The sequence below is a fragment of the Nyctereutes procyonoides genome, unplaced genomic scaffold (assembly GCF_905146905.1).
Source record: "Nyctereutes procyonoides isolate TBG_1078 unplaced genomic scaffold, NYPRO_anot_genome, whole genome shotgun sequence".
Lineage (NCBI taxonomy): Eukaryota > Metazoa > Chordata > Mammalia > Carnivora > Canidae > Nyctereutes > Nyctereutes procyonoides.
The window spans coordinates 57,117,805-57,261,983 of record NW_026575135.1 but is presented as its reverse complement, the minus strand read 5'-3'; the positions used below and the strand labels follow the sequence as shown (position 1 = coordinate 57,261,983).

Below are 144,179 nucleotides of genomic sequence, written 5' to 3'. Positions count from 1 at the left end.
GTATTCAGTTTAGGTTATCATGATATTCAAACTATGTCCATGTCCAACACATCAGTGGTGTTTGTTTATAGAATGCTCTAAAAATGAGAGGAGATAAAACAAAATTCACCTTGTTTATCTTTTGGGTACAATATAACATCCAAAGAATTTATAAAGCTCTTTATTTTCTGGTCAGTGGTTTTCAAAAATTTAAGATAAAGTTAGAAGAATACTTCCCCTAGCAGAAATTTGAGGAGTTTTTTGACCCAAAATAAATGTCCTTGGATGTTTTAAATGAGAAAAGCCAGAGAATTTGAAAAATGTACTTGTTCACTTAATAAATATACTTTGAGCACGCTATTGTGAAAAAGCACTATAAGATCTTGTTTGTTATCACTTTAAAAACTGGTGTTTATTTTTCTTCTTACAAAATACCAAATATACTCTTGCAAAACAAATAAACAAAAATTCAGAAACATAAAAGTACCAGCAATCACTGAAAGATGAACACTCTTAACCTCTAATAGATGTCTCTATCACTTCTTTGATGGAGCCCTATCAAAAATACTTTCATTGAAACACACTGAATTTAAAAAAAAATTGAAGAGGCTCTACTCACATAGACTTCACATTTTCTAGGTACTGGGATTAGGTCTTACTCTTAATGGTATCTACCCCAGGAACTGACACATACTATGTGCTAATAAAAATGTTCAGAGGGACAGTTCCTGAGTCTCATTAAAATCCACACCTAAACAAAATACATTAATAAGCCTATTCCTCACAATCCCTGCTGTTAAAGAGACATATAGAATACTCAGGCACATTAAATCTTTCTGATCATAAAGTGATATTAAGGGATCCCTGGGTGGCACAGCGATTTAGCGCCTGCCTTTGGCCCAGGGCGCGATCCTGGAGACCCGGGATCGAATCCCACGTCGGGCTCCTGGTGCATGGAGCCTGCTTCTCCCTCTGCCTATGTCTCTGCCTCTCTCTCTGTGTGTGTGTGTGACTATCATAAATAAATAAAAATTTAAAAAAAAAGTGATATTCACCAATCCAGAATACAGTTTCTCTATGTTCATCACAAGATGATAAGCTTTGGTGTTTAATTAGGAATGGAATTTGGAAAAAAAAAAAAAGGAATGGAATTTGGTGGTACAGGCAACAAAAGCCTATACTTATGTGGTTATTGAAAATCAGGAACATGTTACCATTCAGAGCACATATGGTGATGGTGTCAAATTTTTTTTTTTTTTTTTAGTGTTAAATTCTTAACACTCTTTCATCTCAATTCAACCAGAGTAAGGTAAAGATTAATTTATCATATCAGTGACTATGATAAAAAGTGACTAAACTGTGAAATTATCATTTTAATATTTCTACCATAAAGTTCAAGTAATTGGAAAAACAATCAAGGTGGGAATAAAAGTGAGAACAAGGCCCATTTTTTTTTCCTTTGTTTGGGAATTACATGGTACTTTCCTTCAGAAAAATGTTTTCTAGAAGTTATTTGTGTGCTGGATGTGAACGATTAGGCTGTTTTAATACAGAATATTTTCCCTTTAAAACATAGTATTTAAAGGAACATGTTAGCAATGCCTGGCTAGCTCAGTTGGTAAAGCATGCGGCTCTTGATTTCTGGGTTTAAGTTTATGCCCCACTTTGGGTATAGAAATTAGTTAAAAATAAAATCTTTCTTTCCTTTTTTTTTTTTTTTTAAAGGACATGCTAATCAATTCATGAGGAAGAGTACCTTTCCATTTCCCCATCTTTGCACCTTCAGGACATAAAACTAATGTTTCCAATCTCCTTAAAAGTGTGGAAGTGGGTTCCATGTTTGTATAACTAAGTTCATTTTGCCGTTAAGGAAATGAAACTAGTTTTTATGTTGATTTTGGCTATAGTTTTAACATGTAATCAAACTTTATTGTGAAAGAAAAGAGCAAATCTTTTGAGTTGAGAAATAAAGAAGTAACAGGCCTGACATGGAAGCCTAAGGGACAATGGATAATGGTACCAGTTATTGAAATGGGAGAGGTAGAGAAACAGACTTAGGGGAGCTGGAGATCAGAAATTCTGTGTGGCTATGTGATGTCTCTGATGACAGAATTCAAACCCCGTCCTAGTCCCTGTCACTAATTTATTTAGATGAACTTCTGCCTTAGTCTTGGTTCTCACTCTGCTTCAGTACCCCATAAGAAGTAAAAATCCTGCTTAGCAGTGCCCAACACCATTACTGGAGCTTGGCATCACTTCTTCCCTAAAATGGCAGGTCAGTAGGTAGGACCATCATATAGAGACAGGCCATCCAGGTATTACTTCTGGTCTGTCTTCCAAAGCCAAGTAGCTGCTTTTCATAGAATACATGTTGAGCAGCTTTTATATGGAACCCTCTATACCAGATGATAGATCATCAGTCTTTTAGAAGTCAAGCCCCTTCCTAATTTTTCTGTCCTGTAAACATTCAGCTTTTTTCCAGTGAGTCCTGAGAGGGCCAGTAGTTCAGGAGAGAGGATTACTTTTCAGACTATTCATCTGTTAGCCGAAGAAAATAAGATGCTATGGGATACACAGACAATAGTATAATTAAAAATAATCATCAAGGTCTTTAATTTCCTATCAGGAAGAAGAAAATATACACCATTTTGCCTCATTCCCTAATTAGTGGTAATTTTCAATAAGAGACACCTCTGTTTTAACATATCTGAAAACTGAATGAATGCCACTTTTAAAAATAAGCCTCAAAATGATGAAGTATGGAGATAGAGTTATTAGGTTATCTTAATTGAATTGCACAGTTAACCACTGGAATAATTCAAGCTAATTCACGCCATAACCCCTCCATTATCTTGGCAATTTAGAAAAATGAGTGGTTTCTATCCTGAAGTACTCAAGGAATTATGGTGATAGGCCTGAGCTATTGTCTTTTTATTGTAAATGATGTTCTGGTTTGGATTGGCAATATATTAAGTTACATTTTAGGGTTCAACTTCATTTTGGGGGATAGAGAAAAACTAGGAAAGGGAGTCTTCTATAACCCCATGTATTATAACAGATGCCAGGTATACATTCCACATCCACAAAGCCCAAGTTGAAAGGTGATGTCCATTCTGATATTTCATAGTTTCCATTCTATTCAAGTATGAAAAGACTGGGATCCCTGGGTGGTGCAGCGGTTTAGCGCCTGCCTTTGGCCCAGGGCGTGATCCTGGAGACCCGGGATCTAATCCCATGTCGGGCTCCCGGTGCATGGAGCCTGTTTCTCCCTCTGCCTGTGTCTCTGCCTCTCTCTCTCTCTGTGTGACTATCATAAATAAATAAAAAAATTAAAAAAAAGTATGAAAAGACTTAGTTGAATGAAAATATAACTGGTTTTAAAACAACTTAGTGGTTTATGTAATTGAATATATTGAAATTATTTGTTAATAATAATATTTCATATGGTGGCCAAACTAGTTCTTTTTATGCATTTTGCCAGGCTATGTGCTCAACTAAATGGATATTGACTTTATTTTACTTCAGTTGACTATAGGATCAGCGAAGAGTTCTTGGCTCTAGAAATCACTTCTCCTGGTGGTCCAACAAATGTAAACTTACTAGCTTTCAGGGATGGCATTAAATGTTTCCTCTCAGCAATGCTGAATACAAAAAGGAATAATGTTCCATGTCAATGACCAACTCAAGTGTTTTATAAATGTATTTTCATAAATAAGATATGTATAAGTTTTAGAAATCAGTAAATCTATTAATATATACCAGTTGCTTAATATTTAATAAGATATTTAATGACCAATAAAATAACAGTTACTGATTTAACATAATTAATATGCATGCTTATACTCTATTGCATTTGTATATGGAACAAGTAATTATTATTATGAGTAATGTTTTCCCAAGCAAAGTAAACCATATATTTATCTGGGGAATTTAAGCAGCAGAAGGTAACACTGGCGAATTATGTGTTTTAAGCCAATTTGAAGAGAAGTTACTTATCTCCTGCAAGCAATATACCCTCATATGCAAATCTCCTGACCTATCTTAAATATATTAGGATTTTGTTCACTCCAGCTTCATAGAACTTGTACAAAAGTCTGTGACATTATCAAATGGCAAAAAAGATGATATCTATTGGTAAGATGCATTTTTTTCCCACTAACCCATAGTGGCCCTATAAATGCTAAGCATTTGTAAACTACTGATGACATGAGTGATCACAAAAACAAAGATATCACTTTTCTGTTTCTCCTCTGAGGAGTAAGAAGCCAAATGAGATGAAGAGGATATGAAAACAAAATAAAACAAATAAAGAACCCAGACAAAAGACAAAACAAAACAAAAACACCTTGAATGACATCCCAGAACATCCATGAGAAGCCAGGAAGAAGTTAGGAAAAACAGAATTATAAAAGATGTTTATTTTCTTGAGCCACAAAATTATTTAGGACAATTTTGCAATGAGTTCTAAGGCAAGTTTAACAATCTGTAAGAAATTGATTTGGAAAAGTCAGGTTGAATATGAGCAAAAAGTGACGAATCAGCAACTGAATACAAGAAATGCTGATCCAGAAATTAAGCAAACCAGCTAAGATCTATGCAAAGGGTCAATGTTTGTACTGAAAATCCCCAGCTAAGATCTATGCAAAGGGTCAATGTTTGTACTGAAAATCCCCATAATTTTCATTTGCTATTATTGGCAAGGCAGAAAGTCTAATTTTCAAATATCAATCATTAGTTGCAAATTTTATTTGGAATTCTGTGCTAAGAGTTTCATTGAATTTACCTTGATTATTCTCACAGCAATCTGTGGGGATCCACTCAGACCCACAAAGCTGGTATATGAAGATTATTTTAAACCAAAGACATTTGAGATTTAACAGATACAGGAAGAAGGCTTTTTGGAGCTTCTCTTATCTAGCTAAAGGCAGAAATTTCTGGGAGTGAAGTTACCATAATCTTCTCTCAGCGGAGATTTATGGCTGAAGAGACTGAGAAGACACTGCTGAAAGAGGACTGAGAAGACCACTTGCACCTGCATAAACAAATATTAGCACAGACTTTGTTATCTCCCATTTGCTGCTCTAGAAATCCATCTGTTCTTTCCATGGAAGCCTCTTCTCCCTCTTCCTTTCCCCTTAATAATTTAGATATTTAAACCCCTGTCTTTAGATGTTTGGAGAGTCACATTTTCTCTTTTCTCCTACCTAGGTAAATACAAGTTGACTTCTCTCTTGCTAATCTTTTTTCAGTTTAATTTGATGAAGTTTTGGAATATAGGTGAGGTCCGGAGCCGGCGACCAAGAAAGAATTCTTGAGACGTCTTTGTGCAAAATGGTGGTTTTATTAAAGCATGGGGACAGGACTTGTGGGCAGGAAGATTGGCTGCCCTGCACCTGGAGGGGTGGCTGATTATATATCCAGGAGTTGGGGGAAGTAAGCAAAAGGGAGATTCCAAGAGGATTTTCATATGCTAAGATACAAGATATTGGACCTTACAAGATACTGGAGGCCTTGCCATTGTCAAGCTAAAGATTGCTTTTCCCTCTAACAAGGTATTAACATTAAGACAGTTGGAAACTTCCTGAAGAATGTCACACATATCTCAACCTGGGTGGGAGTTGTTTGTGGGATATCAGCTGTGCTTTGTCCTCACCTAGCCCTGCTCCCTCATCAAATTCATAGTTATCAATTCTTCAGTTAATGAACACAGGACAGTGGAGGAAAAAGTTTTTCCTCCAACAAACCATAAGATGCAAGTAATTCTCATCTTCATTGTAAATGTGAGTAAACTGGCTCAGAGAAACTAGGAAACTTGCCCAAGTTCATTGAACCAGAGGAATCAAGATTCAAAGAGAAGGCTATATTGTCTTGTGGTATATACACAAGTAAAGCTATTAAAACAATTAGCGTTAGGTTATTTGTATTAGATCTAAAGGCCCTACCAGACCATGTGAACTGGTCTAAATCTTAAAAGCAATTCTTCCAAGACCCCATCACCAATGTCTTAATTCTGAATGTTTTGGTATTCACCAGGAAGGATATTACTTGGGTGACTATAAAGTTTATCCAAAATTATTTGGTGAAAGCAAGGATAAATGAATCATTTATTTTTACTTCCTCCACAAACTGGCTTTTAAGGTTGGTTATGTTTAACCATTGGAAGAAATTCCTTACATACAATTAGAAGACTGACTCAGGGTGAAAGAATCTAGCATGACTAAGACTTGCACTTGTCACACATGGATAATGAGGAAGTTAAGCAGACAATACACAGGACCTACACCCGAGAGATACCAATTTCTCTTTACCCCAAGGCATGCCCTAACCTTGCAATTCTGAAGAAATGGCCCCAGAACGGTTGTTATTAGCAGCCATGAGGGAAGTCAACCAGTCAGGGTCATAGAGAATCAGCTGCAGCTTTGAGAGGAGGGTTAAAGGAGAAGTGGCCTGGGAAAAAGGAAAAATAGTAGGATGGCAGCATAAAGATAGAAGAGAAAATCCCCTGTGATGGGCACAGGAAAGCAAACCACTGCAAAACAATGAGAGTAGTTGATAGACCTAACTGTATTACCAGAAGGCAGGAATAATATTACTACCTCCCTCAACTGAAAACAATTAGGATGGACTAATAGGGACAAATTTCCAGGATATTTTTTTAGGTCAAGTTACAGAACCAAATGACAATATTTTTGTTTTTAAAAATCCACATAGTGGAATATATTTCCTAAGGGTATGTAGAAATATCCCTGTATAAAGACACAGTAAACGGACTGGAAAGATATTGTGGAAGTAAAGATCACTAAAGGAGAACAATCAGAAGCTATTTAGTGAGTTTATCTCAGCAAGGGAGTCAGCCACCATCACTAGTGTTTGGCAGAGACTCAGAGACAGTCAGTGGTAAAAAGTGGCAGAAAGTAGAATAATAGTGAAAAAAAGCAAGCTTCAGGTATGCCGTGATTGGAAATCATTGGCATGGGAAGCTAGGAGACAGGCTAACTACAAGCTGGGTGTCTTCTGTGATTGGTTTGGAGAGCATATTTGGCTTTCTCTGGTTGCTCCTGAGTTGGAAGCTGATAGTCATTGACCAAGCTCTGAGATTCCTGGACCAGTCGCTGCAGAGTTTGTGGTTTGGTTTATGAGCCTGCTGGTTGCAGAGGTTGTATGTCAGAGTTCTATAGATATATATATAGTCTGGCCCCTGTTTGTTTGTATTTTCAGTCTCTCAGTATGTGCCAGACTGATATTAAAGTCTAAATTCCTTATTTGTAATGTTATTTTTAAATATATATATATATATATGAATACATTCACTCATTTTTTACTTGTATATATATATTTTTTTAATTCTGAAACAAAATGCTGGAAGGATGATAATTGTTATTCCTAATGCTTGTGATGGGTCTTATTTTACAGCAGAGGGAATTGAGACACTAAGTTGATAAAAATCAGACAAAATTTAATTCCAGGTATATCTGATCTTTAAAGTTACTTTTCACTGTGCCATGCTGCTGCTTACAAAAGTATAGGGATTCTAACATTAAAAGAGATTAATAGTCATTACCACTCACAAAGGGTAAGCATAGACATATTGGATTAACACGATTAATTAGCATATTTTAGTACGATATTAGAATCTATCAATATGATATTAGAATTCAGAAATTGTTACTGCCCTTTTTCAAACTGAGTTTATAAGATTATCATATAATAGTTTTAGATGAATTATTACAGTGATCCTTCATATTTTCAAAAGAGTAGCTTTGGCTTTTGGAAAAAAAAAGCATTTAAAAAGCAGTTATTTTTTTTTAATTTTTTTTTTTATTTATTTATGATAGTCACAGAGAGAGAGAGAGAGGCAGAGACACAGGCAGAGAGAGAAGCAGGCTCCATGCACCGGGAGCCCGACGTGGGATTCGATCCCGGGTCTCCAGGATCGCGCCCTGGGCCAAAGGCAGGCGCCAAACCGCTGCGCCACCCAGGGATCCCTAAAAAGCAGTTATAACTGGAAAACAGGATAGTATGGAAACTATGCATTTTTCAAATAATTTATTTCAGAGAACTATCTATCACTATATTGCTGATGAAATAGTATGTACCAATTTCTCTTCTAGGAGATGCTAATGAATCCATTTCTTGTAGGTTTAGAGCAGGACATGAACCACTTGACTTTTTCATGTGCAAATAGACCTAACCTAACTTCGATTATCTTGTTAAGAGTTTATAAAGGTGTTATATTTACCTCTGGTTTAAGGAATACAAACCAATACTTGAAGGGCTGAACTTTTTTTTTTTTTTAAGATTTTTTTAATTTATTCATGAGAGACACGGAGAGAGGAGAGGCAGAGACACAGGCGGAGGGAGAAGCAGGCTCCATGCAGGGAGCCTGATGTGGGACTTGATCCCGGAATTCCGGGATCTCACCCTGAGCCCAAGGCAGATGCTCAACCACTAAGCCACTGAGGTATCCCCATAAAAGTAATTTTTATATTAAGTAATTGTAGCACTCACTTGAGACAACAGATTAATATCTATCAATATTTCTTCTATTTTTCTGCCTTGACTATTACTTCAGTGATTTACACAATAATCCCATGGTTCACATGAAATATCACATTAAAATCATCTGGAGAACTTAGAAAAGTATATCAGTGCCTTTCCCCCCATCATGCACAAATCCAAAAAATTCTGATTTAATTGGTCTAGAGTCTCTGCCTCAATATTTTTTAAATTATTGAGTTAGTCATCTCTGAGTTCTCCCAAGTGTATGTGCAATGAACATATTAATAGACTTCTGGGGTTTTTTTTTCTTGTTAATCTGTGTGTTATCAGTCTAATTTGTAGAACCCTGGCTATGGAACCTAAGACCGTGCACTTCCATTTGACAGTAACTTCTCAGGGAGGTCTCCACTCTGGTGATGCTAGCCAGCAGCTTGAGTTGAAAAATACTGCTGTAGACCAAAACGGTTAATATAAAAAGGATTTCATGAAGCAGTTGATCAGTTTGTTGGCCAGCATCTGTCCCTCAAGGTCCTGGAAGGCTGAATCTACTTCTTCTCCCCCAGAGCCATCCCTAATGGTGTGCACATGATCCAATTTACAATAATCCAAAGCAGAGTGGAGACCTCCTTGAGAAGAGTTGTTCTGCCCTTCCTAATAAAAGAGAGGAAGCCAGAGAGTTTTTCTATGTCTCTTTTGTCTCAACTGCCTTTAGCTCAAAATCATTCTTATGCCAGATTTACATATTTCAGGGTGGCATCTTCTGAATCCCTTCAGAAGGAAGTCCTCTTTTGTGACTGCAAGCTATAGGGACAATTTCAGGCATGGCTTATAGCAATTTTATTACCACAGGGAGGAATTTTTCACCAATCGAAGAAAAATGATGCTAACTTAACATACAAAGAGAAACAGAATCTAGAGTTAGACAAAGAGCCCTGCTTTTCACTCAATAAATATTTATTCATCATGTGTGTTGGCTGCTGACAGACGACTGATATTGAGCCCCTGGATCCATCACTAGAGTTTCTACTAGAAGTTCTATGGTACTAGCTTAAGTATTTCATTCCATTTTGAGTCAGGTTTTTATTGCTTGCAACCAGAAGTGTCCTGAAAAATATCAAAATCATTTGGCATTTTTGTAACATCAGAATCAATTTTTGAAGTCAGAATCAATTTTGAATAGTTCACTGATTCCCAACTCCTCTTCTTCCAACCAGGCTTTAAAGTCTCTCTCTCTCTCTCTCTCTCTCTCTCTCTGTGTGTGTGTGTGAAATATATACAGAGAACTACACAAAGCATTATGTGTAACCACCACCACCTAACTCAAGAAAATTAATTTTATTAAGCAATAGAATTTTTTTAGCAACTCAGATGCTCACTTGTACTGTTTTCCAATCATTAATTACTATGCACTCACTGAAGGTAACCAGTGTTTTGATTTTAGTGGTCATCAGTTTCCTACATTTCCTTACAGGCTTACCACTTAAGTGTGGATGACTAAGACATAAAATTTTGCCTGTTTTTGTATTTTATATGATGGGAACTACATAGTATGCATGAGTGGTATTTGGCTTCTCTGTGCATTTGTGAGATCTGTCAATGTTTTTCCATGTAGCTATAGTTAATTAATTTCCATTGCTGTATAGTATCTTATTATATGAATACGTGACAAGTTACTTCTTCATTCTACTGTGGATAGACATGTGGATTATTTCTACTTTTTGGCTACTGTGAATAATGCTGCTGTGGACATGCTTGTATATATCTCTTCATACACATGGGCAAGCATTTTCTGTTGGGCACATACCTAGTAGGAAAATCACAGATTATTAGAATATAATTATGGTCAACTTTAGGAAATACTGTCAACCTGGTTTCCGAAGTGGGTATAACAGTCCATATTCCTTCCGGCAGTGGAAAAGAGTTTCTTTTGCTCTACATCCTCAACAAGCCTTGATATTAGCTGCCTTTTTAAGTGTGCGCATCTAGTCAGATGTGGAGGAATTTCATTTTGGTTTCAATAGAAATTAACATGGCTGCTAATAAAATTAAATATTGTTGGTTTACTGGCCATTTGGATACCCTTTGCTCAAGTCTTTTGCCTACTTTTCTATGTCGTTATGGCATTTTCATATTGATTTGTAAGGAAATTCTCTGTGTATCTGAATAAAAGCCATTTTTTATTATATGTGTCACAAATATATTCTTCCAGTTTTTCTTGACTTTTCACTTTCTTAATAGTATATTTTGATCAATGGAAGCTCTTAATATTAATGTAGTCTTGCCAAACTTTGCCATTACAATTAGGTGGTTTTTCTGGGTGTGTCATGTATAAAAAATCACTCCCTATCATGAGTTCATAAAAATATTCTCCTTTACAATTTTCTGGAAGAATTGTTATGGCTCTCAAATTTAGATGTAACATCCCACTGAGTTGATTTTTGTGTTAAATGTAAGGAAAGGATCATTTAATATCTTCTTTGTAAAAAAATTTTTAAATTTATTTGAGAGGAAGAGAGCACAAGCAGGGAGGGTAGCAGAAGCAGAGTGGGGAAGCAGGCTCTCTGCAGAGCAGGGAGCCTGATGAGGGGCTTGATCCTGGGACCCTGGGAATCATGACCTGAGCAGAAAACAGATGCCTAACTGACTGTCACCCAGGTGGCCTTCATGGGATTTATTTTATTTTGCCCTCTATATTAACTTGAAGGTTATATACTCCTTTACGATTTTAAAAATAATTTTCCTAATGATTAGAACTCATACGATTGACTTATCAAAGTCTACTGTTACTTAATAGATTCACCCTTTTCCCAGACAAGGCAAAGTTCTTAGAAAACTCAACACCTTCCTGACTTATATGCCATTCTTGTCAGGCATTTTAACTGTCTCTACATTTCACCTCAAGACATTATTGTTATTATTATTGCTTTATATTGCCAGTATTCTTGTATATCCCCTGTCCCCATATTTACCATGTTCGTTGTCTTTCTTTCTTTCCTGCATCTTTAACTTCCTGATATTAGAGAACTCTTTTTAGTACTTCCTTTAACTCAGGTCTGATGGTGAATTCTCTTAATTTTTGTTTGTCTGAAAATATAATTTTTAAAGGATATTTTCATTGGATATATAATTCTAGTTTGGTAGATATTTCCCATAGCATTTTGAAAATGGTATTCCATTGTTTTTTGGCTTATTTGTAATCTATTATCCTCATGAAAAGTGTTAAGTGGAATTGGAAAAAAAGAACATGTGCCTGGTAACTTCAATATGTAAAAGTCCCTATGTACCTCTTGTTTTCTATTGCTTTTTTTATACTACATTTATTTTTTTTTTTATCCCTGCTGTCTTCTCCCTCATGCAAAATTGTTTGTAGTAATAATTTGAGACCTAGGATGTTATCTTCCTCAAGAGATTTACAATGAATTATGCCAAGTTCCTGGGAATCTTGGCAACCCAGGGTCACCTCCAAATGATTTAAAGATGGTGGTAGTCCCTGAAAATGCTTATCTCCTTTCTGGTTCTCCTTTTCTTCTAAGCTGTAATGGTTGGCTCCCAGCCTGATTCTGAACAAGTAATTTACCGCTGTCCCTGCTTGCTGGGCCCTGGATTCTCATCTGTATGCCTTTAAGTGCTTATTCTAGGCTGCAAAACCATGGCCTAACTACTTCATCTCTGTCCCTAGGGGAAAAGCAGCCCCAGCTGCCTAGCCATTTCCCTAGTTCTCATCCCTCCCCCAGATCCTAGCCTGGTAATTCGTTATTGTTAACTGTGAGATGCCCACATGCTTTTTTAAAATTCTTAAATAGCCTTTTAAGTTGTCCTAGAAGGAAAGTTCATTAAAATTGTCTAACATATCAATACTGATGACCTATTTAGACCCAGTGTTTCATATTCTTAGCGAAATTCTGTTCACACAAAACTTAAGAACCTCATGGGTAAAAGTATGACTGCTTTCAGAGAAATAAATTTTACATTTTTTAGAATAAACCATCCCAAAAACGCAATTTAAGTTTTTCCTGTGAGCACCGTGCCATAGAAGGGACAAGTTGCCTGTCACCTATTGTTAGTACCAAATATATCAGAGCTATTTGGTTCACAAACCAACTGATTGCCAAGAGTGAGAGTGAGGATGAAAGTGTTCCAGGAAAACCACTTAGGAAAACAATGCTTTTTCTTTTTATTATCTAATTAATTTTGCATATTTTATTTCCCAGCAGATATGCAGCAGTACAAACTTCATTTTATCATCAGTCATTAAAAAAGCACGTGTGAAAAGGAATCCATAATAATTTTGAGAAAGGTTCTAAGGAACTTGCCAGGAAAGCAGAATGGCCATTTAATCCCATGTTCTACATCCGGCACCTATGAAGGGCTCTACGTCAGCAACATATGGCCCCTTGGTGAGATGAAGTCCAAAGATTGTTCTAGTATGGCCTGCAAGCTATGAATGGTTTTTATATTTTTAAAGGATCATGTGCACACACACACCAAAAAATCAAAGAAGCATATATAACATATATTATCTAACTCTTTATAGAAAAAGTTTTGATCCCTATTCTGTATCATCTTGTTCAGCCTTATGAAGATGCTGAGAATTTTACCCTATTTGCAAGCTAACAGTTTATCCTGCTATAGTTTCATGGATGGTGGCAGAAGACATGAGACTCTAGGGTCAAAAACAAAAGACTTTATTTTTCACAGTAATAGTAGTCAGAAATAATCAGCATTTGCATCAGTTCCCTGAGCCCCAATTCCCACAAGGCAACAAGAAGAGAGCCAGGTGAAACCTGCACACACAGTGGCTATGTTACAAGAGAGGAATTTAGGGAACCTGAGCTTAAGGAACCTGAACCTTCCTATAATGGGCAGTGAGCATACCTGCTCTCTGCTCCCAGGGAGACATTATCTCAATCTTCAAAGGTTGATTGCTATACAAACATTCAAAAAAAAAAAAAAAAGTCTGAAACAAAGGCAATGTCTCTGCTTGCAAGACACATAGAAACACAAAGAATCCATGGAGAATTGTCTCTCAATAAATCTAAACTCGTTATCTAAAGCATGTTATAATAGCTTTATCATTCCAAAAGTTGACCTGATCCACAAAAGTGTTACAGTATTTTCTTAAAAAGCAGAGGAAATAATATATAAAGAGCTATTTCTTTTTTTTTTTTTTAAACACGGTTTTATTTATTTTTTATTTTTTTTAAAATTTATTTATTTATGATATTCACACACACACACACACACAGAGAGAGAGAGAGAGAGAGAGAGAGAGAGAGAGAGACAGAGACACAAGCAGAGGGAGAAGCAGGCTCCATGCACCGGGAGCCCGATATGGGATTCGATCCTGGGTCTCCAGGATCGCGCCCTGAGCCAAAGGCAGGCGCCAAACCGCTGCGCCACCCAGGGATCCCTAAAGAGCTATTTCTAAAGGCAGTTTAAAATCCTAACATTTAAAAAAACAATTTTCAGCTACTTTGATACTTCTGATATTTAAAAAGGTTTATTTCTGATAGGGTCCAGTAACAAATTATATTTACCTCCTAACTAACTTCTAAACTGACTCCTACATTTTCTTTAGTGGAGGCATAATTTAGTGTTCTACTTTTAATACTATAGTCCAAATTGTTTTTTTCAAGTTATCCTAGAATTTAATAATACACATCTTAGACAAGAAACTTAAACATGTTAGGAACATTTTCAATATATGATCTAACCAGTATTATAGTTTTACTTAATTTCTAGAATTGGAGACAAATAAGTAGTTTTTTCAAAAAACTGTATATATATGCAAGTGTTTAAGTAAAAATTAAGATGCTATTTAAAAAATTCGTAAGAAAATTTTACAAGGCTATAAACTAAATAACATTTAGTTATATATTTAACAAGATGTGTTTATTGAAAATAATAAGCTTTGTGATATTCAGAATCTTTTAGAAAATTTGAATCATCTTCAAACGTCAGACATGGGATGGTTATAATTCCTTCAGTTATTAAAATTTTTTTAAATTTATTTACTTGAAAGAGAGATAAAAAGGGAGAGCATGAGCAGAGGGAGAAGCAGACTCCCTGCTGAGAAGGGAGGTTGATGTGGGGCTCCAACCCATGACCTTGAGATCATGACCTGATCTAAAGGCAGGAGCTTAACTGACTGAGCCACCCATGTGCTTACCAATATGAAACTTTCTCAACCTCCAAAAGTATGAGGTCCAGTCTAAACTGGTCTGATGGTTCTATTATATAAGCCTGAGCTGAAGAACTCTGGAGAAAGCAAGGTTAGTTTGAGGCAAAATGGAATCTAAGGTTTCCTACTAGGAATTATCTGGTCGCTTTGAGTTCCTAACCTACTGAACAAAAGTCAAAGATTTGAGGTTATACTAGCTAATTTTGCACAATAACTTATAAAAAGCTTTAAAATATATATGAAACAAGAACAAAAGCTAAAAATGTCTTGCGTGGCTGGCTGTTTCCCACTACTTATAAATGATACTACTTATTTGGACTTGTTCAGTGTCTTATTTCAATTTGAACTGAACTAGAAGTCATTTTAGCTTAGAACTAGGTCTGAGGTAGGTTCACATAGATTATTTCTATATATGCAAATAACTCATTTGGATGTCCATGTTTTGAGGATCTTCATATATCTGTTATCTTTTAAATATTCTATAAAAGTATCTATTATAAGTTTTCTAAAGCAATGTAAAGTCCATATAAAACAATTTCATTTCATTTATTACAAGCCAAAGTTTAACCATGAATAAATTGTTATAAGAGATGCTGGAACTTCTGACAATATTTGATATGGTATTTCAGATCAAGTGAGGACATATAAATTGAAGGAAGGTTGGAGAGAAAGTATTCTCTAACTTCTTAGGGTACATACTTTATGTCTGATAAGATACTGTCCTTTACTAATAATACTTTTCTAATCACTGACTTTTAAGACCTCTGAAGGAAGAAGGAAATAGTAGTCATTTAAATGTTAACCACATTTTAGTTTGACAACCAAAACTGATTAGCTTCATCTTATTCACAATCTACACTGGTTCCTAGAAGGATGTTCACACATATGTCTTCGCAAAAAAGAAAAAAAAAAAAAGCTGAGCTATATGTGAGCTAAATTTTGCTGTCTATAAATTTACAAAGCAAGTGACAATACATGAAATAGCTTTCTACGCAATTTGCAAGTTATGTACAACATGAAAATCATAAATAAGATTAAAACTTATGTACAGAAAGTTATAAAGTATATAAATTAATCACAGAATATGAAAAGTATTTGTAACACATATTAAACAAAAATATTAATTTCTTGAATTTGTAATAAATTTTACAAATTATTGAGGGAAAAAATGCAACATCCAATAGCATAATAGGCAAAGGATATTAACAGAGAATTGACAGAAAAAGAAAATGGAATCATGCTCAACTTCATTCATAATAAAGGCAAACCAAAACATATTATATTTTCAACTCTCTGAACAGCAAACATTAAGAATTTTGACAATATACAATACTGACACACTGTCATTAACTAAAAGGTAAACCGACACAGCTGTTTGGGGGCAATTTTGCAGTATATATCAAAATCTAAAATGTTTATACACTAAGAACCATAATTCTGTAGTTACAAATATACCCAATGAATAAGCTCTCAAATATTATAAGGTATATATAGTGTAATATATTTAAAGATCCATCATTGGTAAAAATAAAAACTTAGACATGATCTAAATATCCATCAATTAGTCTGCCTGGTTAAATAAATTATCATATACTCAACAAATGCAATATTATTACATTAATAATAACTGTACCTATGAAAATACATATAAAATACATAATGTACATATCAAAATACATAATGTATTTTAAAATTGTGTATCAATATATATCATCCACATTAAGATACCTTTTTAAACTAATGACCAGAAAAGAATCAGCTTCCATCCTTTCTAGATGGCATTTTAACTTTTATAATAAAATACAATACTATAACATTTGCTTTCCTCACTCAAGAAACTCTTTAGCAAATATCTGAAGGGATTATAAAGAATACTAAAAATAATACCATTTTGGTACAACCAATTTATTTGGACAACAGTTTGTCTTCCATGGTTTGTCATCTTCTATTGATAGATGATGACCTATCAAATCAAAGGTAAAGAACATACCCTGTGAACCAGCAATACCCTCCTAAATATAGACCCTACAAAAACTTACACACATATCCACCATGACATGTATACTAAATTGTTCATGGCAGCAATGTTCATAACAGCAAAAACAAAAATCTGGAAACTACCTAAAAATTCATTAACAGAAGAATGGCTACATCAATTGGGGTATATCAATACAAGGTAATACTATAGTGCTGGGAAAATAAATATACTATAGCACATACAACAACATGGATCAACTGCACAAACATATGCTGAGATGAAGCAAGAGACAAAAAAAAACCTTTAGTATGAACCTATTTATATTCTGGTTGGGGATATATATGTATATACAAAAACAAGGAAATAACTTCTCAGTCTATCTGGGAGTAGGATAAAATGATTATGAGCTAGAAGGGGTATACCTGGGGTTGGGCAATGTTATGTTTCATGACTTAGATGATGACTTATACAGGTATTTGCTTTGTAATTCTTATCAAAATATACACATGTCTTAAATGCTTCCTATGTATATATATGTCATAATAAAAACTGCAAAAATAAAATAGGCATTCAAAACTATTCTGCATCAAAACCACAGTTCACAAAGACCAACACTGATTCCAAAGGATATCTTATCCTAGTCAGCAAGGAGTCAAAGGCTTAGAGAATGAATTCTAAGGTTTGGTCATTTATACTCCCAAAATAAAGTACAGAGAGAACGAATATGTAAGTGTGTTCAAACCATCACGATAAATATCAGTACCGGTACTGAGAATAGATTCTGTATTTAGATGAGAAGATAGAATTATAAAAAAAAAAAAAGATAGAATTCTGATTCTTTCATTATTAGATCTTTAATATTCATTACTGAATCAGATATTGGTCTTTCCTTTTCAAGAATATTATATTTCTTGATGAATTTACTTCATAAGTTGCAAATCTTCCTAAATAATCATACTAACGTATCCTTCCTATCATCACTGCTCATATTTACCTAGCCTTCACAGAAAGAACCTGAGAGCTGAACAAAGAAGTATAACGCAACATGTCCAGAGACTTAAAATCACCTAGTTAAAAAATCTCTCTTCTGAACTCATGCACCACGTTCAAATATATGGTGGCAGACACAGTGAAGAAGGAGGAAGAAAAGATGTGAATTGCTACAGCACGCGCAGAGCACGCGCGTGCACACACACGTGTGCTATTTTATAAAAGGAAAACCACTTAAAAATGTTAGCTATGTATTGATGCTTCTAGGTACATTTTCAGTTTCCATGTTCAACATAACTACCATTTTAATACTAGTATTAGGATGTTTTATAGTCCTTTAAAATGCATGTTACCTACTCACTGGCAGGACTCCTCTCATCACAGAAAATACCAGAACTCCATGGGTTTTGACTGTCCACATGAGTGCCCAGTAAAAGATATTTTGGAACCTGCTATGCATAGTGAAGTGTCTAAATCTTGGTCAAGCACATGCAGCATGCATGTGCATTTGTGTGTGTGTGTGTGTGTGTGTTGTGTGATGCTAAGGAAATTGCTTGTTTTCCACTCTCTAGTTCCCCCTTCCCACTGACTGAAAAGTAGCTAGAAGTGAAGCAAGTGTCTCTGATCCATAGATAAGAGCCTCCTTCCTGAAGAAAAGGCAGGGCTACCTGGCAAGATTGAGACATAACAGTTCTGGACTGTTGTCTGAGGAAAACATTTATGTCGATATTACTTAAAGACTGAAATTTGAGGGTACTGTTAAAGTATATTCTAGCATTAGAACCTAAATACTCAGTTAAATTATTTGTAGAACACTAAATCATTGTCTCATACAAAAGCAAAAATAAATGTTATGAGAGTTAGGGGATTAAAAATAAAACCATAAATTGAAATACGTACATATTAATTTTATGTACACGACCTTGTAATGGCAAAGACCTGTCTAAACATTACATCAAAGGTAAAAATCACAAAGAAAAAATACTAAAATACTTGACAGCAATACATTTTTTAAATAATTAAATGCTGACACTACATGAACAAAATTACAATGCAAGTGACAAATGGAAGAAATACCAATTTAGTTTAAGGTTTATTTATTTATTTTTTTTAAAGTTTTATTTATTTATTTTTTTTATTTATGATAGTCACAGAGAGAGAGAGAGAGAGAGGCAGAGACATAGGCAGAGGGAGAAGCAGGCTCCATGCACCGGGAGCCCGACGTGGGATTCCATCCCTGGTCTCCAGGATCGCGCCCTGGGCCAAAGGCAGGCGCTAAACCGCTGCGCCACCCAGGGATCCCCTAGTTTAAGGTTTAAATGTGATACATAGAAAGCTCTTAAAATTGGTAAGAAAAAGGCAGAAAAATGGTAAAGAATGTTGTTTATATACTGATTCTTGTTACAAGCCATGAGAACCAACTATGGTTAATTTAAAGTGATTTAACTGGGAAATATGAGAAAGCTAAAAGGAGGAACTGGATGCGAAAAGAAAAGTAGTTCCAGAGGGTTTTGGTAGCATGAACTACTTATACAGTTTTCCCTGAATGCTGCCAATGGAATAAATGGGCAGGTCCCTGGAAGCAGACATAGGTGGACGACAGCACAGAGCAGGTCAGCTGGGAAGTGCTCTCAGAAGATACACCCATAAGGAAACAAGGAAGGCAGTACTGGGTAGAGAGAGAAGCTGACTTACCAGGAGGATGGAGCTAAAGCCTCAAGCCAATCCTACAGGGTATTCATTAGAGTAGTCCCAAATAGAAGCAATGGCGTTAGTATAGTCTCTTTAGCCAGTCCTGCCTTGGGCTATGCCCCTCTCCCTTGCAAGGCAGTAAATTAGTAAGGGAGGCAGTGAGGTATGTGCAGCTAATAGCCCCAGCGACTGGACTTATTTTCTGACTTGTATCACATCATCCAAAATTCAAAACTCTTAGGAGAGCCAGATGGCCTATTTGTTAATGTGCTTGCAAAATGGCTGGGGTAGGCAAGGTCCCTGAATATTATATACTTCAAAACTGCACAGAGAGGTCATTCCCATACCCAACCAAAAAACCTATTTATGCTATTACCAGAACAAGGCAGAATGGAAGCCAGACTTTTAGGATACAGCAACTTCCGACTATAGATTTCAATAGGCAATTCATAGATACATATGAATTATATTATATAATACATGTGAATGATTAATATTAGGAGTATATTTTAAGAAGTTCACCCTCACCAGCAATCAATGATTGAAAATTAAACTTTTTTTTTTTTCTAATCATACTGACAAAGAAGATCCTTCTCAGAATTTGTAAGGTTGGTGGAAGATAAGCATTCAAGTACAATGCTGATAGAAGAATACATTGATACAAACTTTGGAAAATCAATTTTGCAATGTATGCCAAAAGTTTTAAAAATACACATACCTTGCAATTTCACTTCTAGGAATTTATCCTAAGGAAATAATCAATTATGAATAAAGATATATGCACAAAGCAACTCAGCATTTCTTGCTATAGTTATAAAGGAAGGAAATAAACTAAACATTCAAAAATAGGATAGATTCAGTAACTTATGATAAATCCAAATGATGCAATATTATGAAGACATTAGGAATCATGCAGTTGCAAGATATTTATATATGCAGAAAGATGTTCATGTTATTGGTAAATTTTAAAAATTACAAAAAAAATTGCTTAAAACCAAAAGGTAAATGTTATTTTAGGGTGACAGTATTACACTTCTGTTTTATTTTTGTTATGACTTCTGTATTAAATATATATTACTTTTATAATTAGAAAAATATTTAATTAATGAACCTCATAAACATGACATTTTTAACTTATATTCTAGAACTTCAGGTCTTTGGATTGGTAGAAACAGAATTATACTTTTAGTTCAAATTTCTTAAAAAATTAAAAACAGCTTTTGACTAATCTAAGAGTTGCCTTTCAGGGCCAGACCTGAAGTCGATGTGATAGTCCAGTTTTATGTAAAAACAATTTCTTGTACTGTCAAAATCTGTCTTCACTTTTACAATCATCAGCTGTTGTTGTTGTTGTTTTAATGGGGATATTGAACCTAATAGTTTTGGCCCATATTTAAAGGCAGATTAAATTGCTTGGAAAGAGTTCAGAGGAAAGTAATAAAAATAATGATGTACTTAGAAATTGGGTTCTATAATGACAAGTAATAGGAAATCATTTAGAAACTAAAACGAAAAGTAAACCTTACGTTTTATGGGTTACTATAACCTCTGAATAGGACAAGAGGCAAAAACTTGAATTATTAGAAGAATAATTTAGTTCAGCCATTAGGAAGAGTGTCCTGTTCTTAAATAAGTATTTGAGTCTTTATTACATATTTGATACTATGGTTATAAGAGCTTATAATCATTAGAATGTGTTATTAAGGAAAAAAATAGTTTTTTTGGGGTGCACCTGGCTGGCTCTGTAGGTGGAGCATGCAATGCTTGATCTCAACGTTGTGAGGTCGAGCCACAGGTTGGGTGAAGAGATTACTTAAAATTTTTTTTTAAATGTGTTTTTAAAGAATCAGTGGTAGAATAATTGTTCCGTTTTTCAAGGTAGTGGGCTTACTTCATAATTCTTAAGATTCCTTCCATGTTTGTTTGCTTGTTTATTTTTGTATTTCAGGCATCCTAAAAAATGATAAAAACATACTTCAATTATAGTTTTTTGAAATTGAAAAATGGATTAATCGTTAATGAATATAATAGAGGATAGAAAATTGGAGAATTTTTTATTCACTATTCTCATGATTAGTGAAGGTGATACAGGTATGGAATTTAGTTATGGGATACAATATAATATTTGACTTCCATAAAGGGGGGAGGAAATTAAACTATTAGGGTGTGTATTTCTAAGTGTTGGTGTTTTATGCTGTTAACCTCTACTTTTTGTAAAGCATAATAAATACAGTGAATAAAGACAAAACGTTACTACTGCATACTTTAGTATGCCGCAATCATGCATTTAGTTTATAATGGTTTTGGTAACAAGCTACCAGTTTTAAAAGGGCCCAGTAAAAGGAATTAAGTGGATTTAAGGTGAACATGGGACAAATCCTCAGTCTAGGTTATAGTTGCATCTTCCAAATAAGTGGCAGCAAGATGATACCAACAACTGCTTTAAAATTACAAACTCTGTGATAGAAAAAAGGAGCTTATATACTACTCAAAATTTCACTTAAATGCCTCTCAAAAACAAAACAGGAAGCAAAATTTAAAAACTAAATAGGACACATCCACAAAAAAGATATAATTTAAAAGTCTTGACTGAGTACTGTTTCTTTTTTTTTTTAATAATATATTTTATGTTTTTATACATAAGGACTTACCATGTGCCCCTCACTGTTCTAAGCACCTTACAGGTAGTAGTAGTAAGTGATGTAATCCTCATAAGTCCATGAGGTAGCCACCATTATTATCCCTAATTTACATGGGTGAAAACTGAGGCAAGAGGTCACACTAGCCCAAGTCATATGACTAGTAGCCCCGGAAGCCAAGATTCAAATCCAAGCAGTCGGGCCAAAGAGACCATGACCATAACCACTAAACTATTTTGTAAAAGTCTTTGCTTCATATATTAAAAAAAAAAAATTAAGATTTATTTATTCATGAGAGATACACAGAGAGAGGCAGAGACATAAGCAGAGGGAGAAGCAGGTTCCCTGCAGGGACCCCACTGCGGAACTCAATCTCAGCACCCCGGGATCATTACCTGAGTTGAAGGCAGCCGCTCAGTCACTGAGCCACCCAGGCATCCCTCATATATTAGTATTAGACAATGATTTTGAACTTGAAAGTTTGCAAATATTCATAGCCCACAGAGTTGTAAGTATTAAATCAGTACAGACAGAAAATAGCTTTTCCAATACAAAATCTGAGTGAAAAGGATTTCCTTGACTAGCTTTACTTCCACGTGTAAGTGGAAGCAGATAATGAAAAAGAAATTAAGACTATGTTTTTAAAACATGTTTTGTAATGAATTTATTGATTGGATAAGATTTAAATTCAATAAAACCTTGAGCTGTCTTTTTTTGAAAGCTGTAACTCACAAATAAAAATTTTTAAAGAAGAATGTTATTGAGACTTGGGTAAGAGAACAAAATTATGACATTAAGAGCATAAAAAAACTTCTCTAGGTTAACTTTTTTTTCCATGATAGGATAATTACTTTGTCAAGGGAAGTATAACTGACCTAATCTCTAAGCAGGATACCAGCTAGTAAAAAAAGAAAACCATAACCAGATAGAATATGAGCACACACAGCGCCATCTAAGTAAAACTCACAGTAAACAAGAACAAAAACCTAAAATGCTGACTTTAAAGTTTCTATGTGGTTTTGTACCTCACTTGTTCTAAATGTGCAGATATGAAGAGTTGTAGGTTTAATGTAATTGATGTCTCCTTTTAGGATTTTTAAGTATTAGTTAACTGACATGCTTGGAATAACAACCTAAGTCCCTTCTAGTATTAAAACTCGAAGTACCTGCCATACATACTAGTAAAAATGTAGACACATACAGTGCCACAGACTGACTTTTTGGCAAAAGGGGAAAGTGAGCAAAACGTTGGGAGTGCTTCATATCACAGATGACTAGTCTCTCCTCGAATGACAATTTAGTCTCTAAATTGACACGTGGTAAATCTGATAACCAAATACTTGCCAACCGTGAAATAAAGACCTCTCCTGACAGTGTTTCTATAGTTTTCCCATGCACATTTTGACTCTATCCCAGGAGCCCTTGCTCTCCCCCCATTACCCTCCCAGTGTGTTGGCTAATATATTTACCAAATTCAATATATTATCACTTTTTATCTTTTTCCATTTCTTGGCCCAATTTCACTCAGCTGATCTTACTTCAAAAATGATTTCATCTGGTTCTCTTTTCATCTCTCAGGCCACTCCACCTTTTATCTAGTCCTTACACATTCGAATTATACAAGGCTGGACTCTAGGCCTTCTTTTTTTTTTTTTTAAGATTTTATTTATTTATTCATAGAGATGCAGAGAGAGAGAGAGGCAGAGACAGGCAGAGGGAGAAGCAGGTTCCATGCAGAGAGCCTGACCTGGGACTTGACCCAGGGTCTCCAGATCACGCCCTGGGCTGCAGGTGGCGCTAAACCGCTGCGCCACCGGGGCTGCCCTAGGCCTTCTTTTGAACTCTATACTTACACTGTTCAATATGGTAGCCACTAGCTCATGGGACTATTTAATAAACTCAATAAAATAAAATATATATATAATTATACAGTTCCTCAGTTGCACTAGACATTTCAAATGCTCAATAGCCACAAGTGGTTCATGGTCATTTGCTGTATCAGCATTGATACAGAACCACTGCAGAAAGTTCTATCATACGGTGCTGCTTTATATCATCCTGCTGGAGTGATCTTATTCATGTCCATGGTGTCAGTTATCTATTTGCAGAAGACTCACAAATTTGTACTCTGTTGTACAAGCTTCTCCTCTGAGCCCAAGACCTATGCGGCCAAATAGTTTAACTTTTCTATTTGGATGTCTCAAAAGTATCTCAAGCCCAATATGCTATAGGCTAAATTTCTCATATTCATCTCCAAACCTAGTTTTAGAATGTTCTTTTTCTCACCAATGCCGCCATCATCTAATCCCAGGTAAACAAGATAGAAAATTCATCCTTTGTTCTCCTTCATTCCTTCAATCCATTTCTAAGCCCTTTGAGTTATCTCTAAAGTATCTCTCAGATTTTTCCCTTTCCTCATTTCCTGTGCATCCACCACAATGTATAGCTAGATTAGTGGAGAAATCTCCCTGAATTCAAATCTTGATTTTGGCTAAGTGACCTTGGAGAAGTTACTTAACCTTTTTTCCTTAATAGAGTTTTTCATCTGAAAAATGGGAGTAATGCTATAATTTTCTTCATGTTGTTGTAAGAATTAAGTAAGATTATGAATGCAGAGTTTAGCATCGAATCCAGGACATAAATTCCACATAAATGTGAACTACTAGGACTGCTATCATCTCAAGCCTGGATCACTGAAATTATATCCTTTCTTATTCTTGCTCCAATCTTCTGTCCAAGAGAAGACTAGAGAGACTTTTAATGAAGTTAAATCTGATCAGTCCTCATCTCCCTGGAAAATCATTAATGGTTGTACAGGGCTTTTTAGAATAGAGAGATTCATCTACTTTTTTCATTCCTTGAGCTCTATGCTTTAACCAAACTGGGTTTGGTTAAAAGCTCCTTAGTCAGGCCATGTTCAGTCCATGAGGGCTTTTGCTAATAATATCTCCCTTTTTTGAACAGCCTCCCCTGCAAATTATCATTCATCAGACCTCAGCTGAAAAGTCACTTCCTCCCCACTAAGTCTGGTCCCTCTATTTTGCATTCCCATTGTACCATGCTCCTCTCTGCCCTAGAAGTTCTCAGTTTGCAATTACACATTTATATGAGTGACTATTATTTATTACTACACGTGTTTGTTTCCTCCAACAGACATCTCAGACTGAGGTCCTGATATGCCTTCTATCCAAGCCTGCATCATTCACCATCTCCCCCATCTCAGAAAACAGCAACACTATTGAGTTGCTCAAGCCAAAACCCTTGATCTCTTTCACACTCCATATCTATCAGAAAATTCTATTGCTTCCCCAGAATTCAACCAACTCCCTCCTCCCCCCGTTTTCACTGCTACCCATCATGGTCTCAAAGCCATATTACCACTTCCTGGACTGTTGAGAGAGCTGCACCTTGACACATGTTCTTGTTTCTTCCTCTGGCCTCACCATTCATATTTTTGTATATTTACAAAGGCAATTAGATTGATGCTTTGAGTATATGTCAAATCATGTCATTCCTCTACTCATACTCTCCAATAACTTGCAATAACAATAGAGAGTGAAGTGACCTTCCCACCCAAATCTGTATGTAGAAACCCTAATCCACATGACTGTATTGGAGATAGTGCTTTTGGAGATTAAGATTAAATGAAGTCATAAACGTGGGGCACTGATCAGACAAAACCGGTCCCCTTATAAAAAGACACCAGATTTCTTGCTCTACCATGTGAGCACACAGTGATAAGACAGCTGGCTGCTAGCCAGGAAGAAAGCCCTTACCAGAAGTGACAATGCTGGCACCTTGATCTTAGACTTTCCAGCTTCCAGAACTGTAGGGAAATAAATTTCTAGGGCAGCCCGGGTGGCTCAGCAGTTTAGCACCGCCTTCAGCCCAGGGCCTGATCCTGGAGACCTGGGATCGAGTCCCACATCAGGCTCCCTGCGTGGAGCCTGCTTCTCCCTCTGCCTGTGTCTCTGCCTCTCTCTCTCTCTCCTCTCTGTGTATTCTCATGAATAAATAAATAAAATCTTTTTTAAAAAAAAGAAATAAATTTCTATTATTTAAACAATCCAGTCTATGGTACTGTGTTAGGACAGTCCAAATTAATCTACCATCTCACTCAAATTAAAAGCCAAAGGGATCCATTCTGGTCTATCATGCCCCCAACCTCTAAACTCTTGCCTTTGATTCTCCCCATCCCTTAAGTAGGCCTATAGGCCATACTGGCTTATATGCAATTCTATCAACATGTCAGGCATGCGTTCAACTTTCATTCTGTTTTTCTTCTGCTTGGAACACTATTTTCCCAAATATACTTATTTCTTACTACCTCAGTCAAATGTCAACTTCTCAGTGGTGCTTTCCCATGACAAATCTTACCGCCTCCATGTCACAGACATATCCCATTCTCCTTCTTTTGCACTCACTACTAGCATGCTACGTATTTTATCCATTGAACTTTATGGCCTATCTCTCCCCCGCCAGTCTATAATTTCCATGAGAGAAGTGACTGTCTGCTTTGCTCACTGCCATATTCTCAAAATACAGAGCACCTCATAGTAGGTGCCTACTGTTTGTTTATCTCAATGAATGCTGAATTCCAATAGCTACCAAATCAGCTTCAGTACTGCACAGATCAGCTACTGAGGCAGCAATGCTCCCGTAGGTAGGAACAGCACGTCTTAAAGGACCACCTGATTTTTCTGGCCTCTCCTGGTTTCCTTCTACAATTACTAGAAGGGGGACTTTAAAGACTGTGGCTTCATGATCTGAGAGTGGTTCCTTCCTATCCTCATTTTTTACAATAGAAATGATTAAATTTAGAAGGAGCACTGCGAAGGTCAAACCGGATCATGAATACCACACCTTCTTGAAAACTGGTTGCCACTTTCTTCGCGGCATTTCCAAACATCTCTGCGAACCCTGTGGCTCTGAATACTTCCAGGGTTCAGCAAAGGAGGATGTTTATCCCCGGCAGTAAAACTTTAAAATACATAAATACAGATAAACAAAAGACAAGTGGTGGAAGAAGCCACTCGTTATCTGTTTCTACGTGGGGCTGTGGATAGAATTTAGGTTAAAAATACATTCTGCTGCTAAGAAAGCTGCAGATTCACTATATGCCCCTCCATTTCACAGAAGAGGAAACAGGAATTCTTCACACCCCAAGCCATGCCGAGAGTTCCCGGTTAGCGCTCCGCGGTCAGTCACTGCCCTACCGTTCGCTACTGCTAAGCATTCACATCTGAGCTGAGCTTCCCATTATTTTTTTGGAAGTGCCTCGAGTTAAGAATCGTCTTGAAACTATAAGGTATCACAACTAAGCTCCCTTCTCACCTTCAAACATCACAGCTTTTAAAATAAAGGTGTCGTCGAGGTGTGGACACACCCACTGCATCTCCGCGGGAGTGTTTCTGGTCATGCAAATCTAACGCGGCAGGGCGGGGAGGCGGCCGCCTCAAAGGCGGCTGAGAGGAAATCCTGCCTCCTCCCCCAGGCTCAGGCCCGGAGGGACAGCGGACAGCGGCCGCGGGCCGGAGCTGCGAGCCGACCTCGCCTGGGGGCGCACCTCGCCGGGCGGTCCCGGAAGCACCTGCGGGCCCGACGGGAAAGCCCCCGGCATCACCCACTGGCGCGAGGGGGAGCGGGGCGCGGCCGGCAGCTCGAGCGCCGCCACGGGTACCACACGCCTGGGGTGAAGCGGCCCCCGAGCCCTGCAGCATCTCGCGAGATCTCGCCGGCTCAGCCCCAGTACTGCGAGCTCAGAACTTAAAAAAAAAAAAAAAAAATTTTTTTTTTTTTTTAAAGAAAGAGAGAGGATTGGAGAGAGCGAGCGAGCTCCTGGTGCCTCCGCTGTGGCAGCAACTGCCGCGGGAGCATCAGCCGTCCGGCGTGCGCCGAGGCAGGACTCGGGCGCCCGCCCGCGCGTTCGCCCGCCGGGCCGGGCCGGGCCGGGCCGGGCGCCGTCCGCAGCCTGCTCTGACGAGGCCCGGGCTGTCGGCCCATTGACGTGCAGCCCCAGGGGCGGGGAGAGAGGGAGGCGGCCGGGGGGCCTTCTCCTCTTCGCCGCAGAGGAGGCGGGGGAAGGAGGTGGAGGGGTGGGAGGAAGGCGACGGAAGAGGAGGTAGCGGCGCGGAGATCCCGGCGACGGCGCTGAGGCGGCGCGCCGCCGCGCCTGCTCCCCGCTCCCCGCTCCCCGCTCCCCGCTCCCTGCTCCTGCTCCTGCTCGCGCTGCCGGCGCTGCCCGGACCGACGCGGTCCTCGCGCAGGCCGCTCTCGCGTGGGCTCTGGCAGAAGCCCGGGAGGGCCGCGGCGCCGAGGCAGCGCCTGCCGCGCGACACTGCGGGACCGCGGGTGGGCGGGCTGAGGGGCGGAGGAGCGGCCGACCCCGCCTCCCGCGTGCTGCCGCCGGAGCCGCCGCCGCCGCGGCCCCGCCGAGGCTTTAAACAGCGCGGCCCGCCCCGCGCCCCCTGCACTCGCGCGCCGACTCGGCTGCCGGCGGCGTTCGCGCGGGTCGGGCTCGCGGCGGCGCAGGGGCGGGCGGCTCCGTCACCTGGCGTTGCGGCCGCGGGCGCCGCCGGCGGGGGGCGCGGAGGGCGTGCAGCCCGCGGCGGCCGCGGGGCTCTGCGAGTCTGCCGGCGGGCGGGCGGCGATGGAACCCGGGCCCACGGCGCCCTCCTCCGGCGCCCCGAGGCTGGCTGGGGTCGGGGAGACGCCGCCGGCTGCCGCGGGGGCCGCCGGCGCCGGCGCCGGCGTGGACCTGCCCGGCACGGCCGTGCCCTCGGTGTCGGTGTCGGAGGATGCTGCGGCCGGGAGCCGGGGCGGCGGCGGGGTCCGCGGGGAGGGCGCCGCGGCGGCCGGGGACGGACTGGGCAGACCGCTGGGCCCCACGCCGAGCCAGAGCCGCTTCCAGGTGGACCTCGTTTCCGAGAATGCCGGGCGGGCTGCGGCTGCGGCTGCGGCGGCGGCCGCGGCGGCCGGGGCCGGGGCCGGGGCCGGGGCCGGGGCCGGGGCCGGGGGCAGGGAGACCCCGGCGGCCGGGAAAGCCAGCGGCGAGAGCGGGCCGGGCAAGGGCAGCGAGGAAGCCAAGGGCCGCTTCCGCGTGAACTTCGTGGACCCGGCCGCCTCCTCGTCTGCCGACGAGAGCCTGTCGGACGCGGCGGGGGTCGCGGGCGACGGGCCCAACGTGAGCTTCCAGAACGGCGGGGACACGGTGCTGAGCGAGGGCAGCAGCCTGCACTCGGGCGGCGGCGGCGGCGGCGGCGGCGGCAGTGGCAGTGGCAGTGGGCACCACCAGCACTACTACTATGATACCCACACCAACACCTACTACCTGCGCACCTTTGGCCACAACACCATGGACGCCGTGCCCAGGATCGACCACTACCGGCACACCGCAGCGCAGCTGGGCGAGAAGCTGCTCCGGCCCAGCCTGGCCGAGCTCCACGACGAGCTGGAGAAGGTGAGCCCTCCCAGCCCTTGCCCTGCAGCCCCCTCTCCCCAGCCCTGCCTCATTCCCCAACCTCCGGTCCTCGCCGACCGCGGGATGTGGCCGCCGCCTCGCCACGGGTGAGTGAGGTGGCGGGAATGGACGTGCACGGCTCGTTGGCATCTCTGCAGGCAGCTGTCAAGGCTGGAATTGCGGAGGAGTGTAACTTAACCTCTGAAAAGTTTGCGGCGGGTTGAGCTGCTTAGGGGACGGGAGAGGGACCGGGTTGCACAGCCCTCACCGTCCACTTGCGTGTGTCCCTCGTGTATGCTTGCTTTCTCACCCACGCTTAGCGATCGGCCATCCCTCCCTCCTCTGAATGACAGTTGTGCTGGTGGGCCCGGGAAGGGTGTGTGCGGATGGTTTAGGCGAGGATTTATTCTCTGGGGAAGACAGTGGAGAGCACCTACCGTCTGTGCCCCTTGTAGAGGTTGCGACTGTATGGCTTATGTGCGTACGCCCGGTAGGTGTGTACGAGGGTCCCGAGAGTGGGAACCGTAGTGTTTGAAAGGGAGACCTTAACAGGGTGTGTTTGTGGTCTGTGGATTATTAAAGCTCAATTCCTGCCATCTTGAGTATGCAAAGGATCAAACAAATCTTGGGATATGATGTTCCTGATCACGGCATAAATCTGTATTTTATTACGTAAACTTCTTGTGAGAGGACTATATACAAAGTTGGGAGGGTGGGCAAAGTGCAAAATAGGGTGAGGAGAAAGGTACAAAGTGAGAAAGAGAAGTAAGGGAATCGTGGGGGTTTTGTTACTGTTTTTGCGTGTGTGGAGAATGTCCAGAAAGACCTTCGAGGGTCTTGCATTAGTAGTTATATTTGTGAACAGAAAACCATCCCCAAAAGTCTGTTGATCTATACGATTCTATTTTTTATGGCCACATCATCTTTTTATTTCATCAGGTTATAAAATCATTGTTTTGAGATAACTTCAGTGCTTCTGAAACTTGATTAATATTTAACTTTTATGAGTTGGGACTACTTTAACAAGTGTCTAAGTGACTACGCTGATGAAATTTTGTGAATGGAAAGAGTTGGTACCACATAGGATGATGATCACAGTGTGGAAAAGTTTAAATACAGAACATATGTAATTTCTTTGTAGGTGATTATTTGCTCTCGTACAGTCGTTTCATTCAAGACTGTATTTGTCCTAGTGTTTGATAATGTAACATTCATACAATTTGAAATAATTACAGAGGTCCCAATTCTTGCAGCTTGCTGATTCTTTAAAAGCCTGACATTTAGTTTTGGATAATACTACTCCTGTTACTCCATTATGGTATTTTTGTCATATCAGAAGACAGTTTTTTAAAACACTTATTTATCCTCCTCTACTTTCTTTCAAATTTATTATTTTTATCCTTGCCAAATTCTAAGTCTCTGTAAAGTATATGTATAGCTGGTAATTTCCCTTCCAGTATATAGCATATTTATTATTAAAAACATCATAAAGCTGTATTTCAGATTGCACCAAAGCTGAGTAGTTAAGTAGTTAGTCTATATTTACCCATAAGTTTTAAAAAGGGTTTTTAAATTGAAGGATGTTAAATATCTTGAACTTGTAAACATCCTAGGAAAGTTTTTATTTTAAATTCTCTCAACAACAAAGTACTTCAAGTTTGAACAACAAAGCACTTCCAGGTTCTCCAAAACTTGAGAGGTTTTTTTTTTTTTTTTTTTTTTTTTTTGTTTGGGCATTTTTGATCAGTTTACAGTGTCTTAAAAAGAACACTTGTATTGTTAGCTGTATAGTTGAAGCAACTACCCAACCTATGAGCCTCATCTTCCTCAGCTTTCAGGGTTATTTTGAAGATTAGAGAAAAAAAAAAAAAGGGGGACATCAAGACCCATGTTCAGTGCCTAGAGCATAATGGCTTGTATCGTTATTATTTTGATCTATGTTGGTCTTTCAGGTAGCGCATCAACTCTAGGATTTCAAATTTTAGATTCTCTTAATTCCTGCATGATGAATGTAGTATATAAAATGTTAGCATCATAGCTCCATTTATGCAACAGGTGGTATAGTGAATTCTGTGTAGTTTTTTTTTTTTTTTTTTTTACACTTTCTGCCACTCAAGTCCTTTTATAGTTAGTGAAAAAGCATAGAATTGTTTAGAATTTAGCAAATGGACTGAAGAAACATGTCCTGTTAAGGAGTACCAATCTGAGTATAGAGACATACCGCTGTTGAAGGAGGGCAGAGAAGGTTATAGCATGGTTTTACTTGATCCCCCAAAACTGTTCCTCACTCGATCTAAATTTACTTTAACCTATTCTAATGTTTCTAGCCCTCAGTGAATCATAATACTTAGGAATTTGTAACACTTAATTCTAACACTTGATTGATGTTCCATGGTCTATTTTGATCACTAAGTGCTTCAATATCCACCTTAACTGGATCTGACTCTGTGCTAGGTTCTATCAAAGAGCAAAAGAAGTAAAAGACAAGCACTCTAGAAACGTGTTAGGGGAAAGGGCTACATAGCCTTTCTTCTACTTGAATTCCTTTCTTTGCCCACCACTGTGACTAAAGTTTTTTTCCCTGAAAATCCAAATGAAGTAGAATAGTGCACTTCCATGGTGCGTCTTGCTGTGTTATGCAGCCATTGTAGAGCCAGGACTCATGAGTTTTCCATTTATCAAATATTTATTGGAGAAAGGAGTTTCTGAAGTGTTGGCCACCTGGCTTTTGCTGTGGGATGATGGAGTGGTTAGCAAAACATATGCTGACTTTGTCTAGATATACCTTAACCAAATAGTTGCACAAATAATAATATAGTTACAAACTTTACTTTTAGTGCTATGAGAAAAGTGTAGGATACTAATATGGATATAACGGGACCTCTTTGTAATTGGGCTTGGGGAAGCCTTCTTCGAGAAATGTGGCATTGAAGCTGAAAGCTAAAGAATGAGTTAATGAAAGGGCAGAATAGCATTCCAGGCCAGAGAAACAGTGTATGTGGATGTAGTGAGGGGAGACAGTAATATGTCCAAAGAACTATAAGGAGGCCAGGGGATTTTATTATAAATGTAGTGGCAAGTTGTTGAAGGATTTTTCATGAGGTAGCAACATGATCTGTTTTGTATTAACATCTTTGGCTGCTGGATAAAGAGTGGATTGGCAGGAGCGACAATGGAAGCCGGGAGACCCAAGCTATTACTCAGTTACAGATAATAAGAGTTGGTGGCAGAATGAACCGCATGCAGGTGGGTTGGATGTGGGAGTGAAAGAGGAGCTGGTTCCCAGGTTTTGGACTTGAGCAACTGAACAGATGTTGCTGCCATTGAGATGGCAAACACAAGAGGAGGACTAGATTTGAGAAGGGAAAGAAGGAATTGTGCTTGAGTAGTAGTTTATAAGACATCTTAGTCCAAGAGTCATTTTGAGGGAGGAGGCCAGGATACATGTTATATCTACATAAATGTGTGCATGTATATCTGTATATGTACACACATGGGTATACACATGCATGTGTATATATACATGTGTACATCTAACACACAGAAATGTGTGTGTGTGTGCATGTATAGAGAGATAGGGAGAGTCCGAAGTCATGGACTTGAGACGACTTAGGAAGAGTGGGTAAATAACAGAAAAGAAATAGGATCTGAGATTAGGCATAGTGAATGTGTAATGGTTTGTTAAAGGTTGAGGAGACACTCGCAAAGGAAAGCGAGAAGGATCTGGTAGGCTGGTGAGAAAGAGCTCGGATAGCAGTGTCAGGGAAGCTGAGAGAGGAGTTTTAAAGAAGGCAGGAACTCCTCAGGGCTGATGGCAGAAATTAAATTTTTTTAATTTTTTTTTTCAAAAAATAAGTCCAAAGTACTGATTCTTGCCCCTACAAAGAGAAATTTAAAAGTGGAGGTCAAACAAATTAGTATTTGCTGAGCAATTTGAACATGTATGATGGGAAGCATGATTATCAAATGTGGAAAATTTGAGTGGTAGACAATCCATAATTGCTTCTACAGGATTTAAAGCATTATTAAAACAGTTTTAAATGTAGAATTACATTTGCACAGTTGTCCTATAGTCAAGGCTTGGGACCCTTTAGCTGATGGTATGTTGCCTTTGCATATGGCCTCTCCATTAGAGCCTTTCTCGTTAATAAAAAGAGGGAGGAACTATATTCAGTATCTTTTATGTCTTACTGAACTTATTCATTTTTCATACAATTCCTAAGAAACAGGTCTTACACATATTTTACTCATGATAAAATGGGTTCATAGAAGCTGAAGAAATTGCTTAATCCCACTCATAGAAAGTGGTACAACTGGAAATCACACCCAGAGTTTTCTGACTCTAACGTCAGGACATAGTAGCTTCTTTTTCTTATTATCTCTTCATCTTCCTACCTGTTGCCTGAACCTGCCCTGAGATGGCAGGGATGTTGAGGGGGACATGCTGGGGATTACCAACATTACCCCACTGTCCTGACTTCATGAAAGTGGAATGATGATGTAACTGAGAGAAATGAGGAGGAATGCTTGTGATAATGTGGTTATTGATGAAAACAACTGTCACTTACATAGAATCTAAGCCTGTGTCTCATTTATCTCCGTACATACAATAGGTACTTAATAAACATTTGTTCTTTGGATGTATCAGGGTAGGCAGTTCTTCCTTCTTAAGACTTTAAATAAAACTTTAAACAGTGTTATTTCCACTAACTTATGTAGCTGCTTCTCTGAGTGGACTCTACTGATTCTTGGACAAGAAATTCCACCCCCTATAATGACTTTATTACATAACTTGGGTCCTTGAAGGTTCCTGAAGGAAAGAATGGGTCACATCTTGGGAAGGGGGGGTAGAGTAGAGGAGGAGTTCTAGCACCGAATAAGGTGGGATCCTGATAAGAAATATTTACACATGGCAAAGTCAAACTTGAAAGATTCCGCACTTTTGGCAGGGGCTTCACCCTGCTAAACAAAATCATGCCACCTGAGGTGAACTCTGGTTTATCCATAATACTGTATGCAGTTACCCTGCTATATACCAATTGACTGCCTGGGTAGAAGGAAAGATAAACTTTGGGATTTAAAATCTGACAGAACTGTACCTCCTCTCATAATGGTGTCTTCTCTATGTATATTTGTATTCCCATACTCACATTCCCATTCCTATGAGACTAGAACAGTGTCTCTTGGTAATTATGTGTTGAGTGTGTTTGTTTTAAATAATTTTTATTTTTTAAATATAAGAATTATTTTTTTTAAGATTTTGTTTATTTATTCATGAGAGACACACAGAGAGGCAGAGACACAGGTGGAGGGAGAAGCAGGCTTCCTGCAGGAAGCCCAATGCAGCACTCGATCCCAGAACTCTGGGATAATGACCTGAGTCAAAGGCAGACACTCAGCCGCTGAGCCACCCAGGAGCCCTGTTTTAAATAATTTTAATTACATGTTTTATTTAAATGTTTGGAAAGTCCAAAGTACTAATCCTTTAGGTTCCATGCTGAGGTGAAATGAATATGGGTTTAGTTACTTGACAAAGCCTTAATGAGCACCAGCAAAAGTACTGTTTTAAGTGCTGGAGATACAGCCATAAACACAGCTAAGTCATGGAGCTTTCATTCTGGTGGTAGGTGTCAGTGGGCAAATAGGTCAGAAGTAACTACTGTGAAGAAAATTAAAGGTGGGTAGATAGTGATGGCTTGTGTTGTGCTGTATAAGGGTAGTTAGAGAAGGCCCCTTTGATGCACGAGCAGACACAAGAAGGGAATGAGGGAGAGAAGAGCAGTTCAGGCAGTGAATGAGGAACATCAGGACCCTGGGGTGGAAGTGTGCTGGGCATGACTGAGAAACAAGGAGGCTGGTAAGATTGGAGGAACAAGAGGGAGAGTGATAGGAGTGGAGGTCAGAGCAATAGTGAGGAACGAACCTGAGGTAACAGTGTTTGATATGAATGAGAGGTGTTAAGATGCTGGGTATGTTTAAAAGTAAAATTGTTAGAATTTGTTGATATTTTGGATGAGGGGTGTACAGAAAGATTAATGCCAGAGTTTCTCCGCTCTATAGACTAGAGTTGATGTTTATGGAGATGGCAAAGACTGGGAAGAGCAGGTTTTGGAGGTGAACTCAAGAGTTGGGTTTTATTCTAAAAATTAGTTCTGCAGTAGGGCAAACATAATAAAATGGCAGCCACTGGTTTATGAAATAATAGTATTTAAGAAAGTAGGTCTTCATTTCGGCATAAAAATGTGCTTTTATTCTTCAATTTTAGGGAAAGCCATGAAAACCAGTAGTTTTTCAAAAGTTACAAAAGGGTGGGCAATGAGTCAATTCCACAAGGTGAAAGAGTGAGGCATGCACAACAAGGAAAACAACTTAAAATACTAAAGTTAAAAATATATCAGTGTTGGGTGCCTAGGATGGCTCAGTTAAGCATCCAGCTCTTGATTTTGGTGCAACTCATGGTCTTAGTGTTATGAGATCGAACCCCACAGCGGGCTCTGTGCTTAGCAAGAGTCTGCTTGAGATTCTCTCTCTTTTCCTCTTCTGCCCCCTCCCCTTGTTTGTGCATGTGCCCATGCTCTCTCTCTCTCAACTCTATATCTTAAAAAAGGGTATTAGTAGTTTCTCATTTAAAATATGGAAGCTGTTATCTGCCACTGGCTACTTTATCCTTTGATTTTTTACTAGAATTTGTATCAGTGCTTTTTAAAACCTGTTATGAGAAACTTACTAGTGATAGGGAACTAGATTTCTAATTAGAGATAAGGAAAATCTGAAAAGCAAAATATAGCTTAGTGGAATGTTGTCTCTCTGCAGAAGTTAATTCTGGCAGGTGATTTGTGGTGCCCTTGGGCTCTAAAACTTCCTTGCTTTAAATTTTCCTGAACATTACTAATTAGATATTCATCTAGGTTAAGAATCATAGAAACATCTGGTATGGTTCTTAGGTTGTTATGAATTAGTTCCTTCAACAATGGCTTCTAATGGAGTTCAGCATATGAGTCATTTTGGAGCTTTAGATTTTTTTCCAGGGGAGATTTAAAGGACCCATGAGGACCCTGACCTTCTACACCATCATTTTACTTGTTAAAGTTAGCAGTAACCTCCACCCTATTATCAAGTCCAGAAAACTGTTCCCCAAACCTCCATCAGCATTCAACCTTCCAGCAGAATTTGATTTTCTGTTGAGGTCTTCTTTTCACTTCTTTGGCTCCTATAACACCATTTTGTCTTTTAACTTTCTAGTTCTTTCAGTCCACTGTCTCAGGGATCTCCTTCATCTCTAAATTAGCCATCCTCAAGGCTTGATTCTGCCTTTTCTCCTTCTTCTGTCTCCCTTTTTGTCTTCCTATGCTGATGATCTATAGGCTAGTGAATCCCAAAATTTTGTGTCCTACCCACATCCCATTACTGAGTTCAGAACATCCAGTGACTGCTGGGGTTTTTGTTTCTTATCTTAAAGACATCCTGTACTCACAAACTTAGGATTTTCTCCCTCCCCTTCCAAAACAGCCCAGGCTGTCTTTTCCAGTGTGCCCTATATCTGCATGGATGGTACCACTAGTCATTGTGTTACACAGGTGAGAAGTAAAGGGGTTATCCTTGACACTTTCTCTCTTTCTTCCACATCCACTTTATTACCAAGTTCTATCACCTTTATTTCCTAAGTATTTTTTTCATCTTCATTACTGCCATCCTAAACCAAATTATAACATTCCCTCTGTAGCCTTCTAACTGGGTTCCCTGTATTCACCGTGCCCTCCCATCACTATTGTGCCCAGAATATTTTAAAAACAGACTTGATATATTACCCCTTGGCTTAATCACCCTGTATATACAGGGTACTAAGGACACATAATGATAAGTAGCCACAGATATAGTCTGCTTCTCATGGACCTTGAGGTCAACTCAAGCCAACTCAAAAAACCACATTAATAAATAGACTATTATTAACTGAAATAAGGGCTCTCAGGGAAAAAGTGGTTTGTCCTAGCTAGAGGATAGAAAACTAGCAGACCTTCGGGATTCCTGGGTGGCGCAGCGGTTTAGCGCCTGCCTTTGGCCCAGGGCGCGATCCTGGAGACACGGGATCGAATCCCACGTCGGGCTCCTGGTGCATGGAGCCTGCTCTCCCTCTGCCTATGTCTCTACCTCTCTCTCTCTGTGACTATCATAAATAAATAAAAATTAAAAAAAAAAAACTAGCAGACCTTCAATCAATACATTTTTAATAATAGAACTCATTCTTTGTAAATTAATGGACTGCTAAAGATAAACCTTATATTTGTTATTTAGAATCTCCTTTTTTTTTTTTTTTTTTAAATGATAGTCACACAGAGAGAGAGAGAGAGGCAGAGACATAGGCAGAGGGAGAAGCAGGTTCCATGCACCGGGAGCCCGATGTGGGATTCGATCCCGGGTCTCCAGGATCGTGCCCTGGGCCAAAGGCAGGCGCTAAACCGCTGCGCCACCCAGGGATCCCTGTTATTTAGAATCTCTAAAGGACATTTGGCAGGTAGATTACCCTGATAGGCACATTTGGAGTTTGAGAAGCAGAAAAGCTTACTAACATGTCCAAAATCGTAGCACTTGTAACTGCCTGAGCCAGGGTTGGAACTTGGAGCAAATATTGTAATTCAGCTGGTGATTCCAGTATCCTGTAGTTTAATACTGTGTAAGTTCTTATTTTTTTTATTGTTTTCTTTTTTTAAATACCCATGATAGTTGGTTTTTAGTTTTTTGAAGATAATGTAGAAAACATGGAATCCTCAGTTTTATTGCATGAATGTATCATTTTCTAGTCAGAAAAATCTTAAAAAATTACATAAGAAAGCCTCTTTTTTTTTTTTTTTTAAGATTTTATTTTTCAGTAATCTCTGCACCCAACATGGGGCTTGAACTTATAACCTCCAGATCAAGAGTCCCATGCTTTACCCACTAAGCCAGCCAGGTGCCCCTAAGAAAGTTTGTTATAAGTAGAATCTTACTGAGTTTTTGTTTGTTTCCTCTTCCTTTCCCTATCTATACATATCTCCCAAAAGACCTATATATTTAAATGTTCTCAGCTGGGCTTTATGATACTGTAACTAGTAGTCATGTGGCTGTGAAACTGAGTGTAAATTAAGTCAAAAATTCTGATTTTCAGTTACTAGAGCCACATTTTAAGTGCTCAGATACCCACGTGAGACTGATGGCTATCATATTGGACCACTGGAGAGCTGGAGCTTTTTTTTTTTTTTTTAAAGATTTTGTTTATTTATTCATGAGATACACAGAGGGAGAGACAGAAACGTAGGCAAAGGAAGAAGCATACTCCCTGGGGGAAGCCTGATATACCACTCAGTCCTAGGACCCCGGGATCACGCCCTGAGCTGAAGGCAGATGCTCAACCACTGGGCCACCCAGGCATCCCTGAAACATTATCATTGCAGAAAAATCAGAGCTGTGATGGGAAGTGATATTTAAGGGTATGTTTTTTACTTCCTTCATTCCAACCTTTTCTTTCTTCCTTTCTTCCACATTAAATCATCATCACTAGTTTAAAATTATTAAAGTCAAATTTTCTTATAATTTTGCATAGGATCATTCCTCACATAAAGGTGTTTAGACTTATTAGTCAATCCATGAAGTGTTTGTTGAATCGGTGGAATGTACCTGTTTCCATCTGAGAATGGAAATCTGAGTCTTAATTGGAAAGACTATGAAGAATTTCTTAATGCTGTAAAAAGTATTAAAGTTTCCAAGGCACTCTTAGCTTATATATTTTATATTTGGTCTTCAGATCTATCTTTGAAGGAAGTAGGTTTTAAGAAGGTCCTAGAGTAGCAGTCTGATTTGACAAGGTTGCGGTTTCCTAAAATCACACAACTAATACTTGGGGAGGCTGAATCTTTTTGAAACTAGTCTCTCTCTCTATTGTTTTCTTATGGCCAGTGATTTCCATGTTCTTAAAGAATCACCTGGAGAAAAATTACAGACTCTTCTCTCCCAAAGAATATATGTAGTTTTTAGAAAGCTTTTCTGGTGATTACCAGAGAGCCAGGTTGGAGAACCAGTGTCCCAGAACATGTTGAGAGTCTTACTTAAACTTTGATTATGCCTACAACAGTAGTACATTTGTTTTTTTTTTAATGGGGTGATACTCAACTTTGGAATACCCTCATATAGATAAGTGGTAACTATGGGAGCCCTGGCTTTAACCCTTCAATAACCGTACACTGAATTGCATTAGGTTGCCAATGATTGGATATCTGCCATGTTTCAGGAGCTTCAATAGTCTTGGCACAAGAGCCTTCCAAACCAGGTAAATTATAGATAGACAATTCAGAGGCTGATAGCAACTTGTCCCTCTCATAGCCAGTAAGTGATAGATGACTGTTTTTAAAACTGGGCACATTAATGGAAGGCTCACATGTGAGGTATTAGGACAAGTATGTATGTTGTTTATTCAGTGGCCTATTAAAATCCTGTAGGGAAATCATACATTAGTACTAAGGGATAAGTCTGAATCTTGAAAAGTTCATTGGAATACTTGGACTTAGGTACTACCTCTCTCTCTTTCTCTCTTTTTAAATTTTATTTATTTATTAGAGCATGAGTGTGAGTGAGTGGGATGAGGGAGAGGAACAAGCAGACTCCATGCTGGGTGGGGAACCTGAGGTGGTGCTTGGATTGCATGACCCTGAGATCACAACCTGAGCTGAAATCAAGAGTTGGATGCTTAAGTGACTGAGCCAGCCAAATGTCCCTTACCTCTCTTTTATAGAACCTAATGGTTTCAGACAGAAACAGTCAGGCTCTCTATTTTAGAAATGAAGCTTTATGATAAATTACAGCATTGACTTATCTGTACATTTCTAGAAATAATAATATGTAAATTTGTAGGCTTGGAGAAGTTTCTAAACTGTCTCATCTGTTTCCATCCCAAGTATTTGGAAGGTTTGCTGACCTGAAAAAAAGCTGATCTCTTAATTAAACAAAGCAAAAAAATAAATAAAAATAAAGGCTTTCATGTAAGAGAGTTCACTCTACCTACACTTATGGACTGTATGATTATACATAATTATAACAAATATGGTGCTTTGGTTCCAGAACCAAAGTAAATTAGAAGGGAAAAAAAACATGGCAGAGGTGGATCCACAAGTACCCAGCATGTGGTAGAGACAAAAGATAAGAAAGTCATGAAAAGCAGAAACAAAGTTGTCAGTAAATAGCAGTCTAGAATAGCCCTTTAGAATGGATGCAAAGAACAGCACTTGAGTTTTGGTTATTGTAGCATCTCTATCCAGTATAGTGCTGGCCAAAATTACAACAATGTTTTATTTTTAAATTTTTTTACAATAGTGTTTTAAATCATAATAAAAAAGAGAGTCAATGAACTATGCATTTTTGGGGAAATTTCAATCTTAAGTCATCCTAGAGTATCAAATTTTAAGAAGCTAAGGATTAATCCTTTTAAAAACTAGCACTTTATTTATTTTTTAAAGAATTTATTTATTTATTCATGAGAGACACACAGAGAGAGGCAGAGACATAGGCAGAGGGAGAAGCAGGCTCCATGCAGAGAGCCCTATGTGGGACTCAATCCCGGGACTCCAGGATCACACCCTGGGCTGAAGGCAGGCGCTAAACCGCCTAGCCACCCAGGCTGCCCAAAACTAGCACTTTAGAGAGGTATTTCAGAGGTTTCGTTTTGTACTTTATTTAAAATGTTATTATTTCATTTTGAAAAAATACAGAAGCTTTGGAAAATAGGGAAAGTATACAAAATTTTTGCATTTTTATGTGCATTTTAAAACTACGGTTTTTTATTTGACTCTTCCCACCTAGCATTAACTAATCATTAGTAAATAAGTAATGAAAGTTTTCTGTCACCCACAGTAATCTTCTGTTTGAGTGTTTGGGTAATACTCTCAGACATGTACCCACATGATATATATACCATAACTTGCATTTTCTCTTAGACACTTATTTAGTCCATTTACATCTGTTGTGATTTGGTTGTAATAGGCTTGGTATTTTTGAAACTTGTTCATAGTTTTCTTACTTGTTTCATGGTCTATCCTCTTTTCCTGACATCTTTTGTGCTAATCAGATATTTTTTAGTATTCCATTTTCTTCTGTTGACTTTACAGTGATGTATTTCTTTGCATTATTATTTCAGTGGTTGCTCTCAGAATATTGAATTTCTTCAGTAAAAATACAGGAACTTTAAAAACAATCCTTTTCTTAGTGCACTGGTTGTCATAAATTAGAAACTCTAGTACAACATTGTCATTTTGCTTTCAACAATCATATGACTTTAGAAAAGAAAAGATAAATACATGTGTGGTATTTCATAATCATTTATTTCTATTCATTTTTATTCTTGTAGATCTGTGTTGCTGGTACTTTTTTCCTTCCTTCAGTACTTATAAAGGAAGTCAATTTGTAACAAAATTCTTTTCAGTTAATGGGAAAGTGTTTATTTCACTTCACTTTTGAAAGATAGTTTTGCTGGATGTGGTCTTCTTGGTTGACAGGGTTTTCTTTCCGCCCTTTGGACATGCACTTCTAGTGTCTTCTGGCCACCATTGTTTCTGATAAGGCCATTAACCATATCATTTTCTCTTTACTTGTGGATTTCAGCATTTGTGTGTGGGGCTGTTTTGTGTGTATGTATCCTTTTTTGGGTTAAGTTTCTTCTGTCTGTAAGTTAATGCTGGTCTCTCCTTCCTCCTGCCATTTCTCTTCTGCTATTGAGTCCATCTCTAGTGAACTTTTCAGGTCTAGCATTTCTAATTGCTAAAATATAGCTTCCATTTCTTTGTAGAGATTCCCTGTTGTTCACTGATACCATATTCATCGTTAGTTTAACATATTTATTATAGCTGTTTTGAAGTCTTTTTTTTTTTTTTTTAAGATTTATTTATTTATTTGAGAGTGCAGCTTGAGTGACAGTGAGCAGGACCAGCACAGAGGAACAGGGAGAGAATCTCAGGTGGATTCACCACTGAGCCAGGAACCTCACACTGGGCTGGATCCCAGGACCCTGAGATCATGACCTCAGCTTAAATCAAGAGTTGGCCGCTTAATCTACTGAGCCACCCAGTTGCCACTGTTTTGAAGTCTTTCTCAACTAAATTCAACATCTGGACCTATTTAGCATTAATTTCTAATAATTATTTTTTCCCAATTATGAGTTATAGTTCCCTATTTATTACTTTTTGGAAGTGAAACTTGAACATTTAGATAATACATTGTAGCACCATTGGGTGGTAATGCTGGTTTTGTTTTCTCTTAAGGATTATTGCTTTTTGTTCCACCAGGTATTTAACTTGCCTGGGTTCAGACTGCAAACTGGTTCCTGTTTCCCAGCTATGCAGTAGCTGATATAGCTCTTTATTATTTTATGGTTTTCAGCTGCTGGTTTTTTAGCCTGCCTCCTCGGGGTAAGGAGGTCTCCACTATCTATACCTGTGTAATTTAATGGTTAGCCAAGATACAAAGCTAGCCCTTGACATTCCATTTTTTTTCTTTGGAGATTGACACTTCATTTCCAATTTTTCTCTCGGCTTTGGACTGTCTTCTCTGATAGTTGTACCTACTAAGGCTTTCATCCTTTTGAGTTACATACAGTTGGGGAATGATCTCCATCAAAAAAGGCATCATACTGAGGGATCTCACCGAGTGCAGCTGTATCTATCAAGAGTGTGTCCTCTCGGGATCCCTGGGTGGCGCAGCAGTTTGGCGCCTGCCTTTGGCCCAGGGCGCGATCCTGGAGACCCGGGATCAAATCCCACATCGGGCTCCTGGTGCATGGAGCCTGCTTCTCCCTCTGCCTGTGTCTCTGCCTCTCTCTCTCTCTCTCTCTCTGTGACTATCAGAAATAAATAAAAATTAAAAAAAAATTAAAAAAAAAAGAGTGTGTCCTCTCTGGTGTTTTTTTGTTTTTGTTTTTGTTTTTTTTTTTACATCTGCCCTAGGTTTTGTTTTGTTTTGTTTTTAACCATGCATGTGTAGTTGAGACATTAGGGAGTCAGGGATTTAAATCTTGGCCTTTCTGCTTAGTACTTGTGTAACCTTTAGAAAAAGGACTTGCCCTCTTTGATTCTCAGTTTCCTTCTGTAGAAAATGAGAAAGATGATAATTTATAATGAGAAATACCATATATTCATGTGAAAAATACATGAAATTCCAAGTGCACGCCATGCCCTTACTGTAGTTTTTGCTATCATGTGGTATAACATTACCACATGATATATACCTCTATGTATATTACTTTTCTGATATTTTACCCACTTATGATGCCACTGGTCATGTATTCATATCCTTGACAACTTTAATTTTCTTATTTTAAAAATAAGACAGTTTGAAATGTAGATCACAGAGTCGTGTTATTAATTGATAGTGGGAGGTATAAGTTTTCTGGTAATTTGAGTTAAGTTCAAACTGTTGAAGTTAGCAAGTCGTGTGGGATTTGAAATAAGGCATACATTATGCTATTTTTAATGCACAGTGTTGTAACTCAGTCTTGAATGGATAGTAAAGAACATGATGGGCTAGGTAGAGTACTGAATTCTTTGACTGTAATCAGCAGTTCTGACTTGGTTCATTGTAAAGTCACATGGTTACACCATCCACTTTTATCTGTCGCACTTGAGTTTTGAGCTTTGCATTAATGCCACTGGATATTAATAGACCATTGTTAACCAGAGCAGATTGGATTCCTGTAAAACAATACTTTGTTTTGAGAGAGTAGTCTGTATGGGGAGCATTACACTGAATACACCAATCAGAGACAGCACGGATAGGAAATGTTGGTAGCTTTGGGATGATATAATTGGCTAGTACTTGATGAAAAATTGTTAGAATAAACCCAGCCACTTTGGCATCTAAATGTGCCTATGTGTACATCCATTTTTAGCTACAGATTTGGCCATGTTTCGGGATATTAATTTAATATTTATCTTAGTAGTAAGCAGATGCTATTAAATTATATGAGAGATTTATCATCTCTAAAATGCTTTATTAACACCTTAGTTCAGAAGTTTTTAAGATTTAAATTGCATTTTTTTGGCAAATTTTAATTTTTTAGATGTAATTTTGAGTTTATTTAAATCAATAATCTGCTTTTAAACGAAGAACAATTCTTGTTTATTAATAGTGTCCTAAAATAAAGGTTTTTACTCCTGCCTGTCATTAATGATTTGATTTGCTTAAATAAAGCTGGGCCCAGAAGTTTGCTTCTCTTCACAGACCATGCAATCTAACATGAACCCTGGTTGATGTAAAGTGGTTATCATTTGCCACTAGCGGAAATAGTGAAGAGAGGAAGCTATCTAAATTAATAAGCACATTTTTTAGTACCAGGTAAATTGTAAAACTTTTTTTAGCAGTTTGAGCCTTATCAAACCACATTATTTGTGCTGTGTCTCACTAAGTTGCAGATGGTATAGGTGTTGTATCTTTTACCACCATGCAGAATGTTGATCTGTTTGTATGTAACAATTGTTTTATATTTTTTTTTCTTCCAGAGGCAATTTGAAGCCCTGCTAAATAGCAATTTATGAGAAGCTGTGTAGTAGAGTTTAGATTAATGCTGTTCTGTGTTATTCATTCGACATCTGGTATTAAAGTGTGCAACATGGACAGTTGCAATAAAGATTGCTTATTATGATAATAGCCAAATGTACTGAGTAATTACTTTCAGTGTCAGACAATGCACCAAGCTCTTAAAACACATTGTAGTTGAATCTTTTAAGTCTTTTGTTTCTTATTTTTATTATTTTTTAATTTTTTTAAAAAAAGATTTTATTTATTTATCCATGACAGAATTAGAGGCAGAGACACAGGCAGAGGGAGAAGCAGTGTCTCTGCAGGAGCCTGACGTGGGACTCAATCCCAGACCCTGAGTGCATGACCCTCAATCATGCCCTGAGTAAAAGGCAGGTGCTCAACCACTGAGCCACCCAGGCATCCCAAGTCTTTTGATTTTTAATTGTGGACTATGGCAGAGAAAAACATAAAGCATAAATGTATAACTTAATCAAGTGAACACCTATGCAGTCATAACCCAGATCAAGAAATAGAGCATTGCTGGTACCCCAGCTACCCTCGATGCACCCCTTTCAATTCTTCCCTGTGCCACGGAAAGTAGTTGCTCTCCTGACTTTTTATTTTCTTGGGACTTGGTCTTGATTTTTTTTTAATGCCTTTTATCATTTTTATGTATTCCTGAAGGCTCTTAGTCTAATTTTGCCTGCTTTAAAACTTCACAGAAATAGAACCATACAGTATATTTTTATCTATCATCTTTGGCTCACTATTATGGTTGTGTGTATTTATAATTCATTTTTATTGCTATTTATCTTCCACTGTATGAAATGCTATAATTTATTCTGCAGTTATGGATGCTTGGACTGTTACTTGTTTTTGGCAATTATTATATAATTTGCCAGATAAAAATTTGTAAATTATAACAGTGCTGATTTGAGCATTTTTATACAGGTATTTTATATCTAGAGGGCTGTGCCTTATAGTAGAATTGCTGGGTTGATCAGTATGCATGTTTTCAATATGAGAAGATAATGCCCAATTTTCTTTTCCAAAGTTGTTTACCAATTTAGATTACCACCAGCAGTGTATGAGAATTTTTGTGTTCTATCAGTCATCGTATTTTCTCACTTCATCTTCTCAAACAGTATGGAGTAGGTCTTACTATCTGCATTTTACGGATGTGGACACTGACAGCCAAAAGGGCTAAATAACTTGCCAGAGTTTACATAGCTACTAAATTGAGTGTCAGAGCTGGAATTTGAACCTAGATCTAACTTGGGAACAGACATGTTAAATTTCACTTCTGCCATTTCAGGGCAGTTTTTGGAAAACAGAGATGGCCTGTAAAGACTCAGTATTCATTCACTGTATCTTTGAATAAAATCATAGGAAGAGTCTGTGTCCTTTGGATGCTTCAGTTTAATAGCTGTTGCAGGAGTGGAGGTGGATGCCTTCATTACAAGGACTGAGTGAATAATAAAGATAATCACAGAGTACCATATGTGCTGTGAAGACAGTACAGGGGCACTGATGAGGAGAAACTGTTGGGCAGCCTAGGAAGGAGGATGCTACATTTAATCTGAGACCTAAAGGATGTGAGGGAGACATTTATCTTCAAAGTTTGTTACAGGCAGAGGGAACAAGCAAAATGCTCCCCAGAAGAAAGTACTTTAAAACCAGTATTCCAGCAATGAAGCAGTATGATATCTTATTTCTTAAATATTTTAGTTAAAACCCTGTCAATAATTTTCTAACTTAGAGGATTGAAGTTTGAAGGTGTATGAAGTTTGTACAAAAAATTTCAAGGAAAATTAACAGAAAGAGGAAAGTGGTCTGGGACTGGAAAAACAGTAAGTCTAAAACCAATTAATATGGGGTGCCTGGGTGGCTCAGTGGTCCAGCATCTACCTTCGGCTCAGGGTGTGATCCCAGGTCCTGGGATCGAGTCTCACATTGGGCTTCCCAGAGGGAGCCTGCTTCTCATTCTGCCTGTGTCTCTGCCTCTCTCTCTTTATCTCTCATGAATAAATAAACAAAATCTTAAAAAAAAAAAACAAACAACTAATACCTTTTCTCCAATTGTGTCAAATCTTACTGTATGTGCTAAAAAAAAAAAAACATTGATGACAAATCTTAAATGTTCTGGGTGGGTAATTTTATTTTTCAAGCCTTCCTAAAAAGGCATGGATGTGTAGGTAGCCTAGGGATCTAGAGGTTACAGTGGTAAAGTATCCAAAGGATGAAAGAAACTTGTGTGACCTGGAGCCTTTGAAAGGAGTTGCAAGCTGGAGCAGCTAATTTGGTTTTTAAGTGGAAAAAGAAAAGTCCCTAGATAATGTAGAAACTGAATGATAACCCTATTTTATCTACCTTCCATACAGTAGTAGCCTCCGAATACACTTCCAAAGTTATATAACACACACAACCCCTAGGTAGTAAATAATTTCATATTTAAACATTTGACATGCTTTCTCAGATAGATGTTGTCTGGGCGCTAGTCCGGCTCTCTTCTCCATCGGTGATCCGCTGCAGCTGTCCGTAAGAATTGTGTAGGGCAAAGAGTTCTGTAGATATTGTAGACCCTGGGGGAATTTCTGCAAAGCACAAATAGATTTAGAAATAATCCCCTGTGGTGCCATACAGTGCAGAGCTTGTCTTTGTTAGGACAACGTCTAAAGCTTCCTTAGATTTGGAAGCAGAGGAAGGAGGGAGAGAGGAAACAAGGTTGAAGAGTGAAAATGGCTGGGAAACTGTGAAGTCCCCAGGGCAGTTTCCCAGGTTGGGTGACGTGTCTGTCTTTTGTCTCCTTGCCCCAAGTATCTTAACTGGCTCACTGTAGTACGTGGACTTCTACCATTTAGAAAATTCTCTGCTCTGACACATGTCTAGCTGGGTGGTCTGGGGTATGTTAACCTCTCAAAAGACTGTTTCCTCATTTTTTAAATGAAGATAATATCTACCTCTCAAGGGTGTGCCAGTTTAGGAAAATAGGATGTATAAGTAATTTAGGGAACTGACACACACAGTAAGGTTTTTGGTAAATGGTGGCTGTTATTAAAGTAAGACAGGTTATGAAGGTCTCACATTCTAAGAATTCTTAGTTTATTCCAAAGATAGTAAACAGACCTAGATTATGTACAACTCATGTTTTATGGGAAAATTTTGTTGAAAACAGGAAAAACTATTTCATTGTGACTATGACAGTAGACTTGAATTGAGTTAGATTCAGTGCCAGGGTTCACCTCACCCCCAAATATACAAAATCAAATTATTTCTTAACCAACAAACCAATTCTCATCCAAAATTGAACTCTTCTTTAAAAGTAATTATTAGGAAGAAATCATTATCTCTCTTATCTCTTCCAAATGTTGATGTGCTTAGAGGAAATAGTGAGAAGGTTGCTCAGAAATGTAGGGAAATAGGGATGCCTGGTGGCTCAGTGGTTGAGCGTCTGCTTTCGGCTCAGGGTGTGATCCGGGGGTCCAGGATTGAGTCCCACATCCGGCTCCTTGTGGATAGTCTGCTTCTCCCTCTGCCTGTGTCTCTGCCTCTCCCTCTCCTTCTCTCTCTCTCTCCTCATGACTAAATAAATAAAATCTTAAAAAAAAAACAACAGGGAAATAAAGGGAAATCAGTGTACTAAGGCAGCTTGGGGCACTGCTAAATAAGCTTTCCCATCTTGTTTTTCTTGTAGTGCAAGCATTATTGTGGGATAGAATTGAAAACTGAACTTTTCAAAGGGATTATTGCTTTAGTCTTATTTATGTGAGATCTCCCTTCATGTTGGAATTGTGACATTTTCAATGGTTGTAATTAGAATTTTTTAGCATTTAGGTGGTGTGGTCTGCCAGAATAATTTGAAATTGAACAACTTAAAGGGTAAACATTTTTGCATATTTTTAAATTTCTGTATTCTTTACTGTAGCTACTACACTATACCTAGCACTTTCTTCTGAGTAAGCAGTTGTTAAATGCATTAAAACTTTATAGCTGTGGGGGTACCTGGGTGGCTCAGTGGTTGAGTGTCTGCATTTGGCTCAGGTAGTGATCTCAGGTCCTGGGACTGAGTCCCACATCAGGCTCCCTGCTTCTCCCTCTCTCGATGTGCCTGCTTCTCTCTGTGTGTCTCTCATGAATAAATAAATTCTTAAACAAAACAAAACAAAACAAAAAAACTCTATAGATGTGTGTTGACACCCCCACCCCGGCCTCCACATTCTTTTCCTGTTCATGTTAGTTTTTTTTTTTTTTCTTTTAATCACTTGGGATTATTTGGTAACAGTGATTGACTGTATAAGAAGGTACATCAGTTGTGATTGAGACCCCAATTTTTTTCATAGGTCAAAATGCTAGAAAGCATAATAGTTCGCTAGTCTGTATTTGGCAGGGTAAATGCATTTTTGACTATTTTGTGGCAGCAAAAAAATGGTTGATTAGTAGTACATACAGCTTTGTCTTATTGAAAAATTAAAACTGTATCATAATAGATTCTATTTTTTCTTTGCAGCTTTCTTTATCTTCAGTGAATAATCAGCCGTGGGTTTTGTTTTTTAGGTTTTTTTGTAAAACAATGGCTTATGTGATCCTCACATTAATTATGTAAATTAGTGTATTAGTTTAAGAACCAGTTTCTGTTTGCAGAGGTATGGTAAGAGCAAATTTTGTTCCTGTAAATAAATGGATCTTTACACAGAAGCATAGACTCACAATAGGTCCATAAAATATGATCAAGATTTAATGGAGTATATATTTCAGGGAGTCAGTAGGCTGACAAAAGGAAGAGATCTCTAATTGCGAGAGCAGTTAAGCTCACTGGCACAGGCTTTGGTCTTCCCTTGCTGTGATAGGTCACAGGTGCCACAGAAACATCATTTCTTAGGCACTGAGAGTTTATGAGGTCCTAGGGAACCTGTTGCCCTTGCTCTGTTAGGGATTACTGAGAATGTAATCTTGTTCTTGTTGAAAAGTGGTCAGTCACTGAAAAACCAGGGCATCTAAGAATAAGTTTTCTAACTTTTTTGGAATATATAACTATAGGTGAGTCATAATCTCACATTTCTAACATAGCACTGGCATTTAAATTTAAATTTCTATATTATAATCAAGTTGTATCAGCTGGCTTTATATAGCCTCCAGCTAGAAGCATGAACTGCTTTCTGGGGTTGCATTACTACAAGTTGATGGTTATTTAGAGATCCTCAAGACTCCAAGAGGGTGGTACTAGTGAGGAAGGAGTACTGTGTCCATTTTACAGATTGGGAAACTTACTGATAAGGAGAGGCTGTGACTTAGAATAGGATAGTACTGAAAAGACACACCTCCCCCTCAGTTTTTTTGACTGAGTTAAGAATTTAATTTAATAGTGGCTACTTTGGGAAATAGTGGCCCCTGAAGGTGGAAGACCTGCCTTTCATCTCTAGCCTCTACTATAAAAATAACAAGTCCAGGAGGGCTGCAAAGTACCTAATACGGTGATTGATAACATTGATTAATGAATATTTAATGAATGAGTAGAGAATGCAGTTGTGCTTTTTTGCAAATGTAGAATCTTCAAATAAGAATATTAGAAGTTATTTTGGGCTTTTGGTATATTAAAATACAGTTAAGAGATTGGAACATTTCTTTTTTCGTGGCGTGTCTATATTTGAGCATCCTTAAGTCTACCTTGAAACAGTATTGTGGCAGCCTTAGGCCTAAAGAGACACTTCAATACAGATTTGCTTAGTTCTTTAAAATGTGATCTGAAATTGTTGAGCACAGACACTTTTACCAAGTCTTTATCAGTTTAACTGTAAAAATTGAATTTGTATTAAAATGAATAGATTGGTAATAAACCTTGCTAGAGATGTGGGGGTTTTTTTTAGTATTTTAACTGTATCCAGTGTATGCACTGTTTAAACAGTCTTGATGTTTCTCTGCACAATGATAAACACCTTTATCAACTTTGCAAAAAATGTGATCAGAATCCATTCTTATCACCACACAGTCCTCTTCAGTGAGTATTAACACCTTGCCTGTATTGATGTAAAGACCACCTATACTACATTTTATGCTGGAGATGAAAATTCTTTAGCTTTAGTGACTGAGATGTGCAAAGAAAGAGAAATCACTGACATTGTAATGTAATGTGAACTAAAGCATTTACAATGAGAAGCGAATTGATGTGTACATTTGGGACGCGAGAAGAATATACACAGATGACAACCTTGCACTCTAGGTTACAGAGCTAGTTTAAAGCAGTATTAAAGTTTTTAATGGCATTCTAAAAAAAAAAAAAGATTTTGGTCAAGTATTTTTTTTCCCTCAAGGTTGATTTTTGTCCAGTGTTTTGAAAACAAATCTGGTTTCATCATACATTGTCTCTAAAATTTTGAAAATCATTCTTCTTTTGGGGAAGAAACAGCTTGATTTCATAAGGTTTTTTTAACTGAAAAATGATCAAACTCCATGTATCACAGGTAGTGTCGTGTCTTTGGTCAAACAGAATTGAAAAAGGACATTTGTTATGTAAAAGATACTTTAAATGGGTGAATTAAAAGATGAGTTTAATTGTTGGATGTGGAAACTGAACAAACTTCATAACAATTTTTAAGATGTCCATTGAGAAATCTAACATACATTTACATTATAAGGGATTTTAATTATTAAGAAGTTACTGTTTTTCTCATCGAATACTATTTTTGATAGTTAAGTATTCACTGAAACTGATTGAAGAAAGAGAAATTGTTTCCTTTTCATTTAGAGGAAAGTTGCTGTTTTTAGCACTGACCATTTATTTTTCTCATTTGGTAGGAATTAGAATAGGAAAAAAAATATCTGACAACATCAATATTCACACTCAGGACTCACACTCAAAGGGTAAGTCTGATCTGGAAATGAATAGGAGCCATCACTTATTACTTAACATATAGATAGTGTTTAAAGCTATGAATCTGGTGAGGTGACCATAGAAAGAAAATACAGGATAACAAAAGGAGAAGAGTCTAGGACCAAATGTTCGCATTTAATTGCTGGTTAGAAGAGGCTTAGAGAAAGAGGCAGTAGTCAGAAGTGTCCTATGCCATTTCAGAAGTCCAGTGGAACAGAGGCTGAAAGATGTACATTAGATTTGGCAGCAGAGAAGTCTTAGAAATGTCTTGGTGTTGTGGTGGGTTGAAGCCAGGTGGGTGGTCATTGAGGAATGTGTTGTAATATTTTAGCAAATTTGACTGGGCATTTATTAATGGTAGTGGTGGTTGTGTGTGAGGGGAGTCACTGTGCAGTAAAAAGTTAACCATGGTTAAAGGGGAAAGAATGACCAAATGGAAATTTGAGTATACAGGAGAGAGAAGATACTGCAAAAACTTTTTCTCTACTCTGCAAAGTCATAATGGCCATGGAGACTAGTGTTCTTTTTCATTCTTGTATTTTCTATATCCTCAGAAAAATGTTCAATTCTTCATGCTTTCTCTTTCTCTTTTATGTTTCCATAGCTTCACCCATTTGCTCTTTATCCCTGACCCCTCTACTAAGTTCCAGTAGTGAATTTTTTAACAGCCTGATAGAACTCTTTAATTGTCTCTTGACTCCTAAAATACAGCATGTCCAACTGGATTTATTATCATTTCCTTTTCAGGCTGCCATAATCTACTAGTATCTCTCCCTCTTTTTCATTTAGAAATCCTTCTAGTTACTGAGGGCCTCACTATCTGGGGTCTTCCATTGTTTCACTGTCTTTTCCTCATTTCCCCATTTTGTTCTTACCCCAACCTCAATCCCTGCTTGGTATACTCAGAATCACCATTCTGCTTTTGGAAGGATTTTTTTCCCCCAAAATAAATCCAAATTAATTTGGTCCATTTGGTTCACTCATTTAATATGATATTATCCATAAGATTCATTCATGTTGTCCATTATGTGAAAAACATTTAGAAACACAAACAAAAGAAATTTTATTTCATTGAAAATGTTAGGTAGGTTGAAGATATTATTTATGTAGCTTTGTATTAGTGTAATTTTAGTTCATAATAGTAAATGTAAAATCTTCCTGATTATAAGGTTTTTAAACAATTTTTTTTGTATGTAGACAAAATCTCACACTGACAATTTCCTTATTTATCCTGAATTAATGTTTTTAAAGGAATAAAGCGTGTGTATTCTACTTTGGGTTCTTGTTCCTGCAGGAAATTAATACAATTTAACCCAATTTTGTTATATTTAAATCTATTGATTGAACTATAAGTAATATTTGATTGTAATTTTTGAATTAACTTTAGAGGTTGATAACATAGTTTTTAAAAATAGAGCTATTGGAATGTGGAGAGGAAGATAAACTTTCATTTTATGGACTCATGTTTATTTTAAAATACTACTTTAATATGTGATGGAAAAAATCTTCCATATTTGAATACTGTTGTTTGTAGTATTGTGGAAAGTTGTGTAATTATCTCTAGATCTTCAACTTTGCGATGGAATTCTGATAAGCACCCACAGCAAAAATTTTAAAATGCCTGCATGCTTTGGGATTGTTAGAAAGACACCCACATTAATACTTAGCCTTAGAAAAGATAGCCTATGACATATATGCATCTTTAATTTTAATAGAGATTAGAAGGAAGAGGTCTTTAGTGCATATTATGGACATTATATTTTCTTGTAATACTTGGGAGATTATATAATACTTTAAAGTCTTCGTTTACAAATTACAACACTACATATCCTAGAGTGAAAACTAACGTCTCTCTTCTTTAAAATTAATTGAATTAACAGGCAAAAAATTTTATTCTGGCTTTATTTCAATTATTGAACTATTGAGTCATCAATGCCTATAAGGAGTCTGTGGGTTTTTTTTTTTTTTTCTCTTTTTATTTTGAGATCGTCATTGATGTTCTACCATCTAGAGCACCTCCAAGAGTGCAAGTGAAGCCCAAGTGGGATGCACTGTGATTAAACCACACAGGCCCGTGGTCACATTTTTTACCTGTACATGTATATATTTCCAACAATTGCTGTTACTGATTTCTATGTTTATACCAGATGCTAAGTGAGGAAGAAGGATAACAGTAGGCAGATGAATTGACTGAAATGAGGAGTGGCACTCTGCAGTCTGATACAAAAGAAGAAAAGAAATGACCAGAAGTAGTCATTTCAAAAATGAGACCCAGCAATTACATTCCGAGGGTATTTCCACGATAAATGAAAACTTGTGTCCATACCAAAACTTGTGCACCAGTGTTCACAGAAGCATATTTCATTGTAGCCAGAATGTGGAACTAGGCTCGCATGTTCATCACCTTAAGCACAGTTAAACAAATGTAGTGTAGCCATACAATGGGATATTACTTGACAGTAAAAAGGAGTGAAGTACTGAAACACCTTATAACACGGATGAATCTTGAAAACGTTATGCGAGGTGAAAGTAACCACATACAAAGGCCACATATTATATGAGTCCCATTCCATGTATATGACATGTCAGAATAGCAAATCCATAGAGATAGAAAGTTGGTGATTGCCAGGAGCTGGAGAAAAGAGGAAATGGAAGTGACTGCTGATGGATTTGGAGTTTCTTTATGAGATGATGAAAATGTTCTAAAATTTGTGATGATTGTACAGCTTGCTGAATATACTAAAAATCATTGACTTGTGCACCTTAATTGAGTGAGTTAATAATTATATGAATTATATCTCAAATTGTTTAAGTATAGCAGATTGAGCTCGTTAATTCTGTTAATGGGAATGGTTGGTTCCGTATACCCTGAGCTTGAGGCATTCCTCTTATAGTACAGTAATCATTGATGCAGTAGATAGTAGTTAAGAAACTGTGTTATAAGGGAAATTATTTTAATTTGTGTCCCTTAGAGTCTTTAAAAAATCTCCAGAATATCAGGAATAGTTAACGTTAACATTCATCTTTTAAGTTCTTAGTTATCCCAGAATGATTTGTGTTCCAGGCGTTTCACATAGCTGAAGTTACTGTCATGTCTTTCAGTGCAAACACTAAAACAGTTGAAATTTTTTTTTCTTTTCCTTAAAAAGTAGGTGAAACAATTTTCAAAAAATAGAGTAAAAGGTATTATGTCTAACAATGTTTCTTTTGTGGCTTAAAAGCATAAGGATTAGCAGTCTTTCAACTGTAGAAATGTGGAATCTAAGAGCTGATACAGGTTGATGGTGCTTTGAAAATGCATATAGCATTAATACATTAAATGGACTTAAATGAGTTTATTTGGCTAACAGATACTAGTCAAGGGAAAAAGGGAAGTTTGGATTATGACATAGACTTTTCTCTCCAGTAACACAGAATTTGGTATATAGCTCATTTCTAATAAAAAAAAATTTACATTAGGAATTCAGTAGAGGACATGAACCACTGAAAGTGGTTTTTAAAAAATATGGTAGGAAATCTTGATGATTTTCAGGATTAAATGATAATTGATTTAGTTGGCTTTTCTTCATTTAAAGAAAGATGTTGGGGGATCCCTGGGTGGCGCAGCGGTTTGGCGCCTGCCTTTGGCCCAGGGCGCGATCCTGGAGACCCGGGATCGAATCCCACATCGGGCTTCCGGTGCATGGAGCCTGCTTCTCCCTCTGCCTGTGTCTCTGCCTCTCTCTCTCTCTCTGTGACTATCATAAATAAATAAAAATAAAAAAAAAAAAAGAAAGATGTTGGAAACACAGCTGTATTTTCTTCCCTACTCTTGATATATGGGTAAAGAAGAGCTATGGGGATAGCATCAGGGATATGATTCTAGACCTAAGACATTTTCTCTGCCCAAACACCTCCCTTCACCCTTCATGACCTATTTAACATACTCTTGCTGGTTTGGAAATTTATCATTTGTCCTGGGTGTATTGGGACTGAACAAGAGAACCAAAGGTAGAAAGAAAGACAGAGAGAGAGAGAGAAGGCTAAAAAGAGAAAAACTAAGACTACAATGAGACCTGAAGTGTTAAAACCAGTTTATGTTTGAATCTAAGAAAAATAACAAAGAGAACAGTGAAGAGCATTAAGTGACTGACCAAGTGCAGAGAGAGAGTAAAAGCAGCAGTTAGGATTCAGTCTTGGGATCCGTGGGTATCCTGCTGTAATGGATGATGGGAAAACTGTGTTAATTGGTGATAAAGAGGAGTTTTAAATTGTGAATGTTGGAATTTCATTTGTGGGAGGGATGCCAACCAGATACCAGAAAGTTGTGGCTGGAGAGTCAAGGTCTGAACTGACTGACTTTTTTAGCTAAGCCTATACTTATTTATTGTGTTCTCCAGACACCATCAAAGTGTAATTAAAATTTGGAATTATTAAAATGGGTTTGCTGTCATATGATTTAAGATTTTTAAAAACCTAGTAGTTAAGATTTTCTTCCACTTTATTATTTTACTTTGTTTTTTTAGGTAAAATATATAGACATCCTTGATTCTTGGAAATCTGTATCCTCCTAAACATGTATTTAGTGATATTTGTCTTTATCAAGTGATTCTAAACTTTTCATAATTAAGCATAATTCATATTTCCTTTTATAACCAGGAACCTTTTGAAGATGGCTTTGCCAATGGGGAAGAAAGTACTCCAACCAGAGATGCTGTGGTCACATATACTGCGGAAAGTAAAGGAGTTGTGAAGTTTGGCTGGATCAAGGGTGTATTAGTATGTACCTATAGATTTTAATTTGAGAGTAGCAACATTTCTGTTTATTATAAAATCTTCCTAATGTTCTCATCATTTCTTAAGAAAGCTCTTTTTCTTTTTATCTGAGTGTTGTAGAAGATCAAATTAATAACTTGTACCTCCTTTTCTTATGGATATTAAATTCAGGAAAGGAAACAGGATATATGTATTAACAGAATCATTATACTTGATTTCCTCTAAATTATATTTTATTACCTCTTGTAAATCTTACATATTGTCATTTTCCACAAATTAAATATGAAACTATTAAATTGATGAAAGTATCAGAATCAAGAAAGCTGAATGAGGAAATAAAGCTGATATATTCCTGCCTCCTTTCTGCTATCCCATTATTTTTTCAGAGCAAAGTATAAAAGTTAACAAGGAACAGAATGAAGGAGAAATTGGTTTATTAAGTGTTGAGGTTACTTCAATAAATAGGCTTAGGTGATTTAAGTTTCAGATTTAGTTCTGTTTTTCTGTGTTGGAATAGTCACTAAGGAACTGACTGGAGTAGACTGGTAGACTAAATGGCCTCCCATTGGAACTTTGGAGCACTTAATTAGTCATGTTGACATTTAGAGGAGAGGCAGAGGGTAAATCCCAATTCCAATAGTAATTACATTGCTTAATCAATAGGGTAAATGTGAAGCTCCAGGTACTATTGTTTGCTTGTTTTTAGAATTTAGTATTCTAGAAGACTGTTCTATGTATAAGCATAATACACAAAAGTAAAAATAAATTGGGGAAACTCTCTCAAATAGTTAAAAGCTTTAAAGGATGGGTGAGGAGTACCTGGCTGGCTCAGTCAAAGGACTGTGCAACTCGATCTCAGGGTTTTGAGTTTGAGCCCCACAGTGGATTGAGGGTACTTAAATAAATAAATAAACTTAAAAAAAAAAAAGATGTGTGAACAAGTAGCATTTTGTTTTGACAGATAATTTTTAATACTTAAATCTTCTAAGGAAATCATAAAATAAGGATGTTATTAGAAAATAAGCAAAAATTTAACTTAGTTTGCATTGATACATAAGAACAGGAACTACTTTTTTAGGGTTGAAGTGTTAAAATATTTCTTTTACCTGGTTCAGTACCTTTTGCTGCTTCAGATAATTGTGATGTTGTATTATACTTAAGTTAGATTACAGTTTAGCTCTCACTAAGTTCTTTTTAAAAGCTACTACAAACAGAAGGATAAGAGATTTAAAATGACTTTCTGTATTTTAAATATATGTTGTCCTCCTTTTGGCTAGTTTTGCATTTACTGTTGTATTATGTTCCATCACTTGGCTTCATCTGTAACTTGTCCTCTTTTCGTATCTAGGTACGTTGTATGTTAAACATTTGGGGTGTGATGCTCTTCATTAGATTGTCATGGATTGTGGGTCAAGCTGGAATAGGTAAGTGAAGTTACATACTGCTTGCTTCATTTGAGAATGAAAAAGGAAAGTAGCCGTGTGCCCTTCTAGGCTGTGAACCTCATAAATTGTGAAGAATTTGTTTTCTGGTTGGTATCAGTTTATTGTCTTAATGTTACTTTTTTCATAATTTTGATTTGTTCTAAAATGGGATAAAAATAAGATAATTGTTAAATATAATGCAAATTTTGTGTACTAACCAGTTCTAGATGAGGCAGGTTGAAATAAATAGAAGTATTCTCATCTCATTTCTTTTTCCCTAAAGGTCTCTCGGTTGTTGTAATTATAATGGCCACTGTTGTGACAACTATCACAGGATTGTCTACTTCAGCAATAGCTACTAATGGATTTGTACGTGGAGGTAAATTCAGTATTTTTATATCATTGTTACCAGATTACAGTTAATAAATAAATTGAGATTTAAATTTTAAATTATTTTTATCTTAAAAAAAGCAACATAGGTCTATAAAGGTGAGAGAGTTGCTGCTAAGCGCTTTCAACCTGGCGTATTTGAAAATAAAATTTAATTTTGGCCCATACACAAACATGTATGCTTTAAACTACTTAGTATATTCATTGTATTTGGTAGCAAGAATGGAACTTCTGACTAGGTTTCTTCTCAATTGGGTTGTCCCTTACCTCCTTGGTTACAGCCCTTGGATCAGTAGCATGCATCCTGTATATGGTCAGTATTATATAGGTGTAACCTCATTCCTCCTCCTTTATGAAAACTTAGAGTTCTTTTCCTGTGATCTGACAGCTTGTGTGAGTTCTACCTGGGACTTTGAGTCTATGCTATCAACTCTAGCTTTCTTTTTTGGGTGCCTTGGGGCCTCTTTCATTGGAGTCTACAAGATCAGTCTTGTGAGATTTAACCCTCCCAGGGAGAGCACCCAGGAGACCAGGAGAATGGCATTGGAACCCCTGTGAACAAGAAGAAAAGAAATACATTTTCTAAATCAACTCATCATTTAGCTGGAGTGAGGAGATCCCTAGAGAAAGGAAAGAAAATGGATTTTACCGGCTCCTGTACAGTTGTCATTGCAGATCAATTGAGAAGAGCATTTATCTGTAACATCTGCCTCACCTGTTTAACAGATCCGTATTTGACATTATAGATACATAATTCCTGTCTTGTCTCAGATATTTAGAGAACTAGATTGAGCCTTTCATTTTTCTTCATTGTCTTCATATTTCTTACATACCAGAATATCCAGGTCACTATGGTCCTGGGGGAAGCTGGTAGCAATATGACCATGCTGAGCATGCATGACTGTTGACTGAAGTTGTATGTGTACATGAGTCTAGATTGAGCTATACTGGGGTAAGATGTGGATATGCCCAAAAGGGTTAATCAGACAACACGAAGAGATAATTTTTGTCTATGTACTGGGTGCCCTGTGCTTCATTTATTTCTGCTACTCTTGGGGAATGGAAGTGAAATGAGAAATGAACATGTTAGACCAGCAAATTATCAAAGTATTTCTCCTTATCTTCAGGCTTTCCAGTCTAGATTGTATTGTAATGGGAACAGTGGGGCATGAAGCTGCTGGTGGCATGAACCCCAGGGATTACTCTCCAAGTGAACACAAACTTAGGAGAAGCATAGATTTTCCTGCCTTGTAACTAAAAAAGCCATTTCATCTTTCAATACTACTGGTAGTTTTCATATATATTGTTAAACACATCTACTTCAGAGACTTTGACCACGTACTTTGAACCTTTGCTAGAAGGCATTCATTTTTCACTTGTCAGTTGGTGACTTTGGAAACCTGACTAATCCTTTACAGACATCTGCAGTGAAAGTTTTTTGAAGATATTTTTTCAATGATAGCCCCTTTTGTCACCTCTTTATCTGCTTTATGGACTTGGACAGCCCTAAAGGGATTTATTTTGGTGTCACGAAAAAACAGCATTTTCCACGTGTGAGAAAGTAGATACAGGTCTAAATCTGGCAAGAATATATTGCACCCTGTAGTCATGATTCTAAATTGAAACTATTGGTGTGACTTACACATTTTATACCAGAAGTGCATGTTGCTTAGTTCTGTACACAAAAATTATGTATAACATGATCATCCCAATAGCAGTGAGCCCCTCTAGTGCTCGCGTGGTATATATTCATTCAGAGGAGCCAAGGGACCTTGGAGAAATGATTGGTTCCAGATCTGGGCCGGAAGTGTAGTAGAAGAGCCTAAACATCTTTTCACATTGAAAAGTAAAGAAGGTAGGATAAAGACTACTAGTTTTAGTAAAAAGGACCAGGAGCCAACCTGAAGATGTTGATGCTGAGTTAAGTTTGGATAATTTGAACAGCAATACTACTACTCCTAAGTGATTTGAATGAAGACATAATGTAAAATCCTTCTTAAGTTCATAGACACCACAAAAAAAAAATCTTTATTTTTTACCTTTGAAGAATGCTAGGGAACTAATTTGTTAAGAGAATCAATAAATAAACGTAAAGAAATCTCATGTTGAATAGTTTTCCTGGATGAAAGTTTTTTTACCTAAACTCAGTGTGACCAAAAAATTGATGAGATTTGTTCTTTGATAACTGTTGCACATAGCAAGAGAAGGAAAGAGAATTAAAACATTCCAACTTTGTAAGCTCAGTAAAAGTATCTGTGATGTATTGTTTCCGAAGAAATTAAATCTGAATTATATTATGCCTGTAGCTCCAGGAAGCATTTTATAGAATATCTAGAGGAGAAAAGAACTTATTGAATGACACTATAGTATTAGAGAGAAGACAAACCATGAGAGACTCCTAACTCTGGGAAACAAAGGGTTGTAGAAGAGGAGATGGGTGGGGGGATAGGGTAACTGGGTGATGGGCATTAAGGAGGGCACATGATGAAATGAGCACTAGGTGTTACACTATATGTTAGCAAATTGAATTTAAATGAAATTTTAAAAAATGCGTGACACTACAGCATGCTGACAGCACATGCCAGACTAGGAATCTCTTTGGAACAAGAAATTTTTTTTTTCTTCCTTAAATTATCTCTATGCCTGACGTGAGGCTCAAACCCATAGCCCTAAGATCCAGAGTTGTGTGCTTCACCAACCATGCCAGCCAGGCACCCCAGGAATCCTTCCTTGTTCAATGTAATTTTCCAAGGAGGAGGAAGAGTGGGACTTGAGGTTTAAAACAGACCGGAAGAGACTCATATAGGTGTGAATTTGCCATTCGTAACAGTAAATTCCTTTTGTCTTTAAGTGGGATGGGACCAAGAATGCCAGATTTGGATCTCCTCTATCCCAGTCACTGAGGACTTGATTTTTACTTCTTTTCTTAAAATGGTTACATGATGAAGAGAGGAGTAGAGGTAAAAAAATCTACAGGGTCAGGGTTCCAAAGGCTTAGATTGGAGAAATGGAGGGATAACATGAGAATAGTGAGGTCTGGAGACGCATCTCAATTTTCTATGAACTGGAGGTTGATTATTAACGGAATTAATAAATATTTTACCTAAAGGTTGTGGTTGGTCTGTATAGTAATTTCAATTTATAGAGCTTCTTTTGAACTTGCCTAGCTATCTTATTAATATAAAGAACTGTTTTGAGGTTGTGTTCAACAGTTGATGTTGATTTTTAATCGTAACATTTATTTATATTTTATTAATATTGAATAATATTTTGTTCTCAGTTTATAGGGTATGTTTTTAGTTCTTTGGCAGTATGTGAAATACATACTTTTCTTAGCACTGTGTGCTTTTTACCAAGTAATCATAACATTGGCTTTAACAGTACATTTTAGAAATTAAACAGCAATCTAGAAAAGTATAGTCGTTTTTTAAAATGTGAAGTGACTGCTAGTTTGTAAACAAATATAATAATGTCCAATTATGAAGTCTAGGATAAAAATAATATGGCAATGTTCAAAATTTCTAAAAAAAAAATCAAAACTTAGAAGATAAAAGATGGGTAGTTTCAGGCTTGATTAGTTTTTAGGAAGAATTTGAGAGTGCTAAAAGCTACTAGCAGATTAGAGAATCTTGTCCTCAGTTTTCTGCTTGCGCAGAATAAGAATAGCAGTACCAAGTAACTTGGGCAGGTACCTCTTCACCTTCATCTCTGCCACAGTCCCTGGCCTAACAGACAAATACATTCTACAGATGATTGTAGCCTGCAAGGAGCCCAGAGCTCTTAACTATTTTGCAAAACCTTATCTGAGAGCTGCATTTTATGTGTGGGCCACATGCAGCAGGTTCTCGAAGAGAGTGCTGGCCAGCAGCCACTTCTACTTAGATTTGCATTTTCTAGATGTCACAGATCAGAGTTCTTCCATCCTCTTTCATAAATGAGTCTTATGAATATGGACTCATTTATAAAATAGTAAATGCTAGTTTTTGAATCATGTTTTATTATATATGCTGAGCATTAGGTTGAAAGCAAGGTTCAGTATACTTTCAAATAAAAATCCAGGTTACATCAAAATCAGGTTGTTCTGAAAATGTAAAAATAATATAATGGAAATGAAATTTTATCTTGTATTTCAGTCATTGGCAGATAATTGTTGAGCTCTTCGTGACAGGCACTGGGTTTGTAACAATGAAAGTCAGACAAGATCCTATTTTCTTGGAGCCCTGTTCAGATAATAGTGGCAATTATTTTTTGAAATCTAACTGCGAGGCGTGATACATGAAACTTAACTGCTAGGAATGATAATGTAGTTTTGCCATAGATTACCTATGGCATTTCATGCAACATTGTTGTTAATCAGAGGTATAATTTGTATGGATGAGGAGAACAAAAATGAAACAATTATACTTGTTTTTTCAACAAATTTAAATTTCATGCAGATTTTACTGGTGAATCTTTTTTACGAGTCTGTAGTATGTCAGATTTGTGTTTATATACTCCTATCTTTTTCGTTTCTCTGAAATAATTGAACACCTCCTCATTCTCTATATAGGTAAAATTAAACATTGAAAGTAATACTAACATTTTTTGCATGGATTGTAAGGGACAAAGGGACAAAGTGCTTTCTGTATTGGTAAAATCAGATTATCATTTGTCAGATTTTTTCTTTAGTCCATTATGTAACTATTCTTCCTGTCATCACCAAACAAGAAGTTGTAACTTAGAATTAAACTCCATAGTTCTTTCCTTTTATTGCTAATTTATTTCAAATTACAACTTTCTATATCAGTAAAATGTCTGAAAAAGCTGTAATAAGCAGTTCTGTAACAGCTATATTTTGAAGTTTTATTAGACTTAAGCATAACATTGTGTTTTCGGTTTAGTTAAAAAACAAAAAACAAAAAACAACAACAACAACAAAAAAAAAAACACTACTTATAAGCCACAAGTAGTCCAAATGTGAATCTGGCAAGCAATTGTAAATACTTGTAAATAGTTTTCTCTTCGACTCATTTGGTGGCATTTCAATTTTGCCAGTCTAATGATTAAAAATACTTTAACTTGGTTCTGAAATTGTCTGCCTCAAAATTAGGGCTATATGCCCTGATTCTTCAAGATTAACTAATTCAAGTGACCAGTCACAGTGATAATACAGCACCTAGTCCTAGTTTGAAGATTTCCTGTTGCTTGACACATTTTTTCTCTACTTGACTTAATGATGGCAACAGAATAGAGGAAATTTGCCCAATGTTAAGAGGCAAACAAACTATTATATATTGGTAAACAGGGTATTAGAATGTATTTCCTAGAACGATAAACAAGATGGATATAGGATCCATTTGGATCTCTTAAAACTCTATTGTATGGTTATAGAAAATGGTTCCTTGGAATTTTACATAAGGTAGCTTTGGATAAACTATTCAATGAGTGTACAGAAGTAGGTAGTTTACTGCCGTAAGAACTCTGGTGTATTTTCTAATCATATTATAGGAACTCTGAGTAGCAATTGTTAGATAGTTTATTTTCTCATTGATAATGTTATATTTTTGTTATTTTCACCTTTTGATTTGTTTCTTCCTTGATACACCAACAAAACCTTTATTTTACACAATTTCCACAGATACTGTAAAATACATAGATGATTCATTTTACATATATTGATCTTTTCATCCATGGGAAATACAGGATGTCTGGTCACAAACTTTTCATTTTCCTCTGTTTTTTGGGTAACAACTTTTTGAAGTTTTTTATTAGAAATTTTGAATTTTTTAAGTGTAGTTGACCCATAGTGTTACCATTAGTTTCAGATACAACTTTGTGATTTGACAAGTTGATATATTATGCTATGTTTGTAAGTGTATAGGTACCATCTGTCCCATTACATCCTGTTACAGTACCATTGGCTATATTCCTTATGTTGTGCCTTTTATTCCTGTGACTTAGTCTTTCGGTAACTGGAAGCCTTTATCTTCTTTTCCCCTTCATCCACGTTGTTCAACGTCCAACTCCCCTCCCCTTTGGCAACCATCAGTTTGTTATCTGTATTTATAGGTCTGACTCTGCTCTTTATTTGCTTTTTCATCTGAGGGTATTTTTTTTTTTTTTCAGATTCCACCTTGATTCCACAGAATCAAAGTTTTTTTTGTCTTTTTCATTGTGCCTTATTTTACTTAGCATAATACTGCCTAGGTCCATCCATGTTTCCTCAAATGACACAGTCTCATGCTTTTTTATGGCTGTGTAATATTCCATCTCATACACACACCCTTATCTATTTGTCAATTGGTGGACACTTAAGTTCCTTTCATATCACTTCAACATAATATCTATGAAAATTCTGAGAGCATTTTTCACAGAAATAGGAAAAATGGTCATGGAACCATAAAAGACCCTGAATAGTCAAGCAGTCTTGAGAAAGAACAAAGCTGGAGGCATCATAGTTCCTGATTTCAAACCATGTTTCAAAGCTATAGTAATCAAAATGGTATGGTGGTCACATTAAAAGGTGCATAGACCTGTGGAATAGAATCAAGAACCCAGAAATAAACTTAGGTCTGTACACTAATCTAGTATTTGACAAGGGAGCTCAAGAATACTCAATGTGAAAAGGATAATCTCTTCAGTGGGAAACTGGATATTCACGTACAAAAGAAATTAGACCCCTGTTGTAGATCACTCATAAGAAATTAACTCCAAGTGGATTAAGGACTTAAATCTAAGACCTAAACCCATGAAATTCCTAGAACAAATTATAGGAGTGAAGCCCTATACTTTGGCCTCACCAGTGATTTTTTTTTGGATAGAACACCAAAAGCAGAAGAATGAAAGCAAAAATCAGCAAATGGGACTGTGCTTCAAACTACAGTGCTTTTGCACTGCCCAAGAAAACGTGAGCAGAAGGAAAAGACAACCTACAGAATGGCAGAAAATAATTGCAAATCATATATCTGATGAGGGGTTAATACCCAAAATAGAGAAGGAATTATACCTCAATAGCAACAAACCAAATAATCTGATTAAAAAATGTACAAAAGACCTGTATGGACATTTCTCTAAAGAAGACAAGTTCATGAAAAGGTGGCCAACATCACTAATCATCATGGAAATGCAAATCAGAGCCACAATGACTTGCCACCTTGTACCTGTTAGAATGGTTATTATCAAAAAGGCAAGAGATAATAAATGCCAGTGAGAATGAGAGAAAAGGGGACACTTGTGCACTATTGGGGATGAAAATTGGTACAGCCACCCTGGCAGACAATATGGAGGTTCTTCAAAAAACAGAACTACCATATGATCCAATAGTCCCACTTCCTTGGTATTTATTCAGAGGAAATGAAATCACTATTTGTTAGAGATGTTTGCACTTCCGTGTTCATTGCATTACTCATATAGCTAAGACATGGAAACAACTTAAGTGTTCACTGATGGATGAATAAAAAAAAATCACACACACAAATATTTAGCCATTAAAAGGATGTGTTACCATTCGCAACAACATAGATGGACCTGAGGGCACTATACTAAGTGGAATAAGTTAGAGAAAGGCAAATGCTATATAATCTTACATATATGTGGAATCTAAAAAAGCCAGACTGCTAGAAACAGGTGTAGAAAGGTTGTTACCCGGGGTTGATAGGTAAGGGAAATGATGAGATGTTGACGAGACTTTCAGTTATAAGAAGTAGTTATGGGGATCTAATATACAGTATGCAGACATTATGAGTATTGTATACTTGAAAATTCCTGGGAGTAGATCTGAAATGTTCTTATCATAAAACAACAAAAATGGAAATTCTGTGTGGTGAAGGATATATTAACCTTATTTTGGTAAACATTTTGCAACATGTACAGGTGCATGTTGCATTGTGTATCTGAATATCATATGTCAGTTATATCTCAGTAAAGCTGGAAAAATATTAGTTGACCCTACATTAGTAGGTCTATCTCTGGACACTCTGGTGGTCACCTTGTTAAATTTTTATTTTTAAAGATTTTATTTATTTATTTATTTGAGAGAGAGAGGACCAGCAGAAGGGAGAGTCAGAGGGAGTGGGAGAAGCAAGCTTTCCACGTGGGAGTCAATCCCAGGACCCCGTGATCAAGACCTGAGCTGATGGCAGACACTTAACTGACAGCCACCCAAGCACCCCAAATTAACTTTTATTTTAACTGGAGTCCATTACCCTTTAAATTTCATTTTATGTGTTTTCCTACCTTATAGTTGGATCCATTTGTGTTCTAAATTGAATTACTTTCAAGCTACTCTTTGAAGGAAGTTCATTTTGGTAGAAAATGTGTGTCAGAATTTGATTTTGTTCAGAATTACTTACCCATACCTGGATCACATGTTGACTGTGATTTTTTAAGATCATATTGGACAATAAGATTTCTTGTGCAGTTTTTATCAAGGATGAGCAATAGTTATAATAAAGAAGGTGAAATAGTTCAGAGGAAATTAACCTGGACTTGGACAGGTTTGTTGGTATTTCTAAATATCAAAACTTTTTTCACATTAATATGCAACATTTATTCCATGTTAGCAGATAAAAAGAGCTATGTATTGACTGGTAATTGAACCATGTGTATTTTTTTTTCTTAGAGTTTTATTGAGATATAATTAAAATACAGCACTGAGTAAGTTTCAGATGTTACAGCAGAATGATTATACTTACATATATTGTGAATAAGTTGCCATAATAAGTTTAGATAACATCCATCATATCATGTAGATATAAGGGAAAAAGAAAAAAAACATGTTATTTTCCTTGTGAAGAGAACTTTTAAGAGCTGTGTGTGGTTTAAGAAATGTCTCTTTTGTGGCATAATTGGTAATGTGGCATCCAGAGTTCACGTTCAAAAGGATAGTAAGTACTGCTCCTCCCTTCCTGCCTAGCTGTGTGTGGGTTTTTGTGTATTTTATTTTGAAAGTCCCATTTAATTTGAGTTCAGTTCATTTGTTCTGAATATTCTTAATAGCTGTATCTGATAATCCTACTTTCTACAAAGATTGATTAGTAAATGGAGCTCTAATCAAAAATTGCTCCTGACCATGCACATTTGCACTGGTTAATTATGGGTTTTTCATTTTATTGTTCTTATTAGAAAAAACTAGGTGATCATTGATTAATGCTTGAGAACAAAAATTGGCAAGACAGAACTCACTAGAAAGTGAGCTGTCAAATCTACTGACTCCTGATTAAGAAACAGGATATGGTTGATTTTTTAAATAAAATGTCTACTTAGCAAAAACCTTTGTTACCCTTCCACCATTCATGAAGTTCTGTAATTTAGGTAATAGGCAAGGAAATGATTTTTAGTATTTTACCCAAATTTAAAATAGAATTGTAATAAAACTTTATTTTTCCCGGGAGTTTCAGGTTAATTCTTAAAACAGTAAGAAGAGTTAAAACAGTCATTTTAGTGTTGATTTTACTTGTAAGACTAATCAACACATCACATGGTCTTTTCGTGGTCACCTGTTACATAAAGTCACAATTTATCCAAATCTCTGTGTCCTCATGTAAAACGAAGAGTCAAGCCTGATGACCATTGAGTTGCCTTATTGTGCTAGGATCCTGTGAGGTTACAACCTAAGAATCACAGAAGTAATGGAGAGGGAGTGTGCTATGTGGTGATGACGAATCTGGTCACAACTCTGTTCATTTTGCATATGTTCCATACTAATCCCCAACTTGGGTTGGGTTCTTTGTTTTTACAAAAAAAAAAAAAAAAAATATATATATATATATATATATATATATATATACACACACACACACACACACACACACAAAGAGAGAGAGAGAGAGAGAGAGGAGAGAGAGAGAGAGAATATGTTGGATTTCATTGCCTTTTTAAAAAAAGATTTATTTATTTGAGAGAGAGACTCTCCAGTAGACTACCTGCTGAGCATGGAGCCCACTGCAGGGCTCCCATCTCATGACCCTGAGATTGTGACCTCAGCCAAAATGAGGTCATTTTGGGATCAGATGCTTGGGGATCCCTGGGTGGCTCAGCAGTTTGGCGCCTGCCTTCAGCCCAGGGTGTGATCCTGGAGTGCTGGGATCGAGTCCTGCGTTGGGCTCCCTGCATGGAACCTGCTTCTCCCTCCTCCTGTGACTCTGCCTCTCTCTCTCTATGTCTATCATAAATAATAAATAAATAAATATTTTTTAAAAAAATCTTTAAAATAAATAAATCTAAAAAGTCCGATGCTTAGTGGACTGATCCTCCTAGACTCCCCGATTTAATTGCCTTTTAAGAAAAATTTCTCAAAAAAAAAAAACAAAGGAAAACCAATTTAACACATAGTCCAGCTTAAAAGTAACTTGACTCCTTTCATTATAAGCAGTGAGCTGATGAACTTGGTTAGGACCCATTTAATCTTCTCTTGAAGTCTAACGCATGAAGATTTTTTTTTTTGCTATATATCATTTTGACTAGGGTAGTTTTTAAGTTTTAAAATGCTAGTTTTTTTGTTTTTTTGTTTTAAGATTTTTAACTTATTTATTTATTCAAGAGAGACACAAAGAGAGAGACGCAGAGACATAGGCAGAGAGAGAAACAGGCTCCATGCAGGGAGCCCCACATGGAACTTGATCCCAGGACTCCAGGATCATGCCCTGGGTCAAAGGCAGATGCTCAACCGCTGAGCCACCCAAACATCCCTAAAATGCTAGTTGTTGACAGTAGATTTATAGTTGACTAGGTCAATATTATTGAAGTAAAATTCACATGTAGTGAAATGCATATATTTAAAATTTACAGCTCTATGAGTTTTGTTTTTGTTTTTTTTTTTTAAGATTTTATTTATTCATGAGAGACACAGAGAGAGAGGCAGAGACACAGGCAGAGGGAGAAGCAGGCTCCATGCAGGGAGCCTGATGTGGGACTCGATCCCAGGACTCCAGGATCACGCCCTGGGCCAAAGGCAGGCGCTAAACCCCTGCGCCACCCAGGGATCCCAGCTCTATGAGTTTTTTTTTTTTTTCTTTTATAATTTTATTTTATTTTATTTATTTATTTATGATAGTCACAGAGAGAGAGAGAGGCAGAGACATAGGCAGAGGGAGAAGCGGGCTCCATGCACCGGGAGCCCGATGTGGGATTCGATCCCGGGTCTCCAGGATCGCGCCCTGGGCCAAAGGCAGGCACCAAACCGCTGCGCCACCCAGGGATCCCTCTATGAGTTTTAATAAGTATATAAACCTAGCTCAAACAAAATACATACTATTTTTATCATACAAGAACGTTCCTTTATAATCATTCCCTCTCCTCTAGTGCAAGATGGAATTATATTCTGTCGAAGGTACTCCTTTTTTGTGTGTCTCACCACAATATGGTGTTTTTGGGATTCATTCATGTTGCTCTATGTTAGTAGTTTTTTGTAGTGCAGTATTAATCTATATTACTCTATTTTATGACTGTACACTTATAGTAATAAAATTAGTACCTAATGCTGGACATTTAAGTTATTTTAGTGTCATGCTAGTATGAATAAGCTAATAGGAGCATTCTTGTACAAGTCTTAGTGGTTGTATTTGTTTTTACTCATGTTGGGAGATTACCTATGAGTGGATTTGTTGATTTGTGTGGTACTTGTGTGTCTTATTTATAAGAATTGCCAAATGGTTTTCCATAGTGGTTGTACCATTTTATACTACCATCAACAATATATGAGACTTCCAGTTTGTCCTTGTTGTTACCAACTCTTGGTATATATTTTTAATTATAGCTCTTCTTATGGATGATTAATTATGGTAAGCATCTTTTTGTGTGCTTATGAGGCCTTGTATATCTTCTTTTGTAATATATTGAAATCTTTTGCCAATTTTTAAATTGTATTATCTTTTATTTGTACGAGATTTTTTGTACATTCTGAATATAGTTGATTGTCTAACATAAGTAGTGTGTGTTTCTTTCCCCAGTTTTTGACTTGCCTCATCATTTTTATAATTTTCCTAATCCTGTCTTTCAGAGTGTCAAAGTTTGCCATTTTGATGAAATCCAGATTCTTGGTATTCCTTTTATTGTACTGGCCTGAAATTTTTCGCTTATCCCAAGATCATGAAGATATTCTTTTCTGTTTTTGTTTAGAATCTTTATAGTTTTAGCTTAGGTTTTTGACTGTCAGTAGTCTCAAATTAACTTTTGTTTATTAGTGAGACAAAGGTTGTGGTTCTCTCCTCTTCCTTTCTCCCTTCTTAGATATCCACTTGGTCTATTACCATTTGTTCAAACAGCTAGCTTTTCTCTTTTGAATTAACTTTGATGCCCTTGTTGAAAAATCAATTATTTGTTTATTGTCTGGACTATATATTGTTCCATCGATAAGTTTGTTTCTCCCGTTATGCCAATTACTATTGATTGTTTAATTCTATACTTTCCAAGTCTTCCAAATTTGTTCTTTTTCAACATTGTTTTGGCTCTTTTGGGTCCTTTGCATTTCTACCTAAATTTTTGAATTGGGCATACCAATTTCTACTAAACAAAACAAAAAAAACATAAAATCTTGATGGAGTTTGGTAATTCATTCTTTTGGGGAAGGATGGTAATGTTAACAATATAGAATCTTCCAGTTTATGAAAATGGTATATCTCTCCATTTATTTAGATCTTTTGTTTCTTACAGGAGTGTTTTTTTATTTTTTAGTATAGGTGTTTTGCGTATTTTATTAAATTTACCCTTAAGTGTTTCGTGTTCTTTGGTTATAAATGGTATTTGTAAACTTTATTTTCCATGTTTTTGTTTCTTGTATAGAGAAGTAAAATAGACTTTTGTATTTTGACACCATTACTGTCTGATCTTGATTAATACAAACAGACATGTCATCTGTTGAATACACATGGCTTATACTTTTACTTGCCAATTTTTAGGATTTTTTTAATAAATTTATTTTTATTGGTGTTCAATTTACCAACATACAGAATAACACCCAGTGCTCATCCTGTCAAGTGCCACCCCCAGTGCCCATCGCCCATTCAACCCCCATCCCCCGCCCTCCTCCCCTTCCACCACCCTAGTTCGTCTCCCAGAGTTAGGAGTCTTTATGTTCTGTCTCCCTTTCTGATTTCCCACACATTTCTTCACCCTTCCCTTATATTCCCTTTCACTAGTATTTATATTCCCCAAATGAATGAGAACATATAATGTTTGTCCTTCTCTGATTGACGTACTTCACTCAGCATAATACCCTCCAGTTCCATCCACGTTGAAGCAAATGGTGGTATTTGTCGTTTCTAATGGCTGAGTAATATTCCATTGTATACATAAACCACATCTTCTTTATCCATTCATCTTTCGATGGACACCGAGGCTCCTTCCACAGTTTGGCTATTGTGGACATTGCTGCTAGAAACATCAGGGTGCAGGTGTCCTGGCGTTTCATTGCATCTGTATCTTTGGGGTAAACCCCCAACAGTGCAATTGCTGGGTCGTAGGGCTGGTCTATTTTTAACTCTTTGAGGAACCTCCACACAGTTTTCCAGAGTGGCTGCACCAGTTCACATTCCCACCAACAGTGTAAGAGGGTTCCCTTTTCTCCGCATCCTCTCCAACATTTGTGGTTTCCTGCCTTGTTAATTTTCCTCATTCTCACTGGTGTGAGGTGGTATCTCATTGTGGTTTTGATTTGTATTTCCCTGATGGCAAGTGATGCAGAGCATTTTCTCATGTGCGTGTTGGCCATGTCTGTGTCTTCCTCTGTGAGATTTCATGTCTTTTGCCCATTTCATGATTGGATTGTTTGTTTCTTTGGTGTTGAGTTTAAGAAGTTCTTTAGAGATCTTGGAAACTAGCCCTTTATCTGATACGTCATTTGCAAATATCTTCTCCCATTCTGTAGGTTGTCTTTAGTTTTGTTGACTGTATCCTTTGCTGTGCAAAAGCTTCTTATCTTGATGAAGTCCCAATAGTTCATTTTTGCTTTTGTTTCTTTTGCCTTCATGGATGTATCTTGCAAGAAGTTACTGTGGCCGAGTTCAAAAAGGGTGTTGCCTGTGTTCTCCTCTAGGATTTTGATGGAATCTTGTCTCACATTTAGATCTTTCATCCATTTTGAGTTTATCTTTGTGTCTGGTGCAAGAGAGTGGTCTAGTTTCATTCTGCTGCATGTGGATGTCCAATTTTCCCAGCACCATTTATTGAAGAGACTGTCTTTCTTCCAATGGATAGTCTTTCCTCCTTTATCGAATATTAGTTGACCATAAAGTTCAGGGTCCACTTCTGGGTTCTCTATTCTGTTCCATTGATCTATGTGTCTGTTTTTGTGTCAGTACCACACTGTCTTGATGACCACAGCTTTGTAGTACAACCTGAAATCTGGCATTGTGATGCGTTTTCTATGGTTTTCTTTTTTAAAATTCCCCTGGCTATTCGGGGTCTTTTCTGATTCCACACAAATCTTAAAATAATTTGTTCTAACTCTCTGAAGAAAGTGCATGGTATTTTGATAGGGATTGCATTAAACGTGTAGATTGCCCTGGGTAACATTGACATTTTCACAATATTAATTCTGCCAATCCATGAGCATGGAATATTTTTCCATCTCTTTGTGTCTTCCTCAATTTCTTTCAGAAGTGTTCTGTAGTTTTTAGGGTATAGATCCTTTACCTCTCTGGTTAGGTTTGTTCCTAGGTATCTTATGCTTTTGGGTGCAATTGTAAATGGGATTGACTCCTTAATTTCTCTTTCTTCAGTCTCATTGTTAGTGTATAGAAATGCCACTGATTTCTGGGCATTGATTTTGTATCCTGCCATGCTACCAAATTGCTGTATGAGTTCTAGCAATCTTGGGGTGGAGACTTTTGGGTTTTCTAGGATTTTTTTTTTCTTTCCTTTTTTTCGTTTGTTTAAAACATTTCAAATTAGTTTGAATTTCCAGTACAGTGGTGAATAGAAATGATAAGAATAAACACCTTGCCTTGTTTTCAGTCTTAGGTAGAATGAGTTCAATATATCACAACTAACAGAGTTGTTAACTGCAGGGTTTTTGAAGATGTCACTTGTCAGATTGAGGAAGTTGTCGTTCTGAATTGTTTAAAATATTTATCCTGAATGGATATTGAATTTTGCCATGCTTTTCCCACATCTTCTGAAATGGTTATATGGTTTTCCTCCCTTATTCTGTTGCTGTCACAAATTATATGGCTTTTTGAATTCTAAAACAACCTGGCATTTGTGGGATAAACTGTTTGCTTAGATGTTATGTTTTCTGCTACATTTTATTTGTCTACATTTGTTAAGGATTTTTGAGTCTAGGATCATGAGGAATATTCATTGGAAATCTTTGTTTCTATACCTTTGTCGGATTTTGGTATCACGATTATGCTCATCATAAAAGGGATGTTGACCTTCATTTCCTCTTTTCTGGAAGAATCTGTGTAAAATTGATCTTTTCTCCTCCTTATCAGTGAAACTATGCTTGTAGTTTATTTTAAATGTGTATTTGGATTTGGATTTGTGTGTGGAGTTTTTTATTATAAATCTTAATCTCTTAGCTATAGGATTATATTATTAATTTCCTGTTCTTACCACAGTTTGGGCATCCATTTCATCTGAGTTGCATATTCATTGCAATAAAATTACTATCTTACCTTTCAACTTCTTAATGACTGTAGGATTTATAATTATATGTCCCTTTTTTAATTAGTGATTTGTTACTTTGTATTTTCTGTCTTGTCTCACTCATTGTCTACCAGTTTTATTAATGTTTTTGTAAACAACTTTTGGCTTTGTTAATTTTCCTTCATTGTTTTATGTATCAGTGGCTTCTGTTCTTTATTACTTTGTTTCTTTGATATTAGGGATCTTCCATACATTTAATTTAATTCTGTTGTGGTCAGTAATATCCACTGTATGATTTCATATTTTTGAAAGTTAGTGACACTTATTTTATTGTCAATAATCCATGTTTAATCTTAGGCTCTTGGTTAACCTAGTCACGGTTTTGGTTATTGATGTGAAATTTAGGAAGAGCTATAGGGAAATATATCCCCAAATCAATATGTAATAAAAGTGAACCCAGTGTATGTAAGTATCAGTATTTAGTACTCTGGTATCTGACTCATTTATGTCTTCTCTACTCAGGATTTGGGGTAGTTTATGGCCATTCCCCCATGAGGAATTTTTTTTTTTTTCAATGTTAACTTCTGTTTGCTTGACAAGTAGATTTTTTTGAAAGAAAGTAGTTACTCTTGTCTGTTGATGCCTTTTAATCACTCCTAATTCTTTATCTGTCTCATCATCATTTTTGGTGATAACAAAAAGTCTGATTTTTGTCATGCATATTGTATGATAACAACTTCAGCCAGACCCTGAGTTTAAGCCCAGTTCTTCCCCTGCTGCCTGTATGACCCTGTTCAATTTACTTAATCTTTCTAAGCCTTCACTTTCTCATATATAAAATGGGATTGATAATAGTATTTAGCTAGAATTAAGTAAAATGTAATTTTTAACAAAACAAATTATAAATTGAAGATAAATACCTGCTTTATGCTTATTAGTAAAACTACCAGACCAGTCTTTAATACTATCATTTGATGTTGATGAAAACAAAAAAAATAAAGGAAAACTACTTTTAAAACTGGTTGCCTGTAGAAAGCAGGAGTGGAAGTGAAAGAAACAGGGCAGAGAGTATTTCCTTTTCATCGGAGTAAAAATGTAGTGAGATTAGCAGATACTCAGAGTATTCTTTATTACCCACACATTCTTTATTTTCTTGGAAAAAATACAAATCTTTGAAATATTAACAAAACTAGTTGTGAGGTTTTAAGGGTTAGGTATTTAAGTTGCAGAAGATTTAAATTGCCATTCTGAAATAGCAGAATTGGGCAGCCCGGGTGGCTCAGTGGTTTAGCGCCACCTTCGGCCCAGGTTGTGATCCTGGAAACCTGGGATCGAGTCCCATGTTGGGCTCCCTGCATGGAGCCTGCTTCTCCCTCTGCCTGTGTCTCTGCCTCTCGCTGGCTCGCTCGGTGTCTCTCATGAATAAATAAAATCTTTAAAAAAATTGTTTTGAAATGGCAGAATTTCCCTACTTATAATCATCATTCCTAAGGTGAATTTCCCCTTTCTATTATGTTTCACCAAATTAAATGCACCTTAAGATACATATTTTTTCTTCTTGGTAATAGATTTGAAATAAAAACTAGAAAGCACATCATGAATGAATTAGTTGCTTTTATAGGTCCTATTGGTGATGTTTCTCATTCTCAGGTTATTATTTTTTTTTTTTACTATTAAGATTTTATTTATTTGAGAGAGAGAGCACAAGCATGAGAGCAGAAGGGCAGAGAGTCCCCACTCAGCAGGGAACCTACAGCTCAGGACTCAATTCCAGGATGCTGAGATCATGACTAGAGCTGAAGTCAGGCCTAACTGCCTGTACCACCCAGTTGCCCCTGCTTCTCAAGTTTATATTGTCAACTGTTGAAACACATGAGTAGTTGAATGATTCCAATTAACTTTTCATGGTGACCTTATTTTCTTATCTATGAAATCAGGATATATATGTAATTTATTGTTGATATTGGCATAAATGGAAAGTTTATTTTTTATATGTTTTTTAAAGATTTATTTATTCATTCATGAGAGACAGAGAGAGAGGCAGAGACACAGAGGAAGAAGCAGGCTCTTCACAGGGAGCCGATGCGGGACTTCATCCCAGATCCTGGGACCACGCACTAAGCAAAAGGCAGATACTCAACTGCTGAGCCACCAAGGCATCCCTAAATGAAATAGTTTAAATCAATTTTGAGAACATATAGGATTTTGAGAACATATATGTTAAATATAGTCTTGATAATTAGATAATCCAAGGATTTTCCTTGTGATTAATTATAATGTAGTTTAATGTCTTATGCTAAAATCTTTGATGTAAAAAATTGTCCTCATATAAATCTATTAGAATTTTTTAGTGTTCAAAAATATTTCTGGGAGATTTTAAAGTAATTTCATCTGATTAAAAACCATAAGATCAATTATTACAAATGATTAGGTTGCATTTTTTTCTTTAGGCTTTCCAAGGTGGTAGAAATTATTAATTGGTAAGATAAGGAAGTTTTGGGTGGATAGATTTAAAGTGTAGAATATTTTGAGAGAATTGATAGAATTAATTATAAAACCTTTTACAGGTGTTTTCAAAATGAAGTTTGCATACTTTATTGAGCAGTAGAATTTTTTGATGTGTTTGTTTTCATTATACTGAGAGAACAGGAGAAATGCTCAGCTGTTAAATGGCATTTTATTATATGGTCTTAATTAAACAGTTCATCAGTATCTGAAAAAAATGTATATAATTTCATATAACTAAATTATTATTAAAACTAAGTTTTATTTATGACCTAGAGGCCAGAAATAAATTAGAAGTTTGGAAGAAAAAGAAAAAAGAAAAAAAAAAAAAGAAGTTCGGAAGAATTATTAGAAATTTCAACTAAGCATTAGATTGACTCAGAATCATAATACTGATTAATATTTAAGTTAGAAAAATACTTATTTCATGATAGTTCATTTAATGTCCTTGTTGACTATGACATTTAGGCAGGATTTATTTACTTAGGATACCACCTTATGCCTTCTGTTCTTCGCAGTTTCTTAGGAAATTCTTACTATTCACATTACCAACAAATTACTGTACCAATATAAGTTACTGAAATCATCTCAACTATAACTTTAAAAGTTACATTAAGATTAAAAACACTACTTAGAAAACCATTAGGAGATGATATTGGTATTTATGAATATGAGCAGGAGGCTTTTGTTCATTCTAGTCTAAGCTTTAGAAGAGAAAATAGGGATTTAAAAAGCCAGATGATTTTATATTTGATATGGGCAGAATTCTCTGAGTGTTGAGAACTGTTAATGAATGAAGTGGGTTGTAAAGAATTCTTTTGGGATGTTTATTTCTGAAAATATGCTCACCCACTTGCTTATTAATTTAACTGCTATGCTTACTGGAGGCATGTCATTTCTGACTTTTAAAATCCTAACTTCAGTATTTTTGGGTTTTTCCCCCCTTTCCTTTAGGAGGAGCATATTATTTAATATCTAGAAGTCTAGGGCCAGAATTTGGTGGTGCAATTGGACTGATCTTCGCTTTTGCCAATGCTGTTGCGGTTGCTATGTATGTGGTTGGATTTGCAGAAACTGTGGTGGAGTTGCTTAAGGTAATTTCCCTTTCTAAACATTTGTTTCCCAAATCTTTATTGAGGGATTATGTGCCACTTCCCATATTAGATCCTAGGAAAGCAGTGATGGACACAAAACGTGTCCTTCAAAAAATTTAGGAGACAAAGTAATGATGAGACATTGTCAGAAGTGGGGTCATGCATGGTAGGAGACCTTGGCAACACAAAGGGTAATCCCTCAACTTACTACCACCAGGAAAGGGGATCACAAAGGAGTGTGAGGAAAGGTTTTCCAAGAAAGGGATTCTAGGTGTTAGGCAAGTAGGAGAGGTAGGGTATGACATGAAGGGGATAGGGGAGAAAAGGGAAAAAAAAGACCTGGAAACGGTAGAGTACAGTGTGTTTTTAAAAAACATTCTGTAAATATTTCTCTATGATTGGAGCACAGAGGAGAGAGATTTAGGACTGACTGACGGAGGGGCGGGTGGGGGGGAGGGTCAAATCAGGAAAGGTATTGTTTGCTGTTAAACTGTGGTCTTAATCTCAATTGTAGTGAGGGGCTGGGACATGATCAAATTGGGGCCTGAAGAAACACCTGATCACAGTATATATGGGGCATGGATCTGAGGAATCACAGGTGGAGAGGGAGACAATTTAGGAGGTTGTACCTATCCTGGGAAAGGAATGGTGGCACACATTCAAACAATGCCTAGTGGAGCTGGAGACATGTGGGTGAACTGGAGAGATTTTTAAAATGTTAAATGAGTAGACTTGATGATTATTGGGATATGGGAAATTAGAGAAAGAGAAGGGAGGATTTCAGGTTTATATACAGATTTCGGAGTTGGAAGTTTTTTTAAAGATTTTATTTATTTATTCATGAGAGACAGAGAGGCAGAGACATAGGCAGAGGGAGAAGCAGGCTCCCTACAGGGACCCCGGTATGGGGACTCCCGGGACTCCAAGATCACACCCTGAGCCAAAGGCAGACGCTCTACCACTGAGCCACCCAGGCATCCCTGAGTTGGAGGGTTAAATGAAGGATAATGGCATTCACTGTGAAATAGAAGCATAGGAGAGTTTAGTTTGGGATGTCTGATTTGAAGAACGATTGGTATATCCAAGTAGAGTTGGCCAGGAAGTATTTGATAATACTACTCTGGAGTTTAGAAGATAATTTGTTTGAAAAGAGTCATTGGGATATGTGTAGTTAAAGCAGTAGAAGTGAAATAGAATTCAGCATTATTAACTGAGAGGGACCTTGAAAGACACCTATGGTTGTTCATGTTAGGTTAGGTTGTAACTCTTTTCTTCTGTGGTCATATGCAGTCCGTTAGGAAGTATAAGATTTGAGAGGGACTGGCACTGGCATTGGCATTGACCTTATCTGTATAGGCCAAAGGGATGGGAAAAGCAAGGGCTTTGAGAAAGCAAGCAGTATAACTATAAGAGTTAATACTCTTCCATTATTTAGTTTAGCATGTTTTTAATGTCACTGATATTAAACCACAAACATTTTTGCTTATAGAGCAGGAACAGTGGGTGTTTTTGGACAACTGCATGAAAGTGTATTCATCTCTTTTTCTTATGCAACTTAAAAGACCATTAAAAGCATGACTTTGCTAACTAATCACAGTGATACAAAATACATTTATTTAAAAAGTACTGTGAGTTCTGCTTAGGCACAGCATGATTTTTATTTGCTTGTTAGAAATTTCATTTTTGATTTATTGAGTCTGTATTAAGTGTAGCATTAATTTGATAATTTATTTGATTTCTTGAGATTCTCGAATGGTGCCTCAATAGTACATACTTGTTACTTTTTCTTAGGCCTCCCTGTTCATTCCTTACATAGGCATTTATTCCACTTCTTCATGTAAGAAGTTCTGATGTCTCTGAAGTGTTTCCAAAAGAATTAAAGACTTTATCTGAATAACTAATATTGTTCATTACATTTATAATTCTCTTTTTCTAGGAACATTCCATACTTATGATAGATGAAATCAATGATATCCGAATTATTGGAGCCATTACAGTGGTGATCCTTTTAGGTATCTCGGTAGCTGGAATGGAGTGGGAAGCAAAAGTAAGTAACGAACTCACTGGAATATATCTGTACATATTTAACATATGAACTTTTAGAGCTTTTGTTTATGGACCACTCTAAAGTGTGGTAGTATTTTTAAATTTTGAAGATTCCAAAAATAAATAAATAAATAAAAAATAAAAATAAATTTTGAAGATTCCTTAAGTGTTCATTTTCAGAGAAGTTTATGTATCAGACAAGGCAGGGAAAGGAATGTTTGGCGAAAACAGTATAGCATCTACTTAAACACAGTACTTTCTAACTTCGGACTTCCTATCCCTTCTCACCTCCCTTCCTCCCTCCTCCCCTCTCTTAATCTTGTTTGAAGTTATTTAGAATCACTCAGGTCAATATGTTAGGTAGCCCAAATTAAGCACTTGGCTTTGTAATTTATTTAAAAGTTCAACTTCAAAAATAAACACAGGGACAATAAACTACCAAGTTAGTTCCCATGAGAGATTAGAGGCACTCATTTTGCTCCTTGTTGTTGAAGTCTCAGAAATCATGGCTACCAAAGCCCGGACCACTGTTTCTGGGAAAAGTTGCTGAAGTCACATGTTAACCTGTAGGCAGAGCACTTGCAATTATTTCTGTGTGTTTCCTTAATACACCTCTGCTTTCCTGACTAATGCATATCCATCCACAAGGATGCTGCTGAGGATCTCCAAGTCCCTTCTAGGTGTCTTCATGTTCCTTCTTATAAATCATGTAAGACCACATATTTCTGCTATATATGAGCTGTGATAATACTTACTAGGTCAGAAATTAGAAAAATTGTAAAGAATAATATTCCCAAGGTTTTTTAAGTCAAAAGTATATAATTAAATCATTTACTTATGTATTTAAGTAGCTGACTTTACGGAAAAGAATAGAATTTCATACTACCTGACATGATTAGCATTTAAGCAGTTTTTATTCCCATGGATGACACAGGTTTTTCATGAGTATCTATTTAACTTTATTCGGAGTTTGAGAGTGGAGAAGGAGAGGTGGGGGAAGGGGGCAAAATAGTGAATGTAGTCAAATGTATAAAATTGCAGTTATGAAATAAAGTCACAGGGAAGTAATGTGCAGCATGGTGACTATAGTTAATAATGTACTGCATATCTGAAAGTTGTTTTTTTAAAAATGTAGGTCTTAAAATTCTCATCACAAGAAAAAACAATTCTTTAACTATGATCCTGGATATTAACTAGACTTGTATGGTCATTTCACAATTACAAGTGTATAAATATTGAATCTGTTATGTGGTACAGTGGAAACTGATACATTGTTATATATCAGTTAAATCCCATGAAAACAAAACAAAAAGAGTGATGGAGAGGAGATGGTAGTTCTCATAGATTGTTCCTTCAAGTCCCATTGCTACTTAAATCCTCTTCCTGGATATTGTCTTCTTCTTTCTGTACTTTTTCTTCTTTTCTTCCTGTCGCTGTCAGACATAAACGTTATGTTTGGACTTGGTATAAAACTTGTGTTCGTAGCAAATAGGTTTTCCATATCAATATTGTACTTACATTGGTGGAGGCAGTAATAATGATAAAGGATGAAAAACTTACAGTGTTATGGAATTTATATACTGCTTTATGATTTGTGGGATGGCATGCACATCTTTAATTCATTTCAGAAATATTTGGCATGATCCTACTTATGCTATCCATGTTTTGCCTCAATATATTGAACATTTTAGGATAGTTCTTTAAAGATTGTTCATGTAATTGAAGTTTATTGAGCACCTTCTTTGTGCTTAGCACTTTTTGAAGCAGTGGGGAAATGAGACAAATCAAATTATATGGTAGTGAAACTGAATCACTGTAGAGACATGAGAGATTTGATTTTGATTTTTCATGTTTAAAATTCCAGGCTCAGATTGTTCTTTTGGTGATTCTACTACTTGCTATTGCTGATTTCGTCATAGGAACATTTATCCCTTTGGACAGCAAGAAGCCTAAAGGTTTCTTTGGTTATAAATGTAAGTAAAAAAGATAGAATCTCTTTTTAAAGGTGCATATTATAGTATTCTGTTATTAAATAAATTTAGTACATTGCAGATGCTTTGTAATAGGATTGATTTTGGTGGAATGACACATTAATTGACAATCCAATTTCATATTGTCTCCTTTATGTATGTGATGGTCAGAGTAAAGTACCACTTCTATTTATGTCGTTTTCATTCTTAGCATCAAAATATGATAGAATATAGAAAAATCAGTGCTCCTGAGGAAAGGTGCGTTTGTTCTCTGTCATTTTGGGAATTTGTAACTGAAATGATGACTTTCCTCACATCCTTTTTCATTCTTTTAGTTGTATTTCAACACAACAGTCTAAAAGTGCTTACGCTTATGAAGGAAATACTCATAGTATAATGGCAACTTCAACTTGTCTACAGTTTACATTATAAATTGTGAGGATTTTCCACAGTTTTCATCTTTGTGATTCTTTTCATTCTGCTTCCTATTGTCACCGCTGTCATCGGTGAAATTTACTTGTCATTTGTTATTTCCTTAAGTCTCTATCTGTATTTCCCCCACCATCTCCTTGCTCCTATATCTCGAAAGGATGAAATGAAGCAGGAAAGAACACTTGTGATAGCATCAGAGAGGCTTCCCACTTAGGGGTCATATAGGGGTAATAGATGTGTCTTCAGTTGACAAAAACTCCTCAAAAAAACTCCTCGTTTTGAAGCCCTTACAAGAAGAGGCTCAGTTGTGGTACTCCCTAGTTGTTTAGCCCAGAGCTTCTCATACAGATCTATGAAAAGATACAGAATGCATATCAGCGCACTTCTTCCTTCACAGTATCTTACTGGGGGGGGGAAATCAACTGACCAACTGTGGATCTTAGAGACCTAGTTTGTTTACATTCTGGTGTAAGTTTTCTAATCTGTTTGCTCACTGGTAACGTACCAGTCCTTAGGTCATTTGTGAATAGCACTGGTTTGGCTTCTCTCAGACACTGATTTAGTTGCATGCATAGTTTTCTCATAGGAATTGTTTCAAGATTTTTACTTTAACCAGTGACACCTATTATTTGTGCTTGCTAGTCCTGGATTGATAGTGTGATATCTGTTCTTATTACCAGTATCTGTGCCTACTTATAAACTGGCCTTTAAATTCCTGATTTTCTGGATTGGGGGAAGAGATGTCTACTAGGCATGCCAGCAGTGAAAGTTAGTAGCATCACTTAGATACATAGTTTTTTATATTTTATGCTTTCAAAAACTATATTTGTGACATTTCTTCTAATAAAAACTGATTTTTAAAAGACTTTATTTATTATGAGAGACACAGAGAGAGGCAGAGACATAGACAGAGAGAGAAGCAGGCTTGCTGCAGGGAGCCCAATGCAGGACTTGATCCTCAGACCCCGGAATCACGACCTGAGCCAATGGCAGATGCTCAACTGCTGAGCCACCCGGACGTTCCAAATAACTGATTTTTTACTTAAATTTTTTTATGTTGTAAATTTGAACATTTCTTTTTGCAACTATATTTCTAAATGAAATATTAATATAGTGGAGGATTATTTCTAAAGTAATTATATATTTTGTTTGTGACTTCAGTTAATTTAAAAATAGCTGCAAATATCTGCTAAGCCACATATTTCATTGCCTTTTTCTTTTTTCAGATCTTTGGCAACTTATGAAAGTATTACATTGATATCTAATAATATTGTCTAAGTAGCATATCTGGGTTTATCTTAGTCTGAAGTAACTAAATCTAAATATACTTTGGGATGTGACTTTTCTTTTTTGGTGGTTGATACTGTTTGCTGTCTTCTCATTTATTTTACTAAGGTAGTGAGATACCTAATTGCTCCAGTAGAAGACCTGGCACATGGTAGTTATTATTCAGATATTGGATTGATGGATGGACAAATAACAAATTGGTTATTTCAGTGTCAGGGCCCATCAGGATAGATGGAAACAGTAGAACCAGCTGAAGCTTTCATCATTGTTAAAATGGAAAGGGACTTTACCTAGTTTGCCTAAGCTAAAAATGCTATGAAAGCCTGATGAATAATTCAGCATCAAAAATAAAGCAAGTCACTACGAGGAAATAGAGAAAGCTGTGTAGATAGAATATACATATACATTGGATGTAAGAAAAAAAATGGGTCCAGATTAGTATGATCTTTTTTTTTTCTACCTCCTTTCTTACTTATTTCCTTGACTGACCCCAGACATTGAGAATTTATCCACATGGTGATTGACATTTGTACTAGTGATAACAATTAAGCTAGAGGTACTTGAAACATAATTAGTAAGGTATACAAAATACTAGGCATGACCCAGGTCAAATCATTTTTGTTTTAAATGTTTCCCTCATACAAATAAAGAGGAATACCATGCTTCCATTAGAAGATAGGAATTTACCAGTTACTTGAAGTGAAGAAAACCTAGGGATCATATATACATAACACTTAGACTTGACATAAATTATAATGGTATAATCTGCTATCCATTAATTGCCAAAGATATTTTGTTCTCCACAGCTGAAATATTTAATGAGAACTTTGGACCAGATTTTCGAGAGGAAGAGACTTTCTTTTCTGTATTTGCAATCTTTTTTCCTGCTGCAACTGGTATTCTTGCTGGAGCAAATATCTCAGGTGATCTTGCAGTAAGTATTAAAAGTACTATATCAATTTTGTATGAGAAAGGGTATACATACATTTATTTTTAAAGGTAGACTTAAAATTTTTTTTCTTGTCTTCTAGGATCCTCAGTCAGCCATACCCAAAGGAACACTCTTAGCCATTTTAATTACTACGGTGGTTTACATAGGAATTGCAGTATCTGTAGGTAAATAAATAGCCTTGTATTTTTTTTACATGTTTCAAAAATTTCATGTTGTACATACTTTAAATATTTATTTCCATGATATTTCTAACTTTTAATTTCAGAAATATTTCAATAAAAAGATTAAGAGTTGCATGTTTTGTTTTAATTTTTTTTAAAGATTTTATTTATTTATTCATGAGAGACACATAGAGAGAGAGAGGCAGAGACACAGGCAGAGGAAGAAGCAGGCTCCATGCAGGGAACCCGATGTGGGACTTGATCCCAGGACTCCAGGATCAGGCCCTGGGCCGAAAGTAGGCACTAAACCGCTGGGCCATCGAGGGATCCCGAGTTGCATGTTTTAATTCAGAGTTTCAGTAAACTATTAGTGGTTTTACAGATACTACCTAAACCACCAGATGCTGTATTGTTTTTTTCTCTAGGATTTTTATTAATTAAAGTAAAACAAAATTATGTAAAGTCTTACTGTAGACTCTTAAGTTTCCCTAAGCTATAATTTATAGAAGATTCATGCAGTAGAAAGTAAGTGCATTTTATTCTGTGATCTTTATGAAATTTTTAATATTTTGTTGATGATGATTCTTTTATGTTTGCATATATAATGTTAGTATATGAGAATATTGTTTCAAGACATTTAAGCAATGTTTGGCATTTTTTAACCTTAAAAACTGATTTTGGCAGACAGGACATATTATTTGAATGAAAAGTGTTACTGAAGTCTTACTAAACTGAATGAACCTATTTTTCAACCTTTAACTACATACATGAAATAATAGCATTTTAGAACTGCTGACCGCAATGGTCAGCTAGTCTCTAAATCACTATTTTTATACATGAAGGAATGAAAACTGAGATTCCCTCCAGTTAACTGACACTTGATTTAAAGAATTGTGTCTTGGCAAAGAGGGATTTTATTTTGATTTTTAGTGAATTCTTTAAAGGCTCTTAATAAAGTAGTTATTTAGCTAAAACATTCCCAGGAAAAAAGTAAGTGTGATTTACATGCAATTACTATAGATAAATTGTATCGAGTTTATTACACTTTCATAAAACTATACCCGTAAAACATATTTTCCTGAATTGTAAGCATTGTTTTATAATCTAACCTCAAAAAGTCCTGTTTTTATAGTTGATTGTTTGAAGCATGCTACAAGAATAAAACCAATCTAAAGGATCAAAGTCCAAAATCATAGACCATAGAATATAAGGTTTTCATAGTATTTCTGTAAGAAAAGTTTATTTTTGTCAAAAACCCAGTGATTCGTTGTAAATTAATGACAGAACACTATTTACAAACTCTACTGCTAATTTGTGTAAATATAGTTTTGAAACTTCATTAAATGAGAGAAATACTAATGTTATCATCATGGTGGGCTAAATTCACCTTTAAAAAAGGAAATGAATTTCATTTTTAAGATTTAGAGAGAGAGCAAGCAGTCACAGAAGGGAAGGGAGAGGAGAAGCCAACTCCCCACTGAGCAGGGAGCCCAACATGGGGTTCCATCCTAGGACCCTGAGATTGTGACCAGAGCTGAAGGCAGATGCCTAACAGACTGACCACCAAGGCAATATGTAAATCTCTGAAATTTGTGTGGAAAAAAAGTTATATATATAAAGCTTAGCAAAATATTTTTGTGTTCCCTAAAATTTCCTGGAAATTTAGTTTTAATTTAAAGAGTGATATAACTGATTACGTTTCTAATTGGAAAATAATTTGTTATAGCAAATAAATGTTTTCAGTTTGTATCTGACTCTGACACTGTGAGTTGTCATACTGACTTCATCTTGGCCACAGGAGCAATAGGAGTAGCTCTTTCTCCCCGACACTCAGGAGCAGGGCCAGCACCTACACCAGTGGATGATGTAACTGGTTCAGAGTTAAGGGAACATTTTCTCCCCCAATCACTTCCAATGTAGAATATTAGAGGGTGAAACACATAAAAGCATAGCTGCTTTAGGGTAGACAGGGCTGTCTTCTCCCCTTACCTCAAATGGTTTCATAAGTACCTTCAAGGAAACACGGCTTTGCAAACACTTCTCTGAGAGTTAGATGAAGAAATTTAGGAAGAAAACCCAATGCAGTCTGTCTAGTCATTAAAATATTCTTCCTTTCAAACTTAATTTTCTGTTTGTTCACTTTTGGCTGCTATGTTTATAATTTTTACCTCCTATATGATAAGACAGGAGTGTTATCATACTTCAGAAGTCCAAGGGATGGTAATTACTAGTAGTTACACATCATAAGTTCCAAATAATGAAGTGCTTTTTTCCAAGAAAACTTATATCACAGTGTGGCAGTTTTCAATTTTGCACAAAAGTAGAGCGCTCTAACAAACTGTCACTCACTTTCAACAAAGTTACCAATAAGTAACATTATATGGTTAATCTTATTTCACCTGTCCTCATTTCTTCTGCCCCATGGATTATTTTTAAGCCAACCTCAGCTATCATGGTTTGTCTTATTATCAGGGTAGACTTACTTGAGCCAGAGGTTTAAATAGAATTATAATTCATTAATGTTTACATTGTTACCCTTCACAAAAGATTGATACTACCTGAGGTCTGATCTTTGGCATGTTTCGCATATAAAATATTTGGAATACAGGAAAACATTTCTACCATTTGGAACTCTTTGAACACAACATTTTTATATGCTTACTTAACCAAATAGGCCTGGAAATAGTTTTGCTCACTACTATTTTCCACAATGTGCAGGGTTTTTAAATATACATGTGTGCATTGCTAGTTTTTGTAAGGTTTTGTTTCACTATGTAAATATTGGGGACTGTGATGCTTTTCCAATTCTGTTCATGTAAATTACTTAAACCATAAATGCGGGAAGCCTGGGTGGCTCAGCCGTTGAGTGTCTGTCTGCCTTTGAGTGTCATGCCTGCAGGGCATGATCCTGGAGACCTGGGATGAGTCCCACATTGGGCTTCCTGCATGGAGCCTGCCTCTCCCTCTGCCTGTGTCTCTGCCTCTCTCTGTGTGTCTCTCATGGATAAATAAAATCTTAAAAAAAAAAAAAAAAACGTAAATGTATATGGAAATGGCTAAAAATGTAAATACTGTTGACTAGTAGATGTTCAATCAGTACCATAAATTCCTTTATGGATATATATAATTCTGAAATGAATATAAATTTTAGTTACATTTTCTTATTGTCCCTTGACTTCAGGTTCTTGTGTTGTTCGAGATGCCACTGGGAACGTTAATGACACTATTGTAACAGAGCTAACAAACTGTACTTCTGCAGCCTGCAAATTAAACTTTGACTTTTCATCTTGTGAAAGCAATCCTTGTTACTATGGCCTAATGAACAATTTCCAGGTAAGCTTCATATTTATGTTATACAGACATTGTATATCTAGAGGTCAGAGTGCTTTCAGAGTATACAGAGTGCTTTACTTAGAAGGGAAGACCATTGTTACTTTTTACCCAATTATCTGTTCAAAAAGTCTGTAGATTGGGCAAATAGAAAAATAATGAAAAGGTAAAATCTGAAGCTGTTCAAGAGCAAAAGGGCTCCCGGGGGCAAAACTTTCATGATAGGGTATAATATATAGTATATATATATGTAGCATATAGTTTCTGAAAGCAAGGAAGCATCTCACATGCAGTCATGTTTGTTAGGTCTATTTCTAGATTCTCCATTCTGTTCTTGTGGCGTTTCCATCTATCCAACCACCAGTACCATACATTCTTATTTAGAGCAGTTCCCTGATAAGTCTTGAAGTCAAGTAGATTGATTCCTTGCACTTTATCCTTTTTCAGAATTGTCTCAGCTTTTTTACTTCCTTTTGCTTTTTCATACAAATTTTAGAAAATATTTGCCTACAAAAATTCTTGCTAAGATCTTGATAGGAACGTGTTAAACATATGTATATATTTGGAGAGAATTAATATGTTCACTATGTTGAGTGTTCCATTCCATGAACACAGTATGTTTCTCCATTTATTTAGATCTTTAGTTTCTTTCATCAGCATTATGTAGCTTTCAGAACTCTACATGTTTTGTTAGATTTACACCTAAATATTTCATTTTTATTTTGAGTATTTTTATTTTATTTTTTAAAGATTTTAGTTTTAGTATTCTCTATACCCAATGTGGGGCTGTAACTCACAACCCCAAGATCAAGAGTTGCATGCTCTACCAACTGAAGAGCTCACCAATTGAATTGCATGTTCAACCATTATTCTAAATTAGTTCAGTACTGATTGAAATGAGTTTTCTAATGAGAGATGTCTTCATAATTGCTTTATATTATAAACTTCCTTTTGAAAAGGTATTGGTGAGCAGGACTAGTGTTATTTAGATAAGGCCCATGTAGTCATGCTGTGCTAAACCCTCATTGAATAATATAATTAAATTCTTAATGGATATCGGAAAGTTTGTGACTTGTTAAAACATATGAACTATGTAAAAGATAATAGTACTCGTCTAGGGATACATGGGTGGCTCAGCAGTTGAATGTCTGCTTTCAGCTCAGGCTTGATCCTGGAGTTCCGGGATCGAGTCCCAGATCTAGCTCCCCTTGTGGGGCCTGCTTCTCCTCCCTCTGCGTATGTCTCTGCCTCTCTCTGTGTGTCTCTTGTGAATAAATAAATAAAATCTTTAAAAAAAAATACTACTAGTCTGGTGTTTAGAAAATATCAGCCCTTCTTTTTATTGCCTCTATAAGGTTCTGAAAGCAAAATGAAATTTTTGTGAAATTTTGGGTTTTTACAGAGAAGATTATACTAATTCAAAGTGAAAACTAAAAATTTTGATTCCTAATGTTTTTACAGCTTGTCAGAATAATTGAAAGTTCACTGTATTTTAGAACCATGTACATTTTATATACAATACTTAGATTTTGTAATAAAATTTGTGACTTAAATTTTTAATGGCATTATTTTTATTTTTAGTTTTAGGCAATTGACTGCATTTTCAGTGGTTATAAATATTGAACTCAATTATGTAATAGAAGTTTGTTTGTTCTAGTCACAAGACTAGGCATAGTTGTAGGAATGAAAGAAAGTATTCATATCCAGCTAATGATTCAGGCCAATTCTGACATTGATATTATGTATGAAAAGCACAAATGTTGATCTCTGCCCAGTGACTGAAAATGCCAATCAGATTTCTGTGTGGTTACCTTAAAATACAAAAGTGTGTTGTCTTTTTCAAGTCTAGTATGGACTCATTAAAGCAAAAAGGAGTTTGGTTTATATAAAGCTGCTTTTCTAATATAACTAAGTAAGTTTTTTAAAAAAAAATTTAAATGTTTTGGGAAATGAAACTAAAAGGAAAAAACATCCTGTAAATATGCAAATTGCTTGTCATTTGGAGAATGAAGAATAATACATAGAACATATCTGAGGAAACAATAAGTTGGAGTCTGATCATGGAATCTATACAAAGTCACACTTGATAACATTGTGTTTTGCATGTAATTGGCTTTTCTTTATTTTTTTTTTGTAATTGGCTTTTCATACTTTAGGAGAAAAAGTGATTTGGGTCACCTTAAATTTTTTATTTTACTTATATAGTCTTAATATAGTTCTGCATTTTTAAAAAAGATTATTTATTCATGAGAGAAAGAGAGAGGCAGAGACACAGGCAGAGGGAGAATTAGGTCCTTACAGGGAGGCCGATGTGGGACGTGATCCCAGATCCCGGGATTACGACCTGAGCCAAAGGCAGGTGCCCAACTGCTGAGACACCCAGGCATCCCTAGTTCTACATTTTAATGTCCTCTGAAACCTTTGACTCACCATTACTTAATAAACAAAGTGTGAGCCTCTTTGCTCTGTCACTCAAGACCTTTCATAACCAGACTTGGGTCCCATTGCCTTCTATCTGTAGTGAATTGTAGTGATTGCATGTTTGTGTACATACACATGCTTACCCTATTTTTGTTTTTTGGGATTTTTTTTTGTTGTTGTTGTTGCTTCACACTGTTGGGAATGCACCTTCTTTTTTTCTTTACGTTTGTCGAAATCTGCCAGCTTTCAAGGAAACCCAGTTCCATGAAGATTTTCCTTCATTGCCAGTCATCAACACATACAAACAAACATCCCCCACACGAAATCTTACCATTCATTTTACTTGCTACTTTTCTATCTTATTGGATTTTTGTCTCCCCCACACCTACCCTTTCTCCCCCCTAGAGAGAAGACCTCTGGTTTTTTCATCTTTGTTTTCATTCTGTATTCTGAACAACACTGATGTTACCATTATTTAAATTCATGATCATTGTCCTTGCTACTCATATTTTATCTTTAAATGCTGGGAAATCCAGAGGTTATTGGTAAATATAGAACTAGAAAACTGGGAACTTGGCAAATTCTAAAAGCATAATGTTTCAAGATGCTAAGCACGGGGCATTATCAACCTCAGTTCAGAGGTGACGGAAGAAGAAAATTTTTTCCTCAATACATGATGGATAAAAGGTTACGGTTATATAATGCTTGTGGTGTCTTTTTTGCCTTAATCCAGTGATGTATCCTATTCTCTCTTGTTTTCTTCATGTATCTCCCATCTTTGCACTTATCTTTGAGGTCATTATAGACAGGCACAGAATTTTGTGTTTCATAAGTATATAGCAGAAATCAAATCTGCTCATTTTTATCTTGATCCATCTTACGTGTCCTTTATAATCTCCTTTCCTAAAGACAGGATTGGCGATGCTAATCTAGCATTAATAGCTGTGAAGCATGGTGATTGTGAAAAACACATGGCATATACCTAACTACCAAATTGTTACTAAAGAGATGAATAGAAAATAATCTTTTCAAGGTATTTTTTTTCTCCTTGAAATGCTTAGAGGGGAAAATGGTAATGTTCATTAAAGTTCAAAACTTTAATGTTTTCTTCATTTTTAACACTGAGTCTTTTGAAAGTTATAGGGGGAGATACTTAAGTAAAACAAGGTGGGATTATGTACACTTGTATCCAGATTCATGCATTATGGGCAGAGATTGTTCCTGTAACTAAATTTACATCTAGTTTGAAGTATGAAATCAAAATAAAGTGTAAAATAGTCACAAACCACTTAAAACCATATTTCCTTTTCTCCTTGGTCTCAGTTGGCATGGGCTTGGTCAATATAAATGAAAAGTAGGAGCACCTGGGGTAGCTCAGTTGGTTAAGCCTCCGACTCTTGATTGTGACTCAGGTCATGATCTCAGGATCATTATGGAGCACTAGGTTGGGTGGCTCTGAGCTGGGCGTGGAGGCTGCCTAAGATCCTCTTTTTCCCCTCTCCTGCTGCCCCTCTTTCCACTTGTACTGTTTCTTTCTTTCTTCTTTCTTTCTTTCTTTCTTTCTTTCTTTCTTTCTTTCTTTCTTTCTTTCTTTCTTTCTTTCTCTCTCTCTCTCTCTCTCTCTCTCTCTCTCTTTCTCTCTCTCAAATAATGTTTTAAAAATATATATGTTTATTTCCATATATGTGGAAAGCAAATCTCTACTAAAGATGTAATGAATTTAGGTGATAGTCATCATTTACTACTGGTGAAATTAATAATAGTTGGGTCAAGTTGACAGTACTTGAATCCACCAGACAACTTTTTTCCACCTCAATTTTGTCTTTTCACAATTTTCAAAAATGTGAAGGAACAGTGCAGTGAATACCTGTATACCTACTCCTTCAATTAAATTTACTGGTTGTTTATATTTTACCCCATTGCTTTATCTTTGTGTGTGTGTGTGTGTATATATATTCTTTTTCTCCTCAAACATATGAGAATAAATTATACACATCAAAAACCCATCATTTTGAAGTATTTGAAATATTCTGCATGAGCACAATATAATTATCCCACTTCAGCAATTTAATGTTGGCAAAATACTGTTATTTAAATGTATATTCCATCTTCCATCTTTACCCACTTGTTTCAGTAATGTCCCTTACAGCTATTTTTCTTAGATTCAAGGTACAATCTGATTACACATGGCATTTAGTTATCATGTTATTTTAAAATCCTTTAATCTAGGATTTTCCAGCCTGCCTGTGTTAACCTTCCAGGACATTGATATTTTAGAGTTCAGGCAAGTTACTTTGCATTTTGCCCTTTAGTTTGGTTTTATCTGGTTGTCGTCTCATGATGTGAGTGATCAATCATTTTTTTAAAACTTCATTAGGAAAATGTTTGAACATTATAGGAAAAGAAGTGTAATTTACCTAACATATATTTTCTAGTTTTAACAATTACCAGTGCTTGGCTGACTTTGTTTTATTTATAACTTCCTACTTTCCAGATTATTTAAAGACAGATCATAGACTTTAGATCCTTTCAGGTAGAAATATTTCCACATTTAGCTCTAACATTTAGCTCTAAGGTCTCTTTTTAAAAAGAAAGAAACATAACCATAGTACCAATCTTCTATCTTAACATAAAGAAAGAAAGAAAGAAAGAAAGAAAGAAAGAAAGAAAGAAAGAAAGAAAGAAAGAAAGAAAAGAGAAAGAAAAGAAAAAAAAGAAAAGAAACCTACCTGACAGAAGTGTATTGTACCATCTTAAAATATTCCTGCCAGAAAACTTATACTTCAGTCTGATGAACTGTCTAGTCTTGTCAGTTGACTAGAAATACAGAGGTGAAAACAACTGGTAACACACGTTGGAGGTATAGTCAGCAAAATCCAGAGTGTGAGGCTTTTACAGGATAGTGACCTAAAAATAATAAAATGTAAAGGAGACAAACAGTGAACCTGTAGATTGAAAAATACTTAGGAGACATATCAGCCGGATTTAATGTGTAGTCCCTTTGTGGACCTAGATTTAAACTATTTTTAAAGGCAAGAAAAGATGGACAACTTGGGTGTCCCCTTGGATATCAATAGGGTATTTGGTGATGTTAAGGAATTACTTAATTTTCAAACTATGACAGTGACTTGGTAGTTAGGGTTTTTAAAGGTTCTTTTCCATTAGAGATACATACTGAAACATTTATGCATTAAGTGATATCTGGGGTTTGATTTGCAGTGATGTGAGGATTGGTTCACTATGCTATCCTGTCATTGTGTGTCTTTAAAATTTTACCAAATAAAAAGATCGAAGGTAAGGACTTGTGATAAATCTGTTTCAGAAATTTGTAATGCACATAACCATTATTCCAGTTCATTATTGCTATATTTCCCCAATATGAGTCTCCTTCCTTAGCATAATAAAGGTGTATAGTACTGTTTTGTTTTGTTTTGTTTTTTTGAGTTGTTTGTAAGACTTAATTTTCCATTTTTTCCCTTTCTTAAGGTAATGAGCATGGTGTCAGGATTTGCACCTTTAATTTCTGCTGGTATCTTTTCAGCTACTCTTTCTTCTGCATTAGCATCCCTTGTGAGTGCTCCCAAGATATTTCAGGTAGGTATTTTCACATTATAGACTTTATTGAATGGGAATTTATGGTAATATATTTCAGTTTGGGATTGTTATTTTTTTCAAATCATTTGTTTACTTCTATCAACCCTGTATGTGTATATTATATATATACACATATATGAGCCAGGTATGTTTGACTTTGTGTGTTTGAATGTGAGTGTTTCTATTCATATGAACTTTAGTGCATTTACCTACTGTCAGGCTGTAGTCCTTGAGTTGTCTTTCTGGAAGTGGTGATAGATTTTTGCTTTTTTCGACATAATCTCGTTGCTCAAATTTTTATGTCTTACCAAGAATAAGGAATGCATTCCAGGCATAAATCAGAAGAATTAAAGGATCTTGTCCCACTTAGCATGATGTCAGCCTTTATGTTTTACTTTACAAATATATGAATGCCTCCATATACCACATGTAGTGTTAACTACTCGGGGTAGAAAGATAAGGTAGACATTATTGCTCTTTAATGAGCATTAAATAAACAGCTGATACTGAATAGGAAATACTTTATATTATTGAGTCCAAAAATGACACGTTGATTCTGCAAGCCTCGTTCTTAATATTTAGTTGTAACCAGTGAGTACAGTAAATGTAGACTATATACATAAGTGGTTAAGTTTATAATTAGGATGTTTACCTACCTTAAGTCTACGATTGAGACTTTTTCTTAATGTAGGTCACACATGTCCTACTCATCAAGTTTTCAAATTTCTTTTATTCATGTACTTCTTAGATTTTTTTTTTCTTCATAAGGGAATTTCAATATGAGAGTGGGATAAGGCAGATAAAAACTTCAGTGGTGGGGCAGCCTGGGTGGCTCAGCGGTTTAGCACTGCCTTCAGCCCAGGGCCTGATCCTGGAGTCCCAGGATCGAGTTCCACATCGGTCTCCCTGCATGGAGCCTGCTTCTCCCTCTGCCTGTGTCTCTGCCCCCCCCCCCCGTCTCTTATGAATAAATAAATAAATAAATAATATTAAAAAAAAAACAATCTTCAGTGGTATTCTAAACCAACTACCTTTTGATTCTTGAAATGTTTGGTTTTCTTTATAGATTGTAAGTAAAGCAGTGTGATATGGGAGAAGTTAAAGGGACCAAGAATTAGAAACTTGTGTTCTATTCCTGAATAACTTATTAAAACTCTAAGGAAATCTGCATGTCTAATTTCATTATATTTCCTTCTAATATTTACATTTTTTCACTAGGCTCTTTGTAAGGACAACATCTACCCAGCTTTCCAGATGTTTGCTAAAGGTTATGGGAAAAATAATGAACCACTTCGTGGCTACATCCTAACATTCTTAATTGCCCTTGGATTCATCTTAATTGGTTAGTCATATAAATGATGTGCTAATATAGATTTTGGAGTATTTATAGTATTAGGTCTAAACATTGAATTATTAAATGATAAAACCTTACTAGGCCTAAGTTAGTTTCTTTGTGATCAATTGAAAGACTATATAGAAAATACTGCCAATACTCAGTACATTTTTGTGAAAATTACTACCATCATTAACCTCCTGAGATGGAACTCCTACATTCTTGTCCCTGAAACAAATAATAGCATAAAGGAAAGGATTTCACTGCCCATTCAAAGGTATAGGTTCCACTGAGCTATTTTTTCTTGGCACTTGTGAACAAATGAAGCTTCCGCTGCTAAAAATGATAATGGGCTTTTATTAAATGTTTGATGATACAACCAAATGTGGAAACAAATTCTAATGTAATGCTGCTAGATATCTATTTGGTAAGGCTAGTTTGGGAGAACAAAATAGCAATGTTGACTAAAGTTTCTTAGAATCCAGCAATTCTCTTTAAGAGTATTTACTCTAGAGAAACTTGCATGTATACTCAAAGAGCCACATGTAAGAGATTTTGAGTATCATTAATTATAATAGTAAAAAATGGAAGCAATCTAAATACTAACAGAAGAATGAAACTGCAGAATAATATTTAGAAGTAAAAAAATGAATAAAATTGATTTTCATGTATTAATATGAATGAATTTCAAGTATAATATGTACCAAATCAAATTGCAGAATAATTAATATAGTGTGATATTATTTGTCTTAATTTTTAAAATACCCAAAACAGGACTGCCTAACGCTTATGGACTATATATGTGTTTAGTAACTATATAATATCATTGGAAAAAATATACCAACATTAGAAGAATGAAGTTTAAAGGATTTCAGCTGTAAACTTAAGGTTTGATTTCTGAAAAGTAAAGCATGAAATATATATGACAAACTCTAAGTATTCATTAAGTCTGAATGGTAGATATGAGGGTATTCGTTAGGCTGTATTCTAAAGGTTTAAGATAATATTATTTTTTAAAAAGTCAAAAAATGATGATAAATATACCTTATGTTTCTTTTTCAGCTGAACTGAATGTTATTGCTCCAATTATCTCTAACTTCTTCCTTGCATCATATGCATTGATCAATTTTTCGGTATTCCATGCATCACTTGCAAAATCTCCAGGTGATTTTATATTTTTTAAAAATCTTCTATATTAACTAATGTCTTTGATTTTAGAGAAAATAAGACTTCTAACACATTTTATTTTTTTCTTTTTATAATAAATTTATTTTTTATTGGTGTTCAATTTACCAACATACAGAGTAACACCCAGTGCTCATCCCGTCAAGTGTCCTCCTCAGTGCCCATCACCCATTCACCCCCACCACCCGCCCTCCTCCCCTTCCACCATCCCTAGATCTTTTCCCAGAGTTAGGAGTCTTTATGTTCTGTCTCCCTTTCTGATATTTCCCACACATTTCTTCACCCTTCCCTTATATTCCCTTTCACTAGTATTTATATTCCCCAAATGAATGAGAACATATAATGTTTGTCCTTCTCTGATTGACGTACTTCACTCAGCATAATACCCTCCAGTTCCATCCACGTTGAAGCAAATGGTGGTATTTGTCGTTTCTAATGGCTGAGTAATATTCCATTGTATACATAAACCACATCTTCTTTATCCATTCATCTTTCGATGGACACCGAGGCTCCTTCCACAGTTTGGCTATTGTGGACATTGCTGCTAGAAACATCAGGGTGCAGGTGTCCTGGCGTTTCATTGCATCTGTATCTTTGGGGTAAATCCCCAACAGTGCAATTGCTGGGTCGTAGGGCTGGTCTATTTTTAACTCTTTGAGGAACCTCCACACAGTTTTCCAGAGTGGCTGCACCAGTTCACATTCCCACCAACAGTGTAAGAGGGTTCCCTTTTCTCCGCATCCTCTCCAACATTTGTGGTTTCCTGCCTTGTTAATTTTCCTCATTCTCACTGGTGTGAGGTGGTATCTCATTGTGGTTTTGATTTGTATTTCCCTGATGGCAAGTGATGCAGAGCATTTTCTCATGTGCGTGTTGGCCATGTCTGTGTCTTCCTCTGTGAGATTTCATGTCTTTTGCCCATTTCATGATTGGATTGTTTGTTTCTTTGGTGTTGAGTTTAAGAAGTTCTTTAGAGATCTTGGAAACTAGCCCTTTATCTGATACGTCATTTGCAAATATCTTCTCCCATTCTGTAGGTTGTCTTTAGTTTTGTTGACTGTATCCTTTGCTGTGCAAAAGCTTCTTATCTTGATGAAGTCCCAATAGTTCATTTTTGCTTTTGTTTCTTTTGCCTTCATGGATGTATCTTGCAAGAAGTTACTGTGGCCGAGTTCAAAAAGGGTGTTGCCTGTGTTCTCCTCTAGGATTTTGATGGAATCTTGTCTCACATTTAGATCTTTCATCCATTTTGAGTTTATCTTTGTGTCTGGTGCAAGAGAGTGGTCTAGTTTCATTCTGCTGCATGTGGATGTCCAATTTTCCCAGCACCATTTATTGAAGAGACTGTCTTTCTTCCAATGGATAGTCTTTCCTCCTTTATCGAATATTAGTTGACCATAAAGTTCAGGGTCCACTTCTGGGTTCTCTATTCTGTTCCATTGATCTATGTGTCTGTTTTTGTGTCAGTACCACACTGTCTTGATGACCACAGCTTTGTAGTACAACCTGAAATCTGGCATTGTGATGCGTCTTCTATGGTTTTCTTTTTTAAAATTCCCCTGGCTATTCGGGGTCTTTTCTGATTCCACACAAATCTTAAAATAATTTGTTCTAACTCTCTGAAGAAAGTGCATGGTATTTTGATAGGGATTGCATTAAACGTGTAGATTGCCCTGGGTAACATTGACATTTTCACAATATTAATTCTGCCAATCCATGAGCATGGAATATTTTTCCATCTCTTTGTGTCTTCCTCAATTTCTTTCAGAAGTGTTCTGTAGTTTTTAGGGTATAGATCCTTTACCTCTTTGGTTAGGTTTATTCCTAGGTATCTTATGCTTTTGGGTGCAATTGTAAATGGGATTGACTCCTTAATTTCTCTTTTTCAGTCTCATTGTTAGTGTATAGAAATGCCACTGATTTCTGGGCATTGATTTTGTATCCTGCCATGCTACCAAATTGCTGTATGAGTTCTAGCAATCTTGGGGTGGAGGCTTTTCGGTTTTCTATGTAGAGTATCATGTCATCGGCGAAGAGGGAGAGTTTGACTTCTTCTTTGCCAATTTGAATGCCTTTAATGTCTTTTTGTTGTCTGATTGCTGAGGCTAGGACTTCTAGTACTATGTTGAATAGCCGTGGTGAGAGTGGACATCCCTGTTTGTTCCTGATCTTAGGGGAAAGGCTCCCAGTGCTTCCCCATTGAGAATGATATTTGCTGTGGGCTTTTTGTAGATGGCTTTTAAGATGTTGAGGAATATTCCCTCTATCCCTACACTCTGAAGAGTTTTGATCAGGAATGGATGCTGTATTTTGTCAAATGCTTTCTCTGCATCTAATGAGAGGATCACATGGTTCTTGGTTTTTCTCTTGCTGATATGATGAATCACATTGATTGTTTTACGAGTGTTGAACCAGCCTTGTGTCCCGGGGATAAATCCTACTTGGTCATGGTGAATAATTTTCTTAATGTACTGTTGGATCCTATTGGCTAGTATCTTGTTGAGAATTTTTGCATCCATGTTCATCAGAGATATTGGTCTGTAATTCTCCTTTTTGGTGGGGTCTTTGTCTGGTTTTGGAATTAAGGTGATGCTGGCCTCATAGAACGAATTTGGAAGTACTCCATCTCTTTCTATCTTTCCAAACAGCTTTAGTAGAATAGGTATGGTTTCTTCTTTAAACGTTTGATAGAATTCCCTGGGAAGCCATCTGGCCCTGGACTCTTGTGTCTTGGGAGGTTTTTGATGACTGCTTCAATTTCCTCCCTGGTTATTGGCCTGTTCAGGTTTTCTATTTCTTCCTGTTCCAGTTTTGGTAGTTTGTGGCTTTCCAGGAATGCGTCCATTTTTTCTAGATTGCCTAATTTATTGGCGTATAGCTGTTCATGATATGTTTTTAAAATCGTTTGTATTTCCTTGGTGTTGGTAGTGATCCCTCCTTTCTCATTCACGATTTTATTAACTTGAGTCTTCTCTCTCTTCTTTTTAATAAGGCTGGCTAATGGTTTATCTGTCTTATTAATTCTTTCAAAGAACCAACTCCTGGTTCTGTTGATCTGTTCCACAGTTCTTCTGGTCTCGATTTCGTTGAGTTCTGCTCGAATCTTTAATTAACTCTCTTCTTCTGCTGGGTGTAGGATCTATTTGCTATTTTTTCTCTAGCTCCTTTAAAGGTTAGCTTTTGTATTTGAGTTCTTTCCAGTTTTTGAATGGCTGCTTGTATTGCGATGTATTTCCCCCTTAGGACTGCTTTTGCTGCATCCCAAAGATTTTGAACGGTTGTATCTTCATTCTCATTAGTTTCCATGAATCTTTTTAATCCTTCCTTAATTTCCTGGTTGACCCTTTCATCTTTTAGCAGGATGGTCCTTAACCTCCACGTGTTTGAGGTCCTTCCAAACTTCTTGTTGTGATTTAGTTCTAATTTCAAGGCATTATGGTCTGAGAATATGCAGGGGACGATCCCAATCTTTTGGTATCGGTTCAGACCTGATTTGTGGCCCAGTATGTGGTTTATTCTGGAGAAAGGTCTTGTGCACTTGAGAAGAATGTGTATTCATTTGAGTTTGGATGTAAAGTTCTGTAGATATCTGTGAAATCCATCTGGTCCAGTGTATCATTTAAAGCTCTCGTTTCTTTGGAGATGTTGTGCTTAGAAGACCTATCGAGGGTAGAAAGAGCTAGATTGAAGTCACCAAGTATAAGTGTATTATTATCTAAGTATTTCTTCACTTTGGTTAATAATTCGTTTAAGTATGGCAGCTCCCACATTCGGGGCATATATATTGAGGATTGTTAAGTCCTCTTGTTGGATAGTTCCTTTTAAGTATGATATAGTGTCCGTCTTCATCTCTCACTACAGTCTTCGGGGTAAATTTTAGTTTATTTGATATAAGGATGGCTACCCCTGCTTTCTTTTGAGGACCATTTGAATGGTAAATGAGTCTCTTGTAGACAGCAAATAGATGGGTCCTGCTTTTTTATCCAGTCTGAAACCCTGCGCCTTTTGATGGGGTCATTAAGCCCGTTCACGTTCAGAGTTACTATTGACAGATATGAGTTTAGTGTCACCATGATATCTATTCAGTCCTTGTTTTTGTGGATTGTTCCACTGAACTTCTTCTTAAAGGGGAATTTTAAGAGTCCCCCTTAAAATTTCTTGCAGAGCTGGTTTGGAGGTCACATATTCTTTCAGTTCCTGCCTGTCTTGGAAGCTCTTTATCTCTCCTTCCATTTTGAATGAGAGCCTTGCTGGATAAAGTATTCTTGGTTGCATGTTCTTCTCATTTAGGACCCTGAATATATCCTGCCAGCCCTTTCTGGCCTGCCAGGTTTCTGTGGAGAGGTCTGCTGTTACCCTAATATTCCTCCCCATAAAAGTCAGGGACTTCTTGTCTCTTGCTGCTTTAAGGATCTTCTCTTTATCTTTGGAATTTGCAAGCTTCACTATTAAATGTCGAGGTATTGAACGGTTTTTATTGATTTTAGGGGGGGATCTCTCTATTTCCTGGATCTGAATGCCTGTTTCCCTTCCCAGATTGGGAAAGTTTTCAGCTAGGATTTGTTCAAATACATATTCTGGCCCTCTGTCCCTTTCGGCACCCTCGGGAACCCCAATTAAACGTAGGTTTTTCTTCTTCAGGCTGTCGTTTATTTCCCTTAATCTGTCTTCATGGTCTTTTAATTGTCTGTCTCTTTTTTCCTCAGTTTCCCTCTTTGCCATCAACTTGTCTTCTATGTCACTCACTCGTTCTTACACCTCGTTAACCCTCGTCGTTAGGACTTCTAGTTTGGATTGCATCTCATTCAATTGATTTTTAATTTCTGCCTGATTGGATCTAAATTCTGCAGTCATGAAGTCTCTTGAGTCCTTTATGCTTTTTTCTAGAGCCACCAGTAGCTGTATAATAGTGCTTCTGAATTGGCTTTCTGACAGTGAATTGTAATCCAGATTTTGTAACTCTGTGGGAGAGAGGGCTGTTTCTGATTCTTTCTTTTGAGGTGAGGTTTTCCTTCTAGTCATTTTGCTCAGTGCAGAGTGGCCAAAAACAAGTTGTATTGGGAAAAGGAGAAAAAGAGAGGAGAAGAAAGAAGGAAAGAAAAGATAAAAAGAAAAAAAGAAAAAAAGGAAGAAAAAAAGAAAAAGAGGGAAAAAAAGGGTGGGGGAAGCAAACAAATCAAAAAGCAAAAACAAACAAACAAACAAACAACATCAACAAAAAAAACACGGGGGAGTATCTTCTGATTCTGTAGACTTTAAGTCCCTTGACTTCCCCTGCAACTTGTCCGTCTAGCTGGTCTTCTGGGGGAGGGGCCTGTTGTGCTGATTTTCAGGTGTTATCACTTTGGGGAGCTGCTCTGCCCCCTGCCTGGTGCAGGGCTCAGTGGGGGTTGTTTACCCCGTGAGGCCCCTGGAGGAACAACCCCAGTGGCGGCTGCCAGCTCCAGAGCCCTGGATTCAGCTCCCGCAGTAACTCCAGAGCTCTCCGTCTGCAGGGGCCTGGATGCTCCGGGGGCGGGGCCGCTGATCTGCTCAGCTCCCGCTGGAGCGTCCTTGTTGTCCTGGGTGGGCCCTCCCGGCCTCTGCCTGTCCCAGGGGGAGGCCGGATCCTGGGCTGTGTCCCCGGCGCCCTGTGCTCCCGGGCCTGCGCTGTTGGATTTGTGCTCCCAGCGGGGCAGCCATCTCTCCGCGGAGCGGTCGCCCGAGCCCCTCCCAGCTGCTCCCGGGTCCAGCCGTGCACGCTGCAGCCCTTTAGAGAGCTAGGCGCACTCTCCCTGGGGCGCAGGTGTCTGTTAGTGTCCCAGGGAGCCCGAGGGCATCCCCGCCCTCCTGCGGTCCTGCCCTAACTCCCTGCGGGCCCCTTTCCACCCGGGAAGGTTGGTGCAGCTCCTGCTTCTCTGGGACGGGGCTCTCCTGTCCTGGGGACGCTCGCCCCGGCCTCAGCCCGGCTCCTCGCGGGGCCCCTCCCCCTCGGAGGCCTTTTGTTTCTTTATTTCTTTTTCCCTGTCTTCCTACCTTGATAGAAGCGCGAACTCTTCTCACTGTAGCATTCCAGCTGGTCTCTCTTTAAATTTAAATCCCAAGCCGAATTCGTAGATTTTCAGGATGATTTGAAGGTTATCTAGGTAATTTGGTGGGGACAGGTGATTTGGGGACCCTGCTCTTCCGCCATCTTGCCCCTCCCTCCCTCTAACACATTTTAAAAGATGGTATTATGAATGGTTAGCCCATTAATACTCAGTCAGCCTTTTCAGTTGAGTCAAATTAAGTGAGTCTTCAAAGATCTCTTTATCAGGAAGTTTCCCAGTAATGTACTATTTCTTGTCTTTGAGCATTTAAGATAGCATTGATCTCAAATTCTGACTAACACTGTGAAAGAATTATTGTGCTTTTCTTTCCCTGTTTTTATTGTTTATTTAGCTGCTTTCTGTTTAAGTTCTGAGAACATTATTGTGGTATAGCTAACCTGCCCAGAAGAAAATTTTCAATACAGTAAGTTCTGTAGAGTTCTATTATAAAGGGTCTCTAACAATTGAAAAAGTGCCTCCATGTTCCTTTATTGAGGGCTTTTTATTATAAACCAGCCAAAATAGCAGTTGGACATCAGGGAAAGAATTGAAGGAACAAAAAGTACTTTTCCTTCTAAGGACCTAAAAGTGTCTCAGAACTTTAAGAATAAATTTTAGAAGTATATATATGGCTATAAAAGGACAGCACAAGAGATGATCGTGTTGGACTCTTCTTTATCTTGGCTGTATTAATATCAGTATCCTGTTTTTGATATTGTAGTATCATTTTGCAAGATGTTATCATTGAGGGAAATTAGGTAGAAGGTCCCCAGAATTTCTCTGGATTCTTTCTCATAACTTTGTTAGAAATTAAATTTAAAAATATAAAATATATTAAATTATAATTTAAAAATATTTTTTGGGAGGGAGGCACCTGGGTGGCTTAGTGGTTGAGCATCTGCCTTTGGCTCAGGTTGTGATCTTGGGTTGGGGTCCTGGGATCGAGTCCCACATCAGATTCCGTATGGGGAGCCTGCTTCTCCCTCTGCCTATGTGTCTGCCTCTCTCTCTGGGTCTCTTATGAATAAATAAATAAAATATTTTAAAAAAATAAATAAAAATGTTTTTTGGCTATGGAATTAACATTTTAAAACATGGTCTTCAGCATTGTTTTGAGTGAGCTTAATTGATAAAGTTTCTATACTCAACTGTTAATTTTTCTAGTAAGTAGTTGAACTTTTAACAATTTTCAAGAACATTTTGTTTGAACTTTTTTGTATATTCATTAGAATATAGATATGTCTCATGCTAAAATCCAGAACATAAAACTACACTATGAAGGACTGGATTTGAAACCTTCTTTCAATCTTTTGTAGTTTTTGCCATTCACAAAGATAGGTTGACTTAAGCTTTTTTTGATGAAGAGTTTATTGAATACAGAAACTAGTAACAAAGAAATAGAAGTAAATAGATGGGCTCTCTTCATGGCCTTCAAAAATGGTGAAACTAAATTATGCTCAATAATGCTCTGTGACTTTACTATTATACATTAGCCTTATACTTAATGTTTAAGGCAACCACAAAGAAAGTTATCTTGTGCATACATATGTACTATTCTCTAAAGCAGACAAGCTATATGAGTGACTTGATGTATCTCTTTTATTTGTGATTGTTAGGGTGGCGTCCTGCATTCAAATACTACAACATGTGGATATCACTTCTTGGAGCAATTCTTTGTTGCATAGTGATGTTCGTTATTAACTGGTGGGCTGCATTGCTAACATACGTGATAGTCCTTGGGCTGTATATTTATGTTACCTACAAAAAACCAGGTCAGTAGTTTTTTAGATTTATAATTTCAAGCTAGAAAACATCTAGAAGTTCCTTGTTACTTTTCATATCTAAGCATCATTTTTTGTGTACTTGAAAGATGCTTTGTAAAGCCTAAAATACTTCATTTCCAAATGCATGTAGTTTTAGTGAAATAATTATCACAGGGCTTTATTCTCTGGAATTCATTCTTATCCATAAATTTAACTAATCCTACTTAGAAAAAAATGACAAATTTATATTATTAACATGTTGCTGGCCCACAATATATTTTAAATTTTTCTTTGAAAGGATTAGACTTAGTGGAATAGCTTCTGTAGTAGCAGTTAGCCTTATAAACAAGCCTATGTATTACTACTGTAGTATCAGTACCTGCTGTATAGTAAGTACCATGGAATTTACAGTATATTAGAAAGACAACATCTTACTAGCAGGAAAGATTTGACAAAGGTATTTTAACTGGAAAATAGACTACCCAGAAGGTGTCACACTAGTAACTGTTGGGAGTATCTCCACATAAGACCATGATACTGGATTATTTTGGGATTGGTCCAATGTAGTATTGTGACCTCTAACTCTGAGGGAAGAACCAGTGAGAAAGATTTGACAAGTTGGGCCCCAAGAGAATAGTTCAGAAAGAAATTACAAGAGTGGTTGCAGTGTAGTCATCTGAAACTGAGGAAACATTTCGTAATCCAGATATGACATAATGAGGTTTTGGATAAGAGTGCTGGCCTTAGAAATTAAATGGACAAAGAGGGTAATGTTTTAACCATCTTAGAAACAATTATTTCTCTAAAATAACAAATGTCTAAAAATCATATTTGATGTCCAGGCTGTTTATTCAATACAGATTGAAATTTGCCTGTTCAGGTAACTTAAACAGTTAAGTGCTATAAATGGTACTTTCAGAGTTTTGAAAGCTTTCAGTCAGGAATCTGCCTCTTTTCCATTAGGCCACTGGCTATATAAACAATAATTTTAAAATTATTTGTGGAATACTTTTAAGTTGCATGTATGTCAGGTCTGCAGCCCTGTCACCTTAGTTTTTTCAAAATTTTACTTTAAAAGAAATTACATTTCAAATTAGCATTATCATAGCGTTGTGCTATGGACTTGAACTATTGAAAGTTCTGAGTACATTGGTTTATTTTAGAATTGATTTTTTAAAATATGAAAGCACTGTTTACTACTCTGTATCAAATTGATTATTGGCTAATCAACAAATCAAAAGTACAGCAAAAATTTTGATGTGTTGCTGCATAAATACTCTCTTCTCACAGATGTCAACTGGGGATCCTCTACACAAGCTTTGACTTATCTAAATGCACTGCAGCATTCGATTCGTCTTTCAGGAGTGGAAGACCATGTGAAAAACTTTAGGTAAGCAGTAAGGTAATATAGGAACATTTGTCCTAGGTGGCCGTCAGTTCTTTACTTACCATTCAGTAACATTTTCATGTGTTATTTCATGAGAAGTTTCCTGAAAGCATAGAATATTGCTTTTGTTTGTTTGTTTTGGTTGGACTTTGGGCCATTTATTCAAAAACAGGGATGAGATTTGTTACTTATCAGAAATTGACAAAGAGGTGAATGATCTAACTTAGAAAAATGTTATGAAAGTGAAAGTGTTAGTCTCATTTGAAGGCTTTTAAATGTCAGCTCTCATAAAATGAACAGTTTCTTCCCCTTGTGGCCATCAAAATTTTCTTAGTACTATATAACTACTAAGTGTTAACTTCTTTTTTTTTTTTTCTAAGTGTTAACTTCTTAAGGAGTTTTGACGTACCTTATTTTATAATTTTAATAAGGCACTAAATATTTTCATGTGAGTTGCTTTTTTTTCCACTAGTGACTGACTAGAAACCAGTTTTAGTGGTAAAGAGTCGGTGTCTTAAAAGAGTACTTATACTTTTTTCCTCAGTAAATGGCTTTATATTTTATATTAGTTTATTAATCCATTTAAAAACTATTCCTTAATTTAACATATTCCTTAAATTAACATTTAACATCAACATAGTTGATGAAATTCAGTTATTAAGGCACTATTGATACATCCTTGTATCATGAAGGAATGATACAATCATGAAGAAATGTTATTATTTTCCTATATATGTTCTTAGAAATTTTAGATTGTTATTTATACTTAGCTTAATGTAGGCTTGTCATTTTTTTTTTAAATTGATCATTAAGCAGTCTTCCTCATACTGTTCAGTTAAGCGTGGCTCTAAGCAGGTGACTTTCTATAGTCATAAATAATCACCTCTCATTCTGCATAATAAAGAAATATATCCCATGTCTGTCAGTAAACCAAAAGGAGAGATGTTGTTTTAAAAAATCCTATGGAGTGAATAAGCAACAGAGAAGAGTTGCTCTACCAATTTTCTCCCAGTAAGAAATTCTTTATGTATTCTTCTGTTACTTTTTTGGATCCCGCACCTCCCTCTCAGCTCCCTTTTTTTCTAGAATGAAAAATTCCCAAAGACCACAGATCTTCAGCTTTGGGGTAAAAAGAAATTGGGAAAACAAAAAGGAATGAGAGTTTTGAGTGAAAAACTTTAATTTCAGCACATTTTGAATAGTTGATGCCAAGTATGGCAGAAACTAGAAATCAGTCCTTTGTGTAAAAAATTGTGTCCCAGAACTGAGAGTATGACCAAGAGTCAGAGTTAATTTGCCATCAATAAAAGCCTTTTGCTTTGCTTTGTTATAGTAATGGGAACTTTAAAAAGATATATTTTATTCCAAAATGGCTTTTTAATTCTATCAGAATTACACATAAACATAGTTGAGAGAGGAAAAACTTGGATTTGTCAAACCTCTAGTTGCCCACCTTCTGTCCCTGTTTGTGACATACCACAGGCAACCATTTTCAACTCTTAGCTGATTCATTTAGTTACTTAATATTCCCAAACATCATAGCTGATTTTGCTATATTTTCGATTTTTCATTTTAGGCCTTGTCTGTTGATGTCCTTCATCCACATGTGACATACACATGCACCCTTCCCTTTATTCCATCCTCACAGTATACTTTTATGCCATTATTTTGATTAGGTTGCATTTGGTATTTGTATTTTTAGGACTTTTTAAAATGATTCAGAGCTGAGCTGTGTAGTAAATTATGATTGCTTTTTCTTTCCTGTACAGCTTTCTTGTTTTCTCTGGAGCCAATTTTTTCTTTTTTTTTTTTTTTAATTAACTTCATGTATATCACCATCTCACTCTTCACCAAACTTAGTGAAAGATGTTGTTTTATTCACTTCATAGTTTCTTTTTCTTTCAAGCGTCCATTTCCTGTTTCTTTCATTTGGATTCTTAGATTTAGCCTTGTCTGAAGTAATTATGGTCCATGGACAGGGAAACTGCATTGGGAGGTGGGGCTTGTCAGTGAAGCCCTTAATGTAGATTCATGTGGTTTTACTAGTTCTTTGAGAAATTAAAGTCATCTTGAAGACTTCTTTTTTTGATGTAACTAGATTGCCCAGAAAAGAATGTGTTAATATTCTGCTTGTTGATAAAAGTCCTGGCTCTCAGAGTTCTAGGAGTCACGTGGGAAACAAGTTCAGGCTGTCTCAGGATTTAGTGTGTAAATGTTTTCTTCATTCTTCCCCTGATTAAAGTAGCTACTTCTATCCTTAAGTGTTGCTGGTGTCTCACAAACCAAAGGCCTTTTTTTTTTTATTAAAAAAATGTTTTTAATTGAAGTATAATTGACATATAATACTAAATTAGTTTTATAGTCACATGCCTGGCTCAGTGGGTAGAGCATGATCTCAGGGTCATGAGTTGAAGCCCCATGTTGGCTGTAGAGCTTACTTTAAAAATTTAATAAATTAAAACATTTTTAAAAATCTAAATTAGTTTAAGGTATACTGCATAGTGATTTAACAATTATTTACATGACATAATGCTCACCAAGATAAGTGTATTACAGTAGTAGCTCTACCCAGTACTGTACTTTTTATCCCAAAGATTTATTACTGGAAGTTTGTACCTCTTAATCCATTTTGCTCATTTTGCACATCTCCCCAATACCCTTCCCTTTGGTGACCATCAGTTTGTATTTATGAGTCTATTTCTGTCTTTGTTGTTGTACTAGTCTGTTCTCGATATTTGTGAGTTTTTTTCTCCCTTTGTTGGTGTTCGTTTTTTGTTTTTTAGACTCCCCATGTAAGTGAAATCATATGGTATTTGTCTTTGTTTGGCATGTCTTCCTTAGTATAATGCCCTCTAGGTTCATTCATGTTGTAAATGGCAAGATTTCTTTTGTGTGTGTGTGTGTGTGTGTGTGTGTGGCTAAATGTACCACATATTCTTCATTCATTTATCTATCACTGGACACTTGAGTTTCTTCCATATCTTGTCTCTTCTAAACAACACTGCAATAAACATATGGGTGCACATATCTTTCCCAGTTAGCGTTTTCATTTTCTTCAAGTAAATACCCAACAGTGGAATTACTGGGATCCTATGGTACTTCTCTCGTTAGTGGCTGCACCACTTTACATCCCAGACACCGGTGCATGAGGGTTCCCTTTTCTCCACATCCTCAGTGGCATTTATTTTTGTCTTTGTGGTACTAGCCATTCTGAATATTATAATGTGATATATCTCATTGTGGTTTTGAGGCTCTATTTAGCAAATAAGCCCTGGCCTAACAGAATTGGGGAAGGACAGAGATACTTGTTCACCATAGTTATGGAAATAATTTGGCAGAGTTTAAACCAGTGTTTCTTACTTTGACTTCTTTAATACATTGTCCCTGCCACTTCCAGAGGCTCCTACGATGTCTAATGTATGCATCTTGGTGATTTTTTTTTTTAGGTCCAAACTCAGGTAGCTTCACAACTTTTTTACAGGCTTTAGGATTTGGCCTCTTCCTGATTTGTCATATCCTTTCTTGTTCTTCCATCTGCTTTTTAGCTTTCAGTATTTCCATACTACTGTGTTTTCTCCTGTTCATATTTTTTGTGTGTTTTATGCCTTAAAAATCCTATTAAACAATGGAGTTTTTTGAGGAAGGAGTTTAAATGAAGGCAGATGTTTACACTCTGTCGTTGTTACTCATTGTCATCTCTAATATATTTTATATTATACTTTTTTGACATACAACTAGTTATTTAACTATAGTGCTGGGTTATGTTAGAGCATTGGTTAAACTACCATTAAAAAAGCTGAAATATACAGTGGCTATACAAGACAGACATCACTGTTACATGATAGTCAAGATAGTCAAGAGACGGATGGTTTGTGGCAGATTGCTGCACTTGGTGATTCAGGTCCCGTGTTCCTTGTATCTTGTCAGTTTGTCATTTCTTAGGAGTTGTTTTTGTGTTAGAAAGTCATCGCCGCAGAAAATGGAATAGCTTACAGGAAAGGGAAACAAAGTGTAAAGGGTAGCCGGCTTCCTTTTTAGAGGAAGTGAACTGTAAGTCACTCAAAGGATCAACTGTAAGCTACTAAAAAGACTAGGACTTTGGTAACTTCTAGGTGGGAAGCTAATTAACCTGCTACAGCTCAGACTGGGGAGACCAGGCAGTCTGGGTCACAGAGGATGGTATCATGTTTGATTCCCCCAAAGCCATTCTTCCAGACAGGATTGGTTTTTCAGATAGCTTTCCAAAATTCTGAATAGGTTAGTTTTTATTTTGTTCTGTTCTTTATAGTCTTTATTCAAGTTTTCATGCTTATTTTGTGAGGTTAGGAACTACCCTAACGTTTAAGTAGGGTAGTTAGGTAGTTTAAACACTTAAGTGTTTAAGTCAGAAATTTTCGTTTATTTACTTTTTGTTAAAATTTGTTATAATTATGTTTTAAAGAATTTTTTCTAATATTTAAACTTATAAAATGGATACTCGAGTATTTTTTTCATAAAACAACATTGATTTCCATTTCTAGTCAGCTAAAACCAAGAGTTAAGAATATGTGGAAGTCATGCCACTGTTTTGTGTCTACAGAGGCCATTGAATTTAATTTTGATTTTCACTGTAATTAGAATTAAAACTTTTACTTCAAATAGAAACCTTCAAATCAACACTGGTGATTTACTGATATGACAATTGTCATTAAAATTAGGCTAGATTAGAGAGGGCTGATATTATGAAGTAACAATCACTGTGATGCGATCAAGCTAACAAGGAAGGTGATCTGTTTTGTACATGAAGGGAAGACCATGCTCTTAGGAAGTTTTGTGAGCTCCCGTGAAAGAACTGCGATTTTTATTACTTTTAGAAGATGAAAAGTTGTTACATATATTTTAGCTAGCATGGTCATTTCTTCCTGTAATACCTACCAGAATCTTGATATATCATATTACTTATAATTTTAGAAGGACAATTGGCATGATACCTGCTCCAAGTTTTTGTTTCCGAATTTCTCATGTACAGAGAAACCCTGGTTAAAATTCCTTTTCTTTTGAGAATGCCGTGGCCTTTGTGTTGAGGACAGTTGCATAAAGGAGATTCTAGTATGGTAATATATTCTGAAGAGAAGCAACTTAAAAACATGTCCATGTTTCAAAAATCTAAATTTCAAAAATCTAAATTTCTCTAATTTTGTTTTATTTTTTAATCTTAAATTAGGCCACAGTGTCTTGTTATGACAGGTGCTCCAAACTCACGCCCAGCTTTACTTCATCTTGTTCATGATTTCACAAAAAATGTTGGTTTGATGATCTGTAGTCATGTACATATGGTAAGTGTTTTGTATTGTTTTTTATATTAAAACATTTTTTTGCTCTGTGTATATAATTTGTAACTTGTGCTTTCCTGGTCTAAAACAATTTGACAAGATAAATCTGTTGAGTTTGGGGGTTTTTTTGAAGTTAGTTATTTTCTTCAAACTATCTTTGCCTCTAAACTCTCTCAAAAACTCATTTTAGAAAAGATTTTATAATTTAGAATTTGTTTTTCTTATTTATATGAGATTTTACCAAACTATTCTTCTCTTATAAAGTGGTTTGTCCAAGAAAAGCTTCTTGATAACTAAAGAGTCTAAATGAAATACAGTATGTGTATTTTCTTACTAATATTTTTCATAATGTTCTGAGCACACTGGAAACTTTTACTACAAGAAGAAAAAAGAGTTTGGAGGAGGTAGCTAAATCATGGTAAATATCTAGTACCCTATATATGAGAAGAGCAGAGTGAATACTGAAGTTCCAAGTTCAAACACTGCTAATTACCTGTTCACTTATGTTTTAACCATGAGTACTAACATTATAAAAAATAGTGGTAAACTTTTCAAACAAAAGCAGTTTTCTGTTTTTAGCCATCCTGGCTATTGAAAAGAATTGCTAGATGATGGGTCACCTGTTCTACCTGAGAAATTGGGAGTATTTGTCGGATCAGTTTTTGTTCCAAACTGTTTTGTTCATCTTGTTAGAAGTGTGTGTTGGATGCCCTGTGTCTCAGCTCCTGCTAGAGTTGCTCTTCTGCTTGGAAGTAGCAAAGGCAAAGCCATGTCTGGTGGAGAAGATGGAGACACTGGCCCCAGGCCCCCCATTAGGACCTGTGGAGTTTTTCAGTTTGTCTCCAAGTTGATCAGTTCAAGTTGGAGTTTTGACCATAAGAAATTACAAGTGGGACAATTTTCCTACCAGGAAAAACAAATTGTAATTTTCCTTTACTTTTTCATGAACAATTAAAGTGTAGTTTTAAACCTACTTTTAGGTTTTTGCTTTATACATTTGCATATAACACATATCATGTGTTGCTTGCAAGGATCAAAATAGAATTGCAAGTTGAAAAAATCTCATTTCCTTAATTCTGTTCTTTACCATTTAGCAGAAGTATGAAGAAAAGAATGCATTTATATTTTACAGCAAACTTGCATTTCAAGTGGTATTTTCAGGCTCCTGAGAATTAATAACTCAGACACTGGGGACAAATGAAAAATAAGCTGGGAAACTTTTTGTAGAAAAACAGAAGGCTCGCTCTTTCTCCACGTGATCTCCATTTTCAGTAATTTCTAATTGATACCATTTACTTGGTATATTGAAAATTTCCTATTGATACTTCATTGTGTATTTCTTGCTCTTTTTAGTGCTGCCCCCTGGGCCTTAATGGTTCCATCAACCATATCTTGTCATAATCTTTAACACTGGAAAGAACTCATTGACCTGAAAATGAAATGTCATACTTCTCTCTCATCCCCAAGGTTGAAGCACTTGTTGAAGCTCGTGCAACAGGGTGATTTCCATAAATGGGGAGTACATTATCTTTTAGTCAAAGGCATTATTCATATTTTTATCCAAAAGGGCCCTCGAAGACAAGCCATGAAAGAGATGTCTATTGATCAAGCCAAATATCAACGGTGGCTTATCAAAAACAAGATGAAAGCTTTTTATGCTCCAGTACATGCAGATGATTTGAGAGAAGGTGCCCAGTATTTGATGCAGGTAAATATGTTAGACCTTTCATGTAACAAAATTTGAGTTTTGTGTAAGCCATTCTAGGTGTCATTCTTCATATTAATAGAAATGACATATCTTTTAAGATATATTTATTACCACTAACATGTAATTTGAGAGCTTAAGCAACTAAAGAGAAAATGATGTGCTGTTGGCTAACAGGTGAGAACCTATCTGGAAATTATCTTAACCTATTTCTCTAAGATATTTCCCCTTCATTTTCTGCTATACCTCACTGAGGTTTTTTGTAAGTGGTAAGTAATGGCAGGCCTTATTTGATTCTTGAAAAATTCTAGTTCCTTTCTGTATTTCTACTTATTTACTAAGACTTCACTTTCAGTTTTGTGTATGACACAATAGTCACATGGGATTTGGAATTAGTCTTGAACTTAAATGCTAGCCCTGCCACTTCCTCATTATGAAGTTTTGCTGAGCAAGTTACTCAACTTCTCCAAAATTTTCTCAATCAGCCCTAAAGGTTGTGGGAAGAAATAAATGGGTTGAGATAGTGTTTGACATCTATTTTTATAGGAACTCCTTTCTTCAAAAGAAAGCTTAACTAGAATCCCAGTCACTGTGCTAATTGTGGACCTGCTTTGTTGAAGCAGAAGTGGGAGGCTCAGAGTGCTATCATCTGTGCCCATTCTGTTTTCATGTTTCACGTTTTTCAAACTTGACAAGCACAAGGATAAGAATATCTTAGGTGATCCTCAGAAATAGTAAGGGGTGGAAGTAGGCTTTTTTGGGCAGATAGAAGCCCTTATTGTAAACTACTATAATTAAGACATAGTGGTATTGAAGTAGTGGTAATTAGGTTAATGGAATAAAACAGAGGAGAAATAGAGCCACTCATATAGGAAATTTAATATATGATAGAGGTAGCATTAAGAGGATGGTATGGGCCAATTAATTATCTGTGTGAAAAAAATATATAATAGATCCTTACAAAGACTACACAAAAACTACTTCCAGATGGATTCAGGACTCAAACATGAAAGGCAAATTTTTAAACTATAAAAAAGAAAATACAGAATAATTTTATGACTTTGGTTAGGGAAGGATTTTTTAAAATGAGACCCAAGAAAGTTGAACTAAGAAGAAGAGATTATTCTTTAGTTAAAATTTAGAATGTTGTGCTTCTGAAAAAAACACGAAAACAAAAGACACTGTAGGCCAGAAAGAGACAACATGTTACTAGCGAAAGAATACAGCTCAGAGTATGTAAAGAAATCAGTAAGAGGAAAGAAAGGAGCAAAAATATAGGAAAAGAAGAGGAAGCATAAAGGGCAAAAGTAAAATCAAAACCACCATACACATTTATTTCATACTCATTAGACTGACCAGAGTTTGGTCTGCCACTTTCAAGTATTAAGAACAGTAAGAGTTGCTTGGAAATCTTTGCACTGCTGTAATAACCTAAATGGGACAACCACTTTGGTCCAGCAACCTGGCAGTGTCCTGCAAATTTGAAAGTGTGGGTGTTCTAGGACATCCTATTCTTATGTATGTACCTTAAAGAAACTTTTACACGTGTAGAGAAAGTAATATGAAACTGCAGAGCAGCATTACTTGTAGTGGTGACAAAGAACGGGAAGTAACTTTAATAACCATCGATTAAAGTTTTAAAGATCATAGTATAATCATACAGTGGAATTCTGCGTGATAAAAGGAAATTCTACGTAGCAACAAGGATAAACCTCAAAAACAGTATGAAGGAAAAGTAGCAAGCTAAAATGATAAGGACAATATGGAGATGCCATAAAATTTTAAATATATATAAATTAAAAATGTATATATATGTATGCCTAAATAATGGATTATGTAGTACAAATACAAAGAGAACATGAGAAGGAAACATAGGGTTTTTGAAATGTCTATTTTCTTTAGATAGTGGTTACATGATTATTCACTTTTTTATGCAAAATTCTTATTATTTCAAGTAAAATTCTACTTCTGGTCATAATGTTATTTCTAATGGGTAAATAATATTTGCTTTAGTACAATTTATAGAAGCATTTCTATAATATTTCTTTATTATGTATTTAATGAATATTATATAGGAAATGAAGGAAAATACTTCCTTAGAGCGGTGGTTCCTAAACTTCAGTGTGCATCAGAATCATCTGGTGAACTTGTTAAAACAGACCACTGCGTTCCACCTTTGGAATGATTGAGTAGGTCTGGAGTCAGTTTGAGGGATTTGCAGTTCTGAAACTTTAAAGGTGCTGCTGCTCCTGGTGTGATCTAGCAGCTATATTTTGAGGACCTCTGCCATTAAGGATTTCTGTTATAAAAACGATATTGTTGAGAGTTAGGGTCCATTATCCTCACCATCCTCCTCCTCTACCTAATATGCTTACTCCAGTGGGTCCTGACAATTTCAGCAGTGTGGGGCATAGATTCTACTAGATTGCTAGATTGCAATTGCTAGATTGCAGACAGCTGTCTGTGTAAAATAAATTTACAAATAGAATCAATCACTGACATCTTAGTGTAAATTGCCACTGGAAGTATTTCTCTTTCCTTTGTACCTTCTGGAAATTTGTTACATAAAGTGGCAAATGCCTGTATGTCTATTACCAGTAGCTTGTTTAAGGAGCCCTTTGGCAGTGACATATTAGCAATGCTGACTTGTTTATATATTTGGTTTTTTATTTTCTTTACTTTTTTTTTTTTATTAATGGCAAGAGCCACTTAATTGTCCAATTTTAATCCTTCATTTCAAAGAGCAAAAACTCACTGTTCTTACTAAATTAATTTCAGATTATCAGATTATAAATTACATTATGATGGCCTATAAATCAAGTGGATCTCACTCAGAGTCTCATTATAAATATGACTACCTTTTTCTGGAACAAAATAGCCTAAAGTTATACTCTGTAATATATGCTGAGAGTTTCTGGCAGCTTTCCCCCTCATCAGCTACATTTTGAGGTAAACAGTAATTTCCTTTAAACTATTCTAAAATAAGTAGATCAAAATAATTTAACATTGACAATAAGAATATTTGAAATATAAATTATGTCCAGATCAGATAGCCAAGTCCTAAATAGATACTGAATCATGAGATAATGACTAATTTTAGCCATCATAACTATTAGCTGAACATTTTAACCATCCAGGACATGGAGCCAAAATACTACAAGTTTTTTTTTTTTTTTCCGTAGATACTTTTTTTTTTTTTTTTTAAGATTTTATTTATTTATGAGAGACAGAGAGAGGCAGAGACCAGGGGCAGATGGAGAAGTAAAGTTCCCTGCAGGGGAACTTGATGCAAGATTCCATCCCAGGACCCCAGGATCACACCCTGAGCTGAAGGCAGACACTCAATGACTGATCCATCCAGGTGGCCATTTTTCATTGATTTTGAAAATAATATATCACACAGCAGCCCATAACTGCACTGAAATAGATAACCATAATATTTGGAAATGTTTTTACTTAACACTGAAAGGCAAAAATGAAAGCTTTGTACCATTGTGGAAGTAAGTGGTTCTTTCTGTTGCATTAAAAACACTTATGTTAATGCTAAGAAAAAATATAACAAAATACATTACTCATCAGCAAATTCTGGTGAAAGATGCACAGAAAATATTGCTAACGTTTCATAGAAACAAATAACACAGTAATATTTGAAACTAGAGATGACAGTCTCCACTGAGAGTCGCCAAGGTTTCCTGCTGCAACAGTGCTTGGACAGAACCCAGTGCTCGTTGCCCCTACCCGGGCCTGCCGCTCAGAGCCAGCCCTCTGCTGTCTCCACACAACGCTCTCGGACCACTCCAAGGCCGCTGCCACCGCCGTGCCGCAGCTGCCTCTCCTCAGCTGCAGCCATGACGACCACGTTCCCCTCACAGGTGCACCAGAAACTACCACCAGGAGGACTCAGAGGCCACCATCAACCGCAAGATCAACCTGGAGCTCTGCGCATCCTATGTCTACTTGTCCATGTCTTACTACTTTGTCGTGATGATGCTTTGAAGAACTTTGCCAAATATTTTCTTCACTAATCCCCTGAGGAGAGGGAACATACTGAGAAACTGATGAAGCTGCAGAACCAATGAGGTGGGAGGTGGTCGAATCTTCTTTCAGGAAAGGAAGTCACCAGACCGTGACGATTGGCAGAACAGGCTGAATGCAATGGAGTGTGCATTACACTTGGAAAAGAGCGTGAATCCGTCACTGCTGGAACTGCACAAACTGGCCACTGATAAAAATGACCCCCACTTGTGTGACTTCATTGAGACTCATTACCTGAACGAGCAGGTGAAATCCATCAAAGAATTGGGTGACCACATAACCAACCTGCACAAGATGGAGGCTCCCGAATCTGGCATGGCAGAGATCTCTTTGACAAGCATACCTTGGGAAACAGTGATAGTGAGAGCTAAGCCTTAAGGCTGTCTTCCCATAGCCATAAGGGTGACTTTCCTGGTCACTGAGGCAGTGCATGCATGTTGGGGTTACCTTTACCTTTTCTATAAGTTGTACCAAAACATCTACTTCTTTCATTTGTACTATTCCTTCAAATAAAGTAATTTGGAACACCCCCCCCCAAATGAAAAGAAAGAAACTAGAGATAAGCTTCAAAGGATTGCATTTTGCCTAATAGGTTTCAATTATGAAATTTCATGAAAAACTGATTTTTTTATGAACCATTAGAGAAATCTGTTCCAGAAAAGATATATTTTCAGTAATAAATTATTCTTTAAAACACATGATGTTTTATGGAAACTGAAAACATTACTTCTGACTGAATAGCCACTTTGATTAGAATTTACAAAGGATTTAGGGATGAGTGGTACATTTGAAATTTCTTTGCTCAGTCATTCAAGGCAAAGTTATTGAAATAATGAAGTTAAAACAGCACAAAGTGCAGCAGGATGTTATTGTTAATTTTATACAATTTATAAAACTTTTTAATTATAAGATGGTGACAGAAGTTTGTGATGTACCATCATGAAGTTACTGGTATTCTTGTGGCTTAGCTCTTTAAAAAGCTCTAAAACTTAAAGATGTTTCTTGCTTTTCTTTTACAAAAAAATAAAAAAACTTTGTGATTAGTGGCCATCTTGATACCTAATAATTGTAAAATATATATATATATATATTTTTTTTTTAACTGTCCCTTCAAGGCAAAGAGTTGTTTTCAATATTGAGTGGGGAAAAAAAAATCTTATTTTTTGAAAGAAACATGTACATAGTGAGAATGTTTTGAGAATGAATTTAAGCTTTATATGCTTAGGAATATTTCTAATTATCCCAAGTCCTTAGGACAGTGTGTAGCCCATGGTCAGCCATTAATAAATATTTGAATTAAGTTAATCTGCAAAATATGATTTATGTATGTCATGTTTAAAAACTTGTCTGTGGGGGTGCGTGGCTCAGTCAGTACAACATGTTGCTTTTGATCTCTGGGTCATGAGTTTGAGCCCACACATTGGGAGTAGAGCTTCCTTAAAAAATAAAAAAAAAGTCACCTCACATCATGCACAAAAATTGACTCCAAATATATCAGCAATATAGGAGCTAAAACCATAAAAGTCTTAGAAGAAAACATAAAGGTAAACTTTCCTGACCTTAGATATGGCAGTGGAGTCTTAGATATGCCACCAAAAGCATGAACAATAAAGGAAAAAAGTAGGTAAACTGGACATCATCAAAATTAAAAACTTTTATGCATCAAAGGACATCATCAAAAAAGTGAAAAGACAACTTACAGAATGGAAGAAAATATTTGTAAATCATGCATCTGATCAAGTTTAATATCCAGAATATATAGAACTCCTAAAACGGAGAAAAAGACAGACAACCCAGTTCAAAATTGGCAAGAGAGTAAATGTTTCTCCAAGGAGGATCTTAAGATAGCTAATAAGCACATGAAAAGATGCTCAATATCATTAATCATTAGGAAAACGCATATCAAAATCACAATGAGATACTCTTTCACTCCTAGGATATGTATAATTTAAAACAACCCCGCCCTACCCTAAAAAAAAAAAAAAAACCCAAAACCAAAAAATAAAAAGTGTTGCTAAGGATGTGTAGAAATTGAGCCCTGTGCATTGCTGATGGGAACATAATATGCTCTGGGAAACAGTTCAGTGGTTCCTCAGAAAGCAAAATGTGGAATCCACATATGACCAGCAATTCTACTCCTTGACATACATATACACAAAGAAATTGGTGCAGGGCATTACAGAGATTCTTATTTTTGTATGCCAGTGTTCTTAGCGTTTCTCACAGGAGCCAAAAGGTAGAAACAGTGCAGGTTTCCCATCAACAGATAAATGAATAAACAAAATGTGGTATTTACAAACAGTGGAATACCATTCAGCCACAGAAAGGAATGTAGTTCTGATACATGCTGTAATGCCTATGAACCTGAAAGACATGATGCTAAATAAAATAAGCCAGTCACAAGGGACGAACACTGTATGATTATACTTACATGAAACATCGAGGTTAAGCAAATTCAAGTAGCAGAAGTATATTAAATGTCAACAGGACCTGGAGGGAGACAAGAAATGGGTAATTACTGCTTTGGTGGTTATAGAATTTTTCTTTGGGGCATTGAGAGGGCTTTGTAAATAATGGGGTTCAAAAATGAGTGTGCTTTACTGTCTTAGAAGAGATTCATTGGATTTGGGGATATGTTAAGCATATTGAATTCCAATTCATAATGAAGTTGCACAAAAAAAATGGAAAACTGAGGAAGGAAATTAACCACTTTTCAGGAGAAATTTGCACATGGTTGGTAGAATGAAGTCAAATTTAATGTTGATGTAATTCAGAACTGCAACCAATAATACTTGTCTTCCATTTGCTCTTTTGCTTCTCGGTTTTAATAGCTATCACAATACATACTGAAGAATACCACTGTATCATTATGATTTTTATGAAAGATTAGATATATTCTATTATCTTCTTCTTACTAAAATTATGAAAATTAGTAAATCATACGAGTATAAAAATTCATTTAGAATTTTTAAAGTGTTTATCTTCAATTTTTATGTTTAGTCATGTAATGACTAACATAATGACACAACATAAATGTGTGACTAAATGTGTTTAGTACATGTAATGTAGTATATATAATATAAAAACATGCATGTATTAGATGCTCAAGAATCTTTGCTAATAAGGATGCACAGTTTAAAAATGTTTATAGCCTGTCCATTTGGAGGTTTTGATCCTTTAAAAAATATTTTGCTGAACAGTATATCTTTAATGTTGTATTTTTACTGTATTTTAGGCTGCTGGTCTTGGGCGTATGAAGCCAAACACACTTGTCCTTGGATTTAAAAAAGATTGGTTGCAAGCGGATATGAGGGATGTGGATATGTACATAAACATATTTCAGTAAGTATACTTTTAATTCAGTAGCTTGGCTCAGAAAATGAAAACTTGCCCTGGTTTGTGAAGCCTGTAGTGTTTTGTGAATGGACTATACTGTTTCTTAGTAATCTCTTCTTAATAGAAACATAAGAACGAAAAGAATCAGATGGGGTTATCTGGGTTTTAAATTGATGAACTAGTGGCAAAAATTCTTCATTGATCTTCCTGTATCTCTTCATACATTCAAACATTCACACGTGCAAATGAACACACATGTATATACTTTGGCTTCTCTTTTAAGTTAGGAAGCTTTCTCGTGTCCTGTAATCCTAGCTGAGTAGATTAACCAATGTCAGACCCATCACCTTCTGTTTTGTCATTATAATATCCAGTGCTGAGGAACACAGTTCTTCACTGATCTCACCCTCAGGTTTTGGTTTGCTCTCCTCTGAAATTGATTTTGCAGTTATGTTTGATTGATGCATTAGGTCATTTACATTTCTTTTTTCTTTTTTTAATGTACTTAAATACTTTGCTTTTTAGCCCTCTTGAGTGTAAGTTGTCGAGTCTGCTATTCACTTCCTAGTAGTAGTTCAAATGAATATCAGAGCTTAGTGTTGGTTTACATGACTTCAGCTGCCCTTGTATGGATTGTTTAGTGAATTCTTTTTATTTATTTTTTGTTACTTTTTTTTTCTCTTTCTGATTTTAGTCTCTTAATGTTCTAATTTATTTTTGTGAATGTATTTGTTTCATCCACCACAAATGCTTTTTGGAACTCAGTTATTTAATAAAGAGAATAAAACATCTTATTTTTGCCACATTTTCTTCTTAATTTTGAAGTACTTCCTTTTCCTGGTATTCTGGGATTTGCTTAACAGATCCCTTTATCTCTTTCATACTGTTTTTTATAAAGTATAAAGTTTCCCTTTCACATTACCATAGTTTTTAATTTTAATTCCAATACAGTTAACATGCAGTGTTATATTAGTTTCAGGTATACAGTATAGTAATTCAATAATTCTGTTTATTAGTTCTTATCATGATAAGTGTACTGCTTTATCCCGTCACCTCTTTTCTCCTATCCCTCCAGCAACTCACCTCTGGTAACTCTCTGTTCTTGATAGTTAAGAGGCCATCATACCATTACTTTTTTTTTTTTTTTCCTTCTAAATTAAGAAATCTCTCCACCTACGCAGGATCCCACTTACAACCCTAATATCAAGAGCCACATGTTCTACCCACTGAACCAGCCAGAGGCTCCACACCACCATTCTTGATTGAATAATTGTTTTTTCTTCTTATAGCTGCTGATGAAATAGAACTATTCATTTGTTCTTTTAAAGTATTCCTTCTTTATATACAAATAGTTGCCCTTTTAAAAATATATATGTATATTTGGCAAGGAAGCTCTTATGACCAGATTCAAATCTTATTTCTCTGAAGTTTGATCTGATTACCTTTAACTCACTAGAGTTATTTCCCTTACTGGAACTCCTGTTGGAACCATAAATACTTACCTCTCCCATAGGATAGTTTTATTTTCATAGCTACCTTGAAATAACTTTGAAGGAATAACCAGATGTCATACTTTACCCTTTAAAACATCTCCTTATATTGATTAGTAAAGTATATATGATGAATAAGTTCTCCCGAGTAATTCTTAAATGCTTTTAGTAACATTAAAGCTCCGCTGGTTCTTCAGGTGCTGTGGCTGCTCTTTAGCTTTGGGATTATTACTTTTTTGTAAGCATGATTTCATCCTCAATTTCTAATTCTGTCCTGTGTACTCTTGTATATATGAGGATTAGGAAAGGAAGGACAGTGTGAAAGAAAGATTAGGTCATGTGGGCCCTCCTCCATGGACTATGCTTTTTTTTTTCTCAAGATGCAAGACCAATGAGGTGGAATAATTATCTTAAAAAATAGAAAAAGTGACGTTTTGCAAATAATTCTTACACAGTTGCTGTTGCTCATATGGGAATGCTGAAAGAAAGGAGTCTTTCTGGCTCTGACCTTGTAGAAACTGAAGTGAATGTTTGCTCTGAGAGTAAAGCATTCCTCTAAGTATTGTAGAGCAGGCAATTAAAAGATAGGTAAAATGCTGCTCTCTGCGTGGCAGGGCCATAGAGATTGATGGCAGTTTTAAAGCAGTCCTTTTATCTTGTGACGCTTGGTTTTGGTTGTGATTATAAATATTATGAGCAATTGAGGTTTACTTTATTTACTGTGCCTAGTTACAGCTTGTAGGGTCTGAAACTCTAAATTAATTTTTATAGCTTAGAGAATTATATAGCTTATAGAAATTCCTGTAGTTGATAGCAAAAACATTTATTTTAATCCAAAGTAAACTCAGGAAGCTATATTCCCTGGTTTTTCTTTAATCGAATTGATTTTAAATCACTTATGATTTATTAACTATTTTTTAAATACTTACACCACTCTTCTCTAGTGTTAGGTCTTTCAAAATGGCTGAGGTAAATTATTATGTCCATTAATTTCTTTTTCTAATGAATGTCTTTAAATATTAGTTAATTCATTATAGGAATGAGGCCAAAATTGTCTCCCCATGATTTTAAAAAAACACCAAGAAAAGACCTTTTACAATGATCTGTGATCTTCTGTACATCATGAAGAATCAAAATTTGATTTTCTTTGGCTTTTAGCCTTTTCTTTTTGTTATATATAACTATAGATTATATGTCACTTTTTTGTATATAATGAATATTCTTTGCTTATATAATTAAAAATGATAACGAAAGATAAAAGTTAAGCCTGTTCCACCCTGGGGAACAATCTGAAGTTTAGGAATTTGTAATATCTTAGTAGATTTGAGAAGAATCTGCATGATTCGGGTCTCAACAAAATTTGCAGTGTTGAAGTGTGGTTTTAGAGTTGTCTTTAAGGTTATATAATGTATTTTGTGTTATAGGATACTGCCATTTGTGTTTTAAAAACTTGAAAGGACATACGAATACATGCCTGCAAATAAATGCATATAAATTCTTTAGACTACTTTTAAAATTGTTTTTGTAAAATGTAAGAATTACTTAAAAATACACTGGCTTCTTTCAGAAGAGATCCCTTTATACTCTCTAGCCCATTCCCATTCTCAGTAGGATCTGTTTTCTTTGTCTTCATGTGTTTATCTTGGCTTTAAAGGTATAAGCCTAAATACAGTATGGTAGGAGAACTATGTTATTTTTCTATAATTTTAGTTTGTTTCTGATAGCATATTAGTACAGGCATTGCTTTAAATGGCTGATATAGGTAGAGTATCAGTACTATAAAGATCTACACATAAGCGGTTTTTAAGAGTGTATTACAGAAAAAAGGAAAGGGAATGGTATAAAATTGGAAACTGACATCATATGGGCCTCACTGTATCTTTAAAAGCATATTTTAAAAACTAGACATTTAAAGCTGAAAGAGAAGTCGTCTCTTATTGCCATCATTTTATAGAGGAGGACACAAAAATTTTTGTGATTTTGATTTTTTCCCCCTCTTATAGTGACGCCTTTGACATACAATATGGAGTAGTGGTTATCCGCTTAAAAGAGGGTCTGGATATATCTCATCTTCAAGGACAAGGTAAATCTTGATTAAATAAGTTTTTTACTCTAAAAATAGAAGTGACTTTGCTAGAAAATTGTATGTCATTCTCACAAATTCTTCAACTTTAACATTCACCATCTGTTCTAGGTCATGTACTTACTGTATAGCATGTGAAGACCAGATCTATTTGGCTCCACTAGTTTGTACCAGCCTGGATGATGGCTGGTGATTGTTAATAAAGAGAATAAAATTCAATCTAAATCCTAAGTTTAGGGGGATCCCTGGGTGGCTCAGTGGTTTAGTGCCTGCCTTCGGCCCAGGGCGTGATCCTGGAGTCCTGGGATCAAGTCCTGCGTTGAGCTCCCTGTGTGGATCCTGCTGCTTCTCCCTCTGCCTGTGTCTCTGCCTCTCTCTCTCTCTCTCTCTCTGTCTCTCATGAATAAATAAATAAAATCTTTTTAAAAGTTTAAAAATTAAAAAAATAAATAAATCATAAATTTAAGAGAAAGAAGCATTAGTTATGGTTTTAGATTGGCCAAATTTGTAAAAACAGATGATAAATAAAATAGAGGATAAAATGTTAATGACTGCTAAATCATCAGACATTTTCATGTTCGTGAAAGTCATACTTTTTCACACAGAATTACACTAATAATGAAAAACTAAACTTGGTGATATCATTTATTCTGTCTTGAAATAATACCTAATGAATTATGAATCATTTTTTTTCTTTTTCATTTTGAAATAATTATAGATTCATAAGAAGTTACAAAAGAAATCACAGACAAGTCCCATGTATCCTTCATCCATTTCTCCCAGTGGTAATATCTTGCGTATCTGTTATTTTTTGTCATAACCACAGGTTATGTCATAACCACAGGTAAATTGGAACAATCTACCTTCCTAATTCAGATCTCACCAGTTTTCCGTACACTGGTGTGTACATGTATACATGAACATGTGTGTATAGTTCTGTGCCATGTATCACATATGTGGTGGATTCATGTAATTAGCACCATGATCAAGATACAGAATTGTTCCATCTCCACAAAGATCTCCCTGTGCTACCCCTTTATGCCCCCACCATACTCTTTATCACACTCACTAATCTCTTCTCCAACTATGTGATTTTTAAAGCATTTTAAAAAATGTTTTTAGATGAAGCTTAAAATCTAATTAAGGTATACTGGTTACTTCTGCCTACCTTAATAAAAACTGTTGAAAATTCCATACCCTCTAATGATTTCCTAGTAGTTTAACAAATATAAGCTTAAGAAAATTGCATACCTAATATTTTACCCTTATCAATTAATTAACTAAATCATCAAAAATAGCTAAGCCTAAATAGCTGAGAGGCCTATCATGAACTTTTGTCATCTGTTTATGTATTTAAACAGTTGTAATCCTCCCCCTCCTCCCACCATTTTAAGGGTATTGTGCAGTTTTGAAAGGAATGCTTTGAGGTCTTTATCCATGTAACACAAAAGTATGGCTTGCTGAAAATGCATTTTCTTCCTCTGGAGTAGGCCTTGGAAAACACTGTTCAGTTCTCTTGTGCTACCAGTGATTGAGGTTTAGGGTACCTGTTAACACTGCATAATTAGTAGTGTTCCCTTTTACTCTCAAAAGTATCACAGTTTGACTAGTAAATTATATATATCGTTCTGTAATTTACTGAGATTTGAATTGATTAGAACTTTAAGAAAATAATTTTCATGTGTTTATAATCATTATGAAAATTGTTTTGAAGGTCTTGTTTATTCATCATCAGGATTTGGAGGCAGGAATTTGGTTCAGCACAGGATTAAGAGCTCAGCCTTTGGAGTCAGATCTCCTTTGAAAAATCCTAGCTTTTTCTCTTAGTACAATAGTCCTGTAGCCTGGGCACATCTGCCGACTTCCAAGCTTCTGTTTCCTCATCTCTTCAAACATGATCACTGGGGTGCCTGGCTGGCTCAGTCTGAAGGGTATACAGTGCTTGATCTTGGGGTCATGAGTTTGAGCCCCGCATTATATGTAGAGACTACTTAAACTTAAAAAAGAAAACCCAAATTGTAGTTATTTCATAAGGGTTGTTGTAAAGACATAGCTTTTGAAGTTCTTAGCACAGTGTTGGTACCTGTGGTCATGTAGTTCCTCTTGTTCTTTCTTGTCATACACACAAATCACTGATGAGGATTATGTGTCCATGGTCCATTTTCATATGTCCTTGTGATGTGTATTTTTATGGTAGAAGTTAACTTTTCACTAACTTCTTCCCAACAGATAGAAAATGGGAAAAGTGCTTTAAAAATGAAGAAATGGGGGTGCCTGGGTGGCTCAGTTGGAGTGTCTGCCTTCGCCTCAGGTCATGACCTCAAAGTCCTGGGATCGAACCCCACATTGGGATCCATACTCAGCGGAGAGCCTGCTTAAAGATTCTCTCCCTCCGCCCCTCCCCCTACTTGTGCTTGCTCTCTGTCTCTCAAATAAAATCTTTAAAGAAAAATTAAAATAAAAATGAAGAACTGATACTTTTACCATGAGCTTATCTCCTGGTTTCAGCTCTATAGTCAGGAGTATAATTTTTCAGTGTTGTCTGTCATCTTATGTGAACATTATGTATGTGAACATTAGTCACATTTTACAGTTTTTACGTGTAAATGACTTTGAGTTTAGAGTTCATTCACATTTTATATTATCAGTCTTTGGTCTGCCACATTTTTAATGTTCCTTGAATCTCACTCCTTATGAATTCCCCAGCACCTGCTTCAAACATCTGATGCTTGGCTGTGACTCAAGATATTTGAGTGAATAGTCCTTTCAAAATAGATGATCACATAGGTTAACATAAGAAATCATTTATTGTAAACTTATTATTTCATAGTAAACTTCGGTGTGAATTGTCATTTAATTAATATTATACTGTAGTGCTTTCATTAATTATTAAAACAATATTGAGATCATATTTTGGTTATTTTCATGTCCATAGAAGAATTATTATCCTCACAAGAGAAATCTCCTGGTGTCAAGGATGTGGTACTAAGTATGGAGTATAGTAAAAAATCAGATTTAGATACTTCGAAACCATCTGATGAGAAATCTGTTACACACAAAGGTAATTTTTATTCAAACGAGATGTTATTCATGGTAATGTTTAATTTGGGGGAGAAATGGTTTTTATTATATAATATGTCTTATTAACTAATCCCTTCTCAAATTTGTACTGCTCATTTCTAGTTGATTAGGTAAAATGGCTGGCTATAAAATGACTGGTTGTTTTTCAGGTATTGAAGTAGGTTGTAGAACAGAAAACATGACAGTTATATACTCATATGTTCTTGTATGTTTTTATTTGTACTTTGAGCAATTTAGTTGGAAGCATAAGTTAAATCTGAACTTGGAAAGAAACATGGTAATTTGAGAGTCCGTGATAGAGTATAAGATAATGCTGAAAGGAATGAAATTGATAAAAGTAATCTACCTAATTTTTCTATAAGTCAAGATATTTAAATACCAGGGATTTTATTTATGTGCTGAGATATTCAGAATAGTTTTTACCTCTACTGCACCTGGAGTTCTTGAGGTAAAATCATGTAATAAAAAATCAAATGCAATTTTAGTCATTCTGAAGGAATGAGCTGTTGGTATTTGGTTACTAAACTGTTTGGACGTAATTGCAGACATATTACCCCTGGTGGCTCTTGTGGTTTAGGCCACACAAAGGTTTCCAAATTTCATGAGGCTTCCAGATAATTTCATCCATACATCTATGTCATGGTTATAAGATGCAAAGAGGGATGACTTCCAAATCTTACTCTCCCACCCTCACTCTCCTACCTCTGTTCAGTCTAGTATCTCCATCTGTCCTAGCCCCAGCTGGCACGCAACAAGAAAAATCTGCACTGTAAATCATCAAACCATATCATCCTTTTTTGATTCCTGTCGAAGAATTAACCATTCTTTTTCTGAAATTGATTACTGTGGACAAATCTTGTCTTATGAAATTGATCTTTTCCAGATTATGCAGAAGCGTTGCTGTTGCTTTTTATTTCTTTCCTTTCTTAACTTGTATGCTTAGAGTAGTGGTAGTTGAGGCCTTAGTTGATACCCATTTCCCCTTTAAGTTCTTTGCTGTATTGATTATAATTTTTTTCCTTTTTCATCTCAAAACTCTTTAAAAGATTTGGTAACTGTTCTTATATTTCTGCATTTATTTTTAGTTTATGGTACACATACTTTCATTTCATCCTTTTTATTTTTACTGCCATTTTCTTTTTCCTAAAGCAGATCCTTTCTTTACAGAATCTGTTAGGAATTGATAGGTAAAACTATGATGGGAAGCTAAGTTGTAGTAATCATCGAGTATCTACTCTGTGCCTCCCATGTTGCAGTAGGTGTTATCCATATGTTACCTCATTACTGCATGTCACAATCTTGTGAAGTCATTATTTTTACAGAATGGGAAACTAAAAAAAAAAAAAAGAATGGGAAACTACTCACCTTTTTATTATAAAAATGTAAACACCTTTAATACCCTTAAATACCTTAGTGCAAGTCATTTTTATGTGTCAGGATTTCCTTGACATTTTTTGAGCTCTGAAAAGAATACACAGTGTGCCCATATATTTTTGCTATCATTAAAGACAGATAGTATCAAATACCTACTTTATAGGAATAATAATATTTAATCCTATAAAATCAAATGTAATCATTGAAATGTTTCTTGTTCCATCACAGGCATAAGAAATTAGTATTCAAAAATAGCATTAATTTTATTTTATTTTCTCTCTAGCCAGTTTTTTTTTTCAAAATTAGCATAGAAACTATAGAAGAGTTTATACAATGTGAAAAGTCTTCAGAATATTATAAACATTCTTTTGTAGTTATTACATAATCATAGATGTTTGGTATGTCTGTCTTGGTTATTGTGGCACACAGAATGCAAGGAGACAAAAAGAGCACCCTCTGAATACTTACTTTGTGCTAGGCACTGAGCTAAGTGCTTTAAGTCTTGAAGCATAATGATCCTAAGAGGTAGGTATCTATTGTTCACCCTTTTTTCTAATGAGGAAAGTAAGGAGTTAACTAGTTCAAGCTCATACAGCCAGAAAAAAAAAGAGTTAAAGGTAATACTGGAATCCTGGGAGCCACTGACTCAAGAGCAGTGTACTCTTTCCTGTCCAAGTAGGGAGTTGTATGTGCATCAGATTTTTTGATTTATCTGAATCAAAAAACTGAAACCAGGAAGGAAAACTGGTAACCCCAAGAAAATACGTACAAATATTTAAATATAGATGGACCAGTACAGACATACATACATATGTACATGCATAAACAAATATATATGCTTATATTTTATATATATATATTTATTTATTTATATATGTATATATATATGTATATATAAATTTGTGTAGACCTGTATAACCTGGTATTTTATATAAACCAAAAGACTGTCTCTAATTAAATTCCCTATTATTTCAAGTGATTAATTTTTACCAATACCAAATGTCCATTATGTTTCTAAAATTACTTTTCATCCATTGGCACAGTGATGCAGTGGCACTGTTTAAACTTTATGTATTATCTGCAATGTCAGGTTTTAATGTCATATTTCTCTTCTATAAGCCATTCAGAAACTTTTCAACCAATTTCAAGTATGAAAATTTAAAAGTTTAAAAATCCTACTAAAGTTTTTATCAGTTTTACAGGAATAAAATTTAAGGGTGGAATGTTAATCAGTGGCCCTCTTGAAGGGGGTCTAAAACTATGTTTGATTTTAAAAATCCTCCACACTCAGTGTAGAAAATATCTATCTTCAGTCTTGATTATTTTTCACAGACTGTCTCTTTGTACTGTGCTTTGTTTATAAATGTGCTCTATTTACATTTTCATTATTTTATTAATATAAAGGCAATTAACTTATATTTTGTGTTTTTTAAACATAATCTAGATGAGGAAGAGGATGGCAAGACTCCAACTCAACCACTGTTGAAAAAAGGCAGGCATTTTTCATCATTTTATTTTAATCCCCTTTTTCATATTGTTAACTCTTTAACTCCAACTCTGCTATTTTATTTTTTTTACCTTAGTTTTTATTTCCGTGGCAAGGTGATGTTACAGTTATTTGTTGAATGCAGATTAGAAAAAGATCAACTGTAGTTAACCCCAAAAAGTTAAATCATCCCAGAGAAAGGTAGTCTATCAAAGACAAATTGTTTTACATTATCATAGCATTTCCGAAATATTCAAACCCTGAATGTTAATACTAGTTTTTTTTTTTTAATTTAAACTGCATGGTTTAGATGATGAGCAGAGACACTGAAATAGGCCTCTTTGCCAGTGTCACTTGCATTCTTTACCATCAGTTGTACCCAGCCAAGCCCTTAATTTTGATACTAATATATTTTTCATTTCAAAAATTACAATATTTCTCACAGCCCTGCTGCGTTTGGGAGATACACAGTCATGTCCCCGTGCATGACTTTTATGAGAAGGAGATAGAGGTGAGAGTTACGGAGCAGTGTGGTTTGGCAGCCATATTATGTCATCATGCAAAATCATTCGTCATGTTTGCGTGCATCATGGCAGCATGAGAAGTGAATGACACCTCCTGCAGAAGTGATCAGATTTCCGCCTATGGATTCCTTCTTTTAAGAATTTAGTGTAGGAGTCTCATAATAGTCATTTGCTTGCTCATAGAGTCAGTGCTGATTTTTTTTTTTTTTATTCTTGGGAATATAAATGGGAACTCCCTTGGTATTTGGTCTTGAGATCTGCAGCAGGTCATGTCCTTTTAAGGAGTTCCTACCATCTTTCTGTGCTTCAAAGAAAGATGTGTGGTTATATGGCTTTAGCTTTGGGCATCACATACCAAGGGGACAAGTTAGGTCAAGATGAGGGTGTTCTTCTTTAGACTTGGAGGTTTCACTGCGATAATTGTTAGATTGTATTCATTTGTCTTCCACTTCCTTCTGTCTTATATATTACTGGTAACATTATGTTTAAGATTTTTTTTAATCTTTAAATTATTGAGGAATAAGATTACAAAGAAATATGTTTATGGAGGAGGCATAAACTTAATTTGTCCAGTTAGTCTAAAATGGCTTCTCTAAAATTAAAATCTAGCAGTCAGTTATGACCATGGGTATTTATGATTCTTTCACTCAGAATGCTTCAAAATATTAGAAATTAAGCAAGATAATTTGGATGAGTTTAGCTCTTGTAAAGATTTATTTATCTATAATCATTTTTAAAAATACATTTAAATTTTAAACACCTGAACACTTATGATGGACTCCATACACAACTGTCTGCATTATAAATATTTAGATACACAAAGGTTAGGAAACTATAGGAATTCAGCAAAAAGGACTTGAATATTTATCTCCCTTACATCTGATTTTTCTGCTTAATCCTTTAGAATCCAAAGGCCCTGCTGTCCCCTTAAATGTAGCTGACCAAAAACTTCTTGAAGCTAGTACACAGTTTCAGAAAAAACAAGGAAAGAATACTATTGATGTCTGGTGGCTTTTTGATGATGGAGGTAAGGTTGTAAATGCACTTTTTAACAATTTTACAGATACTGAAGTTGTGGGAAAAGTACTGAGAAATGGCATGTATGCTTCACCCATAGACCCTCTTGCCAGTTCTGCCAACATTCTGCAGAGCAACAGGATTGATTGTAGAATCAGGTGTCAGCCTTAATTGTTATCTCTTCAGTGTCCTTCACTTTGGAATTTTCCCAGTTCTGCCTTGAACTCATGACCCTTTTTCTTTTATTATTACTGACCATTTTTAGAATGTCACTAGATTTGAAGTAGTTCAAGTTATATAATTTTGGTAGAAATCTCGCAGAAGTGTTGCCTTATTCTTCTGTCTAAATCTCATCAGGTGGCACATGATGTTGATTTGCCTCACCACTGGTAAAGTTAGCTTTGACCATTGAGAAAGGTGGTTTTTTACTAGATTTTTAGAATGAAAAATTACTGTTTCTTCTCGTATAATTACACGTAGTAGGGGATGGGAAGGTACTTGGGGATATCATTACTGCAACTTTTACCACCATCTTTAGCATCTTTTGGTATTTCTGCCTTTTGTTACTGTTAGTGTGGTGTGTTTGTAGTTGTCAAATGGTGATTTTCCAGTCCTGTTATTTCTTCCTCATTTATTACTCGGCATTTTATTGTAAGGAAGCGTCTTCTTATTTCTATCCTTGCAGACTCATCGATTCCCATTGTATTCATTGGGAGACCATTTGTCATTCTCATTATTTGTTTAGATGTTCATATTGTTCCCCTATTTGGCCAGCAAGATCCTCTGGAGGCTGATTGGTGTGTTCATTTGTACTTTGCCTGCCCTAGCCATGGAGTCACTTCCTACCCAAGGAGCCTGGACTGCTTTTAGTGGAGAATAGTATTTTGGAAACATGATCATGGCATTAGCTATGCTTGTTGCTATTAGTGTGTCCCTGCTCCCAGGCTCTCTCAGTGGACGGATCTCAAAAACATATAGGTACATGTTTATACATGTAGGTATGGACTGAAAACCACTTCCAGTTCACTGTTTGGCTCAATCCAGGTTCTGCCTTCTTGTATTTCTCATTTCAGTGAGAAACTTGGCTCCCATTAGGTTCAATGAATATTCTCATTTCCTCATTCCTCCTGTATGTGACAGATCGGTCTCCTGACTCTGCAAGGAGTCCCCCACTTCACAAAGCAAAAGCCTGACTTTATTGGGCTTTGCTCTTTTTGTTCAGGCCTACCTCATGGCTTTGTGACTGAACTATTAAGGAAGGATGGAAAGAAAAATTTTGTGTAATATTGAGTTGTAGTGGACATGTTTTTAGAGATTAAATTGAATTAAAAGTTTTTAATTGAGAAATTAGCATCTAGTAAATAATTTTATGTATTTTTATAATTCAGGTTTGACTTTATTGATACCTTATCTTCTGACTACCAAGAAAAAGTGGAAAGACTGTAAGATCAGAGTATTCATTGGTGGGAAAATAAATCGAATAGACCATGACCGGAGAGCGTAAGTCTATTTAAATTGAAGAACATTTATCTTATTACAATATATGTTTCATTATTACAGTGTATTACATTATATATATGATATAAAAAGAGATAATCCAGAAGATGTCAATTATGTTGCCCTGTTCCATACTGAAGCTGAATTTTCTACTTAAAAAAAAAAAAATGCCCTTTAATTTAGTTTTCATATTTAAGTTGTAGATACCTGTTATTTTTTCAAATTTTGACATTTTAGAAAGTCCTTATTTAAAACTTACAGCATCAAAATGTTAAACACCTTTTTTAAAAGAAGAGGGGATGTGCCCCAAAATTACATATTCATATATGAGATACATTTTGTAGATTTGAAGACAACAGAAACACAGGATGTCTTTGTCACCCATTATCTTATTTCCTCTATACTGTCACCATTCTAGTTCTGGCTTCAGCACTTTACTAAGTACCCTGTGTCTTATCTCTTACCTTTTCAGCATATGTTGTACACGCTGCTCCTGAGTTCATGTTTGGAAACTAGATCTCTGATCATAGGATCCCTTTGCCAAAATACTTTTAATTTCTTCTCTGTTACATATCATAAAAAGTCTGTGCTCCCTCTACCATTTATAAAGGGCTTTGTTACATACCCATACCAACTATGACTTGTACTTAACTTCATTTTACAATTCTGCACCTGTCCTAAACATGCATGTGATTTCAGACTTGTACTCCTTCCTACTCTCCCCTCATCTCTACTACAAATAGCTCTTCACTTGGCTCCCTTCTCTGTTAAAATACTCCATCCTTTCCAGTCCAGCATCACTGTCATAACACCTTCCCTGATTTTTTTCTTTTTTTTACCCTTGTCTCCCCATTTGTTGTTACACTTCCTTCCTGAGTAAAATATATTTGGTACCATTCACTGTGTTCTGCGGTTTGTTTTATGTTGATTTTCAGGTCTTAGATTTGAGTTTTGTGGGCCCTTTGACACATAGCAGGCACATGGCAGATTTACACTGGAATTCAACTAGGTGTTGATTCATCGCAAATAGTAAAGTATGCAAGAAATAATTTAAAGTTAAACCTGGGGCAGCCCTGGTGGCTTAGCGGTTTAGCTCCTTCAGCCTGAGGCGTGATCCTGGAGACCCGGGATCAAGTCCCACATTGGGGGAGCCTGCTTCTCCCTCCGCCTGTGTCTCTGCCCCCGTCTCTCTCTCTGTGTCTTGCATGAAAAAATAAATAAAATCTTTAAAAATAAAAAAATAAAAGTAATAAAAAGTTAAAACTGTAGCTTGTCTCTTTTCTCATATCTTAATTTAGAAAACTCAATTTATTAAAAATAGAATCCTGTTTTGCTAACTGCTTTTCCTATATGTATGTTTCTACTTCACTATTGTTGCCACCAAGGCTTCATTGCCAACTATGCCTCCAGAAAGGTATTTCTTTACAGAAAAATAAAGGCTTACTGAGGTTCCTTTTTCATGTCTGTCCCAGTCCCTGCCTCACAAATTCTGTAAACTTTATTTGCCATCTGTTACAGCTTTAGTTTGGCCCTAAAAAGTCCTGTTTGGACATTGAGATAGGCATTCTTCATGGATGGAAGAATAATCCAAAAATAATTAAACTTAAAATATTAACTAGTTCTTGCTGAAACCCATATACTAACCAATATAACTTATCTAAAAAAGTTTTTAGTGAAGGAGAGTTGACATACAGAGTTACATTAGTTTCAGATGTACAACATAGTGATTCAGTATCTCCGTACGTTATGCTGTGCTCACCACAGGTGTTGCTGCCATCTGTCACCATACACCATTATTAAAATACCCTTGACAATCTTCCCTGTGCTGTACCTTTCATCCTCATGACTTGTTTATTCTGTAACTGAAGGTTTATATCTCACACTTCTCGTGACAGAAATTAAATTTAAAAACTAGTTGACATCAATTTTTATTATTAATGTCTTGTTCTACCCGTTCGTTATTGGAAGAGATTAAGGGAAAGATTAGAAGAAAGAGACTAAAGAGAGATTCGGGGAAAGTAAAAGAATATAACAGGAGTCTCTTACTCAGGGAATTGAGATGTCTACTTAGTTGAATGTACAATGTAAATTAATTCACATGGACTTTGTTTAGCACCTGATAGAATTTTCCTATAAATCATGCTTTTCAGGTAAACTGATTCAGCCTGAAATAGAATAAAAATATTTATCTACAGCTTTCATGTATCTCAATGCTATTCATTTTTGTTGTAGGATGGCTACTTTGCTTAGTAAGTTCCGGATAGACTTCTCCGATATCATGGTCTTAGGAGATATTAACACTAAACCAAAGAAGGAAAAGTAAGTTGTTTGATAAATTACTCTTTATAGATTTCTGATCCTTTTATGGATGACCTACTCAGATATTCCAGTAACAGATCATTCAATTTCAACTAATTGCCTGCTTGTTAGTTACATGTGAAGTCAACTTTTTTTTAATCTGGCACTGATAGCTGGCATGCTTATAGCAGATAGCAAAGTAAGTCTAAAGGGCTTTCCATTTTCAGTTTCATTCAATTACTGTTTTGCAAGTGATTTCTGAAAAGGCTAATGCCACAGAAATTCCCCCTGGTTCTTTGAATTTCCACTGTTCATGCCTGTATTCGTTATCACCACACAATTCCACTCCATGTTATGTATGTCTTTTTACTGTTTTGCTTTATTACTAAAACAGGGGAATTAAGAATTTGTCTATAATAATAGTTGCACTCAGAATTCTCAAGAGTCAAAGAAATGTATACTCATGGAATAGTCTACCTGAAAATGATACACAGAGGATGTTATATGAGTAACATATTTATACTACCAGGCATGACTTTAATTATTTTCAAATAAATGTTGAATAAATAATGAAGCTGGTATAAAGAATTTATTTTAAATAGATAATAAAGCATACTTTGTAAGGTTATTATTATCAGGGAAGGATTTGTTTCATTTTTTAAAATAATATACACCAGGAGTTTGTATGAGACTTGATATTGGAAAATATTTTTCACATTCATAGAAGTTTAGAAGGTTGTTGCTGTTCTTTTTCTGTCTTTTATCATATTAAGTCATTTTGGATCTGGAGATTAGTTCTGCATCTTCTTGAATCTTCTAGATATGCCTGCTCCTCTCTTCATAATATTCTAGTACCTTTTCTTCTACTCCTCCTCCTCCTCCTCTTTTTATTCACTGCTACTTGAACCAGGAAGGCTTTTGAATACTTTGAGCAAAGGAGCAATACAATTTGATGTATTGCTCAAAGGATCATTTTAGCTACTGTGATGATGAAAATATATGTACATTGAGCAGGCTGGACATTGGAGCAGGGGGTAAATACAGACATCAGCGTTAGCAATTAAAATTGCAATTCTGTTATTGTGAATACAGTTCTAAATTTCTTAGCAGTTTGAGAAACTAGTGATTGCTGTTTTCTGAATAAGTTGCCAAAGTGGTGGTTATAAATTAGGGTATGGAGGTGAGCATAATAGATGAAAAACTCTAACTTCTCAAGTTCTAAGTTAGCATTCAAGATCTTAGTGTAAAGGAATTCAAACTGAGGTTAATTGTCAGTATTCTTTATGGTTTTGTTTTGTTTTTTAAGTATTGTAGCTTTTGATGAAATGATTGAGCCGTACAGACTTCATGAAGATGACAAAGAACAAGATATTGCAGATAAAATGAAAGAAGATGAACCATGGCGAATAACAGACAATGAGCTTGAACTTTATAAGACCAAGGTATTCTATCTCTTCTTTCTGTTCCTTAACCTTCCACTGATGTTTTAAAAAATAAGACCTAAGTATCAAAAACTGTCACTTGTTATGGGAGGAACCAAAATTCAGTCTCCTCTAAATTGAATCTGTATGTGAATTAAAGAATAAATATTTTTATTATGCCAAAATTATGTTGGTTTCTTTTTGTTTACTTATAGTTCTATGAACTACACTAGATTCCACTTTTCAGTTGGTCCAGGAATGACTTTGTCCTGTTTCATTTCAGACCTATCGACAGATCAGGTTAAATGAATTATTAAAGGAACATTCAAGTACAGCTAATATCATTGTCATGTAAGTACTGTCTATACTAAAATTTTCTTATGCCTTTATTTTATGACAATGCAATTAGGATCAATTTCCATACCAAGTACATACCCATATAAATCCTAGTAATGACTTAGCAGTTATAAGGAAGAAAAAATAAACTTTTGTTGGTACACTTTGTTTTAAGCATATGGAGAAATCATTTAAGGTAGGAGGAAAGAAAAAACTCTAACCTTAAGCTTATATGAATCTAAGTAATTCTTTATCATAATAGTTTATTCTGGAATTTTTCCTCGATCCTTTTCCCCACCTTTTAAAAATTCCTTGGCTTTAAGGACACTACAGCATAGCTACTAAGCATATATGGAAGATAAGGTCCTTAAGTTAAAATTTGGACCCCAGGGTGAGGTGCAGGTCACATGGCTGGCTCAGTCAATTAGAACATCCAACTCTTGATCTTGATCTTGGGGTCATGAGTTCAAACCCCATGTTGGGGGTAGACTGTATATAAAATAATTTTTTAAAAAATCTTAAAGTTTGGACCTCAGACAACATCCTTACAGAAATAATGCCATAAATTTATCTTGGGGGGAGTCAAATTATAAAGTGGTTCCTGTCTGAATCTGTACTCCTAATTTTCCACACACAAACTTTATATACAGACATTTTGTACTACATTGAATATAGGTGCTCTTTGGCTTTTCATTCACTAAATCAGATTAGTTAGATATCACTTGAACCCAAATTTTCTCCATCATAGAACTGGGGTCCTTAAATAGGTAAAAACAGCTCAGGCCTCCAAAAATATGGCAAATGATGAAATAAAGTAATACCAAAGGATTGTTACTTTGATTAATAAAAAACAGTACAGTGGAAAATTTCACGTTTTGCTGCTAATGATCAGATATCTGTAATGGAATGCATTAAAACACAGAAATCTAGAGAAAAACACCCTATGGAGCAGCTGGTTACCACTACCACTATCTACAAATAAAAAATGAAAGCCCAGAAAGATGAGAGAAGTTGAAAATTGAAAATTAATACATAGAATTATATTTGACTCTCATTTATCCATGTGTAGTTTCTGCTTTTTTAATTCAGGTAGAAGCATCCCTTTCTCCTAGAAGAATTCTATCCTTACTGAAGAAGGGAATGGAAGGTTTAATGTTAGATACCAAATATGTTGCAGTTTATAGAAATAGTCATTTCTATTCTTATGAAGTTTTAAAAATCTCTTCAAACATGAAAAAAGGGGAATAGTGATATGAGTATAGTCCTTGCTACCCCATGTTTAAAATTTACACTCGAAAATAATGTGTAACCACTGTACTTCTTAGTTACTATTACTAGTGACTCAATATATAATTTTTATTACATTTTATTTTTCTCAACTTAAATGCATTGCCTAATTTCTTTTCTCTTTTGAATACCAGGAGTCTCCCAGTTGCACGGAAAGGTGCTGTGTCTAGTGCTCTCTATATGGCATGGTTAGAAGCTCTATCAAAGGACCTACCACCAGTTCTCTTAGTCCGTGGGAATCATCAGAGCGTCCTTACCTTCTATTCTTAAATGCCCCAGTACAGTGGATAAGCCCTCCAGATGGTACTTGAGTGCCTGGTGAAGTAACTGAAATCTTCAATGACACATTAACATCACAATGGCGAACTGTGACTTTTCTTTCACTGTTTCATTAATTTGAAAGCACAGAAGGAAGTTGCTCCACTGACTTGTATGGAGACTTCAGTTTTAGTCAGTTCTGTATTTCAGTCTTAATGAATGATGATGATTCCTTGTTGTTGGACTAAAGTTCATGAGAGTAAAGTTTTCTTTGCTACTTGAATAGCAATAAAAGTGTGTTATTTTGTGATTGATGAAAGGAGTACAAAAAGCCTTTAGCCTTGAGGTGCCTTCTAAAATTAACCAAATTTCATCCATATATCCTCTTTTATAAATTTATAGAATGTCAAATTTTGCCTTCAGCTGTTCTTTTTGTTTCTAGTCTCTTCCACCTTAAAATGAAATGGACACTGCTTTTCTTCTTCCATTGACCAATTAGTGTTGAGTACTGTATGTTTTCTATTACTTTTGTAAAGGTATCTGTTAGATACTAAAGGTGAGAATTAGGGCAAGTTAATGAAAAATGCAAAAACAAAACAAAAAAATGGTAACCAAAAAGTGACCCCAAGGTTTGGTTTGTATGGGATGTATAAAATGTAGATCTAGGGGAAAAACACCCAATAAACCTTTTTTTTTAAATCTCTAATTGGCTGTTATTTGTATTCTTATTTGAAGTCTTGGGGAAGGTTGAAGATTTGTTCAGTACTTCTGTATACCATGCTGAACAATCTCCTGTTGACATTCTTTAAGCAAAGTCCTCAAAATCATTTGTATCTGTGAGAAGAGACATCTGTCCTAATTTATAGTTTTCCTCAAATCTTTAGGGACTTTTAAGAAATACTAAAAGATTTTTCTTGAGGAAAATTAGACAAAGCAATGTCATTAAATAGAGTATTTCAATAAACAATATGTGGAATTCCACTATACACATCCTTTATAAATCATTAAAATATTTAATGTTTCATCAAATGGTTAAATGGACCACTGGTTTCTTAGTGAAATGTTTTTAGGCTTAATTCATTCAATTGTCAAGTACACTTAGTCTTAATTAATATACTCAGGTTTGAACAGATTATTCTGAACATTTGAATTTAATCCATTCTTAATACTTTAAAACTTTTGTGTTAAGAAAAACTGCCAGTTTGTGCTTTTGGAATGTCTGTTTTGACATCATAGTCTACTAGTACAATTTTGACAGTGCATACGTACTGTTACTAAAAGCTTTATATACAATTATTAATGTGAAGTTTTTCATTTTTTATTCAAGGAAGGATTTCCTAAAAACATTTCAAGGGATATATGTCTACATATCTGTATGTGTGTATGAATGTGTAGATGCATACACAGATGCATGTGTGTATATATAATGACATGTTGCTGGGTTTTTGCATTTTAAAGTGATCAAGATTCATTTGACTAACATTTTTTGGTTTTATTAAACATAAGTTCAAAATTAGATTGAAAGATACAGGTTTCACAGAGAACAAAGGTGATCATTTGAAGGGCATGTAACTTCACACAGTTAACCATTCAGTGAGAAATGGAAAACACATCCCGTACAGTACTGTTTAGTGTGAGCTTGTTGGTATAAATTTCAGTGGTGAAGAATATATGCAGGTTTTCATGAATCTTGATAGATACCTATAGAATCACTACTGTTGTCAACAGTGCAGTATTTTAGCTGCATGAGCATAAACGAAATGAATAGAAAAGTGGAGATCTGATAATAATTTTGAATTCAGAATGTTAAAATGAAGTAGTTGTTTTTCCAGGTTTTTTTTCTACATTATAACTCACAGCATTGTTCCATTTATTGCAGGTTTTGTAGTGTTTTGGGGGAAAGACAGTAGAAATGTCATATTGTTCAGTAAACAATACCGTGTTTGAACTTTTTAAATGGATAATAGGGCATGAACTAAGTGCTGCTATCTTAAAATGTGCACAGGTACACTTATTTTTTTTTTTTAAGTTTTTCCCATTCAGGAACCCATCATTGTGATCTATACTGCAGGAACCAAATGTCATGCATCATACATATGTGTAAAAGTACATAAGATATATCTAAATATGCATAATGGGGGGAGGGTAATATTGTCTGTGAAATAATGTAAGAAGCTTTTCACTTTTAAAAAAATGCATTACTTTCACTTACCACTAGACACCAGGTCAAAATTTTCAAGGTTGTTGTAGTACTCTAATAGATTTCAACAATCCTTAGAGATGCTAGCTAGTGTTGAAGCTATTCTAGTCTATTTTATTTATGCTGAATTTGATTATTTTAATGCCAATTTTTTTTTCCGTTCTAATCATTGGTGATAACTTGGAAATAAATATGCAATGGCATTTGACAGTTCATTATTCCTATAGATAAATATTCATTGGGTTTAGAGAGAATGGTGGTGTTAAGCTGATTAATGGTTAATTAAATCAAATATTTATTTGTTACATTATTTCATTTGTATTTTAGGTTTCCTTTTACATTCTTTTTATATGCTTTCTGACATGACATTTTTAAAGACTATGGAAATAATTTAAAGATTTGAGCTCTGGTGGATGTTTACTAAGTTTGAAAATGTAATATTTTGATAATACTGTACTATAACTGTCACACAAATGCTTTTCTAATGTTTTAACGTTGAGTATTGCAGTTGCTGCTTTGTACAGAGGTTACTGCAATAAAGGAAGTGGCTTCATTAAAACTATCGAAATGTCTACTCTTCTATTTGTTTTATAAATTTATATTTATAAATATATCTTTGTGATATACCCTCATTTATATAACTTATTTCACAATATCTGAGCTTTTTAGTGACTTTTATCTTAATATTCATACCTTCAAAAAATTGTTTGAAACTTCATTATTCCTAAGCCTTTGAAATAATCATTGTTGACATTTACCAGTGTGATTGAACCATGTAAGATACTGCTCATTGTGACTTTAAAAAAAAAAATGATTTTACTTATCTAATTCTTTATTTTGGGTCAAATCATGCATTTAGGAATGAAGAAACTGGACTAAAATGGATCCATAGTCCCTGTCTTTCTTTAGAAGATTTTTGGCTATGCCTATTTATAATTTTATAAAACATTTTCACTTTCTCGTTTGAACATTGTAGTTAGTGTGTAATATATGCAGGACAGTTACTTTCTCTCTCTCTTAGTCTTGGGAAAGCAACTTGAAGCAATGTAGGGAATTTCCCGAGGTCATGTGGCACATCAGTGAAGAATGTTGGCCCAGAGCCCAGATCTTTCATCTCCAGGGATATCTTTATTATGCAGTCCCTGCTGCCTGATCCATAACAAAGAGCACTGGGATAGGTTGGCCATTTCCAAACTAGTCACCCATATTGCCAATGCGTGTGTGCTCAGGTAATGCAAGTTACAGTTAGAAATAGATTGGCTACAGACTGGCTTAACAGATCTGAAACCTAATGTAAGTGTCCATTGCATGTTCTTTGCTTCTTGCTTATTTTCCAAAATCCATTCAGGCTAGTTACTTTTTTGGGGAGTTAAAAGAGAATTCGAATGCAGTTCACCTTTGAGCCAGCAGGTATTTTTTTGTTCATTCACCAGGAAAAAAAAAAAAAAAGCCTCTGATGCAATTCTATGTGTCAACAGGATGTAGGTTCAGGGCAAAGAGGTGGTAGTTTAACACTTAACTGTTTGCGTCAAGATGGTACAAGTCCTGGGAAACACTTGTCAGAAAGGACTGTTTAAGTAGTACATACACAGAATCTGTGTTGCTGGGTTAACCAACTGGACATCCTTGTTTTTGTATACTACTCAAATACCTAAAGACCAAGGGTCTTGTTGATCTTTTTGGAATCTGGAGACAGTGGTCAGAGACCTCTTTCACATGTGACAGGCATTAAATAAATAATAGACTATTAAATGGGAGCATTAAGAACTTGAGCCCATTTTTTACTCTTGAATTTACTGTTGAATTTTGTGTTAGACAAGAGTTAGAAAGTATTGTTTTAGGGAAAATGTGAAGGCCTCTGAATCTGTCATCCTCTAATGTGCAGGTTTACCCGAGCCTGCTATACTCCTAAATCAGGAACTCATCCCCAGAAACAAATGTCTCATCCCCACATACCCTTGGTTCCACTCTTCTCAGATATGAATGTGGATTACCAAGATGTTCTGATCACAGTACAAAGGAAAATAGATTTTTTGATCCACATTTTTTGATCAGTGATCCGTGGATACCAAACGCAAATGTAGAGGCTCATGACTCAGACCTGGTCAAAAATTTTATTAGCAGTCATTAGATAACTGCTGAAGCTTTTGGGGTTGGGGGCAAGGAGAAACATGGAGATCTTGTGCTAGAAGTGTTCACTTACCCAGTCTAAAAGGAAGCAGTTTACAGGGTCGTTTTACGCATCATATCTCTAGTAACAGATCAAAAAAGTTTTGAAATGAAGCAAGCAGTGTTCTTGATTTACATATAGTACACATAGAGGCCTATAACAACTACTTCTGTGAGAGCTAATTTTACTCGTCCTTTGATACATACCTTTAGCCTCCATTAAGGCATTTTTTAAGGAGGTAGTCACAATTTGAAAAGGGAGCTATAGGAGCTATCCGAATGATCTCTAAGCCACAGGCTATTTTTATTTTAAGCCCACAACATTTTTGCAGAAGTCTAGAAAATGGAAGTCTAGAAAACTCCCAAGTTCCTAAGAAACTTTACTAGTTAAATTTAAAAGATGACAGGGATAATTTGGGAAAAGGGGGTGTGGGGATCGTGGAAAGTTAGGCTCCAAGAAAGATTCGAGAATTGGGAAAGATTGGCCTCTTCATGGCTAAAACTCTTACTTAACACCCATACTTCCTTCTGGGAAGCAGTGGATTGTGAGGACGGGAATTAAATTTTCTCTGAATTTTAAAAGTTTTTTTTTTTTTTTTTTTTTATCATAATAAGCAACTCTTAGCTACATGGTACCAGTCTCAGAGGTATACCCTCCATCCTTCAGGTAATCTGCAACTTTCCCATCAGTAATGATAATCCTTTGTTTACTGTTGATGCACCTGTGAGTTCAGTGTTCTTGACAAATTTCACACGTGGGCTCTTTTCAGAAAATTGATAGTAACAAAGCACAGGTGTATTATGTATTGAAACACAAGAACAGTGGTGTGATTCAGAATTGGAGTTAAACCCCGCTGTACTCCTGCCAAATCCCTGTTCTGTGTGAAATTACTCCCTTGACATCCACTGCTTCTCAGGATGACCCTCCCCTCTTGATGGTTGCCTTTGTCCTTTACACATGCCCCACTACCTTTCTTCCACACAGTATACATGTCTCCATCTCCTCTGATGCTGGCTGTGAGGTTAAGGAATGACCTCTCTTCCAAATTCCTCACAGTTTTCCTTTTATATTAGTTAAATGTTTGTCAGTGGCAGGAATAGAACCCAGAGCAGGCAAACAAAAAAGGGAAGTCCAGGAAGAGAGCTGAGTTGAGGGACGCTGTGAAAGCGGAGACTCAGAGTAGCATCCTTAGAGCCCTGTCTCTCTACCATCTCTCTGGTTCACCTCTTTAGGCTTGACTCTTTAGGTATACTGTCACCACGCAGAATGCCCAGTGCCTTCTGTAAAAGAAACAGCCCAATTTTGGCAATGACTGGAGTGGAAATGCAATATGTTGGTAGCAAGAACAACTCCATATATGTCATATGAAGAGCCTATACTCTCCCTTGGGTTTGCCCTTAGAGCCTGGGGTTTATGTGGCCCAGGAAATGAGGGAAGGACTTCAGATGCTCACACTGCCAAGGCTGGCTGCTGCTCCTGATCTGGGCTAAGGTGGCTGAGCAGTTGATTCAAAGGTGGACAGTTGAACAGGCCAAACCTAGTATGCTATTACCCTTACTAGGTTCCCAACACTCTACAGCTAAATGCTTAGTATCTTTTCTCTCCTCACTTTGTACCCAACCCAGTAGTCACACAGCCATGCCCAACTCAAAGTGTGTGTTCAAAGGGCACTTGGCAGAGCATTCCTAACCCCCTTGTCCATGATAACTCCATTTCTGGCACCTGTTTTGTCTTTTCTCCTTAGGGTTGTATCTCTCTGGAACTCCACTCACACCATGAAGCAGGATCT

General features: G+C 36.2%; 2 protein-coding genes and 1 pseudogene across 3 annotated transcripts in view; 2 read left to right on the top strand and 1 right to left on the bottom strand.

The window, feature by feature from the left end:
- The window catches only part of LOC129494536 (non-histone chromosomal protein HMG-17-like), a 123,118-nt gene extending 95,471 nt beyond the window's left edge, over positions 1–27,647 (bottom strand). Inside the window, exon 1 of the mRNA XM_055301451.1 lies at positions 27,293–27,647. Within this exon, the coding sequence (XP_055157426.1) occupies positions 27,293–27,377 (85 nt within the window). The 5' untranslated portion in view covers positions 27,378–27,647. The remainder of the gene's footprint in view (positions 1–27,292) is intronic.
- Positions 27,648–28,530: 883 nt separating this feature from the next.
- On the top strand, positions 28,531–140,782 carry SLC12A2 (solute carrier family 12 member 2). Of its 2 annotated transcripts, XM_055302081.1 has the most exons (27): positions 28,531–29,417; positions 56,458–56,577; positions 57,923–57,998; positions 58,282–58,377; positions 77,412–77,551; positions 79,488–79,598; positions 81,462–81,570; positions 84,093–84,220; positions 84,318–84,402; positions 87,581–87,732; positions 93,637–93,744; positions 94,963–95,086; positions 96,140–96,241; positions 103,947–104,102; positions 105,384–105,483; positions 110,684–110,795; positions 112,360–112,500; positions 119,768–119,874; positions 123,362–123,441; positions 126,377–126,502; positions 129,341–129,388; positions 130,811–130,933; positions 132,312–132,423; positions 134,653–134,739; positions 136,025–136,160; positions 136,423–136,490; positions 137,897–140,782. In XM_055302081.1, the coding sequence occupies exons 1-27, from the start codon at positions 28,608–28,610 to the stop codon at positions 138,030–138,032; spliced, it is 3,693 nt and encodes a 1,230-aa protein (XP_055158056.1). In that variant the 5' UTR covers positions 28,531–28,607; the 3' UTR covers positions 138,033–140,782. The 2 variants fall into 2 exon arrangements, with proteins under 2 accessions (XP_055158056.1, XP_055158057.1); XM_055302082.1 differs by lacking the exon at positions 129,341–129,388.
- On the top strand, positions 116,157–116,903 carry LOC129494928 (ferritin heavy chain-like; annotated as a pseudogene).
- Positions 140,783–144,179: the final 3,397 nt, after the last annotated feature.

Excerpts from the sequence above, each read along its gene's own strand:
- SLC12A2 (XM_055302081.1), top strand. The coding sequence starts at position 28,608 with ATGGAACCCGGGCCCACGGCGCCCTCCTCCGGCGCCCCGAGGCTGGCT. Across the intron at positions 81,571-84,092 it reads AGGTTTCTTTGGTTATAAAT|CTGAAATATTTAATGAGAAC; the intron begins GTAAGTAAAAAA and ends TGTTCTCCACAG. Across the intron at positions 96,242-103,946 it reads ATCACTTGCAAAATCTCCAG|GGTGGCGTCCTGCATTCAAA; the intron begins GTGATTTTATAT and ends TGTGATTGTTAG.